The sequence below is a fragment of the Argiope bruennichi genome, chromosome 5, assembly GCF_947563725.1.
Source record: "Argiope bruennichi chromosome 5, qqArgBrue1.1, whole genome shotgun sequence".
NCBI lineage: Eukaryota > Metazoa > Arthropoda > Arachnida > Araneae > Araneidae > Argiope > Argiope bruennichi.
Genome location: NC_079155.1, coordinates 23,857,452 through 24,001,630, shown reverse-complemented (window position 1 = coordinate 24,001,630; position 144,179 = coordinate 23,857,452). Strand labels below are relative to the sequence as shown.

The 144,179-nt window shown below is 28.3% G+C and overlaps 5 protein-coding genes across 7 annotated transcripts; 3 read left to right on the top strand and 2 right to left on the bottom strand.

Annotated features, from left to right (window-relative positions):
• The first annotated feature begins 1,409 nt into the window (after positions 1-1,409).
• Positions 1,410-22,784, top strand: LOC129969122 (uncharacterized). Its single transcript, XM_056083538.1, has 2 exons — positions 1,410-1,638; positions 22,049-22,784. The coding sequence occupies exons 1-2, from the start codon at positions 1,497-1,499 to the stop codon at positions 22,474-22,476; spliced, it is 570 nt and encodes a 189-aa protein (XP_055939513.1). The 5' UTR covers positions 1,410-1,496; the 3' UTR covers positions 22,477-22,784.
• Positions 22,785-44,283: 21,499 nt separating this feature from the next.
• Positions 44,284-72,391, bottom strand: LOC129968659 (ADP-ribosylation factor GTPase-activating protein 2-like). Of its 2 annotated transcripts, XM_056082774.1 has the most exons (12): positions 72,239-72,391; positions 71,620-71,811; positions 69,359-69,490; positions 66,967-67,150; positions 63,246-63,343; positions 61,433-61,581; positions 60,178-60,447; positions 59,037-59,162; positions 50,596-50,719; positions 48,032-48,244; positions 47,824-47,869; positions 44,284-44,451 (listed from the first exon to the last, which is right to left on the bottom strand). In XM_056082774.1, the coding sequence occupies exons 1-11, from the start codon at positions 72,311-72,313 to the stop codon at positions 47,861-47,863; spliced, it is 1,572 nt and encodes a 523-aa protein (XP_055938749.1). In that variant the 5' UTR covers positions 72,314-72,391; the 3' UTR covers positions 44,284-44,451; positions 47,824-47,860. The 2 variants fall into 2 exon arrangements, with proteins under 2 accessions (XP_055938749.1, XP_055938748.1); XM_056082773.1 differs by lacking the exon at positions 47,824-47,869.
• A 6,959-nt stretch (positions 72,392-79,350) lies between these two features.
• LOC129968212 (uncharacterized) lies at positions 79,351-80,199 on the bottom strand. The gene has a single exon (XM_056082065.1). The coding sequence runs from the start codon at positions 80,197-80,199 to the stop codon at positions 79,351-79,353; it is 849 nt and encodes a 282-aa protein (XP_055938040.1).
• Positions 80,200-92,456: 12,257 nt separating this feature from the next.
• LOC129969684 (deformed epidermal autoregulatory factor 1 homolog) lies at positions 92,457-110,360 on the top strand. 2 transcript variants are annotated; one of them, XM_056084351.1, is made up of 9 exons: positions 92,457-93,126; positions 94,272-94,504; positions 95,717-95,816; positions 101,494-101,577; positions 101,681-101,722; positions 105,697-105,797; positions 107,382-107,513; positions 108,862-109,035; positions 109,980-110,360. In XM_056084351.1, exons 1-9 carry the CDS (start codon positions 92,727-92,729, stop codon positions 110,157-110,159), a joined length of 1,446 nt encoding a protein of 481 aa, XP_055940326.1. In that variant the 5' UTR covers positions 92,457-92,726; the 3' UTR covers positions 110,160-110,360. The 2 variants fall into 2 exon arrangements, with proteins under 2 accessions (XP_055940326.1, XP_055940327.1); XM_056084352.1 differs by having other exon boundaries at positions 92,462-93,126; positions 108,862-109,026; positions 109,980-110,358.
• A 4,627-nt stretch (positions 110,361-114,987) lies between these two features.
• Positions 114,988-130,558, top strand: LOC129969396 (U2 small nuclear ribonucleoprotein auxiliary factor 35 kDa subunit-related protein 1-like). The gene is made up of 11 exons (XM_056083959.1): positions 114,988-115,231; positions 116,973-117,064; positions 117,142-117,238; positions 118,627-118,735; positions 122,206-122,292; positions 123,838-123,873; positions 125,450-125,559; positions 126,796-127,065; positions 127,206-127,315; positions 127,502-127,955; positions 130,415-130,558. The coding sequence occupies exons 1-11, from the start codon at positions 115,197-115,199 to the stop codon at positions 130,467-130,469; spliced, it is 1,455 nt and encodes a 484-aa protein (XP_055939934.1). The 5' UTR covers positions 114,988-115,196; the 3' UTR covers positions 130,470-130,558.
• Positions 130,559-144,179: the final 13,621 nt, after the last annotated feature.

Sequence of the window (144,179 nt, the reverse complement as noted above, 5' to 3'; positions counted from 1 at the left end):
ATAAAATTAGTATCATAATGAGAAAAATATTCTAGATGAAGTTCGTAATTTTGGTGTTAAAAAAAAGCATTATTAACAATGAAAAATGCGGATAGTTATTTTAATAATAACTTATCGCCTTTGACGACCTATTGATTAACTGAGGATATTAGTTATATTTCATTTAATTTAAATCATGTAGATATAACTTCATGTCTGTGATTAAAGCAAATTATTAAACATTACAGTCATGTTATTTTGTGTTATATATGTTCTATTCATTGTGTCATTCACCTTTCTCATGGAGACCACTATCATGATATCATAGAGCTATTAAAAATGTAAATATGCAGATCAAATTTCTTCTAACTTTCGCACATTGTAACTTCACTTTCTTATTTGTTTTATAAATTATGCAGATATCAAGCAGAATCCATCTTCTTTAACTTTTAATATTAAGAAAAAACCAAACTATTAAATATTTTATGAAACAATAAAAACGGCTTGAATCTAAGGGCAACATTACAATCTGTTAATGTAAATTAGGTACAAAATTTTTTTTTAAACATTGCCAATATTTAGCAAAAATTTGCACGAATATTAAATCAGTATCATCGAAAAAATAATTTTCTCAATTTCAAATTGATCTAAAAATAATTTCTGTACTGTAATATTTTAGGAAGTTAACGATGGGAATCATAAAATTTCGCTAAATTTTTTATTAATTGAAATTTTAATATAATTTTTAAAAAAATAGCTCCAAGAGGCACATTCACACCCTTCAAAGTATATATGTACCACATTTGGTACTTCTGGGCCAAACAGTCTGGCCTGTAGAGTGCCAACACATAGACACACGCACGCATGTTCATCTTTATTAGTAGTAGAGATAGAGATGATTTATTGAAAGAAAACTGCCCTTTACTTTTTAAAAATAATATTTTATCATCACATGGTAAATTAGAATCAACTGATAATCTACAAGATCAATTCTTGAAGTAATATTACGTCTCTTAAGAAATTGTATCGTGATTATTAAAATATGCGTAATAATCCACAATAAGTTTCCATTTATCGTAAATTTGATACACGCAAACATCATTTCCATTTATCATGTAGGTAAATGCTGTTTTATTTCGGTAAAATTTCATTTGCATCATAATATTGAAACAGGCTTAAGGTAATTCAATTCGAATAGAGATGACGAAAAGTTTCAGTTCCACAGAAGCCTTTTAAAATTTTTCGCATAAATATTAAATGCCAGCCATGTCATCAAAGTTCACCAATATTATAAACACCATAATTATGACATATTTCACACTATGAGCATCTTCAATGCCCTCTTCCCCACCCCCTTCCTCTCACCGCATCCTAATGGTGGTTGGTCTCTGCGGTTTATTGACGTGCCGTGAGTACAAAGAAAGGCGCGCTTCAGCACAGATGACGAGGTTACGCACTTCCTCGTGATTTTCGAGATAAAGAGGGAAGATAGTCGCAAGCGAGGATCATTGTGGGCCATGAGGTCGACGTTGTCGTTGTGTGTGTTGGTGGTGCTCTCGATCGGCCTGGTCGCCGCGCAGGACTCCAACTGGGGTCTCAAGGTCAAGTGCTATGTTGTGGAAGGGGAGGTGGTTTGTCCGGGGTGCAGGCAGAGGGCAGGTGAGTTTTATTTATGCAAAAATTATTGAATTCTTAAGTACCATGCCAGTGGTAATATTCAACAATTTCATCAAATGATCTGTTCGAATATTTTCGAAACTATTATAACAACTATAGATTAGAGCCCCTTAAACTAGCAGGGAATAGAAAGCAAATAGCGCGAGGACTAGCGGTATAGCGAAGTTATGTATTGTTGGGACCTAATTTGAATTTCACACTCCGCCTTTTAATTTCCATCTCTAGATTAAGAAATGTAATCGGTGTCTAGAATATGGTATTAATTTTTTACCTCTCTTCCATCAAATTTTGCTTTAAGGGAGCTTAACACAATTAAGTTGTGTTCCCATTGTACCGAATCTTCTAAATCACTTTGTCGTAAGTCTTGCTTCCTTGCCTATGCCAAAATCCCTTTGCCTATGCTGTTGTCATGGAGTTTAATGTTTAGTTTAAATCCCTCTAATTTAATTCATTGAATTGGTTCGTTTCTAGCCCTGAAAATATAAAATATACATCAAATACTATCTTGAAAGCACCAGTGGCACCAGAGAAATCTATTCACTCTCTTGAGAGACTTTCTACGAAAAAATCTTTTGATATCTACATTTTCCACCCAAATTTTTCATTAACATAAAATTGGAAAATAATTTTTTAAAAATGAAGCTTTAATTGATAAAAATTAAAAAAAATCAAATTCTTTAAAATTTTAAATAACTTATTTAATTCAAAATGGTTTTATCAGTTATTAGGTTTATTTATATTAAAAAATGTGAAAAAAGAAATCCATGAGAAAATTTCCACGCCCCCTAATACTTCTGTGCAGTACTCCTGTCGGGTCGAAACATTAAATTTAAGAAGCCCTTGCATTAAATGGTCATTTTGCAAACGAAATAACTGAGAAAACAATTACCTTTACAAATGAAAAAAGAATAGAAAAAACAATTTAGAAATACCTCACGTGCAAAATTATTCATTTCTTTCACAATAATTGCTTAAATATATTCACTCATTACTCATTTGTATCCAAATCACGTTGCATTTTGTGGAAATGATGATATTTATTCATTATTAAAAGTAGATTACTGCAATGATGCCAGGTTAAAGAGTTAGATAATAAGGGCGGTAAAAGATTAAATAAATATCATTATTGATCTCTAAATATCTTTAAATATTAATCGAATAATGTTTGAATTGAATGTTTTATCATGAACTATTATGGACTCATTTAATTCTATATTTCCAAATTTTGAAGTATAAGAAACATCTCACAACATAAAAAAATAGCTTTGCGCTTTTATAACTAGCGCTTTTGCCACTAGCTAAAGTTTAAGAAGCGCAATTGTATAAGTTTCATTACTTATTCAAATGAAAATTCCCTGTTAAATGATATGATTAATGTCTCTGTCAGAAGCTTCAAATTCTATTTTACAAAACTTTTTTCTTGAAAAATTTTTCAGAATTTCATTCGGGATTTTAGAATAGTTAACAATTTTAATTAAGAAATCAGATAATTTTTTATATAAATTTTAAAATTACATCTTAGAATTCAGAAAAATAGTATTTCAATGATATTAAAGTAACTTTTAACTCAAAAGTTTAGATGTATATATTTCGATTTACTGCAAATTTTATCAATAAATGGATATTTTTTTAAAGTTTTTTTTTTAATTTTCATTATCATTGTATATAAATGTTTTTCCAGGAACATAAGTTAAAATCTGCTGACAGGAAATATAATTTATACAGTCTATTACGATTTGCATCTTATTTTATGAAATATGAATTTTAAAGAATATTACGGAATTTTATTTACATGAAAAGTCAAAGGGTTTTCGAAGTGAATTTAAAGAGGATATGAAGTCCTATTCAATAAGCAAACGATACAAAATAAATATTTCCTTATCATTCAAGTATTTTAAACTAGGTAAACTTTATTTGTGCTGAAGTTCTGAGAAAATTAAATATGTTCCACAGATAAGGCAACACTTGAATAGATCAACCTGTTGCTTCGAATCGAAATCATTGATAATTTGCATGATAAAAGAAGAGGCAAACAAAGCAGACGATAACGTTTTCACGCCTTGACTTCAACTCATTTCTATTTGTTTTTTGAATATATTTCCGTCATTGTCTGAAAACACATCAGAAAAAGAAAAATGAATGAAGTAAAGTGATGGAACTGTACTTGAAGTTCTTATCAGCATTTTAGAAAGATTTACATTTATTATAAATTTTGATTTTTAAAAAATATATATAAATAAATATGTCTCCTTAAATATAGAATCTTTATTCCGAAACTTATAGCATGATAATGTTTTATACTTAATTCTATAGCATGATAATGTTTTATACTTAATTCAACATTTTTGTCCGCGTCTAATTTCATAGCACTAGCCATTACATTTTGCATGTTATGATTTTCATATCATAAATCTAGAAAAAGAATACCAGTCTGAAAATTGTATCTAATTAATAAAAGCAAAAATGAAAATTCTACTTTATAGTAAAGAAAACAGTTTTTAATATCTTGTGAAAAAACACACGACTGAAATATTTGATGAAAAAATAAAATTGGTTTAAATTTCACTACAAAGAAAGCATTTTTACAAATTCAGTTTAAAATTAATCTATGGAAAGTTTATACAAAATTAAAAAATATATTATACGAAAATGACATCATTAAGTTAATTTTTTTAAATAATATAAAAATGACTTTTGTGCAACAATGAGCTTAGAAGTTATTGAGAAAAAGCTTTACAATTTCTATAACTTTTAATAAATTAATAATCTGATTAAAATTTTGGAAACATTTTTTAGTAAGCATATATTGTCTAAGCGCTTAATTTACTTGCTGAATTAGTAGTTCTATGTCAAAAAGTCTCCCTTGCTGATTATTGTATTCTGTAAAAATACAACACTCTTACGATATTGTATGTGATGCGCATCACACGGAATAATTTTGTACGACTTTTGTTCTACAATTTACAAAAATTGTGCCAACCATAAAACAATATAATTTTTAAATGTGAAACAAAAATTACTGACGGTACAAAATTATCAAAAATATTTCTCGCCTTAATGATTAATTCTTCAATACTTTGACAAAGTACATTAAAACTCAACACATAAATTAATTTGCATCAAAAGAATGCGTAAACATTAAATCTGCAAGAATAATTTCACACGAATATTTTAATTCTTTTTATTAAATCATGTTTAAGATAATTCCATAACTCTTAAAATTCATTCAGAACATGTGTTTTCATTAGAATTTTAAAACAACATCATTAATGTGCTGTAAAGTGTTTTTGAAAGTTATGGAATTTTCAATATTTTCAACGGTCTTGAATGACAATCTAAGTATATGAACTATTTATATAGAAACTCTTAACGGAAAGTAGGGAATATGAACAAAAAAGCTAGAAATATTTCGCTTGGGAAATTTCAAGAGTATTATTTTTTCCAGATAGAGTAGTAAAGAAAGCATGAAGTTTTAGTTTTATTTTATCCTTTTATGTCATTGAACTAAAGATTCTTGAAAACTAATCATTTTTAAGACACCAACGTGGCCCAAAATGGTCATATGGCAGAAGCACAAATGCAGTATTCGTAGAACCATTTAACCGCCATTGATTTCCAAACATTTACATATATATACTTATTTGACTGCGATGATTTATCTTTCTTGTGTTTGCTTTCTATGATATTTTCAAGGTTACCAATAAAATTTATGTCGAATTCCCTAAAGGATAATCCGTTTACATAGAAAATACTAGAAGCGATTTGCATTTAAATTATTATATCACGAGGGAATTTTTAGAACGTTCACTTTTAAGAGCAGCTGTTGTAAATTCATTAGATTTTTGAAACAAAAGAATAGTGAAATTCCTGCTAGAGACAGAAAATCATGGAGAATGTCTGATAGAGACATACTACCGAGCTCTAATAGTTATGGTCACAACGATGAAATTTCAACAAATTCAATTTGAAACGCCCACTAAATTATAAACTGTATTTTAGCACAAAATTCCTGAACGTGATAAAAACAAAAAAATTATTACAGTTATTCATTGATCACTGCGACTGTTAGGAAATTTATATCGGCTCTTTTACGGCCTCTCTGTATATATTAATTAATTGGGTCACTATTCAAAAGTTTGAATAAATTTGTTTTAATATTAATTGAAAATTAATTTAAAAAAAAATGGAATTGCACATCATTCTTATTCTTATTGTATCATCTGAACAATAAATTTGCATTTTCTCTACATTTAATTCCTGTGGGATATCACTCTTAGTAGTGATATCTCATAGGAATATAGTTATACCCCTATAAGTCTGAAATGCTCAATTTCAGGCCCAACTGTTGCCGCAAGACATTAATAAAAGGATTTTCACGAAATAATGTATTTTGTGAGGAATCAATAGTACAATAGATTAAAGTGATTCAATTTTGTATTGGAAACCACATTTTTAAGCACGTTATCATTAGGCAAAACTAAACCCGCGATACCATAGTAACTAATTCTGAATTGGAGCAATTGTTTCGTTATATATATTTAATGAAATTGCTATATGAAAACGATTTCTCACGTTACTGAAGTTTCAACACACACACAGAGAGAGAGAGATAAAAGAAGAACCAGACAGATACAAAAGAACCACAAAAATTATTTGGAGCAAAGGATGTCCTTTAGTTGTAAAGGATGTGCAGAGGTGGCAGATTACAACATAAGGTTTTTCGTAAGAACTACATAAAAAATTATTACTTTAAATAAGAAATCTTCCTCCAAAAAAATTTATAAATGATTCTTTGATAGTTCCATTTTTAACTTCCGTTCTAACCAAGAGTCATATGTTAACCAGTGAATTGCAATTTATCACTTTTATACTAACCATAAAGAGCTACTCTGGCGTTCGGAATAATCTAGATAACTAAGTGGCCTTAAAATTTAAAATGAGCACTCTGGTAAATAAATTATAGAAGCAATGGGGTGAGGTTCAGGCTTTCCCCTCTTATGCATCGATAGGACCCGCCACCAGGATAAGGTGATCTCCAGGGGAGATTGTCAATTCTTTCTACATCATTATTCTAATCACCAAGAAGCGAGAATCGATCACAATTTCAGAAGCTTTACATCTCCATATCTGAAATGCCCCTTCTGATAGAATTCACTTTTATACTAAAACGTTTAAATTGTATTAGAATGGAGTAAGTACAAAAATTAATATACAAACAATTTCCTTTTCTTTTTAAATGCAATGAATAATTTCACAGGTTATCTATACTTATAATAAAGCTCAATGTGTGTGTGTGTGTGTGTGTGTTGGCGCTCTACAGGCCAGGTTATTTGACATACAGCTATCAAATTTGGTACATGTATACCTTAGAGGTCGGGAATGTGCACCTGGGGTCCCTTTTTTTGAAATTTTAATTAGGATTTTAATTATTAATTAAAAACTAACTTTCCCGCCAAAAAAATCTTCCATTTTCCCCACCGCCAACTTTTCCGCCAAAAAAATCTTCCATTTTCGCCACCGCCAAATGAGTAAGGCTTTCGGGTTTTTTTTCTCCCAACAGTAATGAGGCTAGGGTTAGTATTTTTCGGCGGATTATTTCAAACGATTCTGTTTATTTTCTTAATGTTTGATGCATTTAAAATTAAACATTGTTAATGAATCGATCCTTCAGATTCATTCTGAAGTACTTTTGAATTAAAATAAAACAGAATAAAGGAAATTAAAAATTTCTAATCCGCATAGCGTTACCCCAACTGGCGTAGAAAAAAAATCACGTATTTGCGTTACGTAAGTTTCGTTGAAAATTCACGCATGCGCTTTGTGTTCTGAATTTGTGTTATTGTTTTAAGTGCATCGTTTTTTAAGTAGTTTTTTTAAAACCTGTTTTAAACCGTCTATTTTAAACGATTCGTTTCATTTTCTTAGTAATTAATGCATTTAAAAGTAAACATTGTTAATGAATGGATCTGCTCATGATGAATCTAAGAAAATTTTGTTGACAAATTCTTGAGATAATACATAAATTAAAAAAGATATTATTTAGTGCCCATAAAGTTTAAACGCTGAGTGACTCTATTTTCATTAATCAGATTATAAAAAAATGCTTTGTTTCAGTAAAAAATATTATTATATTAATTGCAGATTAATTCTTTCCACTTTAATTTAAAGCATAAATTCTACGAGAGCTAACAGAAAATTAGAGAGATACATATTACGTTATGACTGAAGGCCTTTATGATATTATGAGTGAATTATATGACTATCAAAATTTGAAGTTTTAAAATATTTTGATAAAGAAGCTATTAAAGTAGGAATTGCATGAAATATTTAAATATAAAAATTTATACGAACATTAAGATTGGCGAACCGGCTGGTCGACAAATTCCTGAGATATTACATAAATTAAGATATTTTTTAGTTCCCATAAGGTTTAAATGCTCAGTGACTCTGTTTTCGTTAATCATGTTATTAAAAAAATTAACATTTATTGACGAACACGAACACACTGATATTCACCGTTACTCTGATTAGATGTTATAAAATCTGAATAGATAAACATAAAAGAGTAAACAGCTGTGCGCCGGTTTCTATGGCAACACAGCTGGAAAGGGAAAAGAAGTTTCTAACACAGAACATCTGCTTTACACAATTTTATAGAATAACTTTTCCCCTTTTCCGTTTCATTTTTTTAAAAAATTACTTATTTAATAAGAACACCTGCTTTACCCAATTTTTTAGAATAGTTTTTTTCCCCTCTTCGCTTGTTTTAAAAAAACATCTATACTTATATATAAAGTTCAATGTGTGTGTGTGTGTGTGTGTGTGTGTGTGTGTGTGTGTGTGTGTGTGTGTGTGTGTTGGCGCTCCACAGAAAAGACCATTTGACCTACAGCTACCAAATTTGGTACATGTATCTTAGAGGTCGGGAATGTGCACCTAGGGTCCCTTTTTTTGAATTTTTAATTAGAATTTTAATTATTAATTAAAAGCTAACTTTCTCGACAAAAAATTATTCATTTTCCCTACCACCAAATGAGTAAAAGTTCAGTTTTTTTTCCCAACAGTAATGAGGCTATGCTTAAGATTTTTTGGCTGATTATTTCAAAGGATTCTGTTTATTTTCGTAATGTTTGATGCATTTAAAATTAAACATTGTTAATTAATCGATCTTTCAGATTAATTCTGAAATACTTTTGAATTAAAATAAAACAGAATAAAGGAAATAAAAATTTCTTATCTGCATAGCGTTACCCCAACTGGCTTAGAAAAACTCACGCATTTGCGTTACCGTAACTAGCGTTGTAAATTCACGCGTGCGCATTGTGTTCTGATTGTTGACATGACAACCAATATCAACGGACGATTTAAATTATTTTTAGATTAGTTGCATGCTTTTGTAATTAAAGTGTATTTATGTTAGTTATATATTTTTTGTGTATGCTTATAGTTTTAAGACCATCGTCTTTTAAGTAGTTTTTTTAACCTGTTTTCAACCGATTATTTTAAACGATTCATTTTTTTTTTTTTTTTTTTTTTTTTAGTGTTTGATGCATTTAAAATTAAACATTGTTAATGAATCAATCTGGTCATGATGAATCTGAGAAAATTTTGTTGACAAACTTTTGAAATATTACATAAATTAAGAAAGATATTCTTTAGTGCCCATAAAGTTTAAACACTCAGTGACTGTTTTCAATAATCATATTACAAAAAAAAATATTTTGTTTCAGTAAAAAATATTATTATATTAATTGCAGATTAATCCTTTCCACTTTAATTTAAAGTATGAATTCTAAGGGAGCCAACAGAAAATGAGAGAGATACATATTACGTTATGACTGAAGGCGTTTATAAAATTATAAGTGAATTATATGCCTATCAAAATTTGAAGTTTTAAAATATTTTGATGAAGAAGCTATTAAAGTAGGAACTGCATAAAATATTTAATTATGAAAATTTTAACGAACATTAAGATTGGCGAACCGGCTGGTCGCCAAAGGCGGCTAGTTTTAAATAAAGTAACATCTTTATTACGTTATTCAAAAGAAATATATTTAAAAAAATTGATTTATCTGAAAATAGAATATGGAGGGGAATAAAAATGGAAATATGGAATGGAATGAAAATGGAATATTATTGTAAAAAATGGAATATATTGATAATTTTAAATTCCAGCTTTCAAATAATTGAATAATACTTTATTATAATAGTTTTATTCTAATAAATTTTTTTAATAGAATTAATCATAAAGTACATATTTTAGTTCTTAAATTTTCAAACTTTATAACATTTGAGGAAGTTCTATTACTGTCTGTTTCAGATCAATTTATAGTAACAGATGAAAACAAAAATTGCTACTTATACTGAAATTGTACATGTGGAATTCTCATACTTTTTAAAAAAACTATGTAAGAAAAAATTAAAACTTCAACTTTTGCTATGAAAAACATTTTCTTAATTTTAATCATCATTTCTTTCTTTTTTGTAATCGGATTAAATAACTGTGAAATAAATTTATTTATATACTTAAAAAAATATTTAAGAAAATCAGTCACCCAGCTCTAACAATTCGTCTGATTTCACCAATTTTTATTTCATAAGAAAGTTCAAGACTTATAGATAAATCATTGATGGTCACCTGTCACCCATTATTCCCAATTTTCTAGAAAATTCTCAGAAGCATTGATTCATTTTACATTCTGAATAGAGAGGGGGGGGGGATTTGCCTGCGTTCACCAGCTACAATCACAGTATTGATTTCACCAATTTGTAATTATTTGAAAGCAAATAACGTTTAGAAATATCATCAACGGTTTGCACTTCGCTTTCCACTAATGTCATAAAATGAAGCGTTAGCACAACTCCTATCTGCAACAACTAGACCGATTTCGGCTATTAATTTCTTCATTTTTCGTGTATAATTAATCAATCACAATGTTTTAGGTTTATTGTGCAAGTATAATTAAAAATAGTCCTTTTTTAGTATGATAAGATTAATTTATTAAAATTTGTAAATATTACCAAATTAATGTTATTAATATGGTTGGCGAGCAGCTGGTTATCAAAGGATCCTTTTTTTTATCAGTGTCAAGGTATATACAGGAAAAAATATTCAATTTCCCCAAAGCGTTTTACTGTGTCTTGAAAAAAAAATGCTGAAAATGTTTACTAAATTTTTCTAATTATTCTCTTTATTATCATCAAGTAATGCGTCCTTACTCAAATTTTTAATTTTTCAGCTTTAAGCTAGTAATAATTAAATTCATATCCCATTTTGCATAATTATCAAGCATAAATAACAATGCTTGTTTGAAAATATTTCCAATCACTTTCATCTAACATAGTTATTTCAGCGTCATTTTCATCATAACATTAAACATGTTTTAAAAAATCTACTTTTCAAAAGTAATTTTCTGTTTATTATGCTTGTATCTGACTTTAAGTTCGACATTTCATCTTTATTGCATTTCGACTATTGATATTTTTAGTCTCTTTCCATTAATATTTTGGAGCGCATGAAGCAAAACTTCATGTGACATTTCACTTTAAAGTTCTGGGTCAAATCTGCAACGCGAATTTTTTTGTAATATTCAGAAAATTCGACTCCGAGATTTTATTAAATCTCATAGTTTCCATTTCCCGGATTCCGAAAAGTAATTTTTTTGGAATTCAACACGTCTGTGAATATAATAACTAAAAGAACTATGAGTTACAGATTTAAAATTCGTCATGTGTACTACCCACTCAATTTCCAGATGATTTCTATTATATTTTAGAAAAAAAAATCAATGTGAGAAATCTATTTGATCATCTGTGCATATCCACGCGAGAACGATAATTCAAAAACGCAAAAAGTTAGTTGGGTGGAAATAATCATATATGTTATGGTAAATGTGATTAATCACTTGTTTATATATAATTACCGGTGAATATTCATCAATCACCGGATTAATCACATTTACCATAGAATCGCCAATTTATCTTAGAATTTGAACCAATCATCCAATGAGTCAGTGAATTGACTGCTATCAGTGTTAAGTTTGTCATTATATTAAAGCGATAACTCTAAAATTCAACGATTAAATTTAGCATGTGGTTCTGTCACCAACATAACAGATCTGCATCACATTTTGCAAATAATCGGTGGAAAGAAGATATCCAAAATCTATTTTCAATTTTCCTTACTATCTTAAAAAAAGCATAATGCACGTTATATTGTGATTAGCATACAAGGAAGGTGAGAGGAGAAAATTCTTGCCAGTTTTTGAAAGAACTTGGACCAAAAAAATTTGAATTATTTACTTTGAATTGAAACTTTATAGTGAATAAAGATTGATAGGCATCATTTACTATAAAGATACACTACGTTTTCACACTGACAAAGAAGATGAAACAAAAGATCCTTAATTTCAGTATTATATTCTACGCTATGGTCACCCTCAACCCCATTCTTCAAATGTATATTAATTGTTCTGCACAAAACTGAGAAGACTACGAATCGTCAGACATAAGAACTTATCTTTGTTGTGTGGGTAAAATGATTACAATAATTTCGCATAAGTTCCATAAATCAAAAGGAAAGTAAAGATATCGATGTACTAGAGATTCAGAGTGGACAACAAATAATCAAATACCGACATAAAGATCGTTTTTAAAATGAAATGAATATCTGCAAACCAGGACTGAAAAGTAAAGAAGGACAGGTTAAAGAATTTCTCTTTACTTATATTTTATGTTTTTATGATCATTATAGCATGTTTTTTCCCCCTAAAAATTGATACATATATGTAATGATATTTCTTAATTTACTTTAAATCTTAATTCCCTAATTTTTACCTTAATTTAGATCATGTTAACATCACTCTAAAATGTTCTCTTATTTCCTGATCCAATTCCTTCTTTTTATTTAATTATTCTAACACGCGCTGAACGAAAATGCTGATTCCGTCATTTCCACGCCAAGAACGAAGAGAAAAAATATTCTTAACACCGGTAAAAAAAATGCTAAAAATTCTTTAGCTCACTTTTGAATTTTAAAAAATCTGCTTTCAATTATTATTATAAAAGCACTTTTTTTTTCATAACTGAAGTCTCTTTAGCAAGATTTTGATAGTGAAAAATACGGTTAATGAAAAATTAACTCACTTTTTTTTTTAATTTTGCTTGTCTGTTTTTTCTTCCTGTTATTAAATACTTTTTCAACAAAAGATTCGAAAAATATTAGTAACGAATAGAAAGTAAAATATTTTCTTTGTGCAACATGGTAAATGAATAATTTTTTATTCTGGGCATGACAACATGCTGGTTTGCACAATAAGATGCAATCGGTTACGCAATTTTTTTCTGCTTAAAAAGGCTTGGCATATAATTTACTCCTCTGTCACATCAATGATACCTGTTTTATCTTCTTTCTTCCAAAAGGGTCCATTTTTCAGTAATCTTTTTTATCATCCTTCGCAAGAGACAATGAACTTAGCAACAAGACACATTAATTAATGGACTTGTGGTTAAGAGTGAGAAGCATCCTCACGAAAAGAAAAAAGAAAAAGAAACAAAAAAAAAATCTCTGTGAATCTTTGCTATTGAACTACTTTTATGTGTAAATATTTTACTTACTTTCGGCAGTTAAATAATTATATTTCCTCAGATATATTGTGAAATAATTTAATTAAAAACAGTTTTAAATTTAAAGTTAACATATTAATTATTTCATACATTGTTATTTTAATTATTTCATTCTTTTTTTTTTGTTTTTAAAATATTATTTATTATTATGTAAATATTATAGAATCTTAAAATTATTTTTTTAATTCATTACCTACCAATAAGGCCACAATGAGGAGCAAAAATTTAATTTAATTAATCAATTAACTTATAATTAGGTTATTTTTATAAGATACGCAAATTTTCAAAATTCAAATACATCCGAAAAGGAATGAAAAATTGATTATAAAATTCCATCATTACCAAGAATAACATTCGTGAATCTATGTTCTCTTCCATATATATATATATATATATATATTTCCGATTTAGAAGTTATTAGTTACCTACTAAGTAAATCTAATATTTTTCTGAGCACAATCACTTACTAAGTAATTTTATTGCCATGCCATTGCTCTATTCACTATTATGTCCGGAGGTTAAGAACTTTGAGTTCAAGAAAAACTGATGACGAATTTTCGGCATTGATTAGAGAGATGAACATCAAAATAGTATCATCACATCTTGTGAAAACTTATCACTGGCTATCGAACATATAATATTCTGAGTGGAAAGCAAATACCAGTAAAATTTATCCTTTCACAAATCTTTAATAATTAATAATAATAATAAGTAATAATTAATAATAAGTTTTAATAATTATTGACTGCTTTGGCACCTCAAATCTCACAGTTGAAAACAGTTTTCAGTCTTCATATAGGATTATCATTTAACGTATTGCAAAAAGTCTCAGCATCGTCAGAGTGTATACTATCATAATGGATCCATTTTATAAGATGTATCTATTGGTACTACATGTGTAATTCCCGATTTGTTTTGTTACGATCCATTTGGAATATAAATATTTTTCCGATATTGGTCATTTAAAAGGAAAACAATTCTATATCTCTAATTATTTTGATTTGAGGTCTATAGAATGAATGGCTTGATTAATATTTTATGAATCAGTAAAGAGAGAGAAACTGAAATTTAAAGATCTTCGATTGTCATTTATGTTTAAATCATGTGCTTTACGTGATTGAAACATGATTCACGTGCAATTAATTAATGAGAAATTCATTCTGAAACAACATAATCCACATTCTGAACAATTAATCCACAGAAAGCATGCCATAAGTGCATACTATAAAAATAGTATACCCTAGTAGTAGTATAGACACAGATATCAATTCGGACAATAAGAACTGTCCATAATAGGCCTCATTTTCATCTTCTCGTGCATGGAGTCATCAAAGAGGCGAGTCCAATACCGTTGAAGAGAATATAGATAATCATCTAAGACACTATTAATTCTTAGCACTCGGAAAAATAATTCCAAGCAAAATTAATCAATTAACACAAGAACTTGTTTACTGCAATGAAAAAAATATTTATTATAGTTTCAAGTTGAATTGTACCGAAAAATTAATTTACATATTCTTACCATTCTTTAGGTATTTCTTAAAAATCAACATTTTGAATAGAATAAATAAACAAAACGTTAAAATGATACACCGTCTTGAATGTTGAGTGAGAGGCACCATATATGCTGCCAAGATAATAAAGAACATGTTTGCTTATATAGCAAGTTCTCATCTTCGTATACAACCATGAAAATGAATATTTTGAGATAAAGTTATCTTCAAAAAACATTATAGTAGGAAATAATATTATTGCATGCTTTCCAGATTATTTTAAGATCTCCATTTGTATAAAAAACTTTTAATTACAATTGGGTGCCTAACCGCTTTAAACTAGCCATTTATTAAAATCCATGCAAGAAGATATTTGATTCTACGACAGGATGACAACGCCTACTTCTTTTTTTCTTTATTTCCTCAGACTCTTCAGATTCATTCATCTTATGCAAGATGTGACAGGAGCGTTTGCATTCGTTTCTGTTTAAATCTGAATCTATTGTCGCCACTTCAGAACACGCATTAATGACGACTATAATAGCACTTCATCCACTTGGTTCAATGATTGACAAGAGTTTTCCGCTCTTACGGAAGAGATTCTCTGCTCTGGTGAAGTTACTTTGTAATATTCTATGCAATATGTCAGGAAATAGACCTACAGTGATTGACTCGTCCGCAGAAGAAGAAAGAAGGGCGTTCTTTTTATAGAACTTATTTGATGTGAGTTATTACAAATCTCGTGAAAACGACGATAGAGCGTTTGTAAAGGTTTGTGGTTGCATTTCAACAATCTGTTGAATATATAAAATGGCTGTGTTCCTTTTCTTTGTTCAGTCATTTTATGGAATAAGACTTTAGACACATTTTTGTGTTAATTTGTACCAAATAATGAAAGTATATCTTTATTTCTTCAAGCAATTATTCCATATTCTTGTTCGAATCCAATAAGTTTATCAAATGCTTATCGCATACATTGAATTTTTTCGTTGAATCCAAACTATATAAATTCAATTCTGAAACTTATTATGTGAGTATTGTTAGTCACTATTTATTTAACTAGTACACGGTGCTGAAATTTAGTACATTCACTCTACAAAGAGAGTGATTAGTTGAGTTAACTTTTATTAAAATTAAATACTTATCATTTCGAATGTACACAATAGTATAGAAAGCTCATTAATGTAGATGAATTATTTAAATTTTTATCCCCTTTCAATATATAATATTTAATGCCAGAATATAATAAACTTTCTCATATACGCGTAGTATAGAGAAAATGTAATGATCGTCAAAAAATTCCCAAACCAAAATTTTGACGAATTTCTACGTTTTAGACCTTTTTGTGTCCGAAAAACGTATTTTTGGAAAATGTCCGTCTGTCTGAATAAAATCTATTTATTTTGCTGCTATTTGAATAGAAGTTAATACGATAACTATAAAACAAGTATAGCTAAATAGATAAGATACGGTACACAGATTTTACACCTATAGTATAGACATCTATCAAATTTTGAATTAAATCCAACTATAGATTGACCGTCTGTCCGTTTGTACTTTCATAAACAGGTAAACGCCATAACTCAAAAACGAATTACAAATATATCAAATTAGGTATGGAATTTTGTGAGTACAAGCCCAGTTTTTGTTTCAATCTACTGAGAAAAACGAGTCTAAAGCACAAATTCAATTTTCGGATACTATTAATGATATGCCAGAAATGAATCGCCAAATATCTTGCCAAGGATAAAACGATAAATTCTGTAAAAATGTTACATTTAATATCTCGTAAGTATTGTGCGCCATTGTCATGGAAGGAGTCCACTGGGATAAAACCTTTATTAGAGAGTATGCCAGAAAGTTTTAGGGAAATCACTGCAGCTGGTTTTTAATTGTCACTTTTGGTAACTGATACAAAATTATGACAAGACAGAATTATTCATGAAAACGTTGCATTAGTTACTTGATTTAAAATGGCTAGCCTTTTAAAATATAGCCAGAGGAAGGTACGTTTTTTATGTACGTTGAAGGTACGTTACGTACGTTTTTCGAATACACTTCAATAAAGGTATAATCCCCTTTTCCATAGCATAAAATTATGGATCCTATGAACTTCCTTCATATTATTAATGGATGCTTGATTTCAACTGTTGAAAAGTACGATCACTGTTAAGGTATATGATAGAGTAAAGGCAGTATATAAACATTCGGAAGATATATGCATATTTCTTTGGTAAAAATAAGAACTATTTAAACTTTAAACAGTTAATATTTATCTATGATCACTTCATTGTATCGTTCATCTCTTAGTAATTAGCTTTTTGATATTGGCGCTTTGGCAGCCATTGGTGGTTTCATAAAAGGTAATGAAATTCCGCCAGATAAATTTTTTCATTTACGAGCCTTTAAACGCTTTCAGTGACAAAGTCTATACAATAGATACATTATAATTTTAGATTGATATTTTTTTAATACTTTCAATTGTTGACATGGTGTTTATATATATTAAGTCGATTAAAATCTTTTTTTAAAATATTCAAACGAATGTTTTATTTTCTTCAGAAATAATGTTTTTGATCTTTATATTTAGTTAATCTTATAATCTGGGAACATTTTCAAAGTGAAAAAAGTTCTACATATAAAATTGATAAATGTTTCAATCTGAATAGTACAGATTATATAGAAGTTATTTACTTGTAATTTTTTAATGAATAAAATATTTATATTCTGATGCATACAATCGTAAAAATGTCATTGAATTAGTTTTCGCTTCAATTTCATTCTTCTTTTCTAAGGTTTCGTCTATAAATACAAAACATTCGTTAAAGGAAGTAATTTAAGAACGTTCAAAAAATTTATACATGTGGCAAATATGAGGATACAATTAGTAATATCTTTTCATGAAGTTTTGCAACACAGGAAGCAACAACTTATTTATTATAAATATAATTTAACCAATGAAATAGAATTATGTGACATCTAAATCACATGATAAAAAGTAACGATAATTTAAAAAGTAATAAATAATCTAAGATTTTAAAAATTTTAGAAAAAGATTCATATAAGCATTACCTTTATTTGTAGGCAAAACCCGATCTCATTAAAAATTTGTAATTAAATCCTGTTTTACATCTAATTTCTAATGATAAGATATCTAATATTTATAGGATATCTAATTTTTAAATATTCGTTTTATATCGATGTACAGTAAAATGGTTCATAGAACTACTTGAGAAGAAATGTAATAAAGTATAATACTATTTTAAAAAAATAACTTCTCAAACTAAATATAAAGATTATAAAACATAAAGATAATTTTTATAAAGTAAAAAAAAAAATTAGAAGAGAAGTTTATTCAAGAATTACCTTTGTTGGATGACAAATCCCGATCTCATAAAAAAAAATTAAATTATGTCTTGCATTTAAAGATAAGATATTTAATACTTAAAAGAAATTTCTAAATGAAAAGATTTAAGAAATTAATTAAAGAGATTAATTTCTTAATTAAGAAAAGATTAAAGAAATTCTTAAAAGAAATTTCTATATCGATGCACCGTAGAATGATTCATAGAAGTATTTGAGGAAAAATATGATATTATTTTTTTAAAAAAACGTTTTCAATATTACTCATTAATTTTATTTAATCATCTAAATATTACAAATTTAATTATCCCATGATAATTTTATTCAAGAAATTTTATATATTAGGATTATTTTTAAACAGCATATTAAAATTTCCTGAATAGATACCATAATTTATCTTTTAAAAATTGTTCCTTGCAGAAACGAATATGAACAAAATATTTTTAATGAATCCATTTATTTAAAGTATGCTGCAGAATATGCTAACTTTTCATAGGGATATTAACCCGTTTAATAAGCCCACCTCTTTATAATTTCATTATACAGGCCTTAGATCAAGACACCCTAAATGAAGATAAACTAATTTTTTGGCATTATTTTATTTTATCAGTATTCAGAAATTCGTGTTTAAATATTTTCATACATTACTAATAATAAGTATTTATTTTTTTTAAAATTTAAACGAACTAGAAATATATTTCTTATATCGTATAGTCTTTTAGAGAAACACAAAACTCAGAACTGACTTTGAAATTTTGTGTACATGTTCTAGGTATATATACGCAAGCTTCATTCAATATTTCATTTTCCATATAATTTAAAAATATTCAACTATAGTATATCTATAAGAAAATGAATATGAATTTACCAGATTTGAATGCATCAGAAATATTATGATTAACCATGACCTTTATTATGTCTATAATCAAATTTTAAATCAAAAATTATTTTGACAAAATGTGAAAAAAAAATTAAATTTTTAAGGAAAAAGTTCTTTAAAAAAAAGAGATAAAATAGTTATAATCTTAATTAGAAAAATAAATAGATAGCAATTTATTTTTTAAAAATTAATTACGTGTTAATAACGGAAAACTAAAAATAAAAATGTTAGCTAAAATCAATACATTGGATTTCGGTTACATAAGTAAGATTTCAGATTTCTTATAATAAATTTAACTTTTCTGCAGTGTGTTAATTAGAAAGTTATTTACTATATTTACTCATCAAATTTAATGTAATATTTCGAACATTCTCATCCGTTCTGAATTTGCTACTCGAGTACAATCATTTTCAGCAAACAGTTGCGTTTTCCTCGAAAAATGTTATAAATTTATTCAGGCTGATCTCATTTCAAAATTTTTTATGACCTCATCCTACTCCCGTGACTCAAACCCAACAGCAATAATTCTACCCGAATATCATAAATGGAGGCAATTTAGAACAGGTAGGCGTAAAAAATACCAGACGGATGTTTGAATTTTACACCGGCGGAAATCCTCTTTCTTTTGGACACCGAGATATTGAAAACGAAACACCTTGATTTAGAAAAGAAACGTTGCAGTAATTTCCGTACAGATGAGAGTTAGATAGTTCAGTTCCCTATAGAGGAATCCGTTTTTTCTGACATTGACTTTGTGGTAATATCAACATCTGAAAACGGAAATTTGAATTTCAATTTTACCAGTTCCGTTTTTCACTTCCACTGTAAAAAAATAGTTTACTACGTTTATCTGTTACCAAAAAGTGTTTTAAATCAAAATTTCCTGTTAAATTTCACAATTTTAAATGCTTTTTTAATTTTTTGCTTATGTTAAAATGTTTATTTATTTCATTTGTCGCTGAAAAGTAGTTTATATTTACTAATTAGAAGATATGCCTGTCAAGTCAATGGTCACTGTTGCCACTGCTGATAAGTTTTATACTTCCGGCTTGAATTCATTTTGAAATTTGCGTTGCATCTTATTTCACCTTAGAATCTGGCAATTTAGTCGCTGAATTAACTAGAATTATGTCATGTTTAATTTTAAAAAGATATTTTTACTTTAGATATTCATATCTTTGATGTACAGATCATTTTATCAATTTCAGTTGACTTCATCTATAAACAATCTGATCAATTTGTATCACCCATATATAAATAGCTTCATGGAGTTCTCTGTCCTGTGTTGTAAGGCCGCGGTGGCCTGGTGGTAAGGTCTCTGCTTGTGAGCCGTAGGGTTTCAGGTTCGAGACCCGATTCCACCGAAGAACCGTCGTGTAAGGGGGTCTGTTGCACGTTAAATCCGTTATGCCGAACGTCCTCCCTCTGGTGTGGTGTGGAGGGGGTGCCAGCTCAGGTGTCATCCTCGTCATCTGACTGAGGCTCAAAATTACGAGGTCCGTCCGAAAATAGCCCTAGTGTTGCTTTACAACGGTACGTTAATATAATTAAACTAAACTGTCCTGTGTTGTGTAAAATTAAGTTGATTCTAAAACGAAAGTGGAGTTTCGAGTCATAATTATTACATTAAAAGTTAAATTTCTTTGCAGTGATGTGTATGAACACACAAATCAAACTTAATCACTAAAATCGATTTGAAACAAATAATGATTCACTAACAAATGCAAGGGAAAAAAATGGAATGCCAAATATTAAATAAAAAAGATGTTGAAAGAAAATACTAACAATAATCTTCAAATGAAGTGAGAATATTATGATTCAGTAGATCTTAAAGGAAATGAGAAGTCATTAATCTTTGATACAATCTAGCATTAAAAAACTAATTAAAATAAAATGTAAAGTTTGCGATATCTCATAACCAATTTTCATTTTCTTGCTTGTCTCGCCTCCCATCATGAAATTCACTCTCTTACCAACCATTATTTCCTTGCAATAGTATCTTCTATGTGCATAACGTTTATGAATACTCAAATGAAAATTGATCTCTAAACTCGGATTGTAACAAAGAGTGATCAACTGATTAACTAAAAGAAAAAAAATACATGATCAAATATCAAACTTAAAAAAATGCTGAAAAAATAATATAAATAACTTCCAAATATCCAATGAAACAAAGATTGTATTTGGAAAAATGAATCTAATAACGTTCTTTTCGATTGGAATATTTTTAACGACCTCTTTATCATATTTAATAGAAATGTCATAAATACTTACAGGCTTTTTTCGGAATAAAGGATTTTCTAAAAATTGCAACCTCGGCTCATTTATCTTTGCTATAATCCAGAAATAAAAATATGTGAATAAAAAATTAACTTTATCATCCCATACAAATTATTATTCGTGCTTAGTTTGATTCATACAATAAAAAAAAACTGTCTAAGTCGCAACTAGCTTGACTCCAAAACAAATTTCGCTGAACAATTATATTTACTGATGATAATAATAATAAAGGGTGATCTCTTTCTCTCTCTCTCTCTGTATGTTTGGTGCTGTGTAGAGCAGATAATTATTTCATTTGATATAAATATACTTTGGATGAAGGAGAGAGAAAAGTACGTCTTGAGATATTTTTTTAAATTTTAATTAATTAAAATTTAATCAAAATTTTAGCATTTTTTAACCATAACTTTCAAAGATATTATTATGTAAAAAATATCTTTACACCATTTTAAAACAGAAAGCATCCTCTTTTTATTGACACCAATTAATTTTATTGCTATGCCTATTTAATAATCCGGTCCTGCATATCTCATGAATATTGTGATTGCATAGTTGTTATGCCTTATTACTATATAGATGTTTTGTTTCATAATGATAGACATCAATAGATTTCTTGCACATTTTGATACTAAATAAGATGAGGACTTTTACATGTCTGAATTCTATAAAGTTAGTCGAACAGGAGATAAATTTTAACATACACCTTGCTATTACATATGGGCATTTTTGTAACATGCTTTCTCCATTTCAGGATTATCATGTCCTCGCTTCGATCCAGATATGAACAGGATCTGCGGACAAGCAACGCCACCACCTGATATCGAAGAAGAAAATACGCCAGAATGCGACGAAGCAGCAACAGAAACAAAAGCACCTGAAGTAACAACAAGTAGCCCAAAGTCCAGTACCCCCTTGACGCAGACTGAGCTCGACTTGATGAAGAACGAAACATGGCGGGAAGCAATTCAAAAAGACATCAGCATGCGAACTTTCTTGTACCGAATCCTACAGCCGTATGGAAGGCGTCAGAAAAGGGAGGTCCCCGAAGAACTAGAAGAAGGCACCTGTCGCTGGAATGGAGACTGTCCTTGTCCCCAAATTTGCTGCCGAGCCGGAGAAGGATGTCCCAGACGATGCAAAATGGGAATTCGTTTGCCACCACCATGGGGAAAACGATAACAAATCACAGTCAAATAATGGTGAAAGGTGTTCAAGCAATTAAATTGTGTAATTATGAAGGTGCATTTTTTTAAATGTGTTAATTAGAAAGGTGATTCCATTCTTATTCTTGAAGACAATTGAAATTCGAATGATTTTTCATGGTGTGGAGAAATTAAAATGATCTCAAGCAGTTCCGAAACTGAAATAGGACTGCTTTGTTATGGTAGATATTTTTATTAATATTTCTGTGATTGAATACGCACATATGTGCAAATAATATTTTAATATTACATATGATATTAATAAATAATAATTACTTTGCTATATTTCTTTAAATTTTTTTTTTATTCAAGCAATAATCTCAACATTTCAGAATAAAAATGTGGAGAGTAGTTTCTTTGACAACGGAATCAAACCAACGGCGACTCTCCATAAACATTCAGAAATTATATAAAAACAGAATGATTTAATTTAAATACAGCTTTTAATTTTACGTAGAAAGAGAATTAAATTTTCCTATGAGGATCAGTTCCACGTAATGAGAGTTTTTAATGAAAAAAAATTATTGATTAAAATAATATATGATATATGTAGATAATAGTTTAAGTTTATAAGCAGATGTAATCAAACAAAAAACCTCAACGTGAGGCTAATTTAGTTTCCTTGTATTAATATCATGCTTTTTTAGGAAGGATCTTATTATTTTATAACCATAGTCAGATGACGAAGATAATACTGAGTCTTTTAAGCCAATCAGTTTTTAACAAATGATAAAAAAAAAATGAATAAAAAGGGATTTTCATGCATAATAAAAGAGAAAATATTTCCTAAAAATAGGATTCATATGAAAATTTTAGCAAAATCCCATACATTTTATAGTGCTTTAATGATAAGTAAGCTTTCCAAAATGCATAATCGTAAAAAGAAAACTATCTTAAGCAAAATTATTAAAATTTCGGAGATGCAAAATATTGAAATTTTCAGGGAGTGCTCATTTTCAAATAATCGTTTCTTTAAGCAAGATGGCCCTTTTGACAATGATCCCAGTTGAGCCCCGCACCAAAGAGTTATTGATTTTCAGTTAAATTCAGTAGTATTACTAAGATTAAACAAGACAAATGTCCTGCACTCATTATCAGAGGGTGCAAAATTGAGTATAAAAATCTTTCAGCTACAATTTTTTCTTTGCAGTTTATCAAATATACAAAAAAAATGAAAAGATAATGCTATATTTATATATATAAGTGTGTTGGCATCAGAGTAGAAAGATGAAACTTTGAATATGGTTTTAACGTTATAATTGTTGATTAGAATCATATTTTAAACCAAATCCATGATAAAGTTGGCAACTGTCAATATTTTTATTCATGGGTATATGAAAATTATAATTCAAAATAATTAAAATTCCTCAATACAGAATAGATAAATAAAATTATTAATTCTGATAATAAATTAATAAATGAAATTCATCCTGTATTCTTCAAAATAAAATTTTAGAGCTATTTCCTAATGGGTACTATTTAGGTGTTTGCCTTGTACACCATTTCATACAGGTGCGCCTCTGAATCGAGTTTCACTCCTCTTAAAGCCGGTTCTGTTTCTAAGAGAAAATAACTTTTTAAATACGATACACTTCTTCCGATGAAAGTATAAAAAACATGTCTTTCGCTTACAGAAGGGTATGTTTGCCTATTAAATTACATAAATCGTCCTCCGTTAAACAACCAAAAAAAATCGTTGTGTGTGCGAGATTAAATAAATTCAAGAGCTATCAAATACCTGAGTACAAACTGAAAAGACAAAATGACCTTGAAAAGTTATACATACACATACGCCAACTTCTGATTGCAAACATGTTTGACGGCAAAACTTTTTTTTGATCACGTCAAGTTGCGAAATAGTTTTAAACAGGTGAAAATGCAAAACGAAGGTTTCTCTTGTTAAGACACAATTCATTTTTTTTAAATATTACTTTCTCACTTAATTTTTTTAACCTCCAAAGCTCAACATGTGTTGTTCTATGGTTTAAAAAGTTACATGAAACAGGTTCAATATTATGAAACCTTAGGGCAAAGAATCGTAGGAAGTTTCCATTAAAAATGAGTTATTTTTTTCATATTTAATTAATTTAAATCATTTGAGTAGTTCAAAAAACTGACTACAAGAAATAAGTTATTTATTTTCTCATATTTAAGTAATTTAAATCATTTGAATAATTTAAAAACTGATTGTTGTCGTACTATTAAAATTTAGATGAAAAAATATTTTCTGGAAGTGAGCTCTCCAGAATTCATATAAATTCCAATAAAACCCCTATCACAGTGCATTAGAATTTAAATAACAGAAGTTCTATATTTATGTAAAACCAGTATGTGTGGTCTTCCCAAAATTTTCTCGCATATTCTCTAATAAATGTACTAGTGTATTAATAACTACCTGCCATTTACGAACAATAGTTGCGAAAGACCCTATTAGAATGCGATCTTTCGCAATTAATCGCTGGGATGTTGTTAATACAGAGGTGCCAAAAATCGAATGTCCATTTTGAACACATTTTTTACAACTGATTAAAACCAAAATTTGTCATAGAACTATAACTGTAGATACAAAATCACATATCAAATTTCATATATTTAAGTCATTGCATATTGAGTTGCCGGGTTTACATCTTGTGAACTGAGCAACAAGTGATCAACCCCTGTTGGGATTTAGCTCAAAATTTGATAGATATTTACACTTACGATGTTAAATCGATGTGCCAAATTTTATTCATATGGCTCTCTTCTTCTGTATTAACTTATATTAATACTGCCGGACACTCTTTCACTCGGCATAAAAACTATAAACCTTTGATAAAGCTGTGAACTCCACACGTATTCAGATTTTTATTTTTAGAATCCATCCCTCATATGAGCGTTTTCTGCTTCAGAAAATAGAGAAGAAAGCCGCATATATATTTTGAGCAGCTTTATTTCGACCAACTAAAAACCAAAATTTGATATGAACTACATACAATTTAATATCAAGTTCTCATTCTATATTATTACAAACCTGTAATTTTGCCGGACACTCTTTCACTCGGCATAAAAACTATAAACCTTTGATAAAGCTGTGAACTCCACACGTATTCAGATTTTTATTTTTAGAATCCATCCCTCATATGAGCGTTTTCTGCTTCAGAAAATAGAGAAGAAAGCCGCATATATATTTTGAGCAGCTTTATTTCGACCAACTAAAAACCAAAATTTGATATGAACTACATACAATTTAATATCAAGTTCTCATTCTATATTATTACAAACCTGTAATTTTGCTTCCCAACACGAATAGTGTCATTGTAAGAAAGACCGTTTTACGATCAGCCCTGTGGGTGCTAATCGGGTGCCGCGTCAGTGATCTCAGAGCTTGGCGACCTTTTGGCGATAAAATGGATACTGCTGGAAATTTCGAGAATTTTATCGATCCAACCAATAGGAACTGAGATACGCCTGATTGGTCCGAAAACCTTCTCGAACCGCCTCCCGGAAACTAAAAAAGGCCGGCAGCCTCAAGCCGAAATGAATTGGAATTGGAGCGGAATCAACCATCAAACGGAATCGGAAGCGGCGTTGGAGTCGTAAACAAGTAGCCAGTCGTAAAGAGGATAGCGAAACAACGGCGGTATAGTTCGGAGAAGTGCCAGCGTTGTGTGGAGCTCGAGCGAGTGTTGCACTAAGCTGTGCGCCGAGTCCTTGTGTTTATTGTGGAAGCAGCGTCGTGGTATTCTGAGGAGTAGCCAGTCGTGTAATAGTGTGTTGGCAGTTGGATAAAGCTAAAGCGAGGAGACAGTGGAGAATTTCAGCCGTTAGGAGAGACTTATGTAAACGTAGAGTGAATCTACGAAGATTCCCTCTAATGCTGAATTCTGTCTGGTCGCTTTGTGTGCTGTGGCTGTTATTACTGCCGTTAACGACTTGCAAGCTACTGTCTGCTGTAGTGTGCTGTCCTGTGTTCGTCTCGGCTGTATATATTTGTCGTCTGTGTATTGGTGTCTTCGTGTTAAATAAACGTCGTCATTGTTTTCTACGAAAGGATTGTTTCTTTCTGCATCGACCATCAAATCTTAAAAAGAAACCCGACGGAAGAATAAATCTGTAACAATATTTTATTTCTCTAAGTTGTTCTGCATTTCAGTTATCTCGTTTATATGCAGTGCACAGACTGACAGAGGTCAAATTTTTGATGGGTTTTGTACACATTGTCTACCGGTTTAAGATATTCAAATTGTGTATCATCTTCTATTTATCTTTGTAGTTTGTTGACTTATGCTGGGAAAAATAGAATTTCTGTGAATGGAATTCGCTCACAATTCGATAAAATGGTGGTTTAAAGACAGTGTACCGAATTTCATCTATCTAGCACAAAGAGGTTTAGAATTATCGTATTCGCAAACAGACATAATTTCAAAAATGTTTTGTGCGGAGTCGGGGAGATTTGAAACCGACAATTCATCAAAATGTTGAGTTCGAATTTTTTTTTCCCTCGATTATAATGCTTTCTTGTCTGTGTACTTCGAAAAGGAGAAAGTAATAAAAAAAAATATTCGGTTTAAACTTCTTATTATCATCTGCTGACTCTAATTTGAAAAAAAAAAAATTAATTATTTTTTAAAATATGATCTTTGACTGGATTCCTACATTCTTCAATTTTTAAACATTTCAATATTTAACCATTTTTAAAAATTAAAATCAAATTTATCTTTTGTGTTTTTATTAAAAAGATTTTCTCAATTTTGATTTATAATAAATATATTTTTATTTGAACTTTAATTTTGTTCTTAAGGCTCATTAAAAATATGTCATAATATTAGAATTCTTTTTAAATAATTGACTACGGATTTTTATTTGCAAATCATTTATGAAATAATATTCAGCAATTTTTTCCAATATTGTTTACTTCGCAAAGCAGAAAATAATAATAAAAAAAAATTTGTAACCCAGAGGTCTCTACTTTCAACTGCCTGAAAAGAAACATGCAACTTTATGTCGGATATGACATAAGCGATACAAACGGTCGTCGGAAACATGATAGTAGGTTGAAACAAAATCACAACAAGCAGTTGTATATTAAATACATATTTTCTATTCGGTTCATATTTCCCTCCGCTCTCTGGTGAAAATACTAACCAAAAATATCTCTGACTTATGCAGCATTTCTGCGTTGAAGGAGTTAAGCGTGTACTGCGCGATTGCTACCAACGTACTTAAAGAAAGTAATCGCTTCTCCATCAATTTGCTCCTAATGACTTGTTCAACACAAATCGGTTGTGTTCACAAAATTAACATATGCCATCACGGCCATATACTGAAAGAAAATAGATGTTTTATGGCGTCTGATTGTAAAACTGCATTTTACGTCCATGATTTATTTTACTGATAATTTTTAGGACCGCGAAAGCCTGGTGTTAGGGTCTCGTCTCAGGGACCAAAGGTCCAGGGTTCGAGACCCGATTCCACCCAAGAACCGTCGTGTAAGCGAGTTTAGTGCAAGTTAAATCCATCAGGAGCGAATGCCATCTAGCTAATGTGGAAGTTTGGAGAGGGTGATGCCAGCTCAGGTGTCGTCCTCGTCATTTGACCGTGGTTCAAATTTACGAGGTCCGTCCCAAAATAGATTTAGTGTCGCTTTAAAAAACGTGACATTTATGTAACTAAACTGATAATTTTTATCTAATAAATAGCTCTCCATAGTTTTTTAAGCCGTGGTGGCCTGGTGGCAACGTCTAAGCTTCTTGGTCGGTTTCAGATTGAAGATCCGATTCTCCCCGAAGAACCGCCATGTAAGCAGGTCTGGAGTACGTTAAATACGTCAGAACCAATGTCCTTCCGCGATATGATGCAGAAGTTTGGAGAGTGCCAGTTCATGCGCGTCATCGTCATCTGACCGCGGTTCAAAATTACAAGATTCGTTCTAAAATAGCTCAAGTGTTACTTCAAGAAATGGAACGTTAATGTAATTGAATTAAACTAAATCAAAACATAGTGTTATCTCTCGCGGGTTATCTATACTTATAATAAAGCTCAATGTGTGTGTGTGTGTGTGTGTGTGTGTGTGTGTGTGTGTGTGTGTGTGTATGTGTTGGCGCTCTACAGGACAGGTCATTTGACATACAGCTATCAAATTTGGTACATGTATACCTTAGAGGTCGGGAATGTGCACTTGGGGTCCCTTTTTTGAAATTTTAATTTTAATTTTAATTATTAATTAAAAACTAACTTTCCCGCCAAAAAAATCTTCCATTTTCCCACCGCCAAATGAGTAAGGCTTCAGTTTTTTTTTTTTTTCTCCCAACAGTAATGAGGCTAAGGTTAACATTTTTCGGCGTATTATTTCAAACGATTCTGTTTATTTTCTTAATGTTTGATGCATTTAAAATTAAACATTGTTAATTAATCCATGTTTCAGATTCATTCTGAAGTACTTATGAATTAAAATAACACAGAATAAAGGAAATTAAAAATGTATAATCTGCATAGCGTTACCCAAACTAGCGTAGAAAAATTTTCGCATTTGCGTTAACGTAACTGGCGAAGAAAATTCACGCATGCGCATTGTGTTCTGATTGTTGACATGACAACCAACGGATGATTTAAATTATTTTTAGGTTAGTTGCATGCTTTTGTAAGTAAATTGTATTTATGTTAGTTATATATATTCTTTGTATATGCTTATAGTTTTAAGTACATCGTTTTTTAAGTAGTTTTTTTAAACCTGTTTTCGATCGATTATTTTAAACGATTCATTTTATTTTCTTAGTGTTTCATGCATTTAAAATTAAACATTGTTAATGAATCGATCTGTTCATGATGAATCTGAGAAATTTTTGTTGACAAATTCTTGAGATATTACACAAATTAAGAAAGATATTCTTTAGTGCCCATAAAGTTTAAACGCTCAGTGACTCTATTATCAGTAATCATATTATTAAAAAAATGCTTTGTTTCAGTAAAAAATATTATTATACTAATTGCAAATTAATCATTTACACTTTAATTTAAAGCATAATTTCTACGAGGGGTAACAGAAAATTAGAGATATACATATCACGCTATGACTGAAGGCCTTTATAATATTATGAGTAAATTATATGATTATCAAAATTTGAAGTTTTAAAATATTTTGCTGAAGAATCTATTAAAGTTGGAATTGCGTAAAATATTTAATGGTAGTTTAACACTCTGCTTGGCGGAATTTTTAAAAATCGCCAACAACGGCCTTGCGAAATGTTCAAAAGCAAAGGAGCAGATGTTCAATTATAGTGCATAATAAAGATTGCCAGCTTTGGAGCGTTATCGCAACTTGGCGAAGAAGGGGGTTAAACTCCGGTTCAACCTATTTAATTATTAAAATTTAAACGAACATTAAGATTGGCGAACCAGCTGGTCGCCAAAGGCGGCTAGTTATTAATAAATACAATTATTTATCTCTACTACTAGTAAAAAAAGTGTGTAAGCGTGTATGTTAATGTTCTATAAGACAGATCATATGATTTAGAACAATCAAATTTAGCACACACACACATACGAAAAAAAGCATTGAGAAAGAATTTATAAATTAAAAGTCACTTTCGAAAATATTATAGCACAAAAATAATTTTTACATCAAATTAAAATACAAAAAAAAAGGGAAGGAAAGAAGGGGGGAAGAAAGAAAAGAAAAAAAGATTTTCAATTATATTAAATTTCCGCCATATAATTTATTTATATTTTTAATCAATTTAAAAAATATCTTAAGCCTATTTTCTAACAATACATTTCATTGTTAAAATTCCATTGCTATTGACTCAAATATAGTTTCCATTGTTGCTACTAATATTTAATCCTGGCTTTTCACTTTCTCGTATACGTAGTACAGAGAAAGTATAAAAATCATCATCAAAAAAAAAAAAAAATCGAACTCGAGATTCTGACGAATTTCCAATTTTTAGACCTTTCTGAGATCAAAAAACCCATTTTTGGAAAATGCCCATCTGTCTATCTGTAAAAGGGGTAATTAAAAAACGTCTTGAGCTATATGGTTGAAATCTGGTGTAGGGCCTTTACGCCAAATTTCTATCTATTTCTAGATCTCTATCGAAATTCCAAAACAAAGGGAACTACAGAAATAAAATTCCCAGATTTAACATATATTGTGTACCTGTCAAATACTTGTTAAATTTTAAGCCAAATCCAAAAACGAGTTGACTGTCTGTCGGTCTGTACTTTCAGAAACATATAAAGGCGATAATTCAAAATATACCAAAAATAACTTAACTTAAATATACCAAATTTGATATGGGATTTTGGAACTACAAATGCAGTTTTTTTTGTAAAATTTTTGTTTAAATCGGTTGAAAAGAAATTGTATAAATCATAAATTCGATTTTGGAATTACCTACTCTTAACGTATGCCAGGGAATAATCGCCATATATCTCGCCAAGGACGACACAATAGATTCAGTGAAAATGCTAAAATCACGTCAAAAGTTAATATTTCGTAACCTATGCTATGTAAAGCGATCTCTAACATGACAAGTTTATTAGAGAGCATGCGAGAAAGTTTCGGCGAGACCACTCCCATTAGGTCCCCCCCCCCCAATGTTCATGCACAAAATATGAAAAATCTTAATTTTTCCTTGTGGAATAAGTTTCAATCCAGAAGTGCTTTTAATAAAATTTTAACATTATATTAAGCTAGTAAAGAAGATTTCACTTTGTGCAGAGTTTACACTCGACCAGTTATAAGACAGCCAATAGACAACGCATGCGTAGAAATTCTAAAAAATGCTGTTCGATCGATGGCACGTAATTGTCCTGACAGGGACAACAACATATCGTATTTTTGTACTTTTTTCTTATTGCACATGCGTTTGTAGAATTTGGCGAAGTATTTTTTTTTTTGGCGTGAAGAAATTGATCACTTATCAATTTTTGCTCTCCGTGTTCGTTGTTTGTTCTTTCTGGTGCGATTTTTTATTTTATTTTATTTTATTTATCATTTTTTTCTATAATTTCCAAATTGAGGTACGTTGACTATTTTTTATTTTACCATTATCTCGTACTGTAAATACCAACCATTTTAATATGATACGCATTGAAAAAGATAAATGCAGAGACGCCAAAAAGGCATTTTATAGCCAAGCATGGAATGCCTGAATCTATCTTATAAAATTGTAGCAAACATAAATCAGTCCCTTTCTACGCATGCGCTGCCCACTGGCCGTCTTATAACTGGTCAAGTGTAAAATCGACATTAGAAGCAAGCAATAGATGCAAGTAAGTCTATTTTGAAATACTGTTGCTCTTTCCTTGATATAATTGGATACATAAAGAGGTACAATTCGATTTTAATGATGACCAAAAAGCGGCAAGAAAAATTATAAAAATATACTCAAATCCATATATATATATATATATATATATATATATATACGCATGCCATATAGTTTGACAGTTGAAATCGCCAAATTGGTGAAACTTTTTCTTGGCGCTTTTTGGTCACCGTTACAGCCGACAAATACCCATAAATATATAATCAGAGAATTAGGGGAAAACATAAAACAATAAACAGAATAATGTAAGGCTTCTAAAATAATTTTCTATCTAAATTTGAAATTTCATTTTTTTTTTGGTAGATAAATCATTAAGATCAATCACAATATTAGAGATTTTTAACAAACATTAATCCGACAAGTTCAAAAAGGCAGCTAGTATTGAATAGTTTTCGAGTAATAGTTTTAATAGTTAGTAATAGTTTTCAAAATTGAAAACTTTAAATTTAAATCCACGTCAAGGAGATTTCTGCATTCCGAAATTGAGACCTTGTCTGAACTGCAACCACTTAAGTACAAGTTATTCACTTATAAAAATAAATACAAAATCGTACAACTAAAAGTGTTTCGAAACATTAACCAGTTGTGATTGTCTCGAAGAGGATGTTATAAAATTGTTTCCTCTTTTAAATAAACTATCTAAAAGCCTTCTCATTAATATTCGTTTTTTTAAGATTGATATTTTTTTTAAAAAATTCTTGACGATTTTGTATAACTATGTTTTTTTTTTTTTTTATAAAATAAATTTCTGAACTTGAATATAAACAGTGAGGGATACAGCGACAAAGGTTGTTATTCCATAGGAACGAAAAAGTTACAGTTAATGGATATCAAAATACTGAAGAACTTGAACAAAGATGCTAAGATCATATTTGCTCGCGAGAGCTTGTGACAAAAAAAAAAAAAAAAAAAAAAAAAAAAAATGCTCGGCTGTTCGATGTTTAGTTTTTTTCAGAGCGCTTCTCTGTGGACTGTGAAATAAAATGTGTAAGGTGTAAAATAAATATATCATACTGTTACGATTTTTCTACTTTTTCTTCCGCAGGGATTCTTTCAAGATTTGATGGTCAGTGCTGAAATAAACAGTCCTTTAGCAGAAAACAACGACGACGTTTATTAACACGATGACACTAACACAAAGACGACAAATACACAGACGACAACTATATACAGCCAAGACGTACACACAGGACACACACAGTAGCCCACAAGTAGTAATCGACCACAGCATACAAAGCTGCCAGACAGAATCCAGCATGGGGGGGGGGATTCTCGCAGCTTCGCTCTACGGTCTCTCCAAACGGCTGAAATTCACACTGTCTCCTCGCTTTAGCTGTATCCAACTGCCGACTCACTAACACAAGACTGGCTACTCCACGCACACCTTGATACTGTTTCACAATAGACAACAGGACTCGGCACACAACCCAATTCAGCAATAACTTGGGCTCCACACGACACTGGCACCCCACCGTTGCTTTGCTATCATCTCGAAGACTCGTTACTTGTCTACGACTCCGACTACTATTTAATTCATGACTCCTTGCAGTTTGAGACTTGTATAGTTCCCTGGAGGCGGAGCGAAAAGGTTCTGGAAGTATCTCAATTCCTATTGGATGGATCGTTAAAATTCTCGAAGTTTCAAGCATTATTTATTTTGTCGCCAAGCTCTGGGGTTATTGGTTCGGCACCCGAGCAGCATCCAATGCAGATGATTGTAAATCAGTCTTTCCGGTGATAGAACTAACCGCTGGGAAGCAACATTACTGGTTTGTAACAATACTTTCATCAGGGTTGACACTCAAATAAGGAAAAAAAAAATTCCCTGTGCTTTCCCTGTACGTATATGTAATATAAGAGAAAATACGCGAACATCAATCATTTGTTAATTACAACGAAATAACAATACACCAAAGTGAAAAAGGCAAGATTCTTCAGTAAATATGAATTTAAGCAATTTTTAAAACATTAAAATTTTTAGACATGCGTTCTAATATTTTTATAGTATTCTTCATAATATAAAATACTCTTTAAAAAAAACTCTTTTTTTTTAAGTTTCAGTACTTCCATTAGTAATAAAGTAGCTTGTAGTCACTATTCCAAGACTGATTTTTTTTCAACCTTAGATTTTTAGGATTATTAAGCTCCATCAAAAAATATATATCGAATGTTCTTACTTCTTCCATTATGCTTTTTTTGACAATGTTTTCCGTTAACTGTTTAACAAAAATGAGAAGATTTTCATATAAGAAATGCACCATTGGTTCAAATATCTAAATGTTTTTAAAGAAATATTGGGTTGGCAACTAAGTAATTGCGGATTTCGCTCATCGATGGCTTCAGTTGAATTTTTAGGTTTGCAGACGTAGTACAAATGTAAAACACATTTTGTTATTTGATAGTTGGCAATTCAGCTGTCAATCAGTAAAAAAACTTTTTTGATCGGTTGCGTAGTTTTCGTTTGGCGTTCGTTGAAAAATGGAAAATCAAAAGGAACATTTTCGTCATATTTTGCTTTTTTATTTCCGCAAAGGGAAAAACGCATCGCAAGCTCATAAAAAGTTATGTGCTGTTTATGGTGACGAAGCCTTAAAAGAACGGCAGTGTCAAAATTGGTTTGCCAAATTTCGTTCTGGTGATTTTTCACTCAAAGATGAAAAACGCTCTGGTCGTCCACTTGAAGTTGATGACGACCTAATCAAAGCAATAATCGATTCGGATCGTCGCAGTACAACACGTGAGATTGCAGAGAAGCTTCATGTACCACATACATGCATTGAAAATCACTTAAAACAACTTGCCTATGTTCAAAAACTCGATACATGGGTTCCTCACGAACTGAAAGAAACGCATTTAACGCAACGCATTAACAGCTGCGATTTGCTAAAGAAACGTAATGAAAATTATCCATTTTTAAAACGACTGATAACTGGCGATGGAAAATGGGTTGTTTACAATAATATCAAGCGGAAAAGATCGTGGAGCTGGCCAGGTGAACCAACTCGGCCAGGTGAACTCAAAAGCTGATATTCATCAAAAGAAGGTCTTTTTATCAGTTTGGTGGGATTACAAAGGATTTGTCTACTTGGAACTCTTACCACCCAACCGAACGATCAATTCTGATGTCTACATTGAACAACTAACGAAATTAAACAATGCAGTTGAAGAAAAGCGGCCCGAATTGACAAATCGAAAAGGTGTTGTATTCCATCATGACAATGCAAGGTCACACACATCTTTGGTCACTCGGCAAAAATTATTGGAGCTTGGTTGGGATGTTTTGCCACATCCACCATATAGTCCTGACCTTGCACCATCTAATTACTTTTTGTTCCGATCTTTACAAAACTCCTTGAATGGTAAAAATTTCAATAATGATGATGTCAAATCGTACCTGATTCAGTTTTTTGCTAATAAAAACCAGAAGTTATATGAACGTGGGATTATGATGCTGCCTGAAAGATGGCAAAAGGTCATTGATCAAAATGGGCAATAAATACATTACAGAATAAAGTTATTTAGTTCCATAAAAAAATTGTATTTGATTTTCTAAAAAAAATCCGTAATTACTTAGTTGCCAACCCAATAGCTGGAGAATATCAGAAATACAAAAGAAGCTAATTTTATTCAGAATCAATTTAGCCTGACAAGCATTTATAATAATATCACTCGAGACGCATCTAGGAAAAGTTTTTTTTTTAATTGAAATCTCTGTATTTCCTTATGCTATCAAACGCAAACACTGATATTTTCTACCCAGTAGAAAAAACAAAGCTTCAATGAAAATTAAAAAATAATAATTCTCAGGACATCGGCACATCTAGATGAACTATCTTTAAATATTCTAAACATTGCTCTTAGAATAACATGTACTTCCCATTCAGCAGATTTATGTTCATACTGAAATGCTGTTGTTGTTCTCATGTGACAAGTGCAATTAAAAATTAAGGGGGAAAGAGAGAGGGTGGGGCAATTAAATTGGGCCGAAAGCATGCAGAACAGCACTGGCCACATCTTCAGCTTTATCGGAATAAAGAATATCCATGTTACAGTCAATATCTATTTTGAAGACGGCTGAAATAATAGAACGGCAGCTAAAGATATGCTCCGGATCCAGCTGCACGTCTGGACAGTGTCTGCATTCTCCATAGAGTCTGGAACCATCGGGCATGATACTCATGCCCTTCAAGTGTCCTGTTCCGAGATTTGCAATTGTGGTTGCGATGTCTCTTTTATAATTTAGATTTATCAGGGAGTTTCTTTCGATTGGCACAGAGCCTCTATCTTGCCACGACATTAGCATCCAGTGCAGTAGATTATACTACTGCTCTGAAATGCTGAATGGATTACGTGATCTAAAATTTTATAGTTTATTATTTACACAGGAGTTCTCCTTTGATATGTTTTTAAAATTTTCAATTTGCAATGGGTCCATCCATACTAATTTGTAAAAATAACTGAATGTTAAACTGGATATAACTTCTTTAAAATTCTCAAACAATTCTTGAGAAGTGGCATGTGTTAAAAATATTGAATTCCAATAACTTGTGGAGACCATCCCGCTATAGGTAGATTCACATGAATATCTTCCAATATGATCTATTTGGCATTTTTGTGAAATGCGGTTCAAAGCTTCATCAAAGCATATTACAATTTTGTTCATTATTTAAAGACTTCTTAAGAGACTGTTGAAAAATTGGATCCATAACAAATAATGCACATTTTCGTTTGACCTAAAGTCCATTTTTTGGGCTATTTCACTATGCATGAACTTTAAAAATATATTTTAGATATATCATTAAATGAATTAAAGGACGAATGCGATGTAACAAATTTTAATGCCCAAAGTTCCGGGTTAAATTATTTTTCTTGAATTAAAAGTTCGAAATCAGCTTATTTTTAGGGGCATTAAATTTATCGTGTCTTCTTTTGTATACCTTTTAGATACAAAATTCAATACCAATTATGATCTTTTTTGAGCACGAGAGCACGCAATTTTGTATGTCTCCCTCTTTTGGCATGACTATGTTCCTGTTTTCCCATATAACTTAAGCTTATTATTTTCTTAAAAAAGCTATGCAGCAAACGGACTTAACGAGACTTTTCTAACCCATTCAGCAAAGTTAGTTAATTCAGATATTTATACTTCCAATCCGTATTAAATATGAATTTTGGCCAATTTATTGTTTAAAAAATTCTCTAATCTACTTGGAATAAGCTTACAATTTCTCAAATAATAAACAATCCATTCAATAAACCCACGTGTGAGTGACTCAATACCACCGCGATGCGTCCACAGATTGAATGGTGCTATTCCAGCCAGAGAAATTTATTCTATTATCTCACACAGTTATAGCAATATCCCGCATTCTCATTAGCAGCAAACCGGGAATTATACGGAAAGAGAAAGCTTCTCTGTACAGACTGGTCGATACAGAAGAAAATGAGAACGAGTAAAAAAAGGTGCGAGTTTCCGCGATTACACAGTTGTTGCATTTTTGGTGCTATGGCTACGATCTTTTATTCTTGTAAAGTTCAGATATTGGCATTTTTTTTAGATAGAAAAAAAAAAAAAAAAAAAACTCAGAAACTTAACATTACCTGTGTTTTCCCATTTTTATACAAATTTTCAAATTTCCATGTTTTTTAATTTCCCTGTATTTTCCCAGTGCAGTGTCAACCCTGGTATTGTAAAAAGAAAGCTTTTGAAGACACACCCTGTAGTGCTGGCTATACTTAGATGAAGGGAATGATAATGCAGTTGGCAATTCCTTCCTCGTGCTTTAAACCAGTATCAGAATGAGAGCTCTAACCATCGGTTACTATATCTAAAGTTCACACATTTGGCAAACCTCTGGAAGATAGGGTCTCACGTCCGAAAATCTGGCATTTATTAAGTCTTGAATACTCCATAAAATAGACGAAGAGATAAATGCTTCGATTATTACTAAATGCATTTAGACTATTCCGACACAAAAGAAAACAATGTACAAAAATGAAGCTGTAGGAAAAATACGCCCCCCCCAAAAAAAACAACAACAATAGGGCTTTTATCCATTTGAAACGAGGAAGAGGCGAAAGAAATGCTGATTCGATAATATAAAGTGGCCCGCAAAGCTTAACCAGAGTAAAGATCAAACTAAAAAACTGAAAGCTATTATATTTGGAAAAGCACTTTAAAAAAAATCACTGCCCTAGAGATAATTTCTAAACAGTTCAAAATTGGCAAAAATTTATAAACAGTTCAAAATTGGGGGGAAAAAATCGTAACTGATGCTACGATTATATTTTGTATTATATAATAACTGATGATAACTATATTCGATGCTGAAGAAATTATGACGTCTAAATTTTTAGAACAACTCGTGGTTTTGACTTATCAATCATATTTTGTGACATGACCTCGACACACTAAAATCTTAAACAAGAAATCCACTCATCTTTGGTCAAAAGTAATAGAGTTATAAAACTTTAAATTTCAGTATTTAAAGCCAATCAACGACTGTTCACTTAAATAGGGAGATCTTTCTAGAAGAGGACATTGAAATTTTCTAAAATAATGATATTTAAAACTTCATTTCGTTTAATTTTATCAGTATCCAATTACGAGCAGACGCACTGCTCCCGATGGTGAACAGTTCAGATATGGGGAGAGATGACAAATTTGATGTATAAGTAAACAGGGTCTCGCTTCCCCAATAAGCTTAGAAACAGTGAAAGACTGAATTATCTACTTTCCAATGTTGAGGCGTATCCTTTTGTTGGTAGTGGAAGTATGCCTGCACATAATGAGGAACATTTTGCGTTCACTTCACTGGCTGACAAGGTTGTCACAGCACCTTATCTCCATATTTCCCTGAACTCATTAGTATGACGGGAGGGGAACTCGATGCCGGTTAGTCGCAATCGAGAGGAATTTTTTGTTTAAAATGTGTGTCAAGAATATTTTATTAAATATGACTAATACGATATGAGGACAGTATAAAAATTTAAATAACATAATTTTTACATCATTTAATTTAAGAATTCAAAAATCATAAGATGTAATTCTTTGTTACTTTGATATTTCTTCAGCTGGAAAAATATGTCTATCTCTAAATGATTCAAGTCGATGGACAGTGTGTTCAACAGCTGATCGTAACATATCAGTTGTGATGCTTAGCATGCGTTCAATAATTTATCTCTAAGTGGTTTAGAGATAAATTATTGAACCAAGATTAAAATGGACATATAAAAGTAGCAATTTTAGAAAAACTAGTTTTTTTTCCCCCCTACTGTAATGTTCTTGTGAATGAAATATCCATTTCTTGTGTTCTTAGTGATCATGAGTGAATAATTTTTTAATACCTTTAATTCAGTGATCATTTCTATTCAATACATTCAATCAACAATGCAATAAATTTCTCAAATTAAAAGAAAAAAACTTTGGACACATTGTAACTTATCTTTAAGTTTTATTGCATAACTGTCATATTCAAATTGCTTTTACAGTTTATTGAAACAATTCTTTTTAATATTATTAAAAACTGTTTATCCAAATGACTGATTATTTATTGAAAATGCATATTAATAATGTACAAGTTTAATGTTTGTCGTTTTCTTTTGCGTCAATCATTAATAGACCTAGATTTTTCTTAATATAATTTTTATACTATCAATTTAAAATTAACCAAAAATTCAATATATTTACAGCAGAAAATTACCCTTCCCCAAGATATGAGAATAAGAAACTTCCAGTTCAGTGACTAGTTCTTGCTTCCCTGGAAGGGAATAGAAATGTTAAATATTCAAGTTACTTTCACTCCAATGATGTGATGTATTTCTTTCGGAAGGGGATGTATTATGATTAGTGGTGGCCAATCTCAATTGTATTATTTGATACACCAACACTTAGGCTAGGTGTGGGTAACTCAAATGTGGTTATAGCCCAAAGCCATAAAAAATCAACCAGTAACTATTCCTACTCAACTACAGGGTAGTTATAACTAAACTTCCCCTATAAACAGCATCCTACAACTCGAACGGATAGCAACGAAATTTGGTATATAGACTATACACGAGATGCGCTCAAGGATTTTCTAAAAAAATTTTTTTTATTCAAAAATATCCACCAGAGGGCGCTTTTTCCGGAAAAACATTAATTTTAACACAAACGATCAAAACGGAATACAGAATCAATATTAATATTTATTGACTAGTTTCTGATCTCCTTGTCATCGAACCATATTAAGTAAAGGTAAAGAAAAAAATAACAGTACGCTGTCTGAGAGGGGAAAAAAGAGAAAAAGAACAATTCAGTTTGCAGAAACAAGAACAGGTTAGGACAAAATTGCGCAAGAGGAGCAGTTCTTAATCGTGTCCAGGATGGTGGTGTGGCTACAGCGGACGTGACTATAGCGGGCACATAAGATTTCGTGCTCAGAGCGGACACTCCGAAACTCATCGTGGTTAGAGCGGACACATTTTCCCCCCATCTTAGAACAGATAAAGGATAAATAAGTAAATAAATACTTTTAAAAATCACAAATATAATTTAAAACAGTATTTTAAGTGGCAAATCTCTTTCAAGTGGGATAACGTCTTTTTTTTTTTTTTTTAACCGAAGTTTTCTGTTTTTGCACTCGATTATCGAATTACAAGGATAAATACATTTTTGCCAATCAAATTTAATTATTTATATTAAATTATAGTGTGAATGCATTTTAAACATAGCGAAATGTAATAAAAATAAAAACTTTCAGAGAAATATTTAAAAATTAATAGTAAGTAACAGTATAATGAAGGGTATGAACGAATTTCAGGGATTTTGGGGAAAACTGTATTTTAGAGTCAAATAAATATTAGAACAGGTGCAATTGCCATAAAATTAATTAGTTTCATTTATGTAAGTAAAAATAAATACTAGAAGTAAAATATATAAAACAGATACAAGTAAATAAAAGAAAAATAAACACAAGTAAATAAATATTAACTAACCTTTATTATAAAGGCCTAAATATCATATACCATAGAATTTAGTCCAACCTAGTTACAAAATTTAAAGATTTTAGACATTTTTCTAAATTGTTTGATGTTTCGAATTCTTTTAGGATGTTTTCAATTCTTTCATCCAATTTTACATATGATTTTTTCCTTTTTATTCCAGAGTCGCCTAACTCTCTGGATTTCAAATTAAAAAACACTTTTTGTGTTTCTTCTTTTAGTATTTTAACTAATAAGTGGACATTAGGCTGGTTTCTGCAAGTGATTGCATTTAATTTGTCCTATGACGCTGTCCATATACATTCCATACTTTAATGGGCATATTTGGAGAAAGGCCTTCTCTCTCAAAAATATCGGCTTATCTTTACAGCAGGTGCAAAGCTCGAAACTACACAATAGATGACATATGACTGATTAGGGAAACAACACACTAGGTGCAAAAATGTCCGCTCTGCCCACCCAGCTCCTCTCAAGTGTCCGCTGTAGCCACTGTCCGCTCTGGCTACGTAACCGTCCAGGATGATGTAGAGAAAGGAACTCCATGTGATCACCCTCATTCACCTACAAAATTTCAAGTCGATGGACAGTGTGTTCAACAGCAGATCGTAACATATCAGTTGTGATGCTTAGCATGCGAAGCGTTATAAAGTTCTTTAAACCATTCAATGTCGCAACAAGACACCAACATCCTCACAGCCGGAAACATCGACATAAAACATGACAACGACTGCAAACGTTTCTTACCCTAATCCGTTTTGAATAAAGCTTCCTCTTCTTGGCAAGCGTGCAAATCTCGATTTTTTTTCTTCCTAGAAATGGCAGCTTTTCCCGGTTTTACATTTTATTACTCATAATTCTTGTTCTGAATTGTTAATATTGTTTCTGTATTCCGTTTTGGGCGTTTAGTGTGTTAAATTTAATGTTTTCCCAGAAAAGACGCCTTGTAAACATTTTGGAACTAAAATTCTTTTTTCAAAATTCCATGAGCGCATCTCGTGTGTAGCCTATACACCAAATTTCGCTGCAATCCGTTCATCCGTTTGCGCTGTAGGATGCTGTTTACAAGGGAGGTTTAATTATAACCACCCTGTATATACATTGTAACTAAAATCACAACTGTTTAACTTTCATCGAAATTAATAATTTTAACTGGATTTTTTTACAAATATCATTATACAGGTCAAACCTAAGAAATTTGAGTTTTAAAAGTTTTCACCTAAAGAATATGTACATGTTGAAAAATATAATAAAACAATTAACAATAAACAGGTGGAATATCAATAAAATTGATTTTTTTAAAATTAATTCTGAATTGATTTGAAATTTTTACCAGTCACTCAAGTAATGAATCTTTAAGAGGAATTACAAAAATTAATAAATTAATTTATTTAGCACTCCATTACCCAGTCTTTATAAGCATATTATCAAATGAAAGCTTGTAAATTCAAACTTATTAAAATCCACTATAATAAATTTAATACTGAGTCAACAAAGGATCATTAAAATTCAAGGGCAAGTGGCCGTATAAAAATAAATCCTTTTACATGGATCCAACAGCTCTAGGGTTCTCTTTGTCAATGAATTAAAAGAACGAGAGAGACAGCAGAATACAGCTTTGATGGAATAGAAATTCACAATAGCACAACACAAATGCACAAATAAAAAAAAAAAGCACATATCACTTCACACAGCAAGTCCTTTGAACACTTAAGTATTCTAAAGATTTGTAACTGACTTTACTTGCAATTGTATAAGTAATGTAACAAACAAACTGGCATGTTGATATGATGTTGGAACTCTGTGCTCAAAACATCATCTGGAATATCCTCTTCTTTTACTTTATCTACTGACAAAGAAGCCTCTGTACCAGTTTGCAACTGTGCACCGAGCTGGTGTTTTATACTCCATCTGGCATGCACATTTCTTTGTCATTATCAAATAACCTTCGTACCAGGCAGCACCTGTATTCTACATTTCATCCAATATATCCTTTTCATTTACTTTGCATATTTGCTCAAGCATGTCCTATCCAGGTTTGGAATAATATTTAAGATCCAACATATTTATGTTTGGGACAACAACACAACCTCCTTGTATTACATCAGTGTTACAAACTCAGTTGTAACAATTTCTTGCTTTTACTTGCCTACTCTGGTCTGAAAGTTTGTAAACCACCTTTTAAAACACCCTGTGACCAACAATATCCTTGAAAGAAAGCCAACAGGAATGAATAGTTTAAAATTGTATACTTATAATCTAACATAATACAAGTACTAATACTATTATGATTTAATACAAGAAAAAAAAATGTTTGTATCTCAAAAATATTACTTTTAGTGTGACATATTGATAAATTAAATGAAATACGCTTTGATAGCTTCAACAGATTTGTTTTTATTTAAAGAAACATACATATACAATTATATAGACTTAATTACCTAACACCTTAAATGAATATTTTTAAAAATTCAATTTTCAGATCTTTGGATATGCTATTTTATGTTTTACTGCATTTAAAATTTGCAGCAAAATTTGAATTTTTTTTCATCACAAGAAATAAGACATTGATTTAGCATATGAACTTAGTATATTTCCATGTATACTTTTCAAATCTTATAATAATTTTTGATACAAAAATAAAGGGTTTAATTTTTTTGCATCTGTATGATTTTTAAAAAGAAGTATTTAGTTCATGCCATGTAAAATGCTGCAAAATATATAAAAAAAATTTAAAATATTTTGACAAAAATGCTAGAATTTCTCTCTTAAATGTAACACATATTCATGAATTTGCAAAATAAAATTTTAAAAAACACTATATATTTTGTTTTAATGTTTTGCATTCTTCAATAGGAAGTAAAATTATCTTAAATCAAATGGTGAGATCTTGAGATAATTCTGCTTAAACATTAATATGGCACATTAGCATGAAATTCTGAAACACACACTGATATGAAAATGCAATAAAAATATAATTCATGAAGTTTTCATATGAATACAAGCTCTGATATGGAATGTCTAGAATACGTTCATATCAATAGTGAAAATCTACTTGAAAAAAAAAGTTATTTCAATAATTTTGATAAAAATTTCTTTTAAAGATTAAAACTATAATGGATGCATGGTGACCTAGATTTTTAAAAAGTGAATCTTTACAAAAGACTTAATTTTATTGAAAAAAAATAAGGTGAACAAAATATTAGACACTTTTATTGAATAAAATCTACTAAGAATAACATTATAAATTGTTGAAGTAAATAACAGTTGAGTAATATCTTAAGAAATCTCTCTCTGAAATATAAAATGAGAAAGTCGGTCACAGAAATAAATAGTGTTAAATAACTGTACAGATCTTTTAAACATGAACACCAATCTAATTTATGCAATAAAGTTTCTATAAAAATGTTGAACATTTACAAATGTTTAAAAACAAAAGCTTGCATTTTAATGAAACAAAAAAATAATTAAGAAATTTCATAAAAAAACTCTCCAAATTGTTTACAACATGAAATTTATTATAAACACATTCTATAATATAATTAAACCCTTTTACACACATGCCATAATAAATCTTATTCAGCATGTATATTTTTTTTTTTTCAGTTTCTTTTGGATATTCAATGGCAGATGTAGAAACCATCACCTCAGTAGCCATATCGATCCTTAGAAAAAATTGACAAACATTTTAATCTAGTATTACACATATTTAAATATTCAAAACAGCAAAAATTATCAAATACTTTCATACATAGACAGGTAAGTTAAATAAATTTTTTTATAAAGAATTTACAATGTGATAAAAATATATATATATTAAAAGCTGCAACTCGATATAGTACTATCTACTTCAATATTTGTTAAATCACATATACTGAGTATATATTAACTAATTTTTTCTGATCCATTTGGTAAACTAAGTTTATACATAATGTAAATCTGCCAATTCCTAAGCATTTCTTAAATATGGAACTTCATGCAAATACTATAAAAATTCTGATTTTAAGGAATTTCAGCTTTTAATTTTTAAGCTTAATTTTTTCAGCTTCAGAGTTAACAGGAAGCATTAGGAATGCCATTTTAAATAACAATTTAAAATCATAATTCGCACATGCAAAAAAAAAAAAAAAAACTTACACAAAACTTGCATGTAAATACAAAAAAAAACAATCTAAAGTGTTTTGATTTTAAAATTTAAAACAAAAAAAATTTATATAAAATAAACAACTTCACAAGAATTTTAACAAAAAAATATTAAAAAGTGACACTTCACTTGAATAATGAACATAGATAAGCAAAATTTTGGCAGATTTACAAGATGCAGCATTAAATATTTATAATTTCTTATACATAAATATTTAAAATAATTGTTGGAAAAATAACTAACACTTCGAATGAAAAGATAAAATTTACAGATAACTTTTCTTTAATTTATTAGTTAAAAACATTTATATCAACATTCATAGCATACATTCAAAATACTTCAGAAATAATCAGAGGATGAAAAATCAATATGCAGACCAGACAAAGATTGTTTTACATAGCACACATTAAATATATTTTATGATCAACTAGAAACAATAGTTATAGATACAGCAAGCAGAAGCAATTTGAATTAAGAAGCAGAAAAAACATTTACAACTTTGAGACAGTAAAAACATATTAGTTGCAAAAATCGTAAAATAAAGAAACAGCAAAGCAGACATTTCAGATGCATATCAACAAGAAAATGTTTGAGCATGACACAAAGACAAGAAAATATATATATATATTTTAGTTAATTTTGCTGTCATTTGACTCAATAAAGTGCTTATATACATATAATAAGTTAAAGAGTTTTATAACCTCTGGGTAAGCCAAATGGGCACGTGAATAAAAACTGTAAAGTTTGCAGTTAGTTTGTTTAATCCCTTAACTATCATAACTATACATATTTACAAAATATATACTAGTTTTTTTCAAGCCTTTTAATTATATCCATTGTTTTTTATTGTAATACAAAGAGTCCTAGAAAAGGGATTTGCCTGGAATATGAACATATAGAATAATAGGGAGGGTTCTAACTGTTAGAATAACAATAAATATCTGTTACTTTAAGTTGGGACATATTTCAATACTCAAGAGTTTCCTGCCTTAATTTTACTATATTTCTTTAATGCAGACAAATAAATACATCTTCAGCATTTTAATTTCGTTTCTGAAAAAATGCGATGTTGGTTTACATGTTCAATATTGTTTTCAAAATGTATCGCATAACTGATAATCACTAATTATTCATTTTAATTATATTATATATCTTAAAACTTGTATTACTTTTGATTGTAAGAAACATTTTTAATAGTTAATTAAGACTCTGTATATCATCACACATTTAATCACGATTCTCAATTGAGAAAAAGAATGGAACAGTTTGACATATCAAGAATCATATTGTGGGCCATCACATAAGCTATCGACAGTTAAGGGATTAAAAATTACAATGCAAAAAAAAAAAAAAGTTCAATAATGCTTTAATAAATCTTTTAGCCATTTTTTTTTAATATCAAACAATGAAGTAATTTGTTATTTAATTTTGCAATAAATACACATCTTAGTTGAATAAAATTTGTATTTACAATTTGACATGCCTGACAGAATTAAGATTAAAAAAATTAAAGAATTATATATTATATCATCAAAATATTAATTTTTATATTGGCGACTGAAAAAGAAAAACTGAATTCAACAATTAAACTTAAATAGAAAATTACTTAAAAACTGAAAATTCATTTCTCATAAAAATAACTTATAAAATTCTCACTTTTTCAATGACTTATTTTAACAAGTTGAAATAAAAGTCAAAATAATAATTTCAAGTGAGCTAGCTACAGGCAATCATTCAGACAATTCAAAAGTGAATTTGAATACCTTATTAAAATCTTGCACTTTTTGGTGTGAAGGAAACATTTAAACGGAGAAAATGAAATAGATTTTTAAAATGACATTTAAATGACACAAATTGAAAAAAGGGACAATTGTAAGCAGAGTCCATCATTTAAAAAAATGTAAAATTAATGCTATTAAGTTATATTTAAATACCAACTTTAATTAATAAACTGAAATAAAATAGTTTGCTTGAACATAGTTTAAAACTCCTAAGTGAAAAAAAAAATGAAACAATTATCTTTCTCAATACAAAAACTTTGTTTTATAAAATAATTAAATTTCATTGAAACAAAATTGTTTTACTTAATAAAAAGCAAGCACGGAACAGATTTTTTTTTATTCTTGAAATTTTATATTCTGTTAAAATATAAATGTTTATAATTTAATAGCTTTAAAAATTTTACATTCATTGATATATTTTAGGATTGCACTAAGGCCAAACAGAGTGCATAATACATGCTTCTCAAATCAAGTATATGAAGAAACAAATCCATAAATTAAAACAGTGGTTTCCAACCAAAGGTTCTTGAGAATCTTAATAAAGGTCTGTGGGAGTGTTCAGAAAAATGTACATGAATATATAGGTTGTTTCTTTCTTTCTTGAGGATGAACAGGTAAATGTATCATGAAAATGCCTCAAAATGTACTTTTTAGAATCATAATTTTCAAAAATTTTCAAGAGAAGGAATCCCTAGATATTTCATTCATACATCTGGAAAACTGATCTTGCAAGTTAGGGGTAAGGGGGGGTCCACTCATAGTTTAATTTCTATCTTAGTAGTCCATAGACTTCTATGGGTTGGAAACCATTGATTTGAAAAGCTTAGTAAAATTCAGATTCATATTTCGAACTTCCATAATACAATTAAATGTACATAGCAATTTAACCTTTATTTTCTATACACAATAAGTATAAATAAGATCTCAAATTATTCAAGAATACCACCACCATCACTAAACTTTGTATATTATTTAAACCTAAATTTTGAAATAAACATGACTAGCTAATTCTTAAAGTTTAACATCAAAATAAATTTTAACATTTTTCATATAATAAAAAAATTCATCAAAAGCAAAGATGAAATTTTAACTGAGAGTAAAATGCTCCTTACCGGGGCATTTTTCGACAGATTATGGCAAAGGCATCCTTCATTTACGCTGCAAACAGAATATTACTCAGGGTTAGAATAGCATGCAATTGTTAGAAACGAAGGTTACAAAAGCATACAATACAAAGGTAGAAATCAGAGAGAAGCAAGTGTTAATATTGTAGAAAAAGATTATTAATATAAAAAAAAATAAAAAAAAAAACTAACTTACCTGCAAGGAACTCATGACCCCATTAGCTATACTAGAAAGCCTTCCAGCAACTCTTGTTACTCCATCCCTGACACCTTCTTTAATATCATACAGATTAGGTGTATTGTAGGATGAGGCACTTGCTGATCTTCTTGTAGAATCATTACCAAAAAAGTCATCACTACTTATACTATTAGAGCCTTCAAATTTTGTGAGCATAGCTTTTCTTTCAAACTGAAACAAATGATAAAAAAAATTTAATCTCAGCATATAAAGTGTAAAATAATTTTGAAATAACGTTCAATAAGTTGATACAGCTGACATTGCATAGAATGAAAATACTTTTATTTTTAATAATTTTAATGTAAAATTTATCTTTAATAAAATATTATAATACACAAAATTTTCTTATAGTTTGCACCTTTAACAGAATTAATGAAGTATAAAAATATATCATCAAAATTAGAGATTAATAAGAGTTAGAAAACTTCAAATTTATAATCAGAAAATTGCCCTTAAAAATTAATGAGTAAATTGCTTAATAATAAAAGGAGTAAAAATTTAAAATATTGAGACAAAATTCTCAGACTAAAAATGGGAGACAAGTTCCTTGTATAAAAAGAGTAACATCAATTTAATGTGTATTTATTTGAAGATTAATAAACTTTTTAACTAACTGTCACAAAATCATCATTAAAACCTTCCTTACACTTCTTCCTTTGTGAGAAAAATTAAGAAATAAATTCAGATATAAATTCAGAATTTTTATTAAAGTAAATGTTATGATAGACCAATCAGTTGCTGAAAGATACACGATGTAAACCTTGAATAGGAAAAAGTAAAAATTACTTCATGATTAACATTCGACTTCTGCATTAACACAATGTATTCATAAACGAAGGATTTCAAATGTATATATAGTACATTTAAAGTAAAAGACTATAACATAAATGATTAAGATATATAAAAAAAATTTATCAAACACGAAAACATATTCACATCCTTCTCATTTTCTCTTTAATTAAAATGAGAAAATGCATTTTCTTGAAAAATTTTAACATTTTGCAGTTTCTTAAAAAAAAATTACAGAATGTCCAGATAATTTTTATAAACTAAAAAAAAAATTAGGTGTTTTTTTTATAAATAATACAAAATTTAATTAAACATGACTGGCAACTTAAAAATATATTTATAGGACAATGTATGGAATCAACCAATTTGAAATTTTATTTAAATTCTCTTTCCCATAATTTAGTTATCTTAATTCAGTTTACAAAATAAATCTTTGGCAGAACTATGTTGTTTATCTGTACAATAAAATGCATTTGTAATGGAAGTAATTTTAATTAATTGTCATTAATAACCATTATACCTCTTAGTATTTGTGAACAAAAGTCGGAAAAATTCTATTCAATATTTGGCATTTTTTAAGTACTAAAAAAAATGTTGCTTCTATTTTCTGCAAATCAACTGAAAAGTATAACTATTTCAAAAACTAAAATGTCACTTTTTTTTTTCTTCACAAAATTACATTTAAGAAATAAAATAAAAGCTATAAAATAATATCTTAATAACTTGGAAGGCATATTAATAAAGGCTTTGAATTTAAAAAAAATTGAATAGTTATGCAATATAAATTTCATTTAAGCATGCACATTTTAAAATATGCTGCTTAAACAAAACTACACAAAAAATTCAGATACATTATTTTTTTTAAATTAATTACTGCTCTAGCATTTCAACCAAGAAAGTGCAGTTGGTTCAATTATGTATTAAATGTACAAAACTGAACCAATTACTATTAATTATTTTTTACTTGTAGGATCATCATAATATTTTAAATACAAAAGATACATTTATATAGTTATTATAATATACAGAATTTTTTTTATCAAACAAAAGAAAATATATAAACTTTAATTAAAATGAAAATATATTGAGTAAAAGAATTTTATAATCTTGTAGCTTCAAAAAATTATAAATCACCATAAAAAGATTTTAAAAAATTGTAGAAAGCTAACTGATAACTTTCTTTTAACTAAGCCAGATTAATTTCTATTAACAAAATCCAGAAAAATAATGTTGAAAACTTTCGAAATAAAAATTTTTAATCATTTTCAAAGATTTTATTTCAAACTGCAATTTTAAGAATGAGAGTAGCATTTTCAAATCAAAGAAAAATAGTAATTTATTAAAATGAAACAAAAAGAAATCAGTAAAAGAAAAATGTGTAGTATTAAATTTAATTTTAACAACCCTGCTTGGCTAGATTTTCAGGACTGATAGAATGTCATTATGACAATCATTTATTGACATGTGACAATCAGAATTCATATTTCCATGACAGAAGCATTCTTTCAAATATTACAATATCGTTAAATAAGTATTAAACTGTAAAATTTTAAAATGAACACTTTTCAGAGGAAGTCAATTATAGAAAAAGTCCTTACACCCCAATAGAATCAGAAAGATTTTTCACTCATCAATATATAAAATAAAGAAACTTGCATTCTATCAGCACTAAAATATTCAACTTCTGGATACAAATAAAACAAAATAATAACTTTAATACTTAAATTCTTTACCTCACTGTCTTTGTTAGGTCCAAAGAACTGTTCAGAAGAAATACCTTTGGCATTACCGAATTTCTTTTGCGCTTCATCAGAAGTACCTATATTAGATGTAGAAGCTGATTTCCGAGCTCTACCACTGAAAATAAAATCAGTACAGTGTATGAAATTTCATATATAAAAAAATAAGCAAATTCAATCTTTAAAAGATCAATAATGACTTTTTTAAAGCATGCGTCTGTTTAAAAATAAGTGATATCATACACATAGGTGTACACTGTAATTCTTTAATATAGAGCAAGGAAAGATAGGACAAATGTGTGCAAAAGAAAAGTGTCTTCCTTAATATTGCTTCACAATATTAAGGAAGACACTATTGCTTCACAAAAATAATACACAAATCTAAAATGTTAAAGCTTGTTCTTTGTTTAAGTCAAGAAATACATATCCGATTCCTTTTCCCACCCATTCTTTTTTCCCCCATTTGCTTTTTTTACAAAATACTGTCTCATATAATACATCTTAGATTTGTCTGTAGCCAAATACATGCATTTGAAATTAAGAGATAACATTGAGATATATTAAGAAATTAATAAAGATTATAAAAATATGTTAAAATTTCAGGGCAAGAAAGAAAAATATACAGAAGATTTCAACATTCTAAAAGCCTCAAACATTTAGGGAAACACAATGAAAATTAAATTTGCGATAGTAAAAAAAAATGTCAGGGGAAAGTTGTTTTATCCATTTTAATTTCTTCATAAAATATATGTATATTTTCCTTTGTATGTGTATGCCAAGACAGTTTTTACAGATTCTGATGCAGTGTAAGATTCTGCATAAAAATAATTTAAGACTATTTCCACACAAGAAAATATAATTAAAATTTTAATTTAATATTTGACTGAATTTTTAACTTTTAAAATTCCAAATCATTCTAGCAATCAATCTTTCCCTAACATATATTATTTTTTAGATTCCTATTTAAAAAAAAAAAAAAAAAAAAAAAAAAAAACACGATATGATCAGAGGTAACAGAAAATAATGCAAAGTCAAAACTCCTGAAATGGAAATGCAAGAAGATTTTGACCATGAAAATCTTTATAAAACTATAAACTATTTTTTAATATTTTCCCCCATGTTAATTTTAATATTTGCATGAAGACAAAACTAAAATTTTGCAATCAGAGAGCCACAATTTTATTTATTGGCATGATTAAGTTAAAATTTTTCAAATCAGAAAACAATTCAAATTTACTTTTAACACTATATGAAGAGATCATATAAAAAAATGCACAAAACAGAACAGGTTATTTATGATGGTGCGAAATATTAATGTATTGTATTTGAATCTTTATGTATCAATCATTCAAATTTGAAAATCAAAACTATGCCTAGAAATGCATAGAAGTTTGTTTATTATTTTATCATTAGTACTGGTCTAAGAATACTGAAAAACTTTAAGTGATGGTATATTATTTCTTATTAAACTATGAATTCACATAAATTGTTTCAGAGATTCTTTAAAGTAAATGTGAAAAACTGGTTGTTTAACAATTAGAAAATGAAATTTGATCTTGACATTCTATTGTAAAATATATTTTCCTACGACACTAGATATAATAAATAAACTGCATTACTAAAAGTTGAAAAACTAGTTAAGCACTTAGAACAAATATCATTTAATCATCAGAAGGTAATGATTAGTACTCATATAAGCAAGGAATTCTAAATAAAAATTCAGAAGCACTGCTTATTTTATATAATATAGAAAGGGGTTTGTTTCCCCCTTTTGATTTATCACTTTAAAGGAAATTAATTTTTAAATTACATTTATAACATACCAAAAGCCAACTTTAAAACTATTTTGATTTCTTTTAATAGAAATTCTTTCTTTTAGACATTTAAACATATTCTAAATACATATATTAAATATATTTAGTCATTTAAATAATTCAAAAAATATATTACAACAATAAATTTGGTATAATAAAATTATTTGTTTTCTTTATAATCTATTAAAGATCTTAATTTCAATTAAAATTTTCAATAAAATATCATGAAAAAAACTAACCATGTATTAATATTTTTATATTATATGGTTCTACAGCAAAAGAGCAGTAACATGGAAATTTAAATTTTTCTAACCAAGATTTATATGATTATCAACATTCAAAATGCAAGGAAACATTACAATAATTTTCAAAATGTTTTCTTAAATCTTATTCTTTATTTTATGATTTTTAAGTTATTGAGGAAATATTTAATACTACAAAAATCGTATTGGAATTAAAATAAAATTTGAATTTAAGCTAATTAATGAAATAAGTAACACTAAGTAATCTACAAATCTTAAAGAATACACAAAATCTTATTTTTGATTACATCCAATTCTTCTTAAATATCTGTGATGCAACTAATATGTAATTAATCTACTTCAATATTTTAAATCATATTTCTATAATGAAATATTTAATTTCTACAAGTATATTTTTGCACTTGACTCTTATTATTTCTAGAACTACTAAAGGTTACTAAAATTTCCATTTTTTTGCTAGAATATTATTACAATCCAGAAATTTTACAGTGAATTCTGGCACAAATATGATTTATGGAAAAATATATGTCAATTCTCTAAATAGCAGTAGCACTCTTTAACTTCTGAGTTCTATTCAACAAGCTTTTGATATTAAAATATACAAACAAAAGAATATAAAGAATCTTTTTATTAGAAAATTGTTTTAATAAAAGCAAATCAATAAATATGAGCGATAAATTTTACAGCAGGAAAGGTTGAGAGTCAAATTAATTTAAAGGCTGAAAAAAATTTAGTCAAAATTTTAAATTTAAATTAAGAACAAACAAAATCAGATCAACAAGTTAAATATTTAAGCCTCTTTACTACTACTTCTTTGCTAAAACATAAGCATTAAATTCAAAACTTATTTCAAATGCGAACCTACTGTTATCTATGATAAAAAGAAAATGGAACTTGCTTGATTTTTCATTTCAACTAGCATTCATGTGTAAAAAAGGGAAAAAGGTTTATTCTTTTTAGATGGAATTATCGTATTTCCATGAAAAATGATTATGATTCAAAAACATATACAAAAATGAAAGCATAAATATCAATTATAGTGATCGATAAACATGCAGAAATAATGAAAAGAGAATCAATATAAATATTTCAGATCCACAAAGATAAGCAAATATAAAACTTTATTAGATAGAAACAGATACACATATACATCACAAATGAAATTTCAATACAAAGAGTAGATACCAAATTATCCTGAAAGAAACATCTAACTACAAAATAGGAATAAAATAAACTGCCTTCACAGAATTATAGAATACTGTTTCATGACACTTCATTTTATAATTTTGAAAAGTAAATTAAATAATAATATAGGAATAGTAATAGTATACTAGTAATAATAATATAGAAATCATATTTGTGTTAGAAAGGACAGTTCCTTTCTAACACAAATATGAGTCAAAGTACTCTTTGAAGGAACAAAACTATCTTTCCTTTGAATAAGCTGTCCACTTTATGAAAACCTTGTTTCAGTCAATATATATATATATATATATATATATATATATATATATATATATATATATATATATATATACACATCCCATTAGCCTAATCAAATGATTCTTTAATCCAATTATAAAATAAAAGGCAAAAAATCTCTAAAAAAAGCAATTCATTTTACTGAAATTAAAGGAAGAAATTATCCGAAAAAGGCAAGATAGATATTTAAATATTCGCCATTTCAATTAGTTAAATGTGAATTCTATTGGTTAGAACACTAACACTGAAGAAGTATTTTAAAAATGTATTCGTTTCAGTCCACAGCTTAAAAGCTTACAAGAGACTGAGTTATACCGAGAGATATATATGAGAATGCTGCACTACCCATTCTGAATGATAAAGTAATGCTGTGACAATTACCAAATGCCATTATAAATAAGTGCATGTATAAGACAAGCTTTATGAAAAGGAATTAAACATGTAGATAAAGGGTAATAATTAGAAATATACCAGAATTATATAATGCTCAGATACATTTTGATATATATTATGAATTTAAGGATTTATCTTTAAAATTTAAATGATTTGGAGATTTCTTTAAAGTGAATACAAATTTATTCTAATTTTAAAACCTATGATGAAACTCTATTCTAATGTTAGCAGAGGACAAAAAGTTAAGTATGACTTATGTATTGATACATCAGAAAATTAATTTCATATTCTGAAAACATAATGGAAAATACAAAGTAAACAAATTTGTCAATGTGTTCCTTAAAATCAGGATATCAACCAAAAATTTAACTACTGATTGGGTAATAAAGTTTACCTAATCACAATTTATTTTAAATAATCTTTCATCACCATTAATAATTAGGAGATTGATAAAATATCAATTACATTTTAGGAATAGTAAATTTTAGCTTTAACATTTTTTAAATACCTTTAAAGAAAAAATATGAACTACCATTAAAGTAACAGTTTTGATCATAAAACCAAATACATATTATGATAAAAGTTATTAAGTTGAACAAGAAAGTATCCAATTTTATACAAATATAAAGACAAATATAATATTAGTAACTGATGAATATTTTTCACTATCATTGAATTGAAGTTAATCTAAATATTTTTTCCAGGAGTATGTTATAGAAAATTCTTATTAAAGCAACTTTACTTCAAAATCTAAAATTTCTTTATCACACTACAGTTAGCAATGTTAAGAAAAAAACCCATTACTTCATCACTTTATTAACTAATTATTTCCTTGAAAAAAAAGAAGGGGGGAAAAAACCCAAAAGGTTACACAGTATAAGGAAGGAAAATTAAATTTATTTACATAAGTAAACAGATCTAGGATACAAAAATGTGTAAATTTTATTAACTAAACAAATTTTACCATTTTTTATTATTTTGTTATCTCTTTTAATTGTTTAATTCACTCACTAATAGCTTTTTGCCATACATTATGGTTTTTTTAGTAAAGAAATTTCAGCAATTTCCAAACTTAAGATTTTTTTTCCCCCTTCAAAAAAATTAGATTCTACCTTCTTCATGTCATTAGCAGCAATTTCTTTGATCTCCTATTGCTTCAAATTAGGCATTATTTTAAATGGACTGATGTTATTGATATTCATAATATTTACTCTTTCACTTTTATTTTCACATGCCTTCAGCGATTCATTCTTAAAAGTCCACAGTGAATTAAATTTACATATTTTTCAGGCAAATTATAAAGAGTTCCAAAAGTTTTGTACAAAATTTACTTGAAAGCAAATGTGCTTAAATTAATTCACAAATAATAATGCCAAAATTTTTATAAACAAATGTTCTATAAAGTAACGATATGCAGAAAAATAATACAGGTAAAGTCAAAAACAAATACATTTCTGAGAGTTCAAAAAATTATCCCAGAAAGAAAAATTCTCTTTATCTAGATAAACAAAAAGTGTTGTTGTGGCCTATCCCACCTGGTCGACAACATCAAACCAGGTCCATGAGCCCGAACCGAGTCATGATAAAAGAACTTAAAATGCAGCTTCAAAAGCTCAAGGACCTACAGGCACCAAAGGCTGAAGTCTGACTTTTCCTCATGCCTGCATTGCATTTAGCTGAGCATAATGGAATGGAATGGCCTTCACACCTTAGGTGACCCTACCAGGAGAATATTCTCCGGACATACTTCGCCCATTCCGCCAAAGAACACTCCCCCGCTGCAATGAGGCAATAATGCAGGACTTTAGGGGAGAAACAAAAGGTGACTCAAATCAATGAAAGGGATATATTTTTTCCACAGTACATTTCTCTTAACAGAGAAAAAAATCCTTTTACACTAATCTAAGGATTCATTGGCATTCTGCCAAAGATAAAAGATACAAATTTGCAAAGAAAATACATCCGTATAATTTAACAAATCTGAATGCAAGAAAAATTCTTTTTTTTTTTTCCCCCAAGAAGGAAATACACCTCAGGAAGGAAATACAGAAAGATCATAAAACCTTCCAAGCTTATTATTCAAAATAAGCATTTTTATGGATTTTTAATGGTGCTACACACCCTGCATAACAACCACATTATCCACATTTCTAAAAAAAATTCAGAACAAATTTTAAATAAAAAAGATGAAAAAAAGTCCAATCATTGTTTTTATATCAATGATTAAAAAGGGCTATTTCTATCTAACGTAAATACTTTATTATATTATAATTTATTATATTCTTTTTTAGGTAACTACAAAAATATAAGTTAAATTTAATTTAAAATTAAAAGTAAAATTTATTATATAAAATAAAAGAGCCAGTATTAAAATCCTAAAACTATGTATAGTAATTAGAAATTTTCTTTCTCCATCAACTTGCCTGAATAATTCCTATTATAAATGAATTATCCATAGGCAAATACAATGGACAATGCTTAATGTGATCATTTGCTTTATATTATAGAAATCTTCTTTTCCCAAATTGATGTATTCAAATAAACACAAAAATTTCATTTAGTTTAGTCATTACATATTATCAAGGGAATCACTGAAGTAGATAATTAAGCAAGCCTTTATTTTCAACCAGTGTTGACAGTTGATATTTATGAAATTTTTTGCTTCTTTTATCAAAAAATATCTGGGAGTTATCTTTTCCATGTGATGAGGGTTCCATCTCTTTGGATTATAACAGTCTAGATTAGTTTAAATAGATAGCTAAGTTAAAATCTGGCTTGAAATCTACTGTACAGTATAAACCACTGACCCCTGTAATTGAAATACAACAAAACAGATTTTTCTTTTAATTGATTTGACTTTAAAAGGCAAAATTAAAGTTCTTAACAGGCACAAAATTCACCTATGAGACAAGGCAACACTGCAGTGAAGTTGAAAATTTCACACTCTTTGTAAAATTCTGAAAAATCACAAGCTTTTTGTGAGCAAGCTCAAATAATAAACTGTGAAGATTCAGAAGGAAGAAATGTCTAGAAGAAAATTCTCAAAGGTGCATAGAATGAATGAAACACTTAAATCTATTATGCAACAATGTTCAACATATTTAAGAAAAGGATACAAGTAAGAACAATGTATAAGTGAAATGTTAAGAAATAAACAATTATAAAAATTTATTATTTTTGAAAAATTTAACATTCAAATTTTTAAAAAAAATGTTTTTTTTTATATATATATTAAAAATATAGTTGCTTTCACTTATTTCAATTACTGTTATCAGTCAACGTTATAAGAATTCTTAAGTGCACAGATTGATCACATTAAGCATCATCTACTGTATTACAGAAAACAAAACATACACAACACAAATCTCAGCATTTATTCAAATAATAGAACACAAAGCACATAGCATCACAACATACAAAAACTGATGATTAATAAGTATAAGCCTCTACAAGATCACTAAAAATAGGTTCCAATTCACTTCCTTATTCTTCTATCTTGATGGTTTATAATAATTTCTGGAATCACACACATAGCAAATTTATGAGAATGATATAACTGAAGGAGATTAATTAAAAATAAATCTCAATATGCAACATAAAAAAATTCTCATTGAAACATAATTATGTAACAATAATAAAATTCCTCTTGTTTACACAGAAAAAAACAGTATTGCATAATTTTATCTTCATTATCCTAACATACAAAGATTTTCAATACTTCTTCAAAAATTATTCCTGAAGAAGAAAAAAAATCTCATAGAAGTAATAAAAGCAACTCATGCAGAATAGAATTATATCCAAAAAGAAGAAAGAAACTTGATAGAGAAAGAAAAAAGATGGGCAGGGGAGTGGGCATTTAATTTTTCTTATACAAAATTCTCACCCTTACTGAAGAAAAAAATAAGGGACCTTTTGGAAAAAATTTAAAGTCTAAGAAATTATGTACTTTCAATTTAAAAAAAAAAAATGATGAATTTAAATTGAAGCCTTTCACCATTAATATTCTAATTAAGGGGGAAGGGGAAACTGGCGATTGCCAGCATTACCCTATCAACATTCTGTTGTTGGAATCCTTAATAATAAAAGCAATACTCCCCCCCCTTTTTTTCCCCTACTCAAAATAATGGATGGACATCTAACCTATTTCTCATACCCCATTTCCCCCTAAAAAAAATAAATAAATAAATCTGGCTGAAAATATAGCAGAAAAATAAAAGAAAATTAAAAAATTTTTAGAATCGTCAGTGGTTGGAAACTCTGCATGCATAAACCTTTTCAAAGAGAAAAACAGCAGTTTAAATATTTTTCAAAAAAAAAATTGATAAAAATATAAAGATATTCTATAACGATTCCACTGCATTTACACGAAATATCAAGAATTTTAATCACAATACAGTAAAAATTCAAATCTTAATAATAACTTTCTTAAAGTTAGAGCACATAAACTTAAAAAACTGGAGGAAAGGTTTATGGTCATGCATACCTGGTGTCCTTTGGAAGTAAATTATCTATAGAAGATCTTTTTTCCATTTTTTCATTCACCCATGAGCCTTTCGCAGTTACATCATTCAGTCGAAAATCTCGAGATAAAAATGGGCTATCGCCATACCTATATAAAAAATTAAATTAAACAATTACAGGTCACAATTCTTTATAAATATTGTAATAAGAAAAAACTTTTTTAAACATTTTATTTGCCATTCTTTTTACAAGCACAATATTATAACTATGTGTGTGTGTTTCCGAAATAAAAAAATGGAACATTAATCTCTAATAATAATAAAGATGAATGTGTGTGTGCTCATGCTCAACAGACTAGACCGTTTACCCTACAATTATCAAATTTGGCACACATACACCTTAGAAAGATTTTTGATATTTTACTTAAAAACTGAACATAATTTAGGCATTCCCCCCCCCTCCCATGATAACTGAGAAATATTGCACAAAAATGTATTTTGCATCTTTTGAAAATTTAAAAAGATAGTCATTTTGAATGTATGAATTTAGAAGCCATACAAATTTTTTCTAAATTTCTAGAAATTTTCATTGTTTTGTCAAATATTTAAAAGCAGGATTGTTTTGTCCTCCCCTTCCGATTACAGAAAGCTAAGGAAGAAGGATTCTGTTTAATATGTATTTAGTTATAAGACAAATAAGGTAAAATTACAATATTGTAAAATTCAGATGACAGATGAACCAGATATTTACATTTTTAACAGTACAAATTTGTTAAGGAATTAATCTCCATTAGAAAGATTTGTTTTACATATCAAATATAAGCATTACGATTAAAATAACACAACTTTACTGTCAGATAGTTTGATAGAATTATAAACATGAAATTCTATCTTAACGATTTAAAAAATATTAAAAATAGCAAATATTACAGGTGAAACAGCTGGCCGTCAAATGCAACTGTAATAATAAATAAATAATTTTAATATAAATAAATGATTGCAATGAATTGTTTTCAAGCAAGGTTATTTTCAAAGCATTTTTTTTTAATTTATAAGCATTGGATGTTGAGAAAAATCAAAATCTACATTTTACGAATACTGATTTTTGCATATGCATAGTGATGCCGAGATGAAATAATAAAAAAATTACTGAAAAATACATACTTCGGTGGACCACTGGTGAAGCTCAAAAATTCAAAATCATCATCAGGTTCAACATCTCCTCTGCTCTTCTGTGCACTAGAAGGTGTTTCTTGAGCAATAAGTTTCAGTTCTGAAGCAGCAGAATGTGCTACATGACCAACATTCCTACCGCTGAAACCCATTCCTAAACGTTCCAACTGTTCAGCTTTCTGTGGATTGACTTGACGCATTTTTTCCTCTGTCTTCTTCTGTTCTAAGCTCAGATCCTTGTAAGCTAACCGAACAGATGCCCTAGAAATAACAGAGAATTCAGATCACACAATCAAACACTACAGAATATTATTCACTAAATGGGATCAAACAAGAATACATTTTAAAATTTTAGAGAATGGTGAAAAACAAATAAAAATTCCTTATTAAAAAATTCTAACATGGTTCTGATGGTTTCCCAAACTATTAGTTGGCTTTAAATAACAGAGCGAGATTTAAAATCAAAATACAATACTAATAACATAAAACATTTCAAATCAACTAAGAAATCTGGATTAAAAAAGGTATTTTGATTCCAAAAAGTTTTAAACTTTTACTCACTGGGAGAACATGAGAAATCTTAAGAAATTCTTCAATCATCTTTCAATGATATTTTAAAAACAGGTTTTTTTTTTTTTTTTTTTTTTAACCACTGTTAAAATGATGTTATTGTTTTCTGAACATTTACAGAAATATTTCTATATTTCTATAAATTTTACTACTACTTATTAACTTTTATAAATCATGCTACTTATTTATATTAAAAATTATTCAAAACATATTTAAATCTGCATCAATGCTCTGGGCAAACTGAAATATATTAAAATATGTATTATACGTATTAAAAATAATGGAAACTAATAAACTAATGAATAATTCAATGAACTTATTAAAAACTACACAAAATGAGAAAAATGTTACTAATATTTCAATCACATAAAGTACTTGTAATGGTTAAAAACTTTTAAAAATATGGTAAACTTTTCTTCTGATATTGGATTCATTTTGCAATTTTAACAATTACTTAGAATGAAATAATTCAAACTATAATGTATATTTTTAATCGCATGAAAAAAATCTAAAATACACAAATTTTAAATAATAATTTTTAATTTATTACAAAATCATAACCAATATTCAATGTATGTAATATAGGATATAACAACAATTATCTCTTATTTTTAATGCTATTAAATTTTAAAACCCAGCTAATATTATATATATATATATAATCAAATATTCTTACATTTGCTTTTCTTGCTCTTCAGGTGGCAATTCAACTGATGCTTCAGATTCAGCTTGTTCTCTCAAGCGATCTAGTTTCTCTGCTTCTTTTTCAATGTCATCAAAGTTTGCTGTTACACGTTGAGCACCCAATCCTTTCTTTCCACCAAGCTTCATAAGGAAACAAATTAAAACTTAATTTTCTATTATTAGTTTCAATAATCAGAAAATTCTTTCCTTCAGTATATAGACTTGTCAAAAGAAATTTAGTAAGAGGGAATATCATAAAATTTATTAATTCATCTAAAATAAAATTACTAATACTGGTATTTACTTATTAACATAATTGCCTGTGTGCCACAGATATATAGAGCAATCATAACTTTGAACTAAAAATAAATTCAGATAAGGAAGATGAATGCCTTAATTCAAAACTTCACCAATTTTAAAATCTTTGTCATTATAGATTTATATTTTCTTAATTCTTGTACAGAGACTATGATATTTCTAACCCATATTAAATGATTTGTTTGAAACAAGCCATGAGCTATTATTAATATTGTACTTATAGTATAGAATTGACCAATCTTTACAATATTCCTTCAGATCTTATGGTCGAAATAAAAATTGTCACTTAATTGTACATTAAAAAAAAAGACTGGTATCTATGTCTTAATTGAATAAGGGATCAATTATTATCAGTTTACCTTTTTTTTAAATCAAGGAATGAAAATTATCATTTCTTTAGTCAAAAATAGCTCAAACTGAAAATCAAAGGAAAAATCAAATAGTCTTCTACCTGATGCAAATGTATAATAGTTTCAAATATCGATCAATAAATCAAATATTCATAAAAAAATTGATACAGGAATGGATTACTGGTATATGCAAAACTATTTAATTTCTCTTTACTGTGAACTTTAATAATCTGATTGAATTGCAACAATGTTAAATTTTTTATTCCTTGAAAACTTAAAATAAAAATTTCATTCTTTATGAAAAATTTTAATGTCTAGTCCATGATATCTGCAGACATGTATCTCATTTATTTGCGATTACATTTGATTAGCTGGTGGTTTTAAATTACCTAAAATAAAATATTTTTTCTAAAATTCAGCAAATCAGAATTTCCAAAAATATTGACTATTAGCATACATGGGAATAATAATAACTTAATTTTTAATAAAATATATCTTAATTGGAATGGAATAAAATCAACTTTCAAAGTTATTTGGACTGTACGGAAAGTATACTTTCATCAAGGTTTGGGACTTTGAAAATTACAAATTATTTATGTCAGCTAAAACAGAGACATTTTATAATAAGTTAATTTTTATGTACAAGAAATTCTCTGAATTAAAAAAAAAAAAAAAAAAATCTGCCATGATAAACCAATTTTGAAAATTTGAAAATGTACAAGAACTGATATTTTGTACATTTAGTACTTAAATGAACTTAGAGTTTTTGAATGCTTTAAATACTTTTTTTAACTGTTTTGATAAAAGAAATTCACCCCTATATTAAAAACAAGTTTATAATATTATGTTATTTGTGTTAAGTATTATTTAATCATATGGTATGAAAAAGGCACACAAGACTTGATAAAAACCCAATAATTATATACACATTCATAGAATAAATATGGCATCATATAGTGAAATCCTTCTCCCTCTTAAAATATAGAATAAAAAAATTATTGCTCAATTTTTTTTTTAATTATTTATTAGGAGATGAATAGTTAGCCACATTGTATATATAATGTTCTACTTCATTAAAAATTTAAAAAAAAAGAAAAAAGGAAAGAAAGAAAGAAAAACAAAAAAGGTGATATTTACCCCTTTCTTGGCAGATAGAGGTTTTCTGCCTGTTATAGTTGATTTTTTAGGTTCAGATTTAGTAGGAGTTGATTCAAATGAAACTTCTAAATTTGAACCTACATAGAATAACAAAATATTGTAAAAGAATTGCTTAGTCATAAAACTTATATTTACAAATTGCTGCATTAATCTTTAAAACAATCTGGTACATTCATGTATTAATGAAAGAATGATGGACATGGATGTAAAATATACATAAAATTTGGATTCAAGTTCTATTACTCTCATATTTCAATTGATATTCTTCACACATCATATTATTTCAAGGAGCTAAGAAAGAGACCAATTCTAAACACAATCCTGACAAGTTTATAAAAAAAAAAAAAAAAATCACCATCCCTGATGGATGTTGAAAATTTGTTGTCTATTGTAAGCCTCCCAAAAGAATTATGTGAATAACATTTATATGGTTCATAATCCTTCTTGCTTACCTCAAAGGCAGACATGCCTTTACTAGATGAGGAATTACAAAAAACAGAATATCTTAAAATCGCCCAACTGAGAGAGTTAAATTATATAACATGTAATAGAAAATTTGATACTGAAGAAAGAAGTTCCAACTTATCAGCAGGAATAAACATAGAACTGTATCAAAGAGCACCAGCTTTGAAAACGAGATTTTATAAAAATAGAAAGCAGAAAGTAGGCATACAATCATCTATTATTTTTACAAGTTTGAAAATGGCAGATTTGTTTGTCATTTTTTTGTGATAAAAACAGATTTATTGCAATATGAACACATTTTTCATCAATACAAGTAAATAACTGGCATTTGTCATTTTTCATAAATGCTTTTAAGATATAACTGATAACAGTCTGGAAACTTATAAACCAAAACAAGTTCTAGAATTCCTTACATTTTATCAACTAACTTCTATAGCCTATATAAAATTGTGTATACCTCAAATTTGTAAAAAATTTGTCTGTTCAATAAAAGAAAAAAAAAAAGTCACACCTATATGAAATTGCAAAATGAATTACTTTTAAGTACAAAATCCCAATAACATTGCTGAAATCAAATTTAAAACTCTATAAAACCTCATAATTATATGCCAAAAATGTAATTTAGTAATTCCAGCATATGCTTCCTGTCATTTTATGTAAACCAAGAAGTTCAAATGCAAAGTATGTTGTAATGAATTATACCTTCATTTTGATATATAAGCTAGCCAATAAAAAGAAAATCAATATATTTTTAAACTTTATTTGTTGACTCATTATATAGTAAAAAAATAATCTAATATTTTTACAATATGATAAAATATAGGTTAAAATTAGCAAATTATTTTTTTTTTTTTTTTTTTTTTTTTTTTTACCTTTCAGAACTTTATTACAGAAAGTAAAACATTCAGATAAGTTCAGGAGATTAGGTAAATGAAAATAACATTCTATGAATATTAAGTCTTAATGATACAAGCAGGATAGTAATAGCATATTAATGATTTAGCCAAGCTGAACTAAGCCCTAAGGATTAAGGAGATTGGGAACATATCAACAAATAATGTTGTAACTATCTAGTTTGCACTTTAACAGATTTTTCACAATAATATCATAGATGACATGATTCCTGAAATTTACTTTTAGTAATATTTTGTACTTGGCAGCAATCACTGCAGTGGGAGCAATAATGATTTGTTTCTATATCTTTTACTGAAATATAGCTTTGTAAATAAGTTAACCTTCTTTCTCAACACTAAAATTTCATTTTCTTAAAGCTGAACTATGCTTTGATCATTTACGAGATATAATCAATTATATTATATTATAAATTTAAAAGTATATAATATCAACTTTTGAAATCGTACTTTGTGCTTTTCTTTCAAAATTTTCAAATTACACTGAATAAAAATATAAAAAAATATTTTTAATCTGTAAACGATTTTTTTAATTCTTTAAAGTGGAAGCACAATTAGCATTTCTTACTCAATCAATTCCTTCTAATTTTTCTAACATATGCACTAAAAAAAGTATAACTTATGTAATTAATTAATACAACAAAATACAAAAAACATGTACCTTAAAATGATGATGAATAGAATTAAGACTTTGAAAAAATTTTGTGTAATTATACAAAAACTACTACTAAAAATACTATAGAAATTACATATATGTTGACAGTAAATCAGCAAAAAATTTCAGATTTGATAGGCTGGCAATACAATGAGGCATTAATTTTTAGTTAAAAAAACAATTATTTTGTATTTTATTTGCAAGTATCAATATATATATATGTAAGCATTATTTTATGTGAAGCAGAATGCAGTTTGAAGACAGTGAAGATACTTTTAATTTTGTGATGTCGTTTTATTTCATTTTGAAGAAGCAGGCATTTGCACAAGCGATGAGCACACAGAACGACACAGAAAGGTATGAGGGAAAAGCTCTTGGACGTTTTATCCCTGGTCTTATATAACCTATGATTTTGATAGCGAAAATATTTCTTCATAGTACTAATATATTACGAGATTTCGATAGGGATTTTCATTACACGGGCGGAGAAGGCAGGGGAAGCACAGGGAGATTTTAAAAAAGAATTTGCCTCTTCACGCACAATGTGGGAAAGTTAGATTTTAGCTGATTCAATAATTTAACAAAGCTTCTCTTGAATTAATTAAGTAGTGACAGTGGAATTGGATCACGAAATAAGAGAATATTTTAGAATGAAGTTACTATGGACTAAATTAAGATAAAATCATGAAAATTAATTAAATTGAAATTAGAATTAAAATATCATATCTATATATATATATATATCTATATATATATATATATATATATATATATATATATATATATACATATATATATATATATATATATATATACATATATATATATATATATATATATATACATATATGTATTCCCCTATAATTTAAATTTATTTTTAAGTTTACATTCAAATTTAGTTCTACTTTGAAAATAACATTGAAAATAACAATAACTTTGAAAATGTATAGAATACATTTTTTTTATTTGTATATTAAATTACAACAATGATAATATCAGTAGTCTTGTTCAGTCCTTTAAAAATTTTATTACAATCTAATGAAAAAAAAATATTTTCATATTAAAAAAGTGCTAATACACCAAAAAAATTAATTGCAATGCTGAGAAGTTATACTTCAACAGAGAAGATATTAGAAAGGTTACCACAGTTCAAAACTTTTTTAATCAGAATGTTCATAGCATAATGCATTAAATTCCTATCATTTGCATTTAAAAAAATGTTAATATGTAATGTACTATGCAGATAGTCTGCAAAAACTAATACTTTTACCTACAGGAAAACTTACTCTGTACGCTCATCTAAATTTAACAAATTCTACTATTGCTAATACTATAAGGGAAGAACTAGAATTAGGACTTTCACTACTTTCGTATTTACTCTTACAGGATTATTAAAAATTATAATTTAAAAAAATTATGCATAAATTCACCAGCTACAATATTTTGCTATTACCAACAGAAAATTTGCAGTACATATATTCTATAAAATATTCTGTTTTCCTTTTTTAATACTTTCCAATTTTTTCACTTAAAGTAAAAAAAACATAACGGGTGTATACATAAAATGATAATCAAAATAGAGATTTTTATTTTGGAAATCTCAAATTTCAACCACAATAACTTTTTAAAAAATATATTACTAAAACATAATAAAATGTTAAAAACTTACCAGAATTCTGAGTATTAGAATTATTATCAGAGCTTTTCAGGCATGATCCATTTCTTAATTCTTGTCTTGCCGAGCTGTCAGTATCTTTATGGAAAATTTGTGCATTATCAAGATCTTCAAAGAAATCAGTTTCTTTTTTATCTGGCGAAGCAGGAATTTCAGCATGGGGAATGTCAATATGTAGCTGTAAAAAATTATTTTTCTTTTAACAAAAGATTTCCTAGATGCAAATTCCCCTTAATCTTTCCAACACAATGTTCACTACAAAGGGCACCAATTTTAAAATTCAAAAGAAAAAAGTCCACTTCAAAACCTAAAAAAAATTATTAGAAAAAAAAACATTTTGTTTCCACTTAGAACCATAGATGGCAATATGATAGAATACAGTTTTCTTTATGGAATTAATTTCATAATTAAAATGTCCTAATTCTTTCTGATTTTACATGGAATTTTTATTCTTAAAGATTAAAATTCCAACAAAATGAAAATTCTGATCATATTCGTCCATTATCCTTGAGAATTCATCATTTTGTGCAAAATTCAAATTTCTAACCATTTCAACAACATTTTTTCAAAGGTATTCCAACAAGCGTAACGTCTCCATATTCTGTGTATTATAAGTGAAAGAGCAGAAAACATGCTCAATATGTAAAACATACAATATTCTTTTATGAACAAAACAAATACTCTTCCCACAATTTTGTACTTTAATACTCTTTTGAACAATTTCATTTACAATATGATATTTGTATTCTTTATATTTTTAAAAATATTTTACATTTTATGTATTAAAATATAATAAATATTTATTTTCTACATATTATTTTGTTAATTTTAATTTTTGGTTAAGTTCTGAATCTGTATTAAATATTTTTTTAAGAATTATATTAGATTTTTATATATATTATGCTCAGTTTATATATTTTCCGCAAAAATTACTTTAAAATAGTGTATCTTTAATATTTTAAAATCCTAAGAATGTAAATTTTGTTTGTGTACATAAGATAACTATCATTACTATCAGAAAAAATTTATAGACACATTCTAGGAGATTTTCTGATTAATCAATTGCTCTAGACAGGCAGTATCCCCAAAAAAGGAAGGAAATTACAAATTTTTTTTACAGAAAATTTATTTTAGGCTATCATTTTTTTTTAACATTTTAAAAATTTTAATATCCTATGACAAGAAGTTAAAAGAAAGTATGAAACAATTTTCTAGATTTGACACTTCAATAATTAAAGTAATTAACATTGCTGAATTAAGTAAATTTCCCAGTAAATAGAGCATATCTAAGAATTAACTGCTCAGTTTAAGAACATACTACCATGAAATAATTTGAAATGCTCTACTGAGTAATATATTTAAAACACAAACAAAAAAATATTTATTTAAACAAATATAGTAAATTTTTGTAAATAACCAAAAATGAACCATTTCTTTAAACTCATCATGAATAATAAATGAACAGTATCAGTAGATCCCACAATATTTAAACAGTGTATGCCATATAACATCTAACTGCATTTTTTTTTTTTTTTTTTGCTACATTACAGGAATTTTTTTAAATTCTTTTTTTAGCATAATGCATTTGATAAAGGATCAGCAGAAATATTTAAGGCACTTCTTTACTATAGCAGCCCCTAGTTTCATTGGCAATCTTAGAATTATGGCAAAATCACAACTATGATTTCACTAAACTTGTGAAGCTATGATTATGCTAGATAGTTCAGTGGAGATTTCACCACCATCTTGATTCATCTTTGTTGATTGGTGAAATCATGAAGGCTGTTATAAATAGGATGCACCATTTTGTATGCTAGAACATTAAACTTAGTCATGGGTTAAACACTAAAATTTAACACATTTATCAGACCTATGTTTATAATTCATGCACCCCTCTATTTTTGTTGTTGTTCTCATTTTTAAACCTTTGACAAATACTTTATATGATTCTATGAATTAAATTCTTAATATATTTTACAATTTGGAGGTTATTTATATCATAAATAAAATGGAGATTGCTTCATGTTTTTGCCAAATATAATGCAAAATGTATGCACATAAGTATAACAACATTGAAAACAAAACTTCAAAAAAGAAATAAAAATAATCAAAAATAAAGCTGGTTAGTAAACTGGTAATTTTTTAACAAGATGAATAAGAATATGTTTTATTAAAAACTAAAAAGAAAAAAAAAATTTGTAATTTTTTTGTATAATAAGTCTAAATGAAAGCTCTTTTTATAATTTCCATTTTTAAGGGAAGTTAAACAGTATTTCAACAATAATTTTTGAATTACTCAAAAATAAATAATATTATGTGAAAAATATTTGTCATTAGAATATTTTATCTGAAGTTTTAGATATATTCTTCTAAAGAATGACAATACCTTAGTGCCATGAATCCTCATAGCAGATACAGCTTGAGAATGTAGTTTTTCTCGATACAATTGAGCAGCTCTACTGTTGTATTTCTGTTGGGCGTCTTTGGAACCACATCCATGTTGTTGAAAGAAGTTCATCTAAAAGAACATTAACTAAATAAATTGGACAGTTCTTTATTTAGTGTCTATTGGCAACCATAAAGCTCAATAAAACTTACTAAAAATGATAAGCAGCAACATTATTTTAAGATTATCAAATTGGAATTTTCTAATGAAAAACATACATTTCCCAAATTAGCATTAATCAAGACCGTGTCAATTATATTTATTACAATATATACTTAAGATTATGCTAACAATCTACAAATAAGTTTAATTCACCACTTTCAAAATTCATTTTCATTTCTTTTTTTTTTTTTTTTTTTTTTTTTCTCTCTTTTGAATTTAAAATAATTTTAGATATACTGTCTGTAATAAGGAAACTTATAAAATACTGTCTTTTATAAGGCATTCTAACCTTATAAACCACTTACTGATAAACTTCACAATGATAAATATTTCCAACAAAAAAAATTATAGAAAATACAAATAAGTTACAAACTTAGATTAACATACATAGCATAACAAATTAGTACACAGAAACTAAACATCATAATTCCTTCGTTTATTTTGACTTTTTTTTATCATCATTTTATCATTTTTTCTAACCAGCACATTTATTTCTAAAATGGAATAATAATTCAGTTAAGTTTGATGAAATAAAAACTTCAGACAGTGTTTAAAATTATTAAGATTATAGTAGACATCAGTCATTTTGAATATCATTTTTTTATTAGTTTTTCCAAATTAAATTTACTATTCTAAATAATTCATTATTTTTGAAGATGAAGAATAAACTTAAGATTATTAAAAATAAATTCGGCAAGCAAATAAAATGCTAAAGAAAGGAAAACAAACAAAATTGCAGATGGTTTTGAATGCACTAACACATTTCAAGAGACAAAAGCAAACATAATCAACTCTGAAATTCATATATAACCAAAATCAATAAAAAGATGAAAATTTCTCATTTTAAATATATAAATCTATAAAAATTTGAAACCTAGATTATGTTAATAACTCCTCCAAAAGATATTTGGATTTTTTTTATCTTGCTTAATCAGTTGATTTTTATATTCAGACTTCTCTTTATTAATGTTTATCCTTTCGTCATCCCTTACAACATTCCTAATAATCCAGACAACTGTAAAAATGGAATGCTGTTTCAATTCAGACACAGGAGTATTCCATTTATCTTTATATTGTTTCGACTAGCATATGATGCTGGTAAGATTTTGCGGAAAATTTAGTAAACTTGACTAAATATTCCATAGAACTTAAAATAATATAAAGAAAATTTTTGAATAGAAGAAAACAACAAACGAAAAATTTTAAGATGATATGAAATTTATTCTTTCAAAAACTAACAAAATCATTGTGCAAAATCTATCATATTTTTCCTCATTTTGAAATATGCTGCCATATTTCATCATTCATACCACATAAACACTGCCAATGTGAATAAGGAACACTTATAGGCATTATATTTAATGCAAATAGATAAAATGTCAAGTTTATACTAGTTAAAAAGTTACAAACAATGGTAACAATGAATGTGACATAATTGTTACATATAAAGAATCCATAAGATCTCCATGAAATTTACCATTTCAATTGTCACTTTTTAAAATCAAGAGTTTAAGTACATAGAATGTAAATAATTAGAGTTTAAAATTAAATTCTTTTCAATTATATCTAAATACATTGAGATTATATTCAGGACAATTTGAACCAGCAATTATTTACTACGTATATTTTTCTCTTAGAATTTGTCTTAGTTAATAATGGTTATAAAGTGCACTGATAGAATGAAAATTTCAAAATACTTGTAAAGGAAAGTGAAAAATTTAAATAGCAGGAAAAAAACTGGTTGATTTAGAAAAAGTTAATACACTGATTACATATTTCCTATGCAAAGAAACAAAACTTTAAATAGATATTGGCAATTAATATAGTGCTGGGATTTCAAAAGCTTCATGCTGATATATAATTTGTCATACAGGAATAAGCATATATGATGGATGAATTAATCTCAAGTAGTTTCCTTCAAAATGTTAAGAAATATTTCAGTTAATTTTATTTATACATTTAGACAGGAAGAAATTACAGTTTTAATACTGCATCCTCAATAAATAGAAACCAAGAGGAAAACACAATTTTGAGCTTACTGCATTGCTATTTCCGCCAACTTGCATAGCCCGCAATTGCAACCATGTCCAATTTGTATCAAGTTGGGTAGATCGCACGAACGATAAATGAACGCCTAGAGAACGATGGACTGCAGAACAATCCATGCAAATGAATACTCCATAAGTTACACTTGCCCATGTTGGATTTTTAGCACCACAATCGAAGCATACCTGTAATTTTAAAACAATTAAGATATAAAAACAAAAAAAATTAAATAAACAACTACTGAAAAATGAAAGCCTATAATCATAAAGGCTTGAAAAAGAAACTAAACGTGAAATGGTATTTATGAAAACATATTTGACAGGTCATAAATAGCTCAAGAATAAGACAAGAAACAATATAATTTACTTAGAAATTGTTTTTAAAGATGAATTAAAGAAGTTTTATGTAATTTTACATTCTTTTCAACATTTACTGCAAGTGATAGCTGGGTAACTATACACATGTATGATATATAAACAAAACATATTTCACACAGCAACCTCTTATGCGACATACAAGTTTTAAAGACCTCAGAACTAAATTTTTGAAGGAAATAAATAATATTATCAATTTTAACTTCCCCATAATTTTAATAATTAATTCTTACAGTACCTTATTTGATGTAATACTTCTTAAGCGCTTGAAAACTGCAGCAATATCATTCTTGCAAGGTTTCTCTTCCGCCATGATGCCTCGTTGTAATATCAATGATGACGTAATTTAAGTACAAAAAGCAACAGCTGCTAGTTCTAAATATATTGTAAACAAAACCAAGAACTGTTGTTTATGCAAGTTACACATGAAATATAAATACTAAGATGAGAAAATAAAAATGATTTACTGTTAGGATTTCTTTCTTCTTTCCTGTCTGGAATAAATATTGAATTAATATACAAGAAAATTCTTTTTTTGAAATTCAGAGATTTTATGAGCAATTCCTATTATTTTTATTTAAAAACATTTTTTCCAAATTTGAGAAATTTAAATAATATTTAACGTATATAATTTGAGCAATTGAAAAAAAGAAAGCCTTAGGAGTTTCATATGTTTGTCAGAGAGAAAATTGCTCAACTCCATGTTTACTATTTAGCTATTCTGAGGCCAGCATTGTAAATAAAATTCTGAAGTGCTGAATTTGAATATTAGTGATTTAAGTTATTATGTTTATTACCCTTTTCAAAAACATTTACTTTAATACTTCAAACAAATATTTATCTATTTCTCGATTTAAACCTGTTGTTTCCGAGATCTCTCGCAAACATTTTTCTTCTGATAAAAATATTTCTGAAAGTAATTCACTTTTAATATCTGAATCTTGTGCAAGCAGACTGAAACAAATAGCAAGTGAAGGGATTTTTTTACGCATTACAATAGATGGTGGAGGGTGTTCTGGTTTCCAATATAAATTCGATCTTGATTCAGAAATGAAAGACGACGATGTATGTTTCGAACGAGATGGGGCAAAGGTTGTTGTGGACAAGATATCTTTAGACTTTCTCAAAGGGTCCACAGTAGAGTATAAAGAGGAACTTATTAGATCAGCATTTAGAATAGCTGATAATCCTCAAGCAGACAGTAAATGTTCCTGTGGAACATCTTTTTCTGTAAAAATGCCGTAGATTTGCTTTCGATTCGTATCGTAGAGGAAGAGACAGAAAAAATATACAGCTTTCTAGCAGTTGTGACTAGTTAGAAGATTGAATAAAATTATTATTTTCAACTATGAAAGCACTGTAAATTTTGAATGTACTCTAAATCGTATTCAGCATTTGCTTTGTCAATAGTTTTTGAATTGATCAATTCATAATGTGTTTGTATAAAGATAGAATTTAATAACAGTAATAATATGTATTTGCTGCAAGTTAATTGTGTGTGAAATTCCTACAGCGGTCATCTATTAAGTCGATTGAAAAGATTACTTAAATATATTTATTATTCAAAATACCAATGTATATTTAATATTTTTTACTATTTCATAAGAATGAATTCAAAGTAAACAAGCTATTTTTTACTCTATTGCACATAAATCTAACACTTTTTATAGATCAAAACAAAAATGTGTATTTGTTGTAAGTTAATTGAATGTGAAGTTCCTGTATTCTTGCTAGCAGTAAATTTGGTGAAAGGATTAATTAAATATACATGTTATCAATTACTTTTCTTTATTCAAAATATTGTTTGATCATTTAATATGTACAGTATTTCATAAGGTTGAACTCAAAATAAACAAAATATTTTATATTATGTATAAATCTGCATAATGTTTTCACATTTTATTTCTCAGTTATATTTTATTGTGTAGCTTAAACATCTGTTATGTTTAATAAGATATTCATTTATTGTAAATAACTGATTATCCTTTTTCCAAATATTCCTTTGCTAAGTTTCCCTTGGTACAATTTTGAGAGCTGTTTAAATAAATAAACATAATTAATCTTCTCTAGTCTTAATTTAAATTAACATGGAGAAATTTAGAGAGTAATTATTTTTTGTCCTAAAGCAACTATCAATAAAACTTCAAAACATTGATTAATGTAACATTCCATCTGTTTACTACTAATTCTGGTGAATTGCATGCATTAAATTTAAGTAAGGAATAGTGTTGTTCCTTTGATCATTTCATTCTGTGTTGATAACTAATGACAATATTTGGAAGTTTGCGTGTTTAGTACATCTACCAATTCTTAGTTTAGCATTTTGTTTAAAAGAAATGCTCACTCTCTTGAATAAAATTAATTATATGATTTCTTTAAAGCAAATATGGCAAAAATAAAATGAAATTAGTGTTTACATACTACATCAGACAAATAGTCTTATTTTGTAAAAACCTGAGCATTTTTTTTTTTTTTTTAGTCTAAATCAAAAATGAGTTTCTGTGTATCCACTACGAGAACACTTCCAGACAACCGTCTATGTTTAAGGCAGGCGTTATAGAAACAGGTTGCTATAGAAATAGTTCATTACGAAGAGGTTAAAATTCATTCAACTTTCTTATGTTGGCACGTTGAGCGCCAAATTGGCAATATTTAGTATTATTGCATTTAACTTTTGAAAACAAATTCAAAAAATAATTCACTAAGCTGAAAATCATATATGTACTTGGAATATTGAAAATATCTGATATTCCTATCATATGTATACAAAGAACAATGCAAATCAATTAGAAAAATTGAATAATCATTTGTATGTCTAATGATTGCACAAGAAGAAAAAAAATAATTAGGAAGTAGAATCATGTATGACAAAAAATTAATCATCTTCATTTCATTTGTTTTAAATTTATGTAAATAATTAATATCAAATTCTCCAGAGTGAATGCGAGATAATCTCTCTAACTTAACATAAAAGCAATAGCATAATCAATCAAAATTATTTTTATAACAGGTTGTTTTTATGCTGTTATAAAGTAAAATATTCATTGTTAAATATGCTTGAAACCTTTCAAAATTTATATTTATTTATTTTTCTGATGTATATGCTATTTCCCAAAACATAAAATTAACAATTAAAGAACTATCAATTTTTAGGTTTTTAAAAATCTAACTACGATTGATAACTTATTTTCAATATGCACAAGCTTTCTACAACATATTAATTATGCAAAGTTTATATGTAAAAGTATTCTAAATTTGAAAATAATTCAAGTGTTCATTCAGGCAGATGTCCCATGTTTTAAGGTAGTATTACAGATGACCATTTATTCATTTTCCCCTGCTTAAAAAAGAAATCTAATTATTTCAAAGAAAACTTTTTCTCATGAACTATCAATTCAAATAATATTATGATAAAGAAGCTTTTCCTTTCAATGTATATCAGCAGTCATAAACAGCATAGAAATAAATGATCCATAAATTCCTGCATTATTTTATCATTTCGGGGTTGAAAATTCTTCACTCCCAATGTTTTTAAATTTTAACTGCGATTTTAAAGTTTCTCCTTTCTTAAATTGAAAAAGCATTTTAAAGGATGTTAAAATTTAAGAGGCAAAAAAAATATATATTAAATAATGATATGCAGTTAATATTAACCAAAGTAAAGATTAATAAAATATAAAAGAACTAAGCTAAGCGTATATAAAGACATGTGCAACTGCGGCTAAAGCTAGTAGACAAATGAGCAACAGGGTTTTTTTTTTTTTTTTTTTTTGCTTCAAATTGATGCCAAGAAAAAACCCCCAGACTTCTGTCTGATTCCACTCATTCAAAATGGATCTTCCCTACTGGAACCTGTTTCTATAATGCCCACCGTAAACATAGACGGTTGTCTGGAAGTGTTCTCGTCATGGACAAACAGTATTGAAGTGTGAATGTGAAACTGTACCATGGTGTTATTTTGACTTGGGATACTAGTATATTATACAAAACAAGAGATATTGAATGACTTAAGGATTTTCTAAACTATATAATACTCGATAATATATGTGTACCATCGCTATTTGATCTATGATTGTATAGTCTATTGCAAGGGATTTCAACTCCAGTCTGAAAATCCATTATAATGTTGAGTAGGTGAATATGTCTTGAGAGTTGAAGTGCATTTTTCTCTACTGTGAATTGAAAAAAAAATAATGAATTAAAATATGCTTGAGTTTTAAGGATAATTTAATCAATGGTTTTATTTAAAAATTGTGCAAGTTGCTCTTTTCCTTCTCTCTTGTGCTCTTTTATTAAAGCTCTTTTTATTAAAATCTTATACAAGAGTATAGTAATATTTCATATAAAATAAATTAATAATTATCTTAATTTCTTCCATTTTTAATTTCTCGTATGCAAAGTATAGAGAAAGTATTAAAATCGTCAAAAAATTCCAACTCGAGATTGTGATGAATCTCCATGTTTTAGTCTCCCTGAGCCGAATGAAACATTTAAAAAAAAATATGTGCCTGTCCGTCAATGACAAAGATAACTCAAAAAAGTTTTAAGCTAGACGGATGAAATTTAGCAAACGGTCTTTATGTCTAATTTATAGATTTCCATCAAATTTTGTACAAAATTCACTCAGAGAAAGTCTGCCTATCCGACTATTTGAAATCAGTTAACACAGTAACTACTGTCTGTCCACGACAAGAATACTGCTAGACATTCGTCTATGTTTACGGCGGGCGTTATAGAAACAGGTTACTGTAGGAAGAGTTCATTTCGCAGAGGTAGAAATTCATTCAAGTTTCTTACATTGGCACGTTTAGCGCCAAAGTGGCGATATTTGGTATTATTGCATTTAATTCTTGAAAACAAATTTAAAAAAATAATTCACTCAGCTGAAAATCCTTTGCATACTCGGAATATTGAAAATATCCGGCATTCCTGTCATATGTATACAAAGAACAAAACAAATCAAATAGAAAAACTGAATAAATATTTGTATGTCTAACGACTACACAAGAAGAAAGAAAAAATTAAGAAGTAAAATCATGCATGACAAAACATTAATCGTCTTCATTTCATTTGCTCTAAATTTATATAAGTTATTAATATCAAATTCTCCGCAGCAAACGCGAGGTAATCTAATTTAACATAATTAATCGTAATTTAACATAATTAATCGTACTTATTTCATAAATTTTATAAAAGTGCTTTTATTTTGTTTTAAAGTAAAATGCTCATTGTTAAATAGGTTTGAAACCTTTCCAAATTTATATTTATTTTTCTGATGTATATACTATTTCCCGAAACACAAAATTAACGATTACCACACTATCAATTTTCAGATTTTTAAAAATCAAACTGTGATTTGTAACTTATTTTCAATATGCACAAGCTTTTTACAGCATAATTAATTTCGCAAAGTTTATATGTAAAAGTATTCTGAATTTGAAGATAATTCAAGTGTTCATTCATGCACGTGCCAGATGTCCCAGATTTAAAGGAACCCAACTAAATAAGCCCAATATCGCTTTACATTATTCTACGAAAAACGCGGTAAAAGTTTGTTTTTGTATTCCAGATTACCATTTATTCATTTCCCCCGGCTTGAAAAAGAAATACAATTATTTCAAAGAAAAAATTTTCTCACGAGCTGTCAATTCAAATAAGAGTGATAAATGAGCTTTTCCTTTCAATGTATCCTCGAAGCAATAAAGGATCCAAATTCCTGCATGCATTTTATCATTTCGGGGTTGAAAATTCTTCACTCCTAATGTTCTTCACATTTCTATTCAAAGCCTATCAATACCGTTTGAGAATACATATCTGCTACCGTTTTACTATCACAATCAGTGCACTTGAGTAGAAAGGAATCTCGTTAAATACTTTAATCCTTCTAACTCACATAAACGTGCATACAATTTTTAGATGCTTGGAATCCTAGTTAAGAAGGAAAGCTATTGAAACTACAGAGAGGCGAGACAACAAGTCTCAATAAATGACTATTTTTCTTTATTTTATTGAAAAAAAAGTAATGCGCTACCTATAATATAATATTTTTTCATACCATTATATAGTTGAATAATATTTAGCGATAAAAATTTAATAGAATTACTTCTTAATAATTGCATATACTCATTCAATTCCAGAAAAGAAATTAAATCGTTTTAATCTCTAAATATTTTCATATAGCATAATAGAATCACTATTTTGAATTTCAAAGTAATTCTTTTTTTTTTTAAACTATAAATACAATTTCTCATAATTATTATTTAACACTAAGAGCAAAAGGTTAAAACAACGGGGTTTTTTTCCCTCCTCATTTTTTTTTTATCTTGACAATGATTGTGATAGTAGATAACTAAATTAATTATACCTGTAGATTTAAGGAAATTACTCAATAATTTCGATGAAAATAAAATACTGAATTGTGAAATATACTTGTTTAAAAAATAATGGAATTCAAAGTTCCCTGCAAGAACTTTTTTTTAATAAATTTTCAATACACTTTTCAAATAAAAAATTCAAAATGAATGATCAATTAATTTTACTTATACAAACAGCTGAGTATAATTTGCTTTAAAAGTTTGAACTGTGCATTTTTTTTATAAATATAATCTGAAATGGATTTCTATATTTTCCAGTTCCATATATCGATCAATTCAAAAGGCGGTCTTATTTATGCTAAAAAGTTAAATTCTAATTTACGATAATTATTTTATTAAATTTCAGTTTATAACATTAAATAAAAGTTTTTGATCCAGAAAAAGCTATAAAAGTATATATATAATGATATTTTAAACTCTAATTTCAATTTAATTAATTTCCAAGGTTTTATCTTAATTTAGCCCATAGTAACTTCATGCTAAAATATTCTATTATTTCCTGATAAATATTAGAATCTATTGTTTCTTTCTTCGTTTCACTTTCTACAATTTAAAGTATTATCATAACAATTATAAAAATTAATTAATCAGCAATTAACTAACTAAATTTCATGCTTTAAATTTAGTAAAATCTGCAAAATAAATAAATAAAACAGACCTTAAAAAATAAGGACAATCAAAACTATGTTAAACTGAAACTTTTGATTATTAACACAAACATGAATGGTAGAAATCAAGAACACATTAATGAAAAAAATAGAAAATAATAACAATGTATCAGAAACAAAATGTATTAGACTAAATACAATTCCATTCTGGTATAATCTATAATTGAATAATCGAAAAGAAATAAAAAAGCAATTTTAAAACTCACTTTTTATTTATAAAATATATTAATTATGATTAAAAGAATGCAAAACTATATTATTTTAAAATGACAAAACTAGCAGAGATCGAGTGACAGTTGTGTAGTTTCTTAAAAAAATTCTGAATCACTGTCACATGATTCCGTTTCTTCTGAATCGGAATCCGATTCAGTACTTCCAATTTGAACTACCAGTTCGTCTACTACTTCCTCTAAAATTCCATCTTTTTCCCAATAAGAATTTTCAAGTTTTTCCACATGACGGCAATGAGCCTCCCATTCCTTGGAAGACACTCCGCCCAAAGCATCGCACAACAGATTCTGTAAGTTTTCTAAACTTAAGTCTCCTGTTATATTTCTCTCTTTGATGAGTCTTTTGACTGAAGACCAAACGTATTCAATCGCATTTAAATCGCAATGGTAGGGGGGAAGTCGCAAGACATAATGCCCATTTTCTTTTATTAGGCTGTCAATTTTATATATGATTTCTTTAGGGCGATTCCTATCAATTAGCGAATACAGTTCCGCTTTCCTCATTTTCATATCGCATTCTATTCCGTTATTAATCAGCCAATCGGTCATTTCTTTCTTCGTACTGTATTTGGTAGGTGTCGGATTTGCAACTTTTGTGTGATATGGAGCATTGTCCATGCACACGACACTTTTTGGGCGCAAATTTGGAATGAGTTTTTCCAACACCCATTTCTCAAAATTTTCATAATTCATTTGGCCATGATAATCACCAGTTTTAGTTGACGCTTTGTAAATTAATTGAGCGCCAGGAATAAATCCCGTGGACGAGCCAGCATGCACAATGATCAATCGATTTTTGGAATTTACATTTATTTCGGCTCCTGAAATTGTATCACTTTGCCAGCATTTTCTAAATGTTAGATTACTGTCGACCCACGTTTCATCAATGAAAACTATCTGGCATTTACTTTTTCTGTACTGCCTCATTTTTCGCAAGTAGTTGTTTCTCCAAAACACAGTATCAGGTCTTTCGATGAGAAATTTTCTTTTATTCGCGCATTTCTTTCAGCGAAAATTCATTGAATGCAAAACTTTCCTCAATGATTCCTTATTCCAATGAAAATTCAACTTCTCTCTCAATACGGGAAGTAATTTTCTTAAAGAAGGCACTTTCTTTTGCTGGACGTAAAAATCTTGAACTGTTTGACGAATACATTTGTCGAAGTCGTCAATTTCACAATTTCGGTCAATAGGCCTTTTACGGTGCTTTCCAGGAGTACTCAAAACTTCCGTTTTGTCCAGTGTCGAAACTTTATTTTTAATTTTCCTAATAGTGCCTTCCGACACTCCAGTCGCCTGAGCAGCTCTTTTCATGGCTTGTGGAAGAGGAACCTTCAAAGATTTTGCTGCAGCTTCTTCGGAGCAGAACTCTGCAACATTATGCACAATTTTACGTGCTTGTGATTTTAAAGTCTCTCCTTTCTTAGATCGAAAAGGCATTTTAAAGGATGTCAAAATTTACGAGACAAAAAAAAAAATTAAATAATAAAATGCAGTTAATATAACCAAAGAAAAGATTAATAAAATATAAAAGAAATAAGTTAAGCGAATATAAAGATACGTGCAACTGCGATTAAAGCGAGAAGACGAATGAGCAATAGATTTTCTGTTATCGCTTCACATTGACGCCAAGAAAAAGAATACCCCCCCCCAGACTTCTTTCCGATTCCACCCATTGAAAATAGATCATCCCTACCGCAACCTGTTTCTATAGCGCCCGCCGTAAACATAGACGAATGTCTAGCAGTATTCTTGTCGTGGACAGACAGTACAAAAGGAAGAGAGACAGATAAATAAAATTCGGAACACAGATTTAACATTTATAGAGTAGATGTCTGTCAAATTTTGAACCAAATCCAACAACCGATTAACTGTCTGTCGGTGTGTACTTTCAGAAGTATGCATATGCGATAACTCAAAAGCGTAATGACTTGAATATATAAAATTCAGTGTAGGATTTTGTGTCTACAAATATAGTTTTGTGTCAAATTTTAGTTTCAGTCAGTTAAGAAAAATATCTATATTGGAATATTGAAAACTATTTGACTACTAGTGGGGGTACTGAAACCCAAAATAAGAGGCTTTATAGCAGAATGTTCCATATTTATGATAACCATAAAAAATTTATGAACGCATGCTCAAAAATTTAATGTTTTAAAAGCTATATCTTGTTTAAGTCCACATTTATTGAAGAACTTTGTTTTTATCCGTTCATTAAATTTATGGGAGTATTATTATTCCATTATAACTAGCACATGAATGCTTTTCGCATGTTTTCTCTAATATTGCATATATATAGATAAAAAAAAGAATGGATTATTATTATTTTTTTTTTTTTTTTTTCAGATTTGTGTGGAAACGCTGCTTAAATAAATACATATATAGTCGTCAACAATAACAAAAAAGGAATATCTTTGTAACTTTGTTATTTATTATCTCATCTTCATGAAATTGGTGTCGATGGAAATGGATTAAAGTGACAGGTTTGTTGAGGTTGCCAAACTGATTGACAGAATTAATTAACATAGTTAATTAACTATTTTAAAATATTTCCATTAAGTAAATCGAGATTTTTTAATAACTCGATTCGGCAGATCTATTTATGTCAGTGCATCATATTTCATCCTGAAATTCGAAGTAGTTCTCAAGATAGACTGAATTTTGTTTGTTGAAAACTTCGCCCAAAAAAGAGCCAACCCACTGGAGACCGCATATTAAGTCTCAGCTTGTTAATAGAAAAATTAGGCTTTTTTCGCGTTTCTATTCCAGTAATTTCGGAGTAACAAACAACCCGACTCAGATTTATCCTTAATATGAATTTTTTTTATTATTATTTAAATGTTAACGAATTTCCATTGCTTTCAAAAAAATTAATTCATCATTTAGTCTTTTTTTAATTGATCCCGGGCTAAGAAATTAATATTTTAATTTTTATGACATATGAAATACGTTGTTTAATCATTCCCCCCACCTTAAAAAAAACTCTAATTGGGGAAATGCGAGTACCATAAAGTTTTAAACCAATGAAATTGCCGTTGTTTATTAAAAGGATGGACTTTTATTTTCAGGCAGAAACAATTGTTATTCGGGTAGAAGATTTATTAAGTTTACTACTGTAAGAATGGACATTCTTTTTGTTATGCAACGGCGGATGTAATCAAGATAAATAAATACAAACAAATTGAGCCAAGCACAATACATGCTACAATATCTTGAACTAGGGTTCCGAAAACAATATTTTTTCATAAACACAATTGCAAAGAAGAGATTATTTTATAACTCTGTGGGAATCATTTTAAGGATATTTTTGAAATATTCCATACCTAATTAAAGAAATTTATGAATGAGAGTTCAACATTAAGCCAATAAGTACGAGGGGTGATCCAAAGAAAAAGTTTACAAGCAGCAGCATTTGGAAAGTAGAAATTGTGGATGAGAATATTGTTACCCAGAGCGCAGATGGTGCTAGTTGTCTTAGATCGGTCGTTATAGTAGATAGTGTTAGTACAGCGACAGTAATGGCAAGACATCTAGAGAAGTGGTCTCGCACAGAGGTACGAGCCGTGATATTTCTATGGGCAAAGAATGTGCCCCCATCGGACATTCACAAACAAATCGCTGAAGTGTACGGGGCCGAAGCAATGAGTAGACAACTGGTGGCGAAATGGTGTCATTCTTTTGAAGAGGACAGAGATATTTCTGGAAACTTTTAGGTGGGAGGTCTGGAGCCAACCCACATACAACCCCGATTTGGCAACCAGTGACTATTTTCTTTTCCCGGCATTGAAACACTTATCCGAAACAAGGTTCATATCAGACGGTCATGTTCAAAAAGGTGCCGAGCACTGGCTCAATAACCAAGGACCTGATTATTTCCAAGACGGGTTAAACAAATTGGTCAGCGGTGTGATAAATGTCTCAACAAGTTTGGTGATTATGTAGAGAAGTGACCACCACATATGTCTCTTCATTACCATTTGTATCCCGTGACTATTATTCATAAAGCATTTTTCCTTTGCCTTGTAACCTTTCTTTGGATCACCCCTCGTATATAAATAATAGGTGCAATTAATGTCCTTATCTTAGTTGTAATTAATTCACTGAATGATCAGAAATGGTATGTATTTCTTTAATTCTCAATTTCATTTACTTGCAAATAATAGCTGCTGGCTAAGAACAAAAAATTAATGAAACATGGCAATAATCAATCTGACCTTCAATCTACTTTTATATAGTCTGAATGAGGGAAAAAGACATTTATTATTTTTTTAAAGAAAGCAGAATTTATGTTAAATTAAAATATCTGATCTGAAAATAAATTTAATATTTAACTAATTGCGATATTATAATGGCCGTTAAAGCTCGTGCTTCGTAAAAATTAGATCCATAAATACAAATAAATTTAATAAACGATCCCTCAAAAAGTGGGCGTTGCAAATGGACTTTGAGAATTTTTCAATTTTTGTAAATGTTCCGAAAATTGTTTGAAGGATGTGAACAATTTTTTGGATTCATCTATCATATTAGCATATCGGCTTTGCTCCCATGTAAAAATTTTGCCATGTTACGATTCACTTTTTTCTCACATTCATCTTTAAAAATTCCTGAAAATTTTTAATAATTTTTATTAAATTTATGTTATTTATGCATTCGTTTCATGATTTTATGAAATATGATAATTTATTTTAAATGAGTGAATAAATTTGAAAGAAATTTATAATAGTTTCCGAGATATCGCCGAAAGCTCATAAGATTCATTTAATATTGGATGCACCATTTTTTAAAATCCTATAACTCTCGAAATTATCATCAGAATTCAATAAAATTTTATTGAGAAGTTAATTTTATTTTGATAAATTAAATCAATAAAAAAATGATAGCTGTAATGGAAAACTACGGGAGCTAACAAATTCTTCAGATATTAAGATTCAGATAAATAAGATATGTATTCTTTAGTGCCCATAAAGTTTAAACGCTCAGTGACTCTGTTCAGTAATTATATTATAAAAAAATGCTTTGTTTCAGTAAAAAAATATTATTATATTAATTGCAGATTCATTCTTTCCACTTTAATTTAAAGCATAAATTCTAAGGGAGCTAACAGAAACTTAGAGATACATATTACGTTATGACTGAAGGCCTTTATAATATTATGAGTGAATTATATGACTATCAAAATTTGAAGTTTTAAAATATTTTGATGAAGAATCTATTAAAGTAGGAATTGCGTAAAATATTTAATTATTAAAATTTAAACGAACATTAAGATTGGCGAACCAGCTGGTTGCCAAAGGCGGCTAATCTGTAATAAAGGTAATTCAAAATCGTTTTTTGAGTTAAACTGCTGAGATTTGGTATATGATCTTTACATCAAATTTTGAAAATCCGCTTAGAGGATGTATGACCGAATATAAGTTATTACGGTTTTGTTCCTATATACTATAAAACAAATGAAATTAATTGGACAAAATTTGGTACACAGATTTATTATCTAGTATATAAATAAATACCTATCAAATTTAAAACGAAATTCGTCAAGGGGTTGTTGCTGGTTTGCGTTTTCACATGCATTTAAATTCGACATCACAAAAACGGAATGACTTAAATATGTCAAATTTGGTAAGTAATTGTTTGATTGCCATTGTAGTTCTGTGTTAAATTTTGATTTCAGTGGTTGTGAAAAACGCGTCTAAAACACAAATTGAATTTTCGAGTGCTATTAACCGTTTGCCACGGTTAATCGTCAAAAACATCGCCAAGGATCACACGATAGATGAGTAAAAATGCTAATTCTCACCAAATATCAATATTTTGTAGCTATTCAACGTCAGTGCCATTCTAAACTTTTGCGCCCTTATCTAAGGTTTATAATTTGAAGAGGGGGGAGGGTATAACACTTGTATTAGAGAATATGCAAGAAAAATTTTTGGGTGATCCCTCCCACTGATTTACATGTGTCCTGCATGCCATGTTGATTTTAGTATCAAACATATTTTAATTGAATGCCCTATTTTTAACCCTGACCGTGTTTACCATTTTTCAACAACTTTAGAAGACTTGGTGGGAGAAAAATTCCACTCAAACATTGTTAACTTTTTATGAAACATTTGTTTTTATACTTGCATTAGCACTTTTTACCGTTTGTTTGTGTTTTGTATGGTCTCATTGCTTCTTATTAAGTTTTCATTATCATATGTTAACACCCATGTTCATATTATACTATCAAAAATTTAATTTTTACAGTACTGCATTTTAACCAGTTTTATGTTGATATCATAGATTTTATATTTTATAATCTGCTCTGATTTTTCCGTTTGTTGGTCGCAGTATAACCAAATATGGTTCTTGAGCCATTAAACCACAAACAAACAAACCCGCTGATTTACAAGGAAATGTTTTCTTATTATCTTGTAAAAATTAAAATTTTATTAAATTCGACCTAATTCTGATGTGACGATGCCAAGTTCTCATCGAATCACCGGAACTCTCATACTTTCCATTCCTTTATCCTATATCACATGCCAATAGAAGGATTGGTATTTCTTTTATTGACTCTGAATTGGATTTCGCGACTATAAAATCTTGAGAAACCCTCCCCCCCCCTTTTTTTTTTGCAGGTCTAGCATAATTGAATTGGTGCTGAGAAGGAATATGCCTTTGGCCGTTTCACCAAATAATGAAATCTTAATTCTTGAATTCAAAAAAGCAATTTTATTTTGTTATTTATTTTCACTTTCTCATATACAATATATAGAAATATACTGTATAGTATAGAGAAATCGCCAAAAAAGTCGAACTCGAAATTTTGACGAATTTGTTAACAAGAGCTGTTTGAATTTTTTAAAAAAAAGCATTTTTTTTTTTTTAAATTTTAGCGATGGATATTGAATTTATTATTTGGAAAATCAATCACAATATTGATGATGCCTTAAAGCTACGTAGATTTTATAATGGCTTTACAAGTTTCGCTTTTTTTACTTTCTTGTATACAAAGTATAGAGAAAGTACTGTAATGTCAAAAAATTCGAAATCGAGGTTTGAACGAATCTCTATGTTTTAAACCTCCGAGTTCGAAAAATGCATTTTGGAAAATATCAGTTTGTCTATAGCAAAAATAATTCAAAAACTCTTTTAGCTAGATGGATGAAATTTGGTATTCGGTTTTCACATCGAATTAAAAAAATGTTAATTTTCCTTCAGAGAAGTAATTTTTTTTCTTTAGAATGATAGAAAAAATTCTGACGTCATATCGGGTGATTTCGAATGTTTCAGGTATTTATTTTCTAGATAATTTTTCAATTATTCATCGTTGTTGTCATCTCTTTTAGGTTCATCTTCGTAAAAAAGTTATCCAATTTGCCTTAAAGCTTGGAATAATCAGCCACTATTTATATTTTCGTCCATGTGAAAAAATTGCAGAATACCATAATTTATTATCATTTATTTTGTTCATTTTTGTTTGATACCATATATTTTATTTCAATTTAATTGATATTAGTTGATATATCTTAAATTGTTCAGATTCAAATCCTTTCATGTATAATATTTTTAATGTAAAAACTACTTTTGCATAAAATATTATAACATAAGAATCCCTCTTCAAGAAATAAAAAGGAAATTTAAACAAAGAAAACAGTAGTTGAGTACTTCAAAATCTTAACGTTGCAAGGTAGTACTTATAAATGTACTTATTGCCAAATCATCTCCGTTAAATTTTCAAAAGAATTAATAATATTATTATTTACAAAAAAAAAAGTTGAAATTGGTATCATCGAAAAGTTAAATTTTTTTTATTTTAAAACGGTGTATATCGTTTTGGAATAATTTTTCTCCGACTTGTATAAAAAAAAAAAAAAAAAGGAAAATTTAAAAGGCCAAATTTTCTCATATTATGAAGCCATTGCTATCGTTTAACATCTATTTCATTTGCTCGTAAATATGATTTCATTTTTTTTTCTTGTCTCTGTTTGAGTGACTGATTTACGCCTGCTTTCAAATATTGCAAAATCATTATTTTGAAACAGATGAAACTCTGGTAAATAAATAGGTATTTAAATAAAAACCGAAATTAATATAGTTTAATTAGTATAATTAATTTAAAAATTAGTATAGTTTACATTTAAAATTAAACTATAACTATACGAATTAGTATAGTTTAATTTTAAAATTAATTTTAATGCATTTAATTTTTTTAAGTAATCACCACTGAGAGAAAAACTGCATGGAAAGAAATTGATATCAGTGAGTGAAAAAAAAATCATTTAACATTAAGAGATTAAAATATTTTTTTTTAATAAGAATTTTCTCTAAAGTTACTCTGGAAAAAATGTGAAATTCTAATTGATTTCTAATCAATTGAATCTTTAATTAATTTTGAACTTTTGCATCTTTAATTTTTTTGAACTGACAGCATTCTTTAAAATTTTAATAAATCTTCGACATCTTTAATGTTAAATTAGGAAAATTTAGTTGAATTCGAAGAATCACTTAGAAAAAGATATAGAACATACATGCATACAAAGCCATGATGAGTTTTATTTATGTTAAGATACAGAAATTGTTTTTCTGGTAAAAATCCAAGATTTTAGAAAAACTTCTCAATACAAAGATTTTCGATATATGGAAACTCGAATATTTGCAAACAGAAAAAGAGAGGCGTTATAAACACTCCTAGGGAGAGAAGGTAGAAATTGTTGCTAAAATTATGAACGCACGAAGACACCGCGTTCTGAAGGCCACTTATCGCTACCTCAGTTTGAAAAATAAAATTCCTTTAGTTTTCTTTTCTTTTCCCTTTTAAAATAAGAATACAAGTAGAATATTTCAGAAGCAGCATTTCAATGTATCTCCGTAAATTTTTACAATTTCCTCTGAAAATAATTTTTTTAAATTTGTTTTATAAAAGTTATATAATAGTTATTTTTTAAATTTACGGTTTGTATTTTCTTCTTTTCAAATCCATTGTTATTTATTGAAATTGATAGGTTTATGACATGTATAGGTATATGATTAGTACGAAAAATATTATTCAAAATTTGATTATGATCACAGGATGAATTACAACGATATTAAGTATCAAAGCGCTAATATTTACAGCAAATTAAAAAAAATACAATCTTATTATTGTAAATTATAATTCGCCATTATTTATTCTGAAAATGGAATGCATTTATGATGGCAAGAAAGATCAGAACATTGAATTTTGAATGAACATACATGATGTTGAATAGCATTGAAAGTTCAAAAAAATAATCATCTTTAAAATAATTATCTTATTAAAATTATCTTTTTGCACAGTTATTATTACATTTTTTTTTACATTGCATTTTTTCCCCCATGAAACAACCCTCTTTTGGAAAGAACATGTGCTGTTCCTGTCTGGAAAAATTTAATGCGTCGAAGATTTAGTGGATCGTTATAGATTCAGTTTTTAAAAAGTGGATCGCAGTTTAAAAATTTGGGAATCCTTGCTTTAAATAAAATGGCTTTGCATTGCGATTACGTCAATTTCGAATTAACTAAGTTCAAAGAATCGAATTTAATCGAATGAATTAATTTCACATTTGATATCACTGCTCAAGTGAAAGTACTTTGTGGAATGGATACCCAATTTTGTCTTTCTTACTTAAATTAACATTCCTTAAAAATTTTAAATAATAAAAGATTGAAAAAAAAATGTATAATGAACAGTGACTCTTCAAGAGAAAAATGAACAAATTTATAAACAAAAGAAATTATAGATTATATTCAGTAATAAACAATACTCGTTTTATTTATATTTCATACTCAGAATATTTTAATCTTCAACAATAAAATGAATCCCAGTCTGATCTTTTTGATTTATAAAATGTTTCAAATAGAAAATAAGTTATTTAATAGTTATTTTAGTTATACTAAAAGTAAGTGAAAGCAGATACGTTTTTTATTATAAAATGAATATTTAATATCCTTCAAATATATGATTATAAATATTTAGATAAGTGAATTATTGAATTCAAAATTCTTAGCAAAGACCTATTAAATTGATTGAAATTACATAGCTATTAGAAATCTGTTTATAATTAATAAAATCCAATTTTTAATAACTCTTAAAAATATGCAAAATATTTTCATAAACATAATGTTTGGCAAATAGAATCACCTATCTGTTTCAGAACTCCTTCCGGGTCCTCTGATTCCTGATGAGCCATGGAAGTTGACTTTTAGTTGGATGTGTACCTACGGGGCCGCCGCGTGGGGGTGGCAAAATTGTTCACCGCACAAGGGCACCTGGGTCAGGGGGGTGCCAAAATTTATAGTACTTATAGTTTTTTAATTTAATGTTACTTAAAATAAAGTTGTTAATTATGCGCTTGCAATTTTGCATGTTTTATATTTTCTAAGCAATAAAATGAGATTTTATTTTATATTTTAATATTATTTTACTTTTGTTTTCCTTTCTGAGGGCTGTTTTCTTTTGTGTAAAACAAAATTTGATTGCCGATACGAACAATAAAAACACGTTCCGTGTGGAGTTCGCGCTACCACACGGGACGTGTTAAAAATCAAAGAATTTGTAACATGTAACAACAGGAATTGGGAATATTTTGTATCGGCATATATTTATTCTTTACGTGCTGTGAAGTTGTTGCGGCTCAACGTCGTTGTTTAGTTTGCTTTTTTTTTTTTAATGATGGTGGCGGCGCCACCGTGCGTTGTGTGCTCTTGAATTAACAGCGAATACCTTTATTTTTAATCATATGCGTAGTCGTTGCTCATAAAGTGCGTACATTCTGTGAATTGCTTCGGATGCAAAGTACTGTTATTAATTGTTTTCAAATCGTTTTTTGTTTATAATTGTTCCAAAAAATAGGATTATTATTTAGAGGTAAATGAACAATCTAAATATATTATTAGTATTATTTTCATAGCAGTAAAAATTCATAAAAAGTAACAATTCATTAAGAAAAACTTTTATCTTTGAAATTAACAAATTAATTCAAAAAGCAACTTTTTATTTATCTCTATAAAACCCAGATAAATCTTACCCTTAAGTGGGCAGAATTTGATTTATCTATTTCTGATATACAATTACAATTTCCAAATAATCGAAAAAAAAAATTACTAATAATTATCGCTTTTTTTTCATTAAAAGTTTATAATGTACCTGAGATGTTTTCAATATTTCAATTGCTTATAACAAATGCTTTTCAGTAATTTGTATTAATATTGGTTTAATTTACTTAAATATTTTGAATTAGCAGAAAGAAGAAAAAATTTCACATTAAATTCTCAGAAATAAATTTTCCGCAAAAAAAAAAAAAAAAAAAAAAAAAAAAAAAAAAAAAAATGTTTTAAAATTTTTTAGTTAAATTAGTTTTATTATCAGAATCTTTATTTAGTAGCAAAGGACATAAATGGGCTTTCGACTTTCAAATAGTATATTGAGAGAAAATCATATGATGCAGCACATATAATTTGCAGCAGTGCAACAGAACCTCATAAAGGGGCGCCCAATTTCCATTTGAACAAGGGCGCCTAATAACCACGCGGTGGCCCTGTGTACTTACTCCTGTAGAAAACCTTGTTTCTTTAAACCCTTGCAGGATAACTATCCGATATTCTTATAAAAATGCAGTAGGTAGTTTCTCTTTTGATTGTTTAATCGGAAAGCTGATGAGTTGGCTGTATTCGATTTGCCGATTTGAGGGGAGTGTCACGGAGTTCTTGAACTCAAGGTTCTTAACCTCTGACATAACAAATGAATAGGCATGGTAATGGGATTACTTAGTAATAGGTGTATTCGCTTTCCATCTTCATCTTATAGATTTTCGATAGCTAAATAAACAGCTGAACAATTATAAACTTAATATTTGCAGTTAGCCTTGATTCTATAGCATACACTTACAATTGTTGAGGATAGAGAGTACAGAGTATTTAAATAGGGAAAACAATTCAATAATAAAACTATTTTTATACTGGTTTAGTTAACCAAAATAAATTTGTAACATGGATAAAATTAAATAATATAATAATGTTAAATTGTATTTCAAAAACAAAAGAAAAAGAATCAGTTATAAACGAGTTCGAATTGACAAGTTTTAAAATACAAGTTTTCCTTTTTTAATGGTTTTATTTAATAAAATCTATCATTCAATTAAGACCGTATTTATCATCTTAATATTATAAAAAATCAGTCTGCTCTGATCCATTATTAGCAGTCTTTAACACAATACTATTTTCTTGAAAGAATGTCATTTATGTTATTTATAAGTTACAATATTTTGAACTTCAACTGAATATAATATTTTACGGAAGCAACATCCATAAATTTGGATTATTAGCACGGTTTTAGGTAACTAATTTAGCCTGTATTATAAATTTTCTACAGTAGATAAACATTATCAAATACAGATTTAGATTTATTTCTTCTGCCTAGAAGAAAGAAAAAGAAATCCAATAAAAAAATAAAGCAAATAACTAATTTCAAATGCAGTTTTGCATAAAAATTTTAGAAATCATTTGTAAATAATTCAGTATGAAATAGTTGACGTTGGAAAAATACATAACACCTATTCATCTGCAGTTCTACTTATTTTGTCGTTTTTGATGAATAGAAACCGAATGCTCAAGTCAGAGTTCCTTAATTTTTTTTCCAGACTGGTTCATTCTTTGCAACACATGGTCACATTTGGTTAACTTTATTCTATGCACAGGGCTTGTCCGAAACTAATATGGGGTTTATTTAAAATGGATTTGCAGTGTCTGGAAAAAATATCTAGCAAGTAAATAATAATTAGAGAGAATTAATATTAGAGAGTAAAATAATAATTAGAGAGTAAATAATATTTAGAGATTTATTACAGACCAAAAATTGGTGTAAAAAGGACAATCTGAAAACGATAAATAAATTATCTTTAAAAAGTTATCGTTGTAAAATCTTTAAAGAAAAATTATTTTATATAATTAAAATTAATTACCTTTATATAATTAAAAATAACTTTTTATAAAAATAAAAAAGCAAATTATCTTTATCATGCTAGCATTTCAATTATAAAAAATAATTATAAAAGAGCCTCATAATATTATAAAATACAACTCTTCGTATTAAAAATTCATAAGAAGTCCATTATTTTGAGCCACCGATATAAACAATACTTTTATTCCTCTCGGAGGTTTCCGAATTGTTCGGTTTCGATTTGAAGATCCCGCCCTTCACCCGAACACTCCCGAAGAGAAACGCATTTGTTTACATCATTCCCACGTGGGTACACCACTACTTCCGGTGGAAGGTCGATGTGACGACAAACTGAGTAGCTGTAAACTACAGCTACGTAGACGCGCCATTTTTATTCTCAAGTTTCATTTTATTTCTCCTAATATATCTGCTCTTATGTTCAAAGTTTTCATTCTGATTCTGTCTGTTTCTTTTACGGAGGGATTGTCCTAATATTCTCTTTCGGATTTGTTGTGTTATGGTGGATTCGATGGATCTCGGGTTGACGGACGAAGACCTCCCGAATGGACGTTCGGACGATGTCGTGAACGCCATATCCGGCATTTCCGAAGATTCCGATCGACAGCAACTGGTAACTGTCAGCGGGATTGCCATGCCTCCGAATGTTTTGGTGACCACAGCATCCGGCAACATCTTCGGGGACCAAGAAACGCTGAAAACGACCCGAATAATCATTCATAATCCTTCTTTGGATGTTTTAAAAAATGCACAACAAACAATAACTTTTAACCCACTTAATCGTAGCTTATCCGTGCCTGAAAAAAATATTAATTGGGATCCGTCAGTTTATGATCCAGTTTTGCCTGTACGATGTAGAAATATTCGAGGAGAATTGCACAAAAGCAAATTTGGTTCAGGTAAGATAATTTTAATATTTTTATTATAAATGCAATTTTTGACCTACTCAATCCGGTTATTTATTTATTTATTAATGCATAGAAAATTAAAAGTATGAATTTTAAACTAAGTCAAAGATGATGCGAAATTTCGTTTACTAATTATGAATCAATATCATTAGAGAAGTTATATGTGGGAAATTCTTTTCATATATTTATTATTGATTTTGGTAAATCAATTGGATTACAATTTTAATAATTTCAAGTTGAAATTTGATACATTATTATATGTAAAAGGGTTATTTTATTTTTTTTAGAAATTCTTGAATTTTAATTAAATAAATTCTTTTCTTTACTAAAAAACTAAAACAAAGGTGAACTCAGAAGATGAAAGAAATATGCAAAGTGTGGTTTTGAGAACTGTATAATTTCTGCATACTTTCATTTAAGATAATTTTTTACTTTTTTGGTATTTTTTAATCAGTGGAACTTGTAAAATATTAATTAAATCGATAATAAATTAGGAATTATTTGTAAATAAAAAATATCACAATTATGTACATTTGACATGTATGTTCTAAATATGTAAATCGTAAAGAAATATGCAAAATATTTAATATTTAAGTTCTTTTAACTCATTAATGCCCAATTTAATTTAAAGCCTATATTTCTTTTAAATTATTTTGAAACATTAAGATTAATATGTCATAAAATTAAACTCCAAATTAAAAAAAAAAATTAGGAAAAGTATCAGAAAAAAAAACAGTAAATGCATACCCATTAAAAATTTTTTATGGGTATGCATTGAAAAATTTTAGCATGCAGTAAAATATATATAAAAAAATAAGTATTTGTTTTAAATTCCTTTTTTAATTTTTAAATTCCTTCAAATGTTACTCCAAGCAAAAAAAAAAACCTTGAGTAAGTATTGAAATGCCACCATCAGACTAATTTGACTTCATAATCAGGCTAATGAGTGACACATGCCAATTGGAAAGTGTGTCAGGGATTGGGAATGCGCATTGATTTGTTATATAAATAAAAAATAATTATGTCACTGTTTTCTGTATTTTACTTATTGAAGTACATGAACATTGTATAAAATAAAAATTAAGAATTTATATTTCAGCTAAATTTTCATATTCTTTAACTCTGATCATTTTTAGGAAATAGGGGTAGAAGTATTTTAGTAAATGGATCCTGGTATACACCATCTGAATTTGAAGCTCTATGTGGTCGAGGAAATAGCAAAGATTGGAAAAGAAGCATACGTTATGGTGGGCGTACTTTGATGTGTCTTATTGAGCAAGGAATTCTACGGCCCCATGCTACCTCTTGCACTTGTGGAGCTTGTTGTGAAGATACTGTTCCAAATGGGGATGGGACACCTGATCCTTCGGTTTGTATTTTGATATAATTGGTGCTAGAAATTGGTTGACATGCTTTTTTTATATTAATTAGTTTGGTGGAAAATACGCATGAAAAGTCTTACGTTAATGAAATCCTATTTTAGTATCACCTTTATTTCAACAAGGATTTTAAGTTATTAATCAAAATGCCTGTGAAACAGTTAGAATTGCACATCATTTTTATTAAAATTTAGATTTATTGATCATGATTACTTTATCTAAGAACATTTCTTTTTGTGTGTTTATAGGTCACAATTACTAAATCTCTTTTGATTCTGAAATGATGAACTTTAATGGATATTTATTTGTTAATTATCTTTAATTTCCATTTGTTGCAAAATTATTGCGGTAGATGTACAACTCAACAAGCAATATATATATATATATATATATATATATATATATATATATATATATATATATATATAAATAAACCAATCAGTAGTATGGTTTCTAGGAAAATTATTCTGCTTGCTTTCTTGGGTTACTGTATTGGCAACAAACTCATTGGGGCACTGAACTAGAATTTAACCCTTTACTATTAAATGAATTCTACCATAATTCTCTCAGCTATATACCAGTTCATATCAGCAATGTCTGAATATCTAGCAGGTCTTCTGGGTTTTCAGGCATTTGCAAGGTAGAACCATTCATTTCTCCTGACTAATTGATGGGCACTGTATTATTATTTCCTTTTTTTTAGCTCCCTTCTTTGCATTGCATTGAACTTGCCATTCAGTCTGACTTGTGACTTATTTATAATGAAACCATGGAAAATTTTATGACTATTGTCAATCTGTTTTAAGCGTATTCTTTCTATACTTTTCAAATCTGAATAATTGAACTTACTATTCTTGAGATTCCTAAGATAGAATAATTTGTGATTCCCAAGCATAAGAATTGAAACTCATTGGTGATGAAGAAACTAAAGCTGTGATATTTTTTTAAAGTGCATTCTTATATAACATATAATGGAACCTAGCTTAATGAATATAATTTGTTCTTGAATCTTACTTGTAATGTGAAACAGTTATTTGAAACTCAACTTACAACTTATTTGCAACTCAAATTTAAATATACAAAAGTTATTTGAAAATGTAATACCACATATAATAAAATACATTATGCCTTACACTAAATGGGATTGATTAATAAAATGTATATTTTTATATTTATATAAAAATATAATTTTTTACTTTTAGAGTGGTCCAGTAAGACTTTTTACTCCTTATAAAAGAAGGAAACGGAAAAATCATCCAAGACTCAAAGTATCTACTAATGTTGAGATTTCAAATAGCGATAGTAAGTTCACACAAATTTTTAAATGTATTTGTTTTGTAACTTAAAAGCAATTTCTCATGCTACCATTTGTCAAAGAAAAAAGTTAATATGAAATCCATTGTAATATTTGTTAATTTGAATAGAAAGATCATTTGTTTAAAGGGAAAGGGACAATGGATAAAAGCTTATTAGACACTAAAATGGTCCAATTGCTTTTGAACTTTTTATTTCAATTGCTTTATTATTTTTAGTAAAAATAGTATTGTCTTTATGATATTTTAATTATTATTTATTGCCTTATTTTTCAAATGACAAATCATTTATTGTTACACAAAAAGAAAAAAAAAATTATTAGAATTTGTGTTACATTTTTAATTCTTTATCTTCAATCTCTCAAAAGCAAACTACTTAATATGGTTTTGAACATAAATTGATATTTTAAAATTACTGATATTCTTCATAATTTTTTTTATCTTCCTTGTTTCTAAATTTATGTGCATGACAATACAAATATCATTAATATACTTGTTGAAGATGCCTGGTTAATAAGATTCATTTAGTCATAATAACTAATGTTGATTAAATACATCTTATTGTAACAAAAAGTATAAGAAAAGAATAGCTACAGTAATAAAACTAAAGTTACACAGTAATGGCAGATCTTCTGGTTGGTTATCTTCTGGACAGATCTTCTGGTTCAAAATAAATATATTTATTCAGAGTCTTTCAGATTAGTTGACTTCAGATCATACCATAAATATTTCATGATTTCATTGAATCTCTCGCAAGTTGCAAAAAAACTCCCTTTAAGTTAAATTTCATTATTTTTTATTATTATTAAAATACATTTAGAAATAATGCAGATTCTGTAAATGTTGTTAAACATTCATTTCTCTTCACTGTTGTATGAAATGACAACATTTTGTTTATGAAAAGATTCCATGCTTATGTAATATTTCCAAGGCTTATATGTTTAATGTCTTAGTCCTATACTATCAATGCTATGTGCTGTCATCATTTTTCTTAAGAAAGAATATCAGAAGGAACTACAGCCCATGCAGAAGCTATAACATATTCTCTTTTTCTGCTTCTTCATTTTGTCACTTTGAGAGCTTTTGATTTATTCTTACTGTTCTAATTTGCTTCTAAGATCTTTTCCCTGATTCTAAATTTTTTTAATGTGAAGTTCTTGCATGTTGAAAATCGATACTTATCATTGAATTATCTTCATTTTTAGATCCAAGGGGAAAATTAGCTTTATGCTGTATTTATGGAAATAATTACATTCAGCTGCTGAAACTAACTTGCTGGAATATATTCATCTTAAAATAACAGATTTTGCCTTTTCATCTAGAATTGATTTCAGAAAAATTCTGCAACACTTATGAAATTTCTTTTGCTGACAACTTTCTTTTATCAAGGAGCTCTTTTTGTATATGATAGAATGAGAGGAAACATTTGTCCAAATAGATTAAGTACATTAAAAGTAATGAATATTAGCTATTTGAGTAAAATAGATATTTTCAAGCACAGGAGAAATTATAATCTATATCTATACTTATAATAAAGCTCAATGTGTGTGTGTGTGTGTGTGTGTGTGTGTTGGTGCTCTACAGGCCAGGTCATTTGACCTACAGCTACCAAATTTGGTACATGTATACCTTAGAGGTCGGGAATGTGCACCTGGGGTCCCTTTTTTTGAAATTTTAATTAGAATTTTAATTATTAATTAAAAACTAACTTTCCCGCCAAAAAAATCTTCCATTTTCTCCACTGTCAACTTTTTTGCCAAAATAATCTTCCAAATAAGCAAGGCTTCAGTTTTTTTTTTTCTCCCAACAGTAATGAGTAAGGCTAGGGTTAACATTTTTCGGCGGATTATTTCAAACGATTCTGTTTATTTTCTTCATGTTTTATGCATTTAAAATTACGCATTGTTAATTAATCCATGTTTCAGATTCATTCTGAAGTACTTTTGAATTAAAATAACACAGAATAAAGGAAATTAAAAATGTATAATCTGCATAGCGTTACTCCAACTGGCGTAGAAAAATTCACGCATTTGCGTTACGGTAACCGGCGAAGAAAATTCACGCATGCGCATTGTGTTCTGATTGTTGTCATGACAACCATTATCAACGGACAATTTAAATTATTTTTAGGTTAGTTGCATGCTTTTGTAATTAAATTGTATTTATGTTAGTTATATATTTTTTGTATATGCTTATAGTTTTAAGTACATCGTTTTTTAAGTAGTTTTTTTTAACTTGTTTTAGACCGATTATTTTAAACGATTCATTTTATTTTCTTAGTGTTTGATGCATTTAAAATTAAACATTGTTAATTAATCGATCTGTTCTTGATGAATCTGAAAAAATTTTGTTGAAAAATTCTTGAGATATTACATAAATTAAGAAAGATATTCTTTAGTGCCCATAAAGTTTAAACCGTCAGTGACTCTATTATCAGTAATCATATTATTAAAAAAAATGCTTTGTTTCAGTAAAAAATATTATTATATTAATTGCAGATTAATCATTGACACTTTAGTTTAAAGCATAAATACTACGAGGGGTAACAGAAAATTAGAGAGATACATATCACGTTATGACTGAAGGCCTTTATAATATTATGAGTGAATTATATGACTATCAAAATTTGAAGTTTTAAAATATTTTGCTGAAGAATCTATTAAAGTTGGAATTGCATAAAATATTTAATTATTAAAATGTTAATGAACATTAAGATTGGCGAACCGGCTAGTCGCCAAAGGCGGCTAGTAGTCAATAAAGGTTTTTCATACTCCCCATCTTATTTTTACCACTTCCTTTCAATTGCCAGTGAAATGAAAAATGAATTGTGTGCAAATAATTAAACTTTGAGAGCTCAGTGTACCATGTACTGTTTATTTAATGGTCAGTCTTTCTAAATATACATGAGGCCGCAGTAGCCTGATGGTAAGGTCTCGACTTCGGAACTGGAGGATTTCAAGTTCAAGACCCAGTCGAAGAACCGTCGTGTAAGCTGGTCTGGTGTACGTTAAAATGTCCTGGCCAAACGTCCTCCCTCTAGTGTGGTTTGGACGGGGTGGGGTGGCAATTCATTTGTCGTCCTCGTCATCTGATCGCGGTTCAAAATTATGATGCCCGTCCCAAAATAGCCTTAGTGTTGCTTTAAAAAGGGACGTTAATATTACTAAACTAAATAAAACTTCTTAGTATACACATCTATAACATTATTAATAATGAGTAAAAATGACTAATTTTTTCTATATATTCTTTATGAATAATTAGGAAATTTCAATGAACAAACGGGATATTAAGGGATTAGTAGGAAATATAGAGTATTTAATATTGTAATCAAAAGTACTGCTCTCATCGTTTTAGTATTAAAGGTAATTTCAGAACAGAATTCTATTTATTTATTATATTGATGATTCATTTGACAGCGAAAATGCGATATTATAATACTTCACTGATGGAATTAATATTGGTCTATTTAATAATGAAAGTGCATGCTTGCCTTTTATAGAATTGTTTAAAATTTTCAATTATACAGACGTCAACAGAAAAAAAATGGGACATTTCTGTAACTTAATTATTTATCATCGCTTTTTCATAAAACTGGTATCAATGGAAATGGTTTAAAGGGCCATATTTATTGAGATAGACAAACTGATTAATTGAGTAAATTAATTACTATTTGGAAATTATTTTTCCATTACAGAAATTGAAATTTTTAAATAATTCGATTGAGGAGGTATTTTTATTAATGTATATCAAATTTCATTTCGAAATTGGCAGTAATTCTTGATATATATACTTAATTTTGTTGGCTGAAAACTTTGCTCAAAATAAGCCAACCCACCAGGGACCATATATTAAATAAATCTAAGATTGCTAATAGCAAAATAATCCCTTTTCCGCGTTTTTATTACAGGAATTTTGGAGGAACAAACAACTCATCTCAGAGTTATCTTTTATATGAGTATAATTTTTCAAAAAATGTATTTTTTTCTTTTTTTTTTTAAATATTGAAGCTTTTCCCGTTACTTTTAAAATCAATTCAACATTATCATTTTTAGTTTATCCCTTTCTAAGAAATTAACATATATCTTTATTTTTATGACAAATAAAATAAAGTGTTGAACCCATTTTTTCTCCCTTAAAAAGTCGCTGATTGGGAAATGCAAATACCATAAAAACAAACAAACAAAACAAAAAAAAAAAAACGATTGATATTTATTAAAAAGATGGACTTTTATTTTCAGGCGGAAATAATTGTTCGTTGGATGGAAAATTTATTAAGTTTTCTACTTTAAGCTGTTTTAAGAATGACAGATTGATGGGCATTCTTTCTGTTATGCAACAACTGATGTAATCACAACAAATAAATACAAATGATCGGAGTTAGGCACATTATCATCCTGTAAAAATCTCGAACTAAAGGTTCGAAAATCACGTTTTTTCATAAGCGCTTTTTCAAAAAGAAAATTATTTCATAACTCTCAGGTAATAATTTTACGCTATTTTAAAAATATTCTCAACCTAATTAAAGAAATTTATAAATAATTGCTCAGCATTAAACTATTAAGTGCATAAATAATAGGACTTACTTAATTTTCGTATTTTAGCTTCAATTAATATACTGAATGGTAAGAAATGGTACGAATTTCCTTGGAACTCTATTTCATTGCTGGTAAAAGGCAAAAATTAATTAAACATTCCAACCATCAATCTGTCCTGCAATTTAATTTTGTATCGTCTGAGTGAAAAAAAAAATCATCTTTTTAAAAAGCCGAATTTATTTTAAATTAAAATTGTTTGATCTGAAAATAAATTTAATATTTAACTAACTGTGATATTATAATGGCCGTTAAAGCTTGTGCTTCATAAAAAATTAATCTATGAATCCAAATAAATTTAATACACAGTCCCTCAAAAAGTGGCCCCCAAAAGTGACAATTTTACAATTTTTTTTTTTTTTTTTTTTTTTTTTTTTTTAATATTTTGAAAACTATTTGGGGTATGAGCAAAATGTTTTTTGATTCCCGTATTTCAGAAAGTCAGCTTTGCTCCCATGTAAAAATTTTTCTAAGTTACAATTCACTTTTTTCATACATTCACATTTAAAAATTTATAAAAAATGTCAAATTTTCATTATTTTTTCATTTATTTCATGATTTTATAAAATATGATAATTTACATTAGGTGAGTGAAAAATTTTATAAGATTTATTTAACATTATGTCATTTTTCAAAACCTGTAACTCTCTAAATTATTATCAGAATTCCATAAAATTTTATTGTGAGATTAATTTTATGACAACAAATTGGTTCAATGAAAAAAAAAATGATAGGCATAATGGAAAATTTTTGAGATGATAGCTAACTTACTATGTTAATTAACTTGGTAGTCAATTTATCTATCTCAACAAACTTGTCCCCTTATGTCATTTCCATCGACACCAAATTTTGGAAGATGCGATAATAAGTAATAAAGTTACATAGGCGTTCCATTTTTTTATTGATGACTGTGCAGTATAAAGTTTATGTAATTGCTAGTTGTGTATGATTGCCAATTGTGTAGTATTTTAAATGGTTGGAAGACAGACTTAGCAAATTTTAGTTTTGAATTTTCATTTTAGTGACCTTAGCTTATTTGTCCTGATTAATTTAAGTTTTTCGATGTAATTTTAGATATTGTTTCGGCTCCCGCTGAATTGCCTTCTGAGAATATCACATTAAATGGTGTAACATCTGATGCAGTTACAACTGTAACAGGTAAGTTATTGTTATAAAAAACCAAACTAGTTCAAAAATTGTGACATGAAATGCAGTATTTCATATTCAAGACTGACATGAAATCTGTTCTTCTTTATTTCAGTACCTTTGATTACTAGAGACAGTAATACTGTTATATGTCCAGGTAAGTGTCCTATTGTAGTTTTTTTTTTATGGAATTTCTTTGAATAAAAATATCATTAAATAATATTATCGAAGTATTATAGTCAATTTCACCATAAATCAAGAAAAATATTGTACTTAAATGCAAGAAATAAATCGTTGTTAAAGGTATTTTCTAATTTTAGCATGTTTTAAAAAGCTCATATACAGGGTGTCTCAAAAACATTGACCACGGCTTTTATTCTTTAAATATTGATTATAGACATATACTGTATAAATTACAAAGTTGCGTAAAAAAAGGTGCAAAATGTTATGAAATCAATTAAAATTTTCAGGGGATTAAACTACAAATTTTAAATTTTTATACGGACCCCGTTCCAAACAATTCTCAATGAGTAAAATGTGCCCTCTCCTTCAATAAGGTCATATACAAAATTTCAGGATTTTATCATGAAAGCTTTGAAAGATATGTTAAAGCAAAGTTGGTGAAGGGTCAGTCACAGATTAAAATACAAATGTTTACAGTTTCAGTGCAGATGACGCGACGCAGGAATGCATCCTAAGGAAATAAAATATGTTTGATATCTTTAATTTTAAATACAAATTTTAAAATCTATGCTTCCTGAAAAATACTTTATATCGTGAATTACAAAATATAACTTAAAAAATGCACAGTCATTGTAAAAAAACGTATGTAATATTTCCTTTAAGTTATTATTTCTAGAAATTTTTAATACTTTTGAACCAATAAATCGCAATTTTTTTTTATTTATTTATTCAATCATTACTTTTTTTTATTAATTTGTGTACGACCCCTAAAACACATCCGAAACATCCGACTTGATTTTTCCTTTTTGCGAACTCATATCAGCATTGAAAAGTGGTTTAAGTCAGCATTTATGTAGTTTCATATCTTTGAGACATTTTGTGATAAAATGCTGTAATTTTGTACATGACCTTGTTAGAGGATGGGGCACATTTTGCTCACTGGGAATTTTTTGTAAGGGGTCCGTATAAAAGTTTAAATTTTGTATTTTTTAAAGTTTAATCCCATGAAAATTTTAATCGATTTCATGACATTTTGCACCTTTTTTTACGTAACTTTGTAGTTTACAGTATATGTTTATGATCAATATTTAAGGAATAAAAGCTGCGGTTTTTGGGACACCCTGTATGAACTTATAACAGTGTTCGCTCTTTTGGATGATGACTAAATTCTGCTTAACTAAGCACTTAAACTAAGGCAAGCAGTGTTAGTGGTATAACAAATAATACAACTGTATCTTAGAAAAAAAGAATAAGATATCTTAAAAACTCATTTTCGTCATAATACAGGCTTTACAAATTTGACGTAGATGTGTATATTTAAATAAGATAAAATGCCAAAAATGCATATTTCTGTTTCGATTAATCTATAAATGAAATGAATATCCAGTATTATTGTCATAGTTAAACAGTACTGCACTTGCATTAATCAGGGTTGTATTGTTGGGAGAAGTGTGAAGGGCAGAATGGAGTCGGCAATAGGAAGAGTAAGCAGAGAATCACTTTGCAGTGAAATTTGTTTTCTGTTGCATTTAAAATGTTTTATTAGTTTATTTTGGTATTGAAGTAATAAAATGTCATGATGGGGCATGTTGTAATTCAAAATGTGAACATAATAAAAAAATGTCGAGGTGTTATTTTTATTTAAGGTAAAATTAAATAATCTTAGCTGGAAATCATGATACAGGCATATAATATAGAAAATTTACTTTCAGAAATAAAATGTAAAATATATTTAAATTTTTCTTAATTCAGTTATAATTTCTAAAATGGATAAAAATCAAGCTGTTTCCAAAAAGTATTTTACAATTTATTTAATTCTCATTAAAAACGAAAAATTTGCCAGGACAGCATTTGGGCTTTATTAGACTTTTATGGATGTATTATACTTTGGATATTCCATAATATAGGTTAGATATTTATACTATTTTGTCGGGGGGGGGGAAGAATCTAGTGGAAAGTGGTGTTTGGCAGGTTTCTGTTTGGGAATGCTTGTTAATGTTTGTTTGTCTATTGCCATAGGTGTAATATTATATTGATGAAATTTTATATTTGGTCCATAACTTCCTTTACAAGAAAAAGTTCATCGTTATTAGGCTTACCCACAAGTAAGTTTGAGTGTAATCTTTTGTACACATTATACAGGTACATTAAAAAAATTGAAACACAGTCTAATTCTTTGCGTATTAGTGATAAGTGGGCAATTTAAATTGCAGAGTAGTACAAAATAAGACCATGTTAATAAAAAAATTTGTTCATTTTCCAAAAGTTGCGCTTTTTAAATTTTTATTCGATCCCCACTAGATAAATTTAGTCAATTAGAAAGTTTTAATTTTTTTTTATGCAACAACAAAAATTCGCATACTCTTTCGTATCTTTAAAATTGAATGATTTATATTTAATTGAAAATTGAATGCGCTGCATAAGGATGATATATCAAAATAGGAATAAAATTTGTTACATTTTATAAAATTATAAAATGGGCAGTAATTTTTCCATTAAAACCCCTTTTTGCTTGTTTAGGCACTGTCACATATTCGTAAGAGTTTTCTTTTTTAATGTTCAGATTGTCATTTTTATTTGTAAATATTAAAATACAAAAAAAATTCATGCAAGTAATTTATTTCCAATTTTATCATAATTTTCCAAAATGACATTGTAACAAATTAATTCACAGGCGATATATTTTCTTTCATTTAATTGTAATTTAGCCATTTCAAATATTTATGCTAATTTTTTTTTTAACTGCATAGTGAAATGCAGATTTTTTTTTTATCTCGATATCTTTCTAACGTACATTTTATAAAATGTCTATATATGTGTAGTGAATAGCTTATAAGCCAGTTAACAGCTACGCTACACGAGCAATTGCTTTTGTATTGTGGTCATGTTACTGGGCTGCAAACCACAAGGTCCCAGGTTCTATCCTCGCTCATAACAATACGCCACATTGGTGACCCGGACATGATCCTTCAACCTTCGTATAGCTGTTGTGGCGCCATCTACCCACAGCGAACCAAAGGTGTCAGACTCACTTGACGCAGCAACAGCAACCATACACGCTCGCCATAATGCTTGGCGCTACTCAATTGGGTACAGGCACATTAGACTCAACAGCTAATACATCAACACTCAACATATCATTCGTCTCTCCTCCGACTCACTGGAGGGAGAGTCTGTAGTGAAGAGCTTATAAGCCAGTTAACAGCTACGCTACAGGAGCAATTGCTTTTGTAAGGTGGTCATATTACTGAGCTGCAAACCACAAGGTTCCAGGTTCTATCCTCGCTCATAACAATACGCCACATATGTGTATGCACAATTTTTTGCTATATGTGCCAATTGCTAGACTGCATAAAATGAAAGTGAGAACCGCATGCGTCCCACTGCTGTCATAGGCAGATTCTGTCTATATTTTGCTTATCTCTGTCTATTAAAGCTTTATTTTTGGGCATTTGGAACTTTTTGACACGCTATCGTGTATTTGATCTAAAAATCTCCACTGTCACTTTGTATACAATCGCTATTTTTACCATGCAAGTGCGTTTACGTGATGTGAAAATTCGCGTAAGTTATTTTTTTTTCTGTATCATAATTGATGTAGTTTTAAGATACAGTTATGTAGGGTTTTTTTCTAATTATCTTTTTGGATAAAAAAAGGAAATTTTTTTAATTGACCAAATTTGTCTAGAGGGGTCGCATAAAAATTTAAAAAGTATAACTTTTTGAAATTAGAGGCATATTTTATTATTATTATTATTTACCCTGTCTTATTCTATATCTTATTTTGAATTATTTTGCCGTTTACATCGTCTATTTAACTAGCAGGCCAAAAATTAAACCACATTTCAATATTTAGGACACTGTATAATGTCAAAATTTTTTCTGCTATGATTGTTTTTTTACTATAAATACTGATATTTATAAATTGAATTGAATTATTTGTTTCAGATTCTGTTATTGTAACTCCAGAAACAAAATCGCAAGTGCCTAAAAATTTACCTTCTGCTCTTGATATTAATGAGCAGAAACAGTGGTGGCAATTAGAAGAGGTATGGGCAAAGTATATGAATGTTTCATAAATTTTTTCTTGCTGTTGATATACCAAAACCATTTATTATTGTTGAATTTTCAGTTTCATACCACATTATTAACTTATTAATTTTTATGTATATACACTTAAGTTTCTATGAGGTATTATTTTCAAAATAAAGTTTTATTAACTTTAGAGCAGAAACAATATTTTGCAAAATTTTGAGCTTCAGAAGTATATTTTTTTAAACTTTAATAAATTGGACCATTAAAAATTTTTTTTAACTATATCCAAATGCTATTGAAATATTCTGTTTTAAAATGATTAATTGGAATTTATAAAAACTACATACTCTATTAATAATTAATACAGTATGTTAAAATTTTTTAGGTTTTTTTTTTATGATTTATTAAATTTATTAATGTACTATCTGACAAAGGCAGTGGCAGAGATCTATTTTTTTTAACCAGATCTTGCTCATTTCTGAATCAGAAATCACCATTTAATGAAAATTTCATTATATAGATACTATTGTTCTGATAGGAGAGTAATTATATAAAAACACAAACTATAATTTTCTTTCTTATAAATGTCTCTTCTCATCTGCTATCTTTCCTATTTTGGAGGCCATCTTGTCCGCAATGATTCATTGCAAAACTGTGCAAGGCTGAATAACCTTTCCTGTTATAAGTGAAAAGAATGTTTGCACTGATTAAACTTTAATACTGACAAAAACTTTCAAAGACAAGCATAATTTTGTATACCAATTTTTTTTTAGTCTTTTTAAACCTAGCTAGCAAATATTCCATTATTGTATTGCTAAAGGGGACCAATTAAAAACAAAAATTTATTAATATAATCTTGCTGCTCGAAAATGGAATCTTTTTAGTAGATTTAGCTGTGCATATCGAAGAACATTGCGTCTTGATTTCTTCCACTTATTTATGGTTAGACTCTATTTCCTTGGGGGAAATCAAAGAGAACTTTCCTTGCAAAAATTTAACAAATTCAAAATTTTTTTCAACTTTATTTCCAAAGCTTATAGTTTTATTGTGGCAAATGTTTAACAAAGGAATAATTGGGTATTTTAAAAGTAAAGTTATGAATTTTTATAAAAAAATTTTATATATGCTATTTTATTTGCTTGCTTGCAACAAAAAAAAATCATTGTGGGCCATAAATTTGACATTCTTGACTTAAACTGTTGAAAATATCGAATAATAATCAGAATTCAAACATCTTTATTATTGTATGTGCTCATGAGAAATTTTGCTTGTTTCATCCTTCCCTAATTTTGACCACAATAGAAAAAATAAATTCATTTACCTCAGCAGGTTTAAATCTTTCTGGTATATATTTTTAAAAATGAGTGTTAAGTATTTAAATTTTTGAGAATATTTTATTAATATTTTTAACTGGGCATATAGTTATAACTGTTCATAGTTATTAATTTTTTAAAAAAAAATTCAGCAGCTACCATCTTTGAAATTACAAAAATCCTATCTACTATGCTACCCACCTTCCTGTTTATTTTAATTTATAAGTGGTCAGAGAAAATGTATATATCAGCACTGGAAGAAATTGAAGGCATGCATAATTTCAGATGGTAAAAAGTGCAGTTCGCCAAATTCTAGAGCTTCAGAAACAAGTGGAAGCTGTAAAAAATCAGTGTGCTGTTACCAGAGAAGCAGCTTTGCAAGAATTAAAAGTACAAATGGAAAATGAGAAAAAAGAAGTATGCATTTTAAATATTTGAAAATCTGTTTTTGTAATTATAAGTTGGAAATAATGATGTTTTGAAGTTTTAGTTTTATTTGTGTTGATAGTGTTTCCTCATACACTATTAATTTTGCATTTTTCAAATTCTATAATGTTGAAATAGTTTTCTTTATTGCATTATAAACTTTCTTAAAGCTTTAAGTATTATAAAAATGTTGTATATTACTTACTTAGTGCTTTTGATGTCTAGCTAGTTTATCAGGAATAATAGTTGATAAAGATGGTTACACTTTAAAAAACTTTCATCTCTATTTATCTGTAAAATTAAACATAAGTAAAACTATAAATTTCATTAATACAAACCTGTCCATTATAAAAAAATAGTCTATAATTTCATACTTTTATTATCTACAAAGGGGAGGGGGACCAAAATGAAATGTTCCTAACAACAATGAAAATTATTTTAGTTTCACTTCAATAATAAAATGTATTATTGTAAAATACATTAAAAATACTTTTTTTAAGACAGAAAACGAATTATATCTAAAAAATTTGATGTCATTAAATAGATAATTATTAAAATTTTCGGATGATGTAAAAATTATTTTTGTCCCGTAATATTTTTTTGGAAAAATAATGCAGAAAAAATGCTAAAATTTAGCTTAGTTTCTAATTAAATAAAATATTTTAAAAATCATTCCAAATATCATATTTCCAACTTTGAATGTATGCATGTACCAAGTTTGGTAGCTACAAATCAAATGATCTTACTTGTTTAGTGATAACGTATACACACACCTTCATTTTTATTATTAATAGAGATAATAATAATGTATAGCTAAGTATGGTTAAAAAAATATTCCAATTCTAAAAATAAATAAATTGTTAAATGATGCAGTTTTTTTGTATTTAACAGGGTTTTTTAATTTTTTTTGTCTGTAACTTCCTTTTTCAGAGATGCATTTGGAAGGGGGGATTACTGTTTTTTTCTCATAAAAATGTTTATATTGATAACAAAATTAGAAAATGCTGAAAAATTGAGAATTCATTATAATTAAATGAAGGGATTAAAATAATGTAAATAATAAATTTTTTTTTCATTCAGGTAATATTTATTATTACTAAAATATGTTGATTCACTTGAATGAAAAAAAAAAAAAATTATGAAAAGTTTTGTGATACTGCATTGATTATGACTCTTTGTCTATAAGTTCTGTATAATATTGTGGTTTGTTTTGAAACTGTATTTTCTTGTTTTTTGATAAATTTCTGAGAATATTGTAATGAAGATTAATTTTTTTTTTCATTTATGATAATTAAATTTTGAAAGTGAAACATTTTCAGAATTTTTCTGCCTTTTATAGGCTTTGAGTACATGTCGCCTCGAAGCGCAAGTTGCCTTATCTCGTGCTTTGCTAGAAGCCAAATCTGAGAGAGAAGTTGCAATACAACAAGCGATAGAGCAGGCACGTGTAGAGATGGAAGAAAAGATTAACTCTCTTGTGGCTGATAAAGTTGATATTACTAAAGTAAAAAAGGTTTATTTTATTCATTTTAATGTTCATTTCATTTGAATGTAAAATAAAACATTTTTGGTTGTCTATTGTATTAATTATTCACTATTAAATCCCTTTGCTGAGCTCTCAACTGTTTATTCATTCTCTGCTTCAAAAAATTTATTTAATATTTTATGATTTATATATTGTATTGTAAAAAGAGGGAAAGAGAATGGAAGAGGTACACATTCATGACATGATAATATCTTTGATGTTTTAATTTTTATTCAAACTTTAATTTTAATTGAGTCAAGTATTTTAATATAAACTGATTAGTCTGTGTCAGATATCATTAAAAAATTACCCTGTTTGTTACTTTATTTCATCACTGTAATTTTTGAATTTGTTGATAATTTAAGTAATATGTTAGATTAGAGTTTAATTTTGTTAATTTTTTATTCATATTTTTAGTTTAATTAAGACTTTATGTGATACATAATTTCATAACAATTTATTTGCTTATAGCTGATGTGACAAACAATTAATTCTTACCAAATAGAAATGAATATTTAAAAGTACTTGGTACCTGTTTCATTTAAAACATTCCTTTTGGCTCTGATAATTGTTACAATGATGGATATCAGTGTAAGACAGAAGTGTTCTTGAAATAGTTTCAAAGAAGTGTAACAAAATGTGCTATTTACATACTTCTAGAAACTTTATCTAGAACTGTTCATTCTGCACGACAAGAATTAGTGTGGGTGAGAAAAGATGTATTTTTTTAAATATATCATTACAAATAATATACAGCATCCATATGACAACTGGAAACATATGTTATAAACAATTTTTTTGCCACAAAAAACTAATAATGTTTCTTTGTTAGTTTTAGGACAAGTTTTTTTTATGAATAAACTTTTTATACATAACTGACATTTTCATTGTACTTTCTTTTCCTTATATTTGAACTGTTTTATTTCTTGCAGCGTTGTGCTAATTGCGATCGAGAAGCATTTTCTGAATGCACTGGTTGCCACCGTGTCTTTTACTGTAGTGCCTTCTGTCAAAGAAAAGACTGGATTAACCATAAAGACCACTGTGGCGAAAGTATTCTTGATGCAGATTGTTCAGAACTAATTGATAGCTGTGATGATCCAACCAGTTGATATAAAGTTCCTACTATCCCTTTTAACTTAATTCAACCAATGTGCTTTAAGAAATGTGCCCTTCCTTGTAAAATAACAAAATTATTTAACTTATTTTATAAATATTGTATATTGATTGTATTTTAATCTATAGTATTTATGTATACCTGTGTTAATGTTTGAATCATATTCATTTTTGTGTTATTTAATAAACATGCATACTGCATCAATGAAAATTTTATTGGAAAAAAATTTGTTCTGAAATTTCTGTTATCTTACAAATTAGTATTTTATTTATATTGATTTATTTTTCTTTAACATATGAATAGATGACACAATCTATGCGGGAAATTTTCACCCAATTTTTAAATATATTAATTTATTGTTAACCTAATTCATGTAAGAATATAAAAGATTTTTTGATATTTAAACATGCACTAGTAATTTTTTTTCCATTTCTACTTTCACTTAATTACTTATTATTAGGTGTGTGTTTTTACTTTAAAAATTTTTATGGTTTTTCTTCAGAATTCATAAATTTTCTACCTGTGGAGAGACTTAAGATGATAGTACAGTCACCAAACTAGAATCTTTCAAGTGATAGCTGAACAAATGTTACTATCCAGAAAACTTCAATTGCAGTCTGAAAAAAAGAAAACAATTGTCTGTATTTCATGCAGAACCGCTATGTAAGCTGGTGGCCATTTAGAGAGCTTGGCAACAAAACATACCATAATTGTAAGTTGAGGGACAATGATTTTAACAAATCCCAGATCAATTTTATGATAGTGACATTTAACAATAGAAAATTAATGTTCGAAATTCTGAAAATCGTCTTTCTTACAATTTAATTTTTATTGGCAGAGAGTAGAAAAAATGTCTGGCAATATTTGAAAAATTAATGAATGGGATATAAAAAATTAAATACATTCCTAATGAAGGATACATTAAATGAGCTGATTACATGTTGAAAAAGTAATTTCTGAAAAATTGCTTTCATTGTATTTGATGGTTTGAATTCTACTTCGCATGGTGAAACAATATCTACCATTTTTCTTTAATGAAATTCAAAGATAATTTGCCAAATGGAATTTAGTATAGTGAAGTTATTAGAGAAAGAAATCAGAAACCATCGAATAGCTCCTGATTTGTCTTTCATGGAAAATATAGATGTTAGCTTTTTTGTGAAGTATTCAAGCTAATGAATGTGCGTAAAGTATGATGGGATATAAAAGAATATGTACATAGTTTTGATGGAACTAATGAAATCTGTTTTATCTTCTTTCAAGGACCTGTTTTGGGAATTCACTATTCATTTATATAGGCGATAGAAAGTTATCTTCGGACTTTGGTAACCTGGATGTTATGCACGCAGTAATATGTTATTAATTATATTTGAACAAAACTATAGAGAGAATTTGGAAATTAAATAATCCCACACATATCTCTTATCTTATATTTGGACAGTTTATCAGGATTCTTTACTTTCCGGGAATTTTCTTTTAATCATTGCAGTTCTTCTTCAATGCCTTTTAATGATCTAGATTCTAACTGAAATTAATTGAGATTCTAAAAGATTAAATGAAGCCATTATGTGTATCAAAATCTCTATCTGATCAAATTAAATCTTATTCATTAAGAGAAATATATATATATGTATAACACTGCATTTCCAAATCCCCCTCCCACCCCTGCTTGTATGTCCATTTAAATAACAATAAAGAATTATTTTAAAATTCTTGTAAGAACAAAATGCTCAATGATGTGATTAAATATTTTTTATGTACTTAAACACTAAATACATAACTAAATAAAGAAAGATATTCTGTCTTTCTTGCTGGGTATAACTATAGTATTTCCATTTCAGTGATGGGATGTTCCACTTGTGGGAATGTTTGGACCAGATGGCAATCATTTTAATTAACTCAGATGGTAAGATTAATTCAAATGGTAATTGCGTGTTGCACATTTGAGTCGCATTATTTGAATGACTAAACATATAACCTATGAAATGTATTGGAAATAACCTATGAAACCGTAGAACTACATTATCAATATGTGAATGAGAAGCTGCTAGGCTGATATTAGTAGCTTCCCTTATGATTATCTAAATTTTTCAGCTACTTATTTATATCTCCTGTGGGAGAGATTGTGTTGATGATTCTTGGGATTTCTTTACAAGCAGCAAATGACAAACTGCCTCGCAAGTAAGCAGATTCTCGCTTTTTTGATAGATATAGCAATATTCTGCTATCCAGCTATTTCCTTTAATAACAAAAAGCATTTTCTTTTGGACATGCTTAGCTATGATTTTTCCTTAGGACACCAACCCCACTGTCATGGCGACTAGATAATGGAAAGATGAAAACCTCTTTTTTGTTGGAGTTATATACATGTTGCAACTCAAAATGTAATGCATTATGAAAAGTGAAACAAAGAGTACCTTGTTGGACTAGCGGTGCATTGATGTGGTTCCTCTCAAAATAACAATATGTATAGCAATGACCTAACGTTGTAACCTATGTTACTAATAGTTTAAATTCAAACCCTACTAATGATCAGTGCCTTAATGGAAATTCTCTATGTACATAATAAAGCTAAATTAATTTCCATTGAAAAAATATGTTTTAAATTATATAAGAAAACATGCATTTACAAAGGTCACTATTTGTGATGAGTATGTTGAAGAATTCCTTATTATAGTACTATATGGGGAAAAATTTAAATAAATTTCTAAGGCAAAGAATTTTCAACAATTGATGAATTGCTCCAACACACAGTTTGCTGAAATTTAATGTAATGAAGATATTTGTTAGGCAAATCTGCATGAATAGGAAGGAAAATAATGTGAATTTGGATATACGATTCGGTAGAAAAAATGTCTATTTTTAAAGGACAACTAATTGAACCCAAATCAGTCTATGAATCAAATTACGCCTTTTGAGAAGGGGGGGGGGACTACATTTTTTTATGGCAGGAAAACAGGAAAAGACGAAACATGACATCGCATTATAACTCAAAATGATGGAATTAAATAAATAAATAAAAGTTATGTAAGTAATAAGAAAAGAAGAGGAAAAAATTCTTAATCTTCTTACGCATTGTAGGGGCTTTATATATAAGCTTTGCATGCAATATGGGTCTGAACCTTTTTGTAATTTTGTAATTATTTTGTAATTTGTAATTCTAATTTAAAATTTCAAACCAATAACAGCATTGTTTTCTGAAAAATTTGGCTTAATGAATTTAAATTTTTTGTCCGTTTCAACGCCTATCCCCCTCCGTTAACATATCTGAGCGCAGACATAATGACTTGTTTTATATAGCCAACATTTTAAACTGATAAACATAAATAAAACTATTATTATGTATTTATTCATGTTAAAATACAAGTCGAGTGGATTTAGCATAATGAATTTATCACGAACTTTTTTTTGGCTCTAAATCTATATACTTATAATAAAGCTCAATGTGTGTGTGTGTGTGTGTGTGTGTTGGCGCTCTACAGGCCAGGTCATTTGACATAAAGCTACCAAATTTGGTACATGTATACCTTAGAGGTCGGGAATGTGCACCTGGGGTCCCTTTTTTTGAAATTTTAATTATTAATTAAAAACTAACTTTCCCGCCAAAAAAATCTTCCATTTTCTCCACCGCCAACTTTTCCGCCAAAATAATCTTCCATTTTCCCCAACGCCAAATGATTTAATCTTTAGTTCTTTTTTTCTCCTAACAGTAATGAGGCTAGGTTTAAGATTTTTCGGCGGATTATTTCAAACGATTCTGTTTATTTTCTTAATATTTTATGCATTTAAAATTAAACATTGTTAATTAATCCATGTTTCAGATTCATTCTGAAGTACTTTTGAATTAAAATAGCACAGAATAAAGGAAATTAAAAGTGTCTAATCTGCATAGCGTTACCTCAACTGGCGTAGAAATATTCACGCATTTGCGTTACCATAAAAGGCGAAGAAAATTCACGCATGCGCACTGTGTTCTGATTGTTGGCAGGGCAACCATTGTCAACGGACGATTTAAATTACTTTTAGGTTAGTTGTATGCTTTTGTAAGTAAATTGTATTTATGTTAGTTATATATTTTTTGTATAGTCTTATAGTTTTAAGTACATCGTTTTTTAAGTATTTTTTTTAACCTGTTTACAATGATTTAAATTATTTTTAGGTTAGTTGCATGCTTTTGTAATTAAATTGTATTTATGTTAGTTATATATTTTTTGTATATGCTTATAGTTTTAAGTACATCGTTTTTTAAGTAGTTTTTATAAACCTGTTTTAGACCGATTATTTTAAACGATTCATTTTATTTTCTGAGTGTTTGATGCATTTAAAATGAAACATTGTTAATGAATCGATCCATTCATGATGAATCTGAGAAAATTTTGTTGACAAATTCTTGAGATATTACATAAATTAAGAAAGATATTCTTTAGTGCCCATGAAGTTTAAACGCTCAGTGACTCTATTATCAGTAATCATATTATTAAAAAAAATGCTTTGTTTCAGTAAAAAAATATTATTATATTAATTGCAGATTAATCCTTTACACTTTAATTTAAAGCATAAATTCTACGAGGGGTAACAGAAAATTAGAGAGATACATATCACGTTATGACTGAAGGCCTTTATAATATTATGAGTGAATTATATGACTATCAAAATTTGAAGTTTTAAAATATTTTGCTGAAGAATTTATTAAAGTTGGAATTGCATAAAATATTTAATTATTAAAATTTTAACGAACATTAAGATTGGCGAACCGGCTGGTCGCCAAAGGCGGCTAGTAATAAATATTATCATTGGACAGCGAACTGAACTGAACTAAATGTATTGTTTATTATTGAATCGTTTGTAGTTACATTTCGAATTGAAATTTAATGTATTTTTTTCATTTTCATTCGTGGGATGTAATATTTGTCATTGCGATATCCTCTGAAACTTAAATTCGTATAAGATTTTTATTTCAAAAACAAGCCGTTCTTATGCCGAATTTGTTTGTTTTTATATTTGAAGAATTAATTACAGATCATTGTAAATCATGGATTCTGTGGCTTCAAAAGTTGTCAAGCTCACGTAAGACTCTTTCGAAATTTCTATAATTTTAAATGTATACTTTTATTTTAATGTTCGGTCGTTTGTCCATTATCACAAAGATTTGTGGATATCAATATTTTGCTTATACTTTAATCAAAGTGTGAATTAGGAACACATTTAACTGGTTGTAATAATAATTATATTTAAGTGAGTAGGGAAAACATATGGTAATATAATTACTATGGAACAGCTTTGGTACACAGTCATTTTCGCCAAAAAAATAAAATATCGTCAAAATTTAGTGAAATGGCCGAACGTGGCGCGAACGGCAGCAATGGCATAACGGTAGCAAAAGCGCCACCGAAAATTTGCCAACCTCGCAAGGGGCCAAATGACTGTATATCAAAACTTAGCCATTATTATTAGATGAAATAATCTTACGATCCTGTGTTTTCATTATTATTGTATCGAAAAGGCTTTTATAAAGCTTAAAATCTTCATCATTGAGACATTTTCCCAATTGTATGTGCTTCAGAATGTATTGTTTTATCAGTGCTGGCCATTTTAAATTTATATAATATATATAAAATTGAATTCTCGCCATTATGTTTTCTTAGTCTTCTATATAATAAAAGTTTATTCTTTGTTATTGAAGTCTCATATCAAAAAACTTGATATTGTTTTTGTGACATTTATTGCACACTTTGTACATACTGTATTATTTTAATAAGAAATATTAAATTGTAATATTTTCTGTAAATAACTAATAAAATAAATATATATCCTTTGAAATTTTTCATTGCTTGCATTTTAAATGGAATATGCTTTCATTATATATAAAGATTTTGTTATTGGAATTTGACATTTTATAATAATTAGTCATCATTGAAATCCAAAAAATACACTTATTATTTTTTGATATATTTATGGAAATAGATAAAAGCTAAAATAAATATTTTCTTTTGAATAAATATTATTGAAATCTAAACTATGGATCAAGTGCAGAACTGGCATATCATTGAATTGTGCATTAATTACAGAAGGGAAAGTAGGAAGCTTTGCTTCCGTTGTAAAGCTTTCAGAATGGGTGAATCCTTTGATTTGTACCGATTTAAAAACTTTGTAGAAGCTTGTGATGCTATTGAAAAGGGAAGTTTTATCTTTAAACAGTTACCAACATAAGATTTTGAGAAGTGTGGAGAAAATTAAAGGCGTTTTTGCAAATCGAAAGTTAGAATGGAAGAGCTTTATTTGGAATAGAAGTAGTTTCATTTTATAAAAATGGAGTGGAAACAAGTGTTATTTATTTTAAAATTGCAATTAAATTAAAATAACTGCATTTATATTGTCAAATATATATTTTGTTTTTAAAAAAGTTAATTCTTAAAATTTTTCTAAATCTTTTTTGGAAAATTTTCATTAACATTTTTTTATTCTTGTATTAATTTGTTATCATCCAGAATGCATATTTTTTACATTTCCTTATGTACTTGTGTGAGAACTGCATACCAGGAATGAATTTCTCTCCAAAGATTATTTCCTCTGAACATAGTCAATACAACGATGTCATGTTATTTTCTCCAAACATAGTCAATACAAATATGTCATATTATTTCTTCCGAACATAGTCAATACAAAGATGTCATGTTATGAATTGACTATGTTCACAAATGACGTGCAGTTAGATCTAAAGTTTGGCAATGACATCTGTTAATTTGCACATACTTTTCATTTCTCTAAATATATACTAAAATCGGCATATTATATATTTTTTTTGCAGTCACAAACAGTTTCGAGCTTTGCTCAAAAAATTTAGACGTAAGAAAAAGAGGCAACAATTAGCAAAAGAATTGGAGGAAAAAGAATTATTAGGTAAATTTTGCGTAATTTATAAACATGTGTTTCATTCTTGAATTTATAACATTTGATTAATTAAACATTTTTAACAGAACAACAACGTAGGGAAAATTCTCCAAATTACAAAGAAAGAGAGGAAGAAAGGAGAAGAAATGCTCAGCTATATGAAGAATTTGAAGAAAGAGAAAGGTAAGCTGTTAAATTAATTTAAAAGACCAAAATTACTTATAAAAGTTACTTAATAGACATTATGACATAATAACAATGCTCAAGGTATAAGATATCCTGATTATTAATTTAATTATGATTAATTTAAATCAAAATAAAGAATATTTTGACTTTCCTTTGTGTTAATCGAGCTCTTTCTATCTTGCCTGAATATTTGAATATTGTTGTATTAATCAATATTCTATTTGCTTTTATCATGTGTAATTCGGAATTTTATTTTTTTTTCTCCTTCCAAAATTTTAATGCATGAAAGTTTAAAATTGAATTATCTATTTTTAACAAGCAATCTCTCCTTTAAGGTGTGATTTCATATTTATACTTGTTTAAAAAAACAGAATGTGAATTTCATTTCTTCATAAATATATTTTCATCCATAAAATATGTATATATATATTTTTTTAGTAAGAAATTATTTGTTGCACTTGTAATGATTTCCATATGAATTTATTGAATACAAAGTCATGTTAGATTTCACATAAATGAAATTAGCAATGTAACTAATGAAATGACATAAATAATGTCAGATTTAAGAAGAGGAAACGTCTAATATTAGAACATAAACTTTTTTTAAAAGGGAAAAATAAAATTTTTTAGCTGAACATATAGAATAACTAGATCAGTTATAAATTACATAGCATAAAGTCATCTGTCAAAAATTTCTGAAAAACCTAGTTTAAATAAATCCATAAATAAAAAAATTGGCAAGATTATCTATTGGCATACATACTTAATGTACAGATATGTTACATGCCAAATTTCTTTTTATATGTTATAATTGCAAATGAATTTAACAATGTAATGCATTTTTACAGAATATGTTATAGTGATAAAATTAATATGGAGCAGCTACCGAATGCTTTGATTATAAAACACTGGACAAAATCACTTCAGTATAACTAAACCTTTTTTTTGAAAGATTTATTGATTTATCTTTCACTTCCTAATATATTTTCACATTTTCTAATTATAGAGTATTTCATTTACATTTGAATTAAATTTGTTTTAAAATTATGCTAATTTATAAATGTTATTATTTTATTGATTAGTTGGCTGCAGTTTTTTCTTTTTTTCTTTTGCAACTGATATTTAGTTTTCTATGTTTTAATTTACCAAAGTCTAGCAAATTTTATTTAAAGATGCCTTAAAACCAACAATCATTTCACTTGAATTGCATTTGAATGCAAATTGAGTATCCCCCCTTTTTTTCCTGTTATATATTTTTATTTACATTTATTTATTTATTTTCTATTTAACATTTCTATTGTTGATATTGATTGTGAATTTATTATTAAAAATTTCTATGATATTTAGAATTTCATGTGTTATTTATAATTATTAAAATGTTACAGAATTAGGGAACATAAATTATGGCTTTTGAGAGAAGCACAAGCACAAAGAGAATTCCAAAAGAAACAAGAGCAGCTTGAACAAGAAAAGATTAAACTCGAAGAGGAACGAGTGAGTTATTTATTTTGCTTAAAAATGTGGAAGTAATAAATAAAAACTTCTATTTAAGTAAATTTTATTTATTATTTTATATATGGTGTTTATGTAGTACACATTTGAAAAAATGTGAGAATTCGCAAAAAATAGTGGTAAATTTTTGTAAATTTATAAAATGGTCAGAAACCAATCAATCAAAAAAAGTGTTTTATTAACTCACTGCTGCGGAATAAAACTTCTGTTTGTAACATAGTATGTTGCAGTTGAAAAACATTGATATCATAAAAATATATGTGTAAGAATAATTTTTTAATAAAAAAAATGTAAAGTTTAAAGAAAAGAAGCCATATTAAATCATTTGAATGAAATTTGCATTTTAGAGTTCTTTTCAGTTCCATAATATGCTCTTTTTTCGTATTACAAAATTATTCAACTATTTATGTTCTTCCTGTTTAATGTTGAATTTTCATAGTAATATCATTCATAAGGTTTATGTATTGAAATAATGTATATCTAACATTTATATATAATTTTTTAAAAAGTATGAATAGGCATTTTTGTATTTATTTTGTGTATATATATATATATATGTATATGTAATACATAATTTTTTAAGAAGAATCATAACCGAAGACAGAGAAGACACTTTCAAATTTTTAAAACTTCGTTTTTATTTCATCCCATGAAGCATGCTTTACATACAAGCAGAAGCAACGAGCACATCAACACAGAACGACTCAAAACGAAAATGAGGAAAAGCTAATGAAAAATTTATTCCTGTGATTATATACTATGAGATTTTGATAGTGATTTTTCCACATGTGTCGACCCAGACAAGGGAATCGTAGGGATCTTGTAAAAAGAATTTACTTGGCTGATAGTTGTTTTACCCCTTCACTCGGAGCATGTAAATTGCCAATTTAAGCATTTTTTAAAAAGCTTCTGTTGAATTAATTCAATAGAAAAAGTAGGATGGGATCAGGAAATAAGAGAATATTTTAGAATGAAACTAATATGTACTAAAGCTAAAAAATGTGGAAAGTAATTAAATTTAAATTAGATTTTAAAATATCATTACATATATTTGTAAGCATTATTTTTTAAAGCAGAAGGCAGTTTCTGAAGACACTTTGCATTTTTAAGTTCGCTTTAATCCATCCTGAGAAATCATATTTATTTACAAGAGGCGTGGACAAGACAAGTCAGCTTACAATGCGGCACAAGAGCTAAAAATTAAAGAAGAGAGTGAAATAAATTATCCCTGGTCTTATATATCATATTTTGATAAGGAAAATATTTTTCACAGTTCTTATATATTATTAAGATTTTGATAGGCATTTTTTACACATGCCGATTTAAACAATGGAAACACAGGGATCCTTTAGAAGAATTTGTTTAGATCAGCAATTTCTTGTCTCTTCACTCGAAGCATGGGAACTGCCGGCGAAAGCATTTTTTAAAAAGCTTCTGTTGAATTAATTAAATAGAAAAAGTAGAATAGGATCAGGAAATAAGAGAATATTTTAGAATGCCTTTGATATGGGCTGAATTAAGCTATAAAAATTAGGAAGTTAATTAAGTTTAAATTATATTTTAGAATATCCTTACATATATATATGTTCTTTTGGAAATTGCATTATATTATTCTGCAATTCTTTTTTGATAGAAATACTTATTTTCAAAAATCTGCGTGATATCTTTTAGTAGTGGTAAATCATATAATAATAATAAAATAAATAAAAAAAGAAAGAAGAAGAGAAAACTAATTTTCTGTCATCTGCTATTAAAATGTTGCAAAAGATGAGACTATTTTCTTTGTTGAACTTTTTATATATATGTATTGTTTAAGGAATGCTATAAAATTCATATAATAAATGTATATAAGAAATGCTATTTCTTGCAAAAGAATTACAAATATTTTTTTGAAATTAACTTTTTTTGATTTCCTATATTTTATTTCAAATTGGCTCGTATTGTGCTGGTTTTTGACCTACAAGTCTAATATAGGCTTTAAAACGATCAGTTAAATGTAATTTCAGATTTTTATATAGTTTGCTTTTCTAGTCATTCTTATTAGAATAAAGAATATCCATTTTTATCAAAACTTTTATACATCATAAACATATAATAAAAAGAAATTAAAGTAAATGAGAATTTTAACTAAATGCTTATGTTTTGAAACTCAAAGCTTATTATTTTAAAAGAAGTTATTAGCTACTAACAGAGCAGTGAAAATATTCAAGATTTCATTTGCTATTGAGCAGATTTTATTGTTAATTTTTTGATTATAATGTATTTGCAATTAAGTTATAAGAAACCAAAACTCACCCCAACAACTACTGAGGGAAGAACAGGAAACACCATTTCCGCTAACGGTTTTATTTTAGTCATCACAGATACACACACACATACTCGAATGATACATTTCTAAAAATCGAGGTTATTGGGGAGGCGATGCAGGGCCCTCTCTCGGAAAAAGAATAATTCTTAACATATAATAGTATTGATTTTCTATTGAATCTCATTTTTTTCACTGAAAAATTTTATTATATAAATTTAATAAAATTTTTTAGATTGATATAAAAATTGAAAAAGAGAAAAATTAAAATTCACCCATTCTGTTGACTTTAACACATAACTATGAAAAAGCCTGTACTTTTGCTTTATACAAGTTTAATAATTGTTTGAGATTTTAATGGATAAGAAATTGTAAGATATAATAGATAAATAACTAAAATGTTAGAAAGACTTTGTTCTAATTAGATTTTGCAACATGGAGAGCAAATAATATCAAAATGCTCTAGAAATTTTTTAAACTCAATTAAAATTAATTTTTAACTCAGAAACAAAATTCATTATTAGGAAACTTTTATTCAAGTTTAGGAGTTGCATTAATTTAAAGTCAGGTGAAATATTTTTATCCTGTATTTGAAACTTGTTAATTAAGATTTTATATCCATGGAATCTGTCTGTTTTTGTGGAGTCATTAGCATAATAAAAGAAATTTTTTTTGGCAACCTTTAATTTATTTTCAACAGTTATTAATGCACTGCTATCCCTCTTTTATATTTCCAGCATTAACAACCCTTTTTAATGGTCACCTCTGATTAAATGTACTTCCCACAATTTATAGTTTGATATTAGTTTACACGACTGTTTTTTAGATAATTTATTAAGTGTAAAATTGGAGTATTATTATTTTTTTTATAGTTATTAGATATTTCTCTATTAGGTAAATATTTAAAATTTATTCAGGGTCATGGTGCCTGGCCTTCTGCATGTTCTGACCATTGCTGACCTGATAGGAAAATATTGATTATTAGTTTATCATTTTAAAATTTTCTATTGCATTGTGTATGCCTTGACTTTTGTGAATGATCTTATGTTTTTTTTTTAACAGCTTACAATTTTGACAACTTCAAAGTACATTTTTTATAATAGTTGCTAATATTATCAAAATTTGATTTTTAATATTTTTTTCTTAGAAAAGGATTGTTGCTGAGTTTGAGAAACAACAGCTTTTGGAGAGTAAAAAAGAAGATGAAAACCAAAAGTTGAAAACTCAGAAGGAGGTTATAAAAATTGAAATATATCCATTTATTTGGTTTTATTTTTTATGCATTTAATATTATAGAAATACATGCTCCATTTTTTAAAAATTTTAAATGTAGGTATTAAAGTAGCAAAAACATTTAAGGTAAAAATTTAATCTGTATTGCATGTTTTGAATTATATTAATTTTTTAAAATTGTATATTAAGAATTTTAATGGCAGTAATTCATATTTTAATCTAAGATTAATTCATGAATTGTGTTGTAGATATTTATGCATATTTTTACCATAATCATTAGGATAGTTTTATAAACTCTTGTAGAGGTGTGTCAGGACAATTTAATAATTCATAAAGCAAATATGTTTTTTGCATCATTTTGAGAAAAATACCCACTTTTAGACAATCATTAAAAAGGTATTCATTCTTCTATTCTCTTTAAGACTAACAATTTAGACTGAATACATTTTATGCTGTGTATAACTGAATATTATTGCTATTTTGGAAATTGATTTTTCATAGCATGACAATTTATCAGATGGATGGCATTTTTGATATTTTAGGTTTTAGATTAATTTAAATTGATTATTTATTAATGCTCTTTTACTTCTGACATTCTTCATAAGTTTTTATTTTTAATGGAGTTGAGAAAGATGGAATTATTTACTATGCATTTGTAAAAAATGTTAAGATTCTTATTTAAGTGGTTTTATTAAGAATCATTTGCAAGATCTGGGCAACATGCACATTTCATTATCTGTATAAATAAATTTAGTTTTCTGTTTGTTAATCTCAAAATGAAATAATTTAAATTGTGAAATCTGTTGTTCTATAACATGTTATTTTTTTTATTCTATTGTATTTTTTGAAAATATTACTGTTATCCTTAACTTGCACACAATGTTTCAATTTGCTGTTCCCAAAAGTGTTTTGAAGGACATTCAGCAAGATGTATCTTTTAAAATTTGTGTATTCTATATATTTCATTTTGGTGACATTAACAATTTGAACTTTTGATGAATACCTATTAAGCTTAATTTCTTTTTCAATTTTACTGACATATGCATTTAAGTGTGTTGCAGCCCCCTCCCCCTTTATTTATTGAGATAATAGAGTACATCACAATAAAGAGCTTAGAAAACATATAATTTTTTTTAGCAACAGAAAAACAACAACATTTCAATGATAACTTTTAATACCATTGTTTTTTTGGACTGGAAGCAATAATATTAAAAGTAATTCTTATTAACCATTTAAAAATTTAAATAGTTTTGAAATTTTTTCCACATTGATTGAATAAAGAATCTGAAGAATACAAAAAATATTAATGGATTTCTCATTATTTTTGCATTTGTCATGGATTTATTAAACGACTTAAATATGTTAACTTTATATTAATAATTTTAACATATACTAATTCAATCCATGTATAATACTTGAGCATATTATATTTACATTGACATGACTTTTGTTAAGACTCAGTTTTGTAGATATTTGTTGGATATTTCTTAACTGTTTGTTCAGAATTTTTCAGTTGTATTGAATAATATGATTCATCTACATCTAGGAAGCTCTACAAGAAGCACTTTCAAGCTTACCTGAGGTATAAATATTCTATATTAATTACTTTTCATTATCATGTATTGGATTGTCTTAACTTTGTTTATATGTATCTTTATAAATGACAGATTTATGACAGACATTGATATACAATTTTTTATTTTGAATTTAGAATGAAACAATATAAAATTGCTTTAACATATATTGGATGTCTGTTAGCTTTGGTTATATGCATCTTTATAAGTGACAGATTTATGACAGACAGTGTCATAAAATTTTTTATTTTGAATTTAGACTAGCTTTAATCAAAAAGTTTAAAATTTCATTCCTTGTATTGAATGTCTTTAGCTTTGTTTATATGCATCTTTATAAATGACAGATAGTGTCATAAAATTTATTTTGAATTTAGACTAGTTTTAGTCAAATGAATTAAAAATAATAAAAAATATTCTTTAATTAAATATTATATTCTTTATGATATATTTTCTTGCATAAATTAATATTCCTTCTTGCACTGTTAAAATTAAAAAGAAAATTGAATTAAACTTATAAAAAAGCATTCTTAGGAACTATAAAAAGTATTTAGCTAATAGATAAAGTTCTTCATTATTCAGAACTGTTGAAGAGTATTTAAACGTTGAAAAGTGTTAATGTTTTGAAGCAACAAGACAGAATTTTAGTTTAATTTTCCTTTAATTTTTCTAAATGTAAGCACGACTTTGGAAGCTTCAATATAATTATAAATTAATATTATTTATCATCAGTTAAATTGTAAGAACATGCATATCCTCTCCCTCTTTATCTAAAGGAATGTTATACTTATCTAACATTGACATTGAGGAAAATCCAGATGCTATAGATCAACATTTGAAAATGCCAAATAACAAAAAAAAAAAACTTTTGTATAATTTAAACTTATGGTAATGTTGCATATTCAAGCTTGCATCTTCCTATTTTGTAAGCAACTAATCTGTTCATTCTATACCATTACTTTGTCACCATGTTATTAACAGTTATGACTTTGTGATAGGGTTATGGTTTCATGACCAAAGAGCTGCAGCAATGCGATTCAATTCTATGAAACAACTGCTGTATGTATGGGCTTAGTGCATATAAAATCTAATGTTAAAAGTTGTTGTTGTCTGCTTGTATGGCAAAGTTTTATTAAGTGTTGATGGATCAGGTATCTTCCTTGTCATTCGACAATTATTTAAAATTATGCAATTTAAACAAAAAATAGTTCTTGAGTTACTTTTCAATAGGATTTCAATATAACTAAAACATAACTCCATTGTGCTCCGATTGTCAAATGTGATATACAAATTCATCTTATTCAACTTTTCATGTAAAACATAATTTCAATTTCATAATTTTTAATGAATTAAGAATATATATTGTATACTTGTGTATGTATACAATTTTTATCTTTACAATTACTTAAATTTAAGAGATTTTACTCAAAGGTATTTAATTTGAATTTCAATATAGAGAAACAATCACCGTTTACAAAGCATTTGGATTTATGCAATGAATATATGCAAAAATATAGAATAATTTATTCATTTATTTTCTGTTTTAATTATAAATATTTGTTTTATTGTTAATTTGTAAATATTTAGAGCAAAGGACCATGGCATAATCCTATTGCTCCTGAAAATTACAGTACGGGTACAGAAAGGGAATTATGTCAGTTTTTTGTTAAAACTGGATGTTGCAGGTTTGGTGAAAGGTACTCATTTTCTTCTTTAGTTTCTAAAGTAAATTAGTGTACAAGACTTGTTATTATTTTTTTAAATGTCACATTTAAATTGTTTTTGCATTTTTATTTCATTGCCTTTAAATTTTAAAGTTATTTTTGTGTGCTAATTATATTTTAATTTAAATTTTTATTAAAAATTGCTTAAAATTTTTAAAAGTGGACAATCTTTTAATTTATTACCACATTTGGAAATGTCTTGAAAATGGGTAGTTAATGTATTGGATTGTGGACAAAAAGATCATTATTTTGAAAGCAGATGGGGATTATACTTTTGATTTACTTTAATTCATTCAAAAGAGTAAACTTAGTTAATGTAGGGAGGAGAATGTATGAAGTTGCATGGTACTGATTATATAAGCCAGCAGCACATTGTTTCTTTGTATGTGTGTTTGTATTAGACTCTTTTCAGGGCCAAAAGCTCCATTATGGTGAAACTTGAATTGAGAGATGATTGGCACAAGGTTTTGCATTAGGTTTTTTTGGGGGAAAAAAGTTCTATTAAATGTTGTTATTAGTCAGTTTCTATCCAAAGATTGGTCTGATATGTTAGAATTTATCTCTTTGAGATCAGACTGAGATTAGATTTTCACAAATATGAACAGAAGCACATATTAACAATTGTAAAAAGAAGTATATGCTTATTTTTAAGTGATTATTCATAATTTCACCTCTTATTTTGGATGCATTTGCATCAGTAATCTAGTGTTAACTTACTACTTTCAATAACAGCAACTACATTAATTTTTTGATAGTAAATAACAAGAACATCAATTAATTTTTTTTCTAATAATTCAGAATAATATATCAACTATCAAAATTTTTTAAATGGTTCAATTTTTAAGTGAAGGCTACTTTTTATGCATTGTTATGTACAATTTTGTGAAATTTGATATTCGTTACTCTTATTGGAGAAAATTCTCCAGCCTTTATAGATAGTCAGCATTTGACAATGCCTATCCAATAAGATCACTTCTTTCTGTCAGTAAGGTGTTGAATAACTGCATTATATTATTTTATAAAATTTATATAAAAGATAATAAAATTAACCATATGGAGCAAACTATCAAAAGTAACTTTTTAAATTATTCTAAAATAGGTGATATGTGCATTTATAAAATGACTTAAAATTTTATAAATTTACATATGTTATTGTTAACATAATAATACATATGTTATTGTTAACTATATAATATTATAACTTTTTAGATGCTCCAGAGGTCATATTTATCCTTCAGTAAGTACAACCATTCTGATAAAAGGAATGTATAGTCACTTTAGCATTGGCCATACTGAAAGAGATGACTTTGATACAGATAATGTATTAGAATATGAAGATAAAGAGAGATACGATGACTTTAGAAATTTTTACAATGATGTCTTACCAGAATTTAAGAAATGTGGAAAAGTCATTCAGTTTAAAGTGTGCAGCAATCATGAACCACACTTACGTGGCAATGTATATGTACAGTTCTCGAAGTGAGTTGTTATATTTTCTATGTTTTTATGCATGCTTTTTTGTTATTGTTTTTTATTGCTACCTCAAATTTGTCTGCTTATATAAAGTTGAATTTTGACTTTGTAATTTAAAAGTTATCTTGAATTTTTTAAATTTGTAGAGAAGAAGAAGCAGTGAAAGCTTATCAGCAGTTCAATGGCCGATTTTATGCTGGAAAACAATTAACTTGCGAATTTTCACATGTCATTAAATGGAAATCTGCAATTTGTGGTAAGTTTTAATCTATATCTTTGTAAATTTTGGAGAAATGTCCAATTGTGGAGATTTTGAAACTTTATTGCATGTTGTTTTAAATTATTGAGAAAAGAATAATGAATTTAATGTTTTCTTTAAGATATTAATTGAGTTATACCCATTCCATAAAATTTAAATAAGTTGTTTCATTTTTTTGCTTAGGTTTATATTTCCGCAAACTATGTCCAAAAGGTCTCAACTGCAATTTCTTGCATGTTTTCAAAAATCCAACGAATGAATTTTGGGATGCTGACAGAGATCGACTTTCTCGTGACTCTCATTCCTCCAAAAGCAATCAATCCAGACAAAGAAGTGAAAGGAAATCATCTCATCACAGTTACTTTGATGAAAGTCGTTCATATAGAGATAGTGCTTCTGAGCGTCGAAATGACTATTCTTATCAATATAGGTCAACAGATTCTGATGAAGACATTACTGATAATGGACATTATTCTTCATCCAGAAGAAAAAATTCTGATAGAAGAAGAGATTCGTCTCACAGATCTCGCCATAAAAGAAAATACAGAGATTCAAGGTCAAGGTCTCGATCTCCCAGCCCACATTCTGATGATTATTCCAAAAGAAATCATAAACGAAAGAAGAGTAAACACAAAAAGTAATTTTATGCTTATTTATAAGTGCTTTTTTAAAAATTATTTGTTACCTGAAATTAAGAAAAATTGTGAAAAAAACTCCCTACTGCCTTAACTAAGCATTTCGGTCCACTAAATGATAAGGTTGTCGTAAATTGGAATAGGAATTGCATTCTGTTAGAAAATACTGTTCAATATCTCATGCCTTCCCGTGGGCAATACCTTCTAATATCAAAAATGCTGTGAACACAGCTTTACCACCATTACTGCACCTGTAAAGGGAGAAACAAGAATCAACACAGTGAGACAGGTTATCTTTACTTGCCCTCTTTCTTTTGGACTTAATTGATGAATAAAGAAAGCATGTCTTTAATTTTAAAATGAAAGTAATTAGTTATTAAATAAAATTTGTTCAAAAATATTATATTACATAACTTGCATACTTGTTTTTAAAGCCTTATATCTCCTTATTTTCATAGTTGAAAGTGAATTTAATTTTTTTTAGAAAAGGGAAACTCGCAGGAACAGTGCATTAATGAAATATTCAAAGGCAATGCTTTTTACTTGAAATCTTTTTCAACAGACAGACAATTTACAGTAGATTTTTTTTTTGAGTTTTTTTTTTTTTTTTTTTTTTTTGTTCTCTATGAATAAACTCCTTGTGTGCAAACAAGTATACCACAAGGCTTACAGATGTAAATCAGTACGCAATTGAGAGTAAAACAAATTTCAAATATAAGGTCGCAGGCACAAATGCAAAAAGAAAGAAGAAAGAAAATAGGGGAAAACAAGTAGATACACAAACAAAAACAAAAATGAAGCAAAATTGCTCACATAGTAATAGAAACATACAGTAAATGCTATAAAACAATTGAAGAAGCATGATCAATTAAAATATTCAAAAATACAAATACAAAAGTATATATGCAAATATAAGTAGGCAAACACATTGAAGTAAAGTTTAAATCATACGGGGAAAAATACTATTAACATATGTACAAAAGGAAATGAAGGATGCTTTACACTGTACAAAGGCTGATAAATGAGGAGGCCAAGCTATATTGTTCTTTCGAAGGCAGCTTCTCAGTTTACGTCTTTCCGGAATAAACTTGGTGCATTCAAATATTAAATGCTTGACATCCTGGACTGCACCACTGTAGCACGAACACCTATCAGTCGGCGACAAATTGAATCGTTTTAAATATGCTTTAAAGTTTCCATGCCCGGTCAGAAACTGGATAAGCTTAAAATTTGACTCAAAGTAGTGAGCTTTTAGGCGTCTCTGTATGGATGGAATAAATTCCTTAGTGAGCTGTGCATTAGTCGATGCTTGATATAAAGTATTCCATTCAGATATAACTTTATCTTTAAAGACATTCTTTAAATAAGATTTCGGAATGCTCATAGGAATGGAATGAACAAGTTTTGTCGCTTCTTTGGCAAGCCAGTCGGCGCGTTCATTGCCATAGATTCCTGTATGACCTCTAACAAAAGAAAAGGAAACTTGCACACCTCTGCCTTGAAGAAAACTCAGGTTGGATTGTGTTTTAACAATTATTTGGTTTAGGGAATCGATGTTATTTAAGGCATGTAAAGATGAAAGGGAGTCGCTGCAAATTAAGAACTTTGATGAAAGGTTTTCATTGTCACAAATCCAAGAAACTGCTTGGGCTATGCAAAGCAATTCAGCCTGAAAAACACTGCATTCATCTCTTATTCTGAATTGATGAGTTTCAATTTCTATGTAATCTTGGAAAACAACAAATGCAAGCCCAACCTTATTGTTAATTTTACTACCATCTGTAAAACAGACAACGGGAAAGTTGTCTTCAATATTATTATGATAACTAATTACATTAAGAGGAAATCTTTCAGCAGGATGGGGAAGTTCAGAAATTTGAAGGAAATCATCTAGACTCTTATGGGCCAGGTTCTTCGTTGCGTTCTTGAATTCATTACTATGGTTTATAAAGATGTCAATAGGTGGAAAGCCGGAGATAGAAAATACAGCTTCATAAGATATCGTTCGATACCCAGAAATAACTCGTAGCAGTATTCTCCTTTGAATTTTCCTCAAGAGCCGACAATTTATTTTTTTCTTTAGAGCAGTACCCCAGACTCGAGAACCGTAACAAATAAATGGTACAATACCCTGTTTGTAGATGAGGGATGAGACATTGATGAACTTATTCTAGACTGCTCAATAAATACAATACAATTACTGACTGTGTCTACTTGTAAGTGATAATAATAATACTCCTCCCCTTTTTAATGCAACTTTCAATTTTCCATATTTTTTTTAGGTGTGTTAATATTACTTTCTTTTTAAATAAATTCTTCAAAAAACACCTACTTATATTCATACTTGCTTCTCTAAAGCATTGCTTCTCCTTGTGTTTGTTCTATAATTGATCCTGATGATATTCTGTTATTCATGTTTTTTGTATTTATCCAAGTTAGATAAAATAAGTTTATTTTTTAGGAAATCAAAGAAAAGAAAGCGACAATCAAGCTCCAGTGAGAGCGAAGAAAGTTAATTTTCAGAATTATGAAGTGAATATTTTGTATTGTAAATATAAACTAGAACAAAATAAATTTTGTAATAAGTTTTGTTTTGTACTATTAAGTTATTCTGTTGTTTATTATCTGTAATGAACACACATTATTATATTTTTTTTATTCACATAATATTTAAAATATTAATATTTTTGCAGTTTATTAATGTATAAAATAAGTTTATTTTATAGCAATAATTCAGTTTTTTCTTAATCAGAAATTTTCTGGATATGATACATAAGACACAGATATTAATGATTAAAAAAATCACTTATAGAATCTTCAATATATCATTGTTCATTAAAATTGTTTTTAAATATCTGTAGTATACAGTGGTAATTTGTCTTTAGAGAGCAAAGTATTAATAATAATCAATGCAAATTTATAGTATTGTTTCTTCTGTTGATTTATCTGTACCAAAAGCTCTTGATGTTAAAAGCTTACATAGTAAAGCGTATTTGTTAATCACATCTTTTAATTTCAATTGATTTAACTCTAAACACCTAGAAATTGTGGTCAAAGCTGTTTAGAATGTGCAGCAAAATAGGATTAATGAGAACAACAGCATTTCTGTCTGTTCTATTCGGACTGTAAGCTTAAATATTCATTAATGAAAAAGAAAAGTCAAATGACTCTTTTCCAGTATCTACTTTCTCCATCTAAACAGATTTTTCTTAATTGTAATATTTTTAAGATTTGTAAGAACAACATTTTCAGCCAAGTGTAATTATTTCCTTTTTCATTTATTCAAATAAACAGTTTCTTTATAAGAAAGATATGCAAACAATGCATTTTTTTAAATTTGTGGTTCATTTTTTAATAATAATGATTTTATCTCATTGTTTTTAGTTATCCTTAATTTTTATAATTTGAATGCATTTGTTGAATATGATGTTGACACAAAGTCTTTCAAATGATAATCATTAAATATAATATTTAATAATTCTAGTATGTTTAATATAAATAATCATTATGATTGGTAATCACTAAATAAAATGCTCAATTTGTAATAACTTATTAAATCAAAACTGATATTTTAATACTGTTGAAATGATTTAATTGTGTATGAATTAATGTAATAAAATGTCTTTCAATTATTAAAATTTAAGCTTTTATTTAATGATTACCAATCACAATAATTATTGAATTACAAGAATTTTAGTTTAAGAAAAGTTAAGATTATTATTATTATTATTATTTGTGGGGATATGAATGTATTTCATTTCTTGATAAATTTCCCTGAATTCTGGCTAATTTATCCTAAGAATTGAGAATATTTTTTTTTTTGGCTATAAATCAATATTTTTTGTGTTCTTATGTGATACAATCTGCATCAGATATAAAACCCAAAAGATTGTTACCAAGATTTTATGGAATTTACACTGTTTTGATTTTTCTGTCCTATGATTCAGAAGGAATTTTCTTCCAACTTTCACGGTTTTTTTTAAAAGTTTTTAAAATTTTTTTTAAAAATAAATTTATCTATGCCATATAGTAAAGAGAATCTAGAGATTAGAATGTTTTTCTAATCTCCAGATTATGTAAATAAGACGGAATGAATGGAGCCATTTTGATGGAATGGATGGAGCAATTTTGATAGAATCATGCATGGATGGGACCATTTTGATGGAAACATAAATGAGTGGAACAATTTTGAACACAACTAAATTTGAAATGTGCTGCAGTTCACTGTCAATATTGTTGAACTGTATAATATCAACATAGCTAGAAGGCTATACTGCATTTTCCCATAGGAAACAGACTGTCATTTAATAAGATTGAAGTGAAAGAATTCATCGAAGTTTTCTAATTGGTAGTTTCCTTTTTTCTCTAATCAGATTTGACAATTATCTCATTGTGCCATTTTTTTTTAGATAACTAACATTTTTTAAAAAGAATGTAGTCTCTTTTCGAGATGCATTTAAGAAAATTTTTGTTTGTTTGCTGTGAAAATTTAGCGAAAATACGTCTTTTGATTGGCTAGTGTTTACTCTCTTGGATACCTAGTGTAGAGAAAGAACATCCCATTTGGTATGAGAATTTGTGATTACAAGTGCAGTATTCTGTCAAATTTTTGTTTGAATCAGTTGAGAGAAACATGTTCTAAAGCACAAATTCGATTTTTGGATATTATTAATCACATGTCTGGGATTAATCGCCAAAAAACTCACCATGACACGACAGATTCAGTAAAAATCCTAAGTTCACGCCAAAAGTTAATATTTCGTAACTATTTAATGCCAGTGCCATGTAAGGCGTTCTCTGAGATGAAAAATTTATTAGAAAGTATGCCGGACAGTTTTGGAGCCATTTCCAAAAATTGTTTCCAAACCATTTCCACTGATTTATGTACAATGTTCAGTACTCTGTGAATAGAACAGGTTGTGTGCAAGTTCCCTCACACGAATGCAAATATCAGCTCGAATCGGGCACATGTCATTTATGATGGTCGTTGTTTATCGTATATCTCTTGTTCAAATTCTTTGCATCAAAATCTCACCTGTTTTCCAGACATTTAATTCGCTTTGTAAAATTTCGTTGGTTGGCGATGAATTTCAGCTGGGGATGTTTTCTTTAAAAGCGAAAGCTTTATTATACTTCGCATTTTAATTCCCCCATCACATATCCGTTAATGCTGCCATCTTCTAACCGAGATTTCGGATGCTACAGCGCAGTTAGATGTTTGAATGCTGAGATTATCTATTCTGACCTCAGCCATGCTGCATTAAAAGATTTTCATAAAAAAATAAAAGAGACTATATCGCTATTAAATTGAACCATATGACTACATGCTTCTGAAGAATTTTGATACCCTGTCACCTTATCCATATATAAATTCTAATTTTTACGTTACCACACTGGCATGATTCTGTGCCGATTTTGCCGAAAAGCACCTTACGCCTTTTATTTTTTATACCCCCCTCTCGAAATATTATTAATATTTATTGTGCTGTTATGCAACTGCTAATCATCTTCCTATTGTACAACCACTTGCTAAGTAATCGCAGTGCCATGTCAGTAACCATATCATCTGTTATGTGCGGAAGTTAAGAATTTCCAGTTCAAGAACTCCATGATCCATCCTTCAAATCGACAATTGTGTATTCTGTTTAATCAGGGAATTTGTGCATCTTGAGAATTCTTACTACTTTACATTTTGCTCACTGTATTTGTATACTACCTCAAAGAAACTAACAAGGTTGAAATATGAAAATGACTTGCAAAACAAAATGTAAAAAAAGAAGTGATTTAATATAATTAAAATGCGAAGAATATAATCTAATTGTTTTAAAGTACTATTTTGAAGTTTCAGCAAGTGTTTTATGACATGTTCTTCGCGAATCAGATGAAATAGAACGACATTTAAACTGCTACTTTCTCTTAAACTTACACATCGCATTGACAAGAGGTCATGTGATTCCTTTGATTTTGAAATGTACCTACTCCAGGAATTTGCGATCCATCAGTTTTAAAGCTGAAATTTTAGACAAATATAAGAAAAAAAAAAAAAAACTCCATTTTGTGATTAATTAAAAAAAAATTTATTATTATTTAGAAAACAATCAACTTCTGAATTCTATCTTTACAATTTTATCCGTTGTCTTCAAATTGAAAATTGTATTCATCCATATACAGAAGTTATTTATCTACATTTTCTTATAAAATATGAATAGACTCAATTTTCTTTCAGATTATAAATCTTAATTCATATTCGACAAATTTAAAATGCGAAAAAAAAAAAAAGATTTAAAAAAAAAGTTAAAACATATTACAGAAATTTTCCTCGCTTTTTTTTCAACTTTCTTTATCACAATTTTATTTCCTTATCATTATAATTAAAATTTTCTTTTTCATTTGATGTAACACAGAGAAATGAAAAAAAAAAAAAGTAACTGTAAAAAAAAGAACAATGTCTTTCTAAATTTGTCCTATAATTTTATGATCATTGCATAATGAATCAGAATGATTAAATGTAATCTGTTCGGAGAGTCACATTAAAACTTATTGCCAGATAAATAAGAGAAAACACAAATTGGAATTCTTAGATTTGTTCTGAATTTAATGGCACGATTACGTATAAGTTACAGAAATCAAAGGAGTCAATTGGTTTTGAGGCAATTGATTGAAAATTACAGTAATCTACTGGATCACGTTTTTTCGTTTTTCATGTGTAAAATGAAAATCATTCATTTTGTGTACTTAGCGAAATTTTTTTCTCTTCATCATAATCTTTCGATGACAATTAAATGTCCACCCCATTTTCTGAAATTTTGTGTTTTTTAGTTCTTTATCTTCGAATTAAAAAACAAACAAACATTCATTTTACGAATTAAATGGAAAATAGAATTCATAATAAATAAAAGTAGTGGTGAATATATATATATATATATATATATATATATATATATATATATATATATATATATATATATATATATATATATATATGCAATGGCATGGCATTCAATTAATCTTCCAATAATTAAATTAAAATCTGAAGCATTTAAATTAACAGGTCATAGAAATGAGGAAATGCTTTCTGGTATAATTGAATCATGGTATGTAAAGCATTTTGGTGTGCTGTCCAGCATGCATTAAATCATTCTTAACATATTTACCATCACGATCTTGAGAGGGAATTTTCGGCTCTGAATTTTGTGTTTCAAAGCTAAATAATATTAAAAAATTTACAAAAAAAATCTGTATTTTCAGCTACATGTAGATTACAACTACTCTTAATCATTTGAAGGGTTGGAGGGACACACACACACACACACACACACACACACACACACACACACACACACACACACACACACACACACACACACACACACACACACACACACACACACACACACACACACACACACACACACACACACACACACACACACACACACACACACACACACAAACAAACAAAAAATATGCATTAGATTCTAATTTATGAGATTTTTCGCAAGAAAATTCTATCAAAGATTAGAATGTAAGAAAATAGCATCTAAAAATGTAAAATACCATTAAAATGCAAATATAAAAATCAGTGCAACTTCCCAAAAAATAAATTTAGGAACAAAATTGTTATTATTTTATAAAGAAACATTGAAAAATTAAGAATATTAAATAAAAGAAAAAAGGTAAAGGAAAAAAGGAATTTACAAAGGTGAATTCCGCACTTACCTTTGTTTTTATTATCTGTAAATAAAGTTGAAAAAGAAAAAAGAAGTTCTGCACGCAATTACAGTTGAGAGATGGATCATATTAAAATCTCAAGAGGTATCAGAATTTTTTAAAACATTTTTAAAACACAATATATGTTTTTTCAGTAAATTTCATTTACAAATATCATTAAACATTGTATGAAAAACAAGGAGAAACAAGAGCAAACAGTTTCTTCTAAATTAATTAACTGAAATATAAAGTAACGAGGGAAAAGTGAATTAAAGTTTTTAGAACAAATTAACGTTGTCCGATCTTACTGATCCAAGAATTTCAACACGTGATCCAATTTAATTATGCATAATTTTGAAAATACTTGACAGTTTGTTAGTTTAGAAAAATAACTAATTAAATTAGTTGTAACCTGTCCAATTATGGAAAATTAAGATGTGGTATTCAGATAAAAGTTACTTCTTTTTTTATCAATGAAAAATAAATTGATTTTTTTTAGTTTTTAATCAGATTTTCTTAACAAGGCTTTGCTAATCAACGCTTTATACTTTTCTTTCTCGTACATGAGATTATAAACAAGGTGCGAACAATTTTTTTCGATCATTATTTCTTTTATTTTGAATTTTTAAAGTTTGCGCGAATTTATTTCTTATGTTGCACAAGAAAAAAGATAGAATTTTCTCAATGGACAGTATAAAAATATTTGATATTAATATTAAACCAATAATAGAGTTTTAAACCTTTCTAAATATATTTTTGAGTGTCTGTCTGGCTGTTCGTATACTTCAGAACACGTTAGATCGAAAACTGGATGAAAGAATAAAGTGTTTTGTTGTCTTTGTAACAGTTCTGAAGCTTTAAATCCAATTGTTAAAAGAAGAACATACTCAACAGAAATGCATGTTTCTAGTTTTTAATGTATATGACTACATTTCGAGATAAATTTTTCGAAAATACTCGAAAATATTAACATTTCTAATATTTGATAAAATAAATTAAAAAGAAAATAATTTACGAAACCAAGATATACCAGTTAAATGGCAATTTAATAAAAAAAAATGGAAAAAATATGGCCTTTTTTTTTGTTTTGTTAAAAAAGAGGTATAAAGCAAAAATCTTCTACTTTAGATGTTTATCAAATGATTTACTTAAAATTTCACAAATAGTTTAAAAAATAGGGTTAGACCAATAGGGTTAATGCAATTACTTGTTGGATCGAATAGGGGTTGCCATATAAAAAGATTTATCGCCAATGTAAAAAAAATCGCGCCAAGGGTGACCGTACAGTAAATCTGATCCAAAAATATATTGTCTAATTCTTGAACTAAAAGATAAGATGTATTTTCATCCATTCTTTAAATGTTGTGGTTCGACTGATAAATGACATGAAATGTTCATCTTTTCCCGCATTGTTATGCCCTAAAAAAAACAATAAAAAGTTCTATTATTTATTCTCTAGTTCAATAACTGCAGAATATATTGAGAAATTATTATACAAAATTTAAACAAAAAATATGCAATATTTAAGATGCTTTTCGTAGCAAAATTTTATTAAAGATTAGAATTTGAGAAAATAGTATTAACGCGTGTGTAAATGCAAATAAAAGAATCGGTGCAACTTCTTCAAAAATAGGCTTAGAAATAAAATTTTAAAAGCTTTATATAGAAACCTGTTTAAGCAATTAAAAGTATTAAACAAAAAAAAAATTCTTAATTTCGCAAAAAATTGATTTTTTAAAAATATAATTACCTACCTTAAGGCGAAAAAAAAAGGTACTTTTCCATTATATCGGCGCAGGCGAGAAAGTCGCCAATAATGATGCAACCAACGCCAAACGGAATATCGCCGCGACTGTGTTCTTGCTTGGTGTGATTTGTTCCGGCGATTGTGTGCTGTAGCCAAAAAGTCTGCTTGGCGAGATTTTCGCCGGTATGATGGAAAAGTACCGAAAAAAAAGCATATCATTAAAAATTGAGGAAACAACGAAAATGGTCGGAATTTTAGCATAGTATAAAATGAAATGTAAAATATTTCTAGAATTGTTAGGAAAATTTACGGTAATCATTTTTTGAAATCTGAGATGGTACAAAATCTGTCGGATAAGATATTCCAAATTTGCCAAATTGGAAAGAATAAATAAATAATAAATAAAAATAAATAAATAAAAAAAAGACTGATAACTTAAAAAAAAAGAAATCTGCTTTGATTTTTTTTTTTAATTCCAACCGCAGGTTTTCATTGCTTTACATGATCACTTAGAGGCCGGGATAGCCTGGTTGGTAGAGTGTTGAATACGCAACCAACGCGTCCAGGTTGCGAGTTCGAACCCAGCCGGCCGAAGATTCCCCGAGTGCTTGGTGGCATCTGTCGTGGTAACAAAGTCCTCCATGTCGAGAGTAATACCACAGGGGGTACTGGATCAGGGGTGATCGTTCTCTGATTCAGATCTAAATTGCGATCTGTGGATGAGTGAATGAAGTCCGTCCCGTAAAAAGGGTTGTGACGTGTGTATAGCTAAAGTAGTTCTCTTGGCCCTAGATGGCGCTACTTTAGAAACAAGAAGCGCTCCCCCTCAGGCTTAAATCAGCTGTCTTCGGACAGCGGGCTTGGCAAACAACAACAATATGATCACTTTCATAGTTGATTGCATATTTTTGATTTCTGCAACTTTCTTGAGGTAATATGACTCTCATTTCAAACTAAAAATGTGATAGTTGAGGAAATAATTAAGAATATGAAAGCCAGAAATAATTTTTATAAACTTTTCTTTTTAGTTTTTCAAATCAATTTTTGTCTTCATTTTTGATATTCACTTTCAAATTTAAATTGAGTTTTATCTTCATTAAAATAAGTCTTAGTGATCTCGCCAAAATTTTCCTGCATACTCTCTAATAAAGGTGTTATCCCAGAAAACGCCTTGAATGGCACTGGCGTTCAATAGTTACGAAATATCAAACTTTAGAGTGAATTTAACGTTTTTCCGGAATCTATCGTGTCATCCATGGAGAATAAGTTTGCGACCCATTTCTGGCTTGAGGTTTATTGTCAGTGAAAATCGAAGTTGTATTTTAACCGCGTTTTTCTGAATGGATTGAAACAAAAAATTTGACTCTAAACTACTCTTGTAGTCATAAAATCTCATACCTAATTTGACATATTTGTGTCACTGCGTTTTCGAGTTATCACATTTATATGTTTCGGTGGGTACAGACCGACAGTCAAATTGTACAAATTCATTTATTCAGATTTCTACGTGGGTTTGGCTTAAAATTTGATTGGTGTTTACACTATAGATATTAAATCTGTGCACCGAATCTTATCTATCTAGCTCTCATCGTTTTGTAGTTATTGTGTTCACTTATATTCGAACAGGCGGACAGACAGACTTCCTATGAATGGATTTTGCTTAAAATTTGATAGAAATCTACAAATTATGGGTAAAGATCGTGTTGAATCGAAGTGAGTAGTGGACTGTACTTTTGCTTAAACTTCTTCATTGCATTGCGGTTGACTTTGTTAAGCCTTACAAACTGAAGTTGTTTACAGCTTCTGCGGGGGCTGGGGTGCTGATGCGGGTCAACGTTCTAATGAACCCCTGAAAGACTCGACCGTAAAGGGGTTGCCTTAATTTTAAGATTGCCAAGTTTGGCGTTAAGCGACATTCACGTGAACAGATCGATTACCAAATTTCATTTGTTTAGCTCAAAGTTTTTTTGTGTCGTTTTTTCACAGACAGACATTTTTAAAAGTGTGTCTTTCGAACTCAGGGAGTTCTAAAATGTGGAGATTCGTCAAAATCTCGAGTTCGAATTTTTTGACGATTACTATACTTTCTCTATACTAATTATACGAGAAAGCAAACAGACACAACTTCGTAATTCCCATTAAACAGCCTGTTTATTTCTATTTATAATAATTCGAACATAAATGAAAATAGTTTTTAAAATTAAAGGCTTATTTAAATGCTGCGAAAAGTGCAAACGATTAGAAGTTTTAAACTATGCTAAAATCACATCAAAACAAAGAAGAATAAGGGCATAAGCAAAATGTTCTTGAAGAACATTTGTATGAAAAACTTCAGTCACTGCTAGTTTTATTCACCATCCATTAAATTTATGAAGATTCTAGTGATTCCTGTGCAAGCAATAAATGTTTTCAGAAAATCGATCACATACGTTATTGGAAAGAATTAAAATTCCAATTAGATTGAATGTACGTTGCCTTTCTTTTGTACAATAATTGTAAGTAAGAAAAAAAAAAGCAAATTTAGGAGATTAGCATTACAGCGATTGCTCTGGGAAAACAAGAAAAAGTAGATATCTTCATCCACAAGAAAGATTATTGGATTAATTAAGATTGAAACCTTATCGAAAAATCTTTGTAGCTTTTTTTTCAATATAATAGAGCATTTTTTTTTTGGAAAAAGGTATAAATTAATGCTTTAATCGCCAAGCGATCATCTCAGCAAAATTAACCCAATCGGCTGGCATTCCAGATATAGGAATGAGTAGATTTCGGTATGGTGGTTGATTCTCGCTTTCTTCATGGGTAAGGAAAAGAAGTAGGGGGGATGAAGTTACCTCCATTCTGATGATGGAACTTACCTCCTACTGAAAATGCTATACCGCGGCCAGTGATGGCCATTATTAAATTTAACCATAATTTCCTCTCCAGTACTATCGTAGCGATTATAATTCAATTTACCCTGTATGCTTTGGCAATGAGGAGATACGCAGTATTAGCAACAATGTCCATATTATCCTCTGATACTTAAGAAGTATATGAAGATATCCGAGATAGTCCTCAAATATGTATTCAATCTTCAGAATTATAGATCTTTCAATATTTGGAAATTCATTTAAGAAAGAATTGGAATGTTTTTATTTGTAAATTTACAGCGAACTATTTGGAAATAAAATATTTCAGTTACCATGATTTATTCTGGGCATGGGAGTTGGACTTTCGAAGCGACAATCGCTTTAGAGAAACTTTAGATTTCAATTCTGGTTTTTATAGGGAGAATCGATTTTTAAATTTCCCAAGGTATCCAGACAGAATTGACGCCAGTCCATTGAAACGGCATTTTGAAAAATAGAGTTCCCTAAAAGCAAGATATAAAAATAATCGACTGATGCGAATTTCAAGGAAGAAGCTTTAAAATCCATAATAATTCAATATCTTTCTTAGATAAAATATTTTTTTATTTTTTAATTAATTTCAATTATTTTTTTTAGCTTCATGAGTACGTACGATATTTAATCTTCCCATTTGTCAAGTTGATTCCGATTAGATATAAAAAAAAAACCCGTTTTGGATTTGTTTTATAGTTTTGGCTAGAAAGTAAAATATATGGTAGAAAAATACTTCGTCGCGAATCATTAAATGAATGGCATTGAAACCGTTTTCATTGTTTCGTGAAATATTTAATCGTCTGATTTTTTTCATTGTTGAAAGCTATGAAAGAAAGATTCTACGTATTATTTTCGTATACATGAAAAGTCAGACAGTGAAGTGCTATTCGAATGTGCTATTCGAAGATTACTTTTAAGGTGTATGTACACACTTGAAACTTCAAAAATCGTTTAAAATATCGGATATTTTTTTATTGCTTAATAATGTTCTCTGATCCATTAACTTTCAAACGATACCAAGATGTTGTCAATATTGGAAATATTTCTCAAGTTATAATTATTTTTCTTGTGGTGCTCTCATTAAAAACTCTAGTTATGGTGTTTTTAAAACTCATTTTATGAAGGATGATATTTTTCTACTATGTTGCTTCATTCAAACAATCATAACTCAACAAGAAATGAACCAAATACAGTTATTTATATATCAAAATAATCTGTATGAAATAGCGAATGTTTTGTGCCTCAACCAAAGTTATATTTATAGAAATAAATTTTTAATAGCAGTTTAAATGTTAAAATGACAGAAAAAATCTCGCTTTTTCTATTCATCGCTGATGAAAAAATTGTTTTAAAAAAAACTATACATTTTTATAACTTGATTGAAGCAGACAACATGAAGACTAATATTAGGTATCATTTCCAACTAGAATTGTGTGTCTGTACAAATTAGAAATTAAGATATCATGTTTCAAAAAATAGGCTAATTAACTAATTAAATATTATTTAATTAATTAATAATTAGTGTAATATGGTTTTTTCTCACTGAAATGAGTTTAAACATATATTAATAACCTGTAAACTGTAACCTGTAACTGTAAAAAAAACGGATTTTTAAAGTTAAAATTTAAAAAAAAATCTTCAAGTGTGTACGTTGACATTATCATGTTACAGGAGTTAACTCCATTAAGAAGATTGCAGGCAATAAATAGATAAATAGATTATTATTTTATAGTTAAAATGTTTTATTGAGGGAAGTATGGATATCAAAATGATGAATAGGAGATTTGAATAAAATTAAACAAAATCAAAATTCTTGGCAAACCTACTAGTTGTCAAAGGTGGCTAGCAAATTTAATATTTGTTTGTTTTCTCAGAATAAATGATATATGTGTTGTGAAAACAATTACAGTTGACTGTCTCTAATCCAACATATGGGATAGGACACCTGTCGGACGATAAAGAACACCCCGGGAAATCATTTAGATATCACTGAATTATATAATGGTACATTTTTCTTAGCCTGTACATTTTTCTTTTGGAAGAGAGTTAACTGTATGTTTAGAAGAAAAATGCTGAGTTGATTGGGAACAAAGTTAAGCAGACAAATCATGTATTGCAAGAGAGAAAGATTCAAGTTTTAGTAGTAAAAAATGTCTCATTACCAAACAACTTCTCCAGTAGATGACTATTTCTTTTTCTATTGTACAACCGATCATTCCGCTATCATTGACCGATTCAGTATCGATAGGATTTGTTGTGGCCAACTGGTGCCTATATCACAATCCATCCATGTCATTGGCCGATTCTCCGAATTGGCGTCCACTTCGAGGTTGTTCGCCCCCAGCCAAAGATGCACTGGGCTAATGGGAGTTTTGAAGTAACAAGTGTCGGATAATCACAACCACATGTAGACTATTTCGACTCTCCTTGAGACACATGGAAAAATTTGAATGACTGGACCGCCAGAACAGCATTGGTAGTCCCAAGGACCATCACAGGCCACGGTGCAAACCCTCCCGTCTTCGGTAGGGAGTAACTGACCCCACACTATTTCTGTACCCCCCTCTGCTGGCGAGAACCAACCACCATGTCTGAACCTTCTCAACCTCGTACTTGAGGTGCCGCTCGGTGGAAAACGTTGGATAAGCGAGAGCCTATTGCATTTATATTTATGTTCTTAACAATTAATTGCCTTTATAAGAAAATGCAAAACATAACTTCAGTCCTTTCTCTCAAAAGGGAAACCGACGAGAGTGGTTTTCTCAAAACTTTCTCGCATATTCTAAAATTAAATCTTATCCCCTTCCCCCTCACTTGAAATTATGAAACTCGGATAAGGCCAGAAATGCTTTGACGGCATTTAGAAGCGATAATAGTTTTGAAATATAATATATTATATATCGAATAACTATGTGAACAATACGAAAGAAATGTGAACAATAGTTGCGAAATATAAATCTTTTGAGCAGATATAGCATTTTTATTGAATCTATTGCGCGAATAGTATTTTTGACGCCCTTTTGAAATCGAATAAAACCAAAATTTGACATGAAACTACAGTTGTAGTCATAAGATAACGTACCAAATTTCATTGCTTTATATCATTGCGTTTACATGTATGCGAAAGTACAGACAAATAGACAACCTGTGTACCAATTGTTATCTATCTAAATCTATCTATCTAATTGTTATTATCTATCTGCGTTTTGGAGTTATAGAGTTCACATGTAATCGAACAGCCAGCCAACCAGACTTCTTGTTGATTTCTCTCAAAATTTGACATAATTCTGTAAATTTGGTCGTAATTCCGTATACCGAATTTTAGCTAGTTTTTGAGCTGGTTTTGAGTTCAAACAAACAGATATAAAAATGTAAAAAAAAATGTGTTTTTCGAGCTTAGGAAAGTTTAAAATGTGAATCTTCACCAAAATCTCGAATTCAGATTTTTTTGACAATTACAATACTTCCTCCATACTTCATATACGAAAAAGTTAAAAAAAAATGTACAGTAAGCGAAGCATTGCACTGCATTCTAGAACTTCTTTTGCTTTTCTGTAAAATTTTACAATAGTTACTTACAAAAATCAGCAAATTTTTTGCAATAAAATACAAAACAAATTAGAATTTCATGAGGATTGATGAAAAACACATGATTAGTTATTTGTAAAGTGTGGTGGAAATGGTTCTCAAAAACCATTTCTTGATATCTCATTGTTGAACAACATGGTAAGTCAATAAATATTTACCGATCGTATAAATGTTAGCTGCCATTCTGAGCAATGGGTATCCACAATTGTTGCAGTAATAGATTAGGATCAACAACAAACGTTGCATGATGGAGATAAAACTCAAATCCAATTATGAGGTCCTACTTAATTGCAAAT

Excerpts from the sequence above, each read along its gene's own strand:
- LOC129969122 (XM_056083538.1), top strand. The coding sequence starts at position 1,497 with ATGAGGTCGACGTTGTCGTTGTGTGTGTTGGTGGTGCTCTCGATCGGC. Across the intron at positions 1,639-22,048 it reads GGGGTGCAGGCAGAGGGCAG|GATTATCATGTCCTCGCTTC; the intron begins GTGAGTTTTATT and ends TCTCCATTTCAG.
- LOC129968212 (XM_056082065.1), bottom strand. The coding sequence starts at position 80,199 with ATGAGGCAGTACAGAAAAAGTAAATGCCAGATAGTTTTCATTGATGAA.
- LOC129968659 (XM_056082773.1), bottom strand. The coding sequence starts at position 72,313 with ATGGCGGAAGAGAAACCTTGCAAGAATGATATTGCTGCAGTTTTCAAG. Across the intron at positions 69,491-71,619 it reads TTGGCGGAAATAGCAATGCA|ATGAACTTCTTTCAACAACA; the intron begins GTAAGCTCAAAA and ends ATGTTCTTTTAG. Across the intron at positions 63,344-66,966 it reads TTCTAATACTCAGAATTCTG|GTTCAAATTTAGAAGTTTCA; the intron begins GTAAGTTTTTAA and ends TATTCTATGTAG.
- LOC129969684 (XM_056084351.1), top strand. The coding sequence starts at position 92,727 with ATGGTGGATTCGATGGATCTCGGGTTGACGGACGAAGACCTCCCGAAT. Across the intron at positions 93,127-94,271 it reads CAAAAGCAAATTTGGTTCAG|GAAATAGGGGTAGAAGTATT; the intron begins GTAAGATAATTT and ends GATCATTTTTAG. Across the intron at positions 109,036-109,979 it reads ATATTACTAAAGTAAAAAAG|CGTTGTGCTAATTGCGATCG; the intron begins GTTTATTTTATT and ends TATTTCTTGCAG.
- LOC129969396 (XM_056083959.1), top strand. The coding sequence starts at position 115,197 with ATGGATTCTGTGGCTTCAAAAGTTGTCAAGCTCAC. Across the intron at positions 117,239-118,626 it reads GAATTTGAAGAAAGAGAAAG|AATTAGGGAACATAAATTAT; the intron begins GTAAGCTGTTAA and ends AAAATGTTACAG. Across the intron at positions 125,560-126,795 it reads TGTTGCAGGTTTGGTGAAAG|ATGCTCCAGAGGTCATATTT; the intron begins GTACTCATTTTC and ends ATAACTTTTTAG.